This window comes from Pelophylax lessonae (assembly GCF_965119305.1).
Source record: "Pelophylax lessonae genome assembly, chromosome: 5".
Taxonomy (NCBI): domain Eukaryota; kingdom Metazoa; phylum Chordata; class Amphibia; order Anura; family Ranidae; genus Pelophylax; species Pelophylax lessonae.
This window is the reverse complement of record NC_138772.1, coordinates 130,168,113-130,312,291: the sequence shown is the minus strand read 5'-3', so window position 1 is coordinate 130,312,291 and position 144,179 is coordinate 130,168,113. Positions and strand designations below refer to the sequence as shown.

At 47.0% G+C, this 144,179-nt stretch overlaps 1 protein-coding gene across 1 annotated transcript; it reads left to right on the top strand.

Annotated features, from left to right (window-relative positions):
• Positions 1-74,058: 74,058 nt before the first annotated feature.
• Positions 74,059-125,265, top strand: TRA2A (transformer 2 alpha homolog). The gene is made up of 8 exons (XM_082258746.1): positions 74,059-74,220; positions 95,122-95,255; positions 97,286-97,451; positions 97,538-97,726; positions 102,509-102,624; positions 109,797-109,883; positions 118,816-118,886; positions 124,884-125,265. The coding sequence occupies exons 1-8, from the start codon at positions 74,185-74,187 to the stop codon at positions 124,892-124,894; spliced, it is 810 nt and encodes a 269-aa protein (XP_082114872.1). The 5' UTR covers positions 74,059-74,184; the 3' UTR covers positions 124,895-125,265.
• The last annotated feature ends 18,914 nt before the right edge of the window (positions 125,266-144,179 follow it).

Genomic DNA, 144,179 nt, shown 5'->3' with positions numbered 1-144,179 from the left:
TCATGTAAGAGATATGCTGAGATACCATTCCCAACCTCAATGACTCATCATGTGTGGAAGGTCTTATTTCAGCCAGTAAATACACACAATTAGCAAGCTGGTTCCTAGAGTGACTTTATGTATGTGGTAACACAATGATGAAGGTTGAGGGATAGGTTGAGTGGAGGTGGTAGGTGATAGACACTTGAAGGGGAGACAGTAGCAGATGGATGCAGGAAGGTTTAGCAATGTTGTATGGTAGCAGATGACAGAATAGCAGGTGGACATACAAAAGAGATCAACCCAGTGCAGAAAAGTAGCAGTAGTCTCAAGAGCTAGCAATCTAGTTATGCAGATGTGATAAACAGTCCTTACTATGCAGAGCTAGATAGTGTAAGCTTAGTACAAGTTTATAGAGAATTCCCCTGCGGGGTACTTAGCACTATTAGCGATACAGTCGAAGGGTGGTTCAGGAGAGGCGGATGATCCAGTAGCGGGATACAGGGATCAGCGCAGCGAGGTTCCGTCAGCGAGGTAAGCTTGCAAGCATGGAAGCTTCAAGCAAGGTTAGCATCCAGGTAAGGGTGTTTGAACGAACACATGTGAGTGAGAACCGGCGATTTAAATAGCCATCTAGTCCGGCGCTGGGTGATGACAGCTCCAGTCTTAAAGGTGTATGCGCACCTTTCCAAAAGTAAATGGTGGGGCGCATACACTTGTGGAAAGTGTAATTTAGGGTACCAAAGGTACCGGAACATTACAGGGAACCCCTGAGCACCACAGACAGTCTCCTTAGCACTGCATCTCCATCTTCCATCCGACTGCCCTGCTGGCATGGCTCATGTCTACTCATGAGGTAAACTCCACCCCCTGCCAGCCCACTACTGGGGACTGGCTGAGGCCTCATAAATATTCCAAGCAGCCCCTCCTAATCTCTTGCTCACTAGCTCTAGAACATTCTCCAATGTTCCAGAAACAAGGGGAGGTACCAGAGAAGCTGTCAGGATGGGTCATCCAGCCAGGGGCGGACTGACAACTCATGGGGCCCCCGGGCAATAAGAGATCATGGGGCCCCCCTGTGTCCCCATCCACACCCACACCCCAGCCTGTCCGTATACCACCCCAGCCTGTCCACATACCACCCCAGCCTGTCCGCATACCACCCCAGCCTGTCCGCATACCACCCCAGCCTGTCCGCATACCACCCCAGCCTGTCCGCATACCACCCCAGCCTGTCCGTATACCTCCCTAGCTTGTCTGTATACCTGAAGACCACAGCTGGCGTGAGGAAGTGAGCCGGTGTTGCCATTATTTGTCTTTAGTCTGGACCTAGAAGAGCAGGTGCAGGCCTGGGAACCACAGCTGAAGAAATAGGTAGAGAGGCGCCACAAAAAATCTTCACCCCTGCCACCGTATACATGGGCAGGGAAAAGGGGGTGGAGTCATGGGCAGAGCCAATGGGGGGCGGCAAAATATGGTTTCGCCTAGGGTGTCAAGAATCCTTGCACTAGCCCTGGCTGTGTCCTCAATTTTCTTTCTCTCTCTTTTTCTCTCTCTCTCTCTCTCTCTCTCTCTCTCTTTTTCTTTCTCTCTCTCCAAGGTGAAAGTTCAGAGGTCTGTTTAGAACCCTGGTATATCACCAAAGCCTCCCAACTGGGCTCCTAAAAAAGTTACATAAAGTAATAAAAAATAAAATTGTAAAACAAAATAATAAAATAAATTGGTAAAAAAAATTAACAAAAATAAAAGACTACTGACACCGTCCACTGCCCTACTGACACCGTCCACTGCCCTACTGACACCGTCCGTACACTGCTTTACTGATACCATCCACTGCTCTACTGACTCTGTCGTCTGCTCTACTGACACCATCCTCTGCCCTTTTGACACCATCCACTGTCCTACTGACACTGTCTACGGCCTTACTGACACAATCCATTGCCCGACTGACTGACACTACCAGGGTTGCAAAGGTCGCATATGCGACCAGACTTTGGTGGTTTGCTACCGTGGGGGGGACCAAATCAGGAGATCCGCTACAGACCATGTGAAAAGGTCCTGCTGTTGGATTGTAATAAAGAAACCTGAAATGGGAGCAAATGGCCTCAGGGATCAGTGGGATGGGCCCAGGCTGAGGGTCAGGGGGGCCCCATGGGTTCTTGCTCTGGGGCCCTGAAAGTTCTAGTTACGCCTCTGTCAGCAAGCATATAGCAAGTCAGCTTTTTATGCTCAGTGTAAGAAAATCAGTGAGCAGAGGCAAGAATTTCACTTTACATATGCTTTGTAGCATGTGTAGCATTTCCTTGCAGCAGATAAGCAATGGTTAACACTCAGGGCTCTTCCACGGATGTCAGCAAGTCAGAGCGGTCATACAGAGAGCAGAGAGCTTTACCGACTTTCAATTCTACTTCCAGCTTGCTGGTCCATCAAATCTGAAATACTGTCTCTGCACTCCCACATCAGATGTTGTTTTTACTCTCCCATAGCTTAAAGTGTAACACAACCTCAGAGCACAGAGCTGCTGTGTGTTCCTCTGCCCGTGCCTGCTCCAGTTCACACCAAATAGTCCATCCGTGTTATACTCGGCTTCACTACCATGCTGACAGCTTCCCTGAATATAGTAAGATGGCGAGCGTCATGGGGCCCCCTACTGGCCCCGGGCCCCCGGGCAGTGCCCTAAATGCCCGTATGGTCAGTCCGCCCCTGCATCCAGCCCTGACACACGGAACCCTGACTAGGGATCGACAGATATCGGTTTTTCGTTAGCGATACCAAAACCGATATTTTGGCCATCGCATATCAGTATCGGCCGAAATGGGCTGATATTTTGTACATTTAAAGTTTTGAAAAATAAAGACAATTTTTGACACACATCTGGTACTGAACATGTTAATTTTTGTTTAATGTTTAATGGCTGGCTTGCTCGCACCCTGTGGTGGGTGACTGGCTTGCTGGCACCCTGTGGTGGGTGGCTGGCTTGCTGGCACCCAGTGGTGGGTGGATGGCTGTCTGGCACCCAGTGGTGGGTGGATGGCTGTCTGGCACCCAGTGGTGGGTGGATGGCTGTCTGGCACCCAGTGGTGGGTGGATGGCTGTCTGGCACCAGCTGTGTCCAATCACAGCCGGTCACAAATGTCAATAAAGATGGGGTAACTCACTGTTACCAGGTTCTCCTCCTCACACACCGACCCAGTGTGAGGAGGAGATCTGGAAACAGTGAGTTAACATTTACTGTGAATTCTACTGGGCCCTGATTGACCCACCAAATAAAGAGGACCTGTCACCAGCTCATCCTAGTACCTATCGGTGTACCTATCACCTGCCTATCAAAGTACCCAATTACCTGCCGCCTGCCTATCAAGTAACCGAGTACCTGCCACCTGCTCATCAGTAAGCGAGTACCTGTCACCTGCCCATCAGAGTACCTGATTACTTGTCACCTGCCCATCAGAGTAGCCGAGTACCTGTCCCCTGCAGTACCTGACATGCACCCTATCACTACCTATTGTGCAGCCCATCAGTGACACCCTTCTTACAGCCATTATGTCCAAAAAAGTTTTCACTGCCGAAGAGGCATGTCAATTTCTAAGCCTGACGGATGAGAGCAGCGGGGAGCTCTCACTGTCCGATTTCAGTTCCAAATCCGGTTCAGATTTGGAGCCCTTTGAAGGCTTTACATCGGGGACCGAATCGGAGGAGGAAGCAGTCCGTTCTAAAAGAAGACGCTCTAAAAACCAGACAGACGCTCTAAAAACCAGACAGACACCAGCAGCGCCATACAACCCAATAGCCAGTCGGCAAACGTCAACGGCGCTGGATCACAGGAGAAAAGGCCCAGTACAAGCACTGGAATTTCACACCAGCCCCAAAGAATTAGAGCCCAAACTCATCTTACGGATGCCTTAAGGCGCTTTTCCACTGCATGGAACCGTACCGGTTCGGCATGCTTTTGTGCTTTTCCACTGCTGGTACCGCATGGTATAGGGTCGGAACGGTTCGGAACGGTATGGTATAGGTTTGCTTTTCCACTGCATGGAACCGAACGGTACGGCTCTGAAAAAACAGTACCTAATCGATTGTTGTTCCAACAGGTACAAACTGGTACCATATCCCACAATCCTTTGCATGCAGTCACTACTAGCCACTGATTGGTCAGAGAATCCCACCCACCCCGTTGTTATCCCACCCACTTAACTTTAGTACTACTTTAGTGGAAAAGCAAACCTATACCGTACCGTACCGAACCGTTCCGACACTATACCATGCAGTACCAGCAGTGGAAAAGCAAACCGGGCCAAGCAGGGCCGAGTAGAGCATTGTGGCTGCCTTCTAGCTCAGGGTCAGCTACAATCCCCCCCCTTTTACAGCACAGCCAGGTTTGCTGGTCAACACCTAAAATTTTTCTCTAATTGATTTTTTAAATGTATTTTCCCCTAACGAGTTCCTTCAAGGCATCGTGGATCAAACAAATCTTTACCCAACAGTTCATAGAAAACAACCCCAACTCATGTTATGCCCATCCTTTGAATAAAGACGCCTAACATTACAAGAGCTTAGCCTTACAATCAATATGGGGTTTACAAAAAAAAATGAGTTGCGTTCTTATTGGTCCACCAAACCCATCCCCCACATGCCAATTTATTCAGCGGTCATGTCCAGGTCCTGCTATGACATAATGCGCTTCCTGCATTTCAGCGATAACTCGCAGTTCCCTCCCTGAGGTCATCCCAATTTTGAGGAGGGATAGGAAAGACATTTACATCATGTCCACCATCCACGATGACACCTCAGTGAAACTTCAAAGAAGAAGTGGTCCCGTTCAAAAGCCTGGTTGTATCCACGAGTACAATAAGTTCATGGGGCGGGGTTGGATTTAAACAATCAAATGTTGCAGCCCTATCCCAACACGAAAGTCCCTCTTTTGGTATAAAAAAAGTCACATAAAAATATGTCACCTATCAAAAAATCTACAGACACAAACACCTTCCTCCAGTTTAGCGAATATATTGCCACTGCCCTGATTTACCAGCAAGGATCCCTCCAGAAAGCATTTGTTCCGATTGTGTCAGCAGACTTCATGAGCGCCATTTCCCTGACCATATCTCACCATCAGAAACCAGAAGGAGACGCCAAAAAAAAGTGTCGGCTGTATAGCAAAAGAGAAATTAGGAAAGACACCAGTTTTCATTGTGCCCAATGTCCCTCCCAACCTGGCCTATGCATCGGAGATTGCTTCAGACTATCACACTGCCCAAAATTATTAGCTCATATTTCTTTTTTTTTAAATTCGAATAAACAAAAAGGAGCATAAAGTACAGCATGCGTATAAACAAATACAGGTCACATCAAAAGCAAACGTGATAATGCGTAGCAACAAAGAACCAATGTAAAAGGACTTGAGTATGCATAAACCATATGAATGTATATCACAACAGGTAAAGTGCAGAGGCACCAGACATCCCAGAAGTATGGTGGCGGAGATCCGCGGAATATGCAATGTGGCATAAGCGCTGGGAGCTATAACCAATTGGTGCACATGCTTTAGGTGATATAGTACGTAAGAGTTGTGTATAGGAAGGAAGGGTGTAAGGCGAGGTACAGGAAAAAGACAGGCAGGAAAAGGAGAAAGGATGGGGAAGTGGTATAGAGGTAGGGGGAGAGCAAAGACGAAAAATACTAATACGGAAGAAAGGCTACAGGTAGCGGTGAATGGAAAAGGGAACGAGCAACCCGTGCGGGTGACCTCGACGCTATGCAGCCCGTGTCCAGTGGAGGGGAAGCGCTCAGAGCCTGTCCCTCATCTGAAAGAACGAACATATTCCAGCATGCCCACGTTTTAGAGTATTGTTCTTGTCTACCCTGTGCGGAGAGTGCCAGATCCTCCAAGTCCCGAATCCACTTCACTCTGCGCAGCCAGAGAGAGATCGACGGGGGAGTCTTGCTCTTCTAGCAGAGGCTAATACACGACTTAGCCGCGTCCGTGAGGTGTCGGAGCACAGACAGTTTGTAGCGCTTCGGGGCCATCCTGGAGCAATACAGAAGGAAGAACGCAGGGTCATCCGGGACAACGTAATCTGTCATTAGCTGAGTAACCCTACACACCTCCATACAGAAATCCCGGAGCTGAGGGCAGCTCCAGAAGATATGGGACATAGTACCCCTGTCCTGTTCACAACGCCAACACTTATCAGATGCTTCTGGGAAGATGCGGCGGAGTCTGACCGGAGAGTAATATCAATGATACAGTTCGATTCTTGGATGCGGGTGCATATCGAAGATTTGAGGGAAAACCGAAGGATGTTGCGTCTCTGGGCAGCAGAGAATGTCCTATGCAGTTCCCCTTCCCACTTAAGGAGTCCCGGAAGAACAAAATCCTCGCGGGGAAGCGAAAGGAGGGCATACAGTTGAGAGAGGGCATGGGGCATGACACCCCAGGAGGTCAGGATATGCTCGAAGGGCGTCAGATCCCTTTCAAATTGTGAGGGGGGGCCTAACTCCCTTAAAAAATGGAGAAGCTGCAGAGCCTGCCAACGCGCCAGACGGAACCTCCCTCCTGTGGCGGTCAAATGAGCGAGGGTCACCCCATCCCCCCTATGGCAAAGTGGGACACTTGGAATGAACCCTCCCGAAGAAACTCCCTAAACCTGTCCCAAGCACATCCCGGGGAGGAACCCCGGGTGTCCCAAAATCCGGTACATCGGGGAGTGTCCGTCCGAGAGGCCCTTGTTAAGGGCCACCGCAGCACATACCCTGATCGTCGGGCCAATGGTGGGGTGAAGCCTAGACATGTTAGGCACATCCCGAGGCAACAGAGGTGCCCTGTGTAGAAGAAAATGGAAATAGGGACAACTCCAAGGTCACCCACTGTTTCAGGTGAGCGTGTCGGGCCCAATCCATCCACCTCGTGAGCATAGCTGCCTGGTAGTAGCGGCAGGGGTCTGGCAGCGCCACCCCTCCATGTGATTTAGGCAAAACAAGGAAGCGGCGTGCCAACCGTGGTCTCTTCCCGGCCCACACAAATTTTGTAAAGGCGGATTCAACCTTCTGAAAAAATGATGCTGGGATAAAGATCAGTAACACTTGGAATAAGAACAGAAGCTTGGGCAGCACCGACATTTTTAGGATGTTGCAGCGTCCGAACCAGGAGTGAAGCCCCCTCGACCACTTGTCAAGCAGCGCCCGTATAGCCGTGAGAAGGGGTGGGAAGTTCAGTCGGAACAAATCCGCAGGGTTGGGCGAAAGCCAGGTGCCCAGGTAGCGCAGGCCCTCCGTGGCTCACCTAAAAGGAAAATTGTGAGCCAAAAGATCTCGTAGAGCCGGTGGGAGAGCAACTCCCACGATCTCCGACTTGGTAAAATTAATCTTCAGGTTGGAGAGTGCGCCGAATACCTCGAACTCCCTCAGGAGTAAAGGAGTAGATCAAGGGCTGTGAAAGGGAGAAGAGGAGATTGTCCGCGTAGGCTGAACCCTTATACGTGTCAGACCCCACAGAGACCCCAGAGATGTCCGAATTCGAACGAATCTTGGCCAGAAAGGGCTCCAGGGAAAGCGCGAAAAGTAGGGGCGAAAGTGGGCAACCCTGCCGGGTGCCATTAAGTATACGAATTGGATCTGAAAGGACTCCATTTGCTTTCACCCTCGCGCTAGGATTAGAGTAAATGCTCAGGATCCAGGAGATCATCCCCTGACCCAGCCCAAATCGACACAAGACTCCAAACATAAAAGGGCCAACTGACTTGGTCGAACGCCTTTTCGGCGTCGGTACTCAGAAAAATCGTCGGGGCAGCAGAGCGACGGGCAACGTGTATCAGATTGATGACCTTTGTGGTGTTGTCCCTAGCCTCACGCGTAGGGACGAAGCCCACCTGGTCCAAATGGACCAGTTCCGGGTGCCGGGACTGGAGTCGGAGAGCTAGAAGTTTGGTAAAGAATTTTAAGTCTGCGTTGAGAAGCGAAATCGGCCGGTAGCTATCGCATACTGAAGGGTCCTCCCCTTCCTTTGGGATAACAGATGTGGGCACTCGGGGCTTCCTCGCGAAACAAAGAGGTATCCCCCACTGCATTGAAAAGTTGCAGCATTGGAGGAATCAGGAGAAAGTGGAGCGCCTGGTAGGATACTGTGAAGCCATCCGGGCCAGGCGCCTTACCCTTTTTCTCCGAGGTGATAACCCCGAGGAGTTCCTCCTGAGAAAATGGCAGATCCAACTCCTCCCGGTCAGAGGTCGAGAGGCAAGGCAGCTCCAAATCCAGGTATGAAGACAGGGAGGACAACTGCGACGGCCACTGAGGGAGGCCGTAGAGGTCAGCGTAGAAGGCGCCAAAGCGGCGCAAGATTTCCTTGGGAAGATGAACCTTAGCACCCCCTGGGTCCACAAGAAATGGGATGTAGGAAGCCGCCTGCTGCTCCCTGAGGGCATGAGCGAGTGCCCTCCCACATTTGTCCCCAGACTCATAAGAGATTTTCTTGCAACTTTGAAGCGCCGCCTTGGCACGGTAGTGCAGGAGGTCCGCAATTTGGTCCCTAAGGCGGGACAGTGCAGCCCCATCCTCCGTTTTGTGATTCATTAGCCCATATTTCAATCAGACTGTCATTTCCCCTTTTCAGATTCTGTGCTGAATATTTTCCTGCTGCCTCAACCAATCATCTCTGCCTTCCATGTAAACCGACCCTGGTCTGTATATCGACTATGCCTCTGCCTGCAATCTGCATTGTTTATCCGCCACGTTTCTTCCTTTCACATGAACTGACCCTGGACTGTTTATCGACTATGCCTTAGTCTACCATCTATTTCTGACTTTTACCTGCAGTGACCTCAGCCTGTTACGAGTCTTACGACCATGTTTTTTGCCTGCCACTTAGACTGATCGTTCACCCTGCTACTGCAGTAGTGGGATTCAAAAAACACAGGGGTCTCACTTGTGGGGGCTTCAGAATAGTGTTCGGAGTTGAGAAAAACAGTTTTTGGTTTTCTCTGGGTTTTGTAATCCCACAACAGGGTCTGGAGTCCGGAGGCTTCAAAGTGATTCAGGTGGGATAACCCTTCTTCCCCTGTCCCCATTCTTTCCAGACCAGGCCCTAAGCTTAAAGGTCCTGCCTGCTGCCTGGACCAATACTTTGGCTGTGCTGATAATATCTCTGCCTGCACTGACCCAGGAATTTTTTATTGAACATGTGCCTGCTGCCTGGACCATGACCATACGCTGTACTGACCAAATCTCTGCCTGCAGCCTGTACTAGTTATGGACAGTATTCTGGCCTGTTGCATGGACAATCCTTTCACTGCTGCTGACCATATCCCTGCCTGCTACCTGGACCAATGCTTTGGCTGTGCTGACAATATCTCTGCCTGTATTGACTATGGACAGTATTCCTGCCTGCTGCCTGGACCATCCCTTCAGTATCGCTGTCTACATTCCTGCCTGCTGCCTGGACCACTGCACTGCTAAAACCACAGGTAATCTTTTGTTTACCCTTTTGCTCAGCAGAATGTATTTTGGCATGTATTATGCTATGTGTTAGGGGCCTTCAACAATGTGATAGGTTGTCAGGAATGTATGTGTGTGTCTAGAACGCATGATGGTGCTCCTTGGATGTTGGGCCCCTCTATGTGGCTAGGCTGTGAAAAAGACTCACATGTGGCATTGCCATAATCAGGAGGAGTGGCAGAATGTATTTTGGGGTGTCATTTTTGCTGTGTACATGCTATGTGTTAGGTTTTAATTTTTTTCCCGCATTTTCCAAAAACTTGTTGAAAAAAAAAAAAACCATGTTCAAAAGACTCATAATGCCTCATAAAATATACGTTGGAGTATTTGCTTTCCAAAATGGGGTCATTTTGTGGGCGTTTCCGTTGTCTTGGTGCTCTAGGGCCTTCAAAAGTGTCATAGGTAGTCAGAAAATGATGTGTGTAATTTATGCTCCTAGAAAGTCTGAAGGTGCTACTTGGATGTTGTCTCTTTATGTGGCAAGGCTGTGTAAAAGTCTCACACTTGTGGTATTGCCATTCTCAGGAAGAGTAGCAGAATGTATTTTTGCTATGTGTTAGGAATATCCTATAAATTGACAACTTTTTGTAAAAAAAAAAATAGGTTTTCATTTTTTTGGTGCTCTAGGGCCTTCAAGTGTGATAGGTAGTCAGAAAGTTATATGTGTATTTATGCTCCTAGAACGCCTGAAGGTGCTACAGAAAGTTATATGTGTATTTATGCTCCTAGAACGCCTGAAGGTGCTACTTGGATGTTAAGTCTCTTTTTGTGGCCAGGCTGTGTAAAAGTTACACACACTCAGGAAGAGTAGCAGAATGTATTTTGGAGTGTTATTTTTGCTGTGTACTGTACATGCTATGTGTTAGAAATAGCTTATACATTTTTTCATTTTCCCAAGAATTGTGGGAAAAAAATTACAACTTAAAAAAAAACTCACCATGCTTCTTACTAAATACCATGGACGGTCTACTTTCCAAAAAGGGGTCATTTGGGGGGTATTTGTACTGTTCTGACATCCCAGGGCCTCAAACAGGAGATAGGCAGTCAGTACACCTGGTGTGATCAATTTTCAGTAATTAGTACCATAGCTTCTAGACTCAATAACTTTCACACAGACTAAATAATATACACTAATTTGGGTTATTTTTACCAGAGATAGGCTCCTTTCACACGGCCGCTCCGTGTGAAAGGTCCGCTGCGGGACTTTTTTTTTCCACGGAGCGGATGACATTTCTGTCATCCGCTCCGTGTGCCCGCATATCATCCCATCCGTTTGCAGATGATATGCGGACCTAATGTAAGTCTATGGCACTGCGGATGTCAGCGGATGACACCGCTGACATCCGATTTTCCTTCCTTTCCGTTTTTTACACGGATGAAAAAATAGGGTTTTTTTCAAAGTTTTTGCTCTTTTTTTGCTTATATCACACACAAAAAAAACCCAATTGTGATCAAATACTACCAAAAGAAAGCTCCATTTGTGTGAAAAAAATAATAAAAATTTTGTTTGGTTACAGTGTAGCTTTACTGAGCAATTGTCATTCAAATTGTGAGAGTGCTGAAAGCTGAAAATTGGTCTAGGCAGGAAGGGGTTGTAACTGCCCTGCATTGAAGTGGTTAAAGAAGGAGCTCCAAGATCCCCCAAAAAATTTAAAGTCAGCAGCTACAAATACTGTAGCTGCTGACTTTTATTATAAGGACACTTACCTGTCCAGGAATCCAGCGATGTTCTCAACCGAACTGATTCTTCAATCCATTTCGGGTGCAGGCGCCAGCATAGCAAGTAAGGGAAACAGGAACTGAAGTCTTGCAGCTTTTCAGGTTTCCTACTGCGCATGGGCGAGCTGTGCTCCACATTGTGAATGGTCCCATAGTCTTCTGGGACCTATGATGTGTACCAGAAGACTACAAGGAAAGGAGGGGGGGGGGGGGCAAACCTCCCGCTAATATCGCTGCGGTGATCTAAGCCAGAAGTGGGAGCTGGTACCCGTCAAAACCATTCTGTGGGAGCTGGTACCTGTCAAACCAATTACCCACTCACCCCTCCCCGCTAAAAAGAGCCAAATGTGGCAGTGGAGGGTGCAAACAAGCAGGACTTCCAATTTTAGGTGGAGCTCTGCTTTAAGATAGTCTTCATTTCGAAGCATCATTGCACCAATTAAAAAATAATTAATGATAATCTTTTCCTAAAAGTCAGAATGGTTATGCATTCAGGTCATTTAGGATAACCAGCTAGATGACACATTTCCTTTTGGTTTGTCATGTATACCTTGATGTTAACATCAACCACAACTGTTATTACCTAAAACTTCTTCCTACAAGCTGCAATACTGGAAGAACTATGTGTGTTTCAGCCTGAAAGCAACAGAATGATTAATACACTGCATCTGCATTTCCATTGTGCTGTACTAGGAAGAAATGCATTGGGTCTACTTTCTTGGGGAATATTTTTCATGAGCACATCTGGCACTCCATATCCCCGGTATGGAATCAGCAATGATATATCATTCACATTATATACTAAACAGGTTGCGCATAAAACTCTCTCTTGAGTGTATTATATGTTCTTTCATGCAGCTAGTTAGGTCTCCAAGTGAAATAAGTAGGAGATTTACTGTAGTGCTGTAAAAAAAGCAATGTAATTCACCTTCTAGGTTACTCTGGCTCTCTGCATTTATGACTCTACATCGCGTATAAAGTACAGAATTTAAAACACATACTTGAATTTTTACACCATGAATGGCCAGTACAGTTTTATTTATCATCACTTAGCCTGTTGCGACTCTAAAGCCATTCAAAGCAAAAGGCAAGAGGAGACAGAGTGATGCTGATTATAGCCTGGAGGGAAGAGAGGGATGAGTGGGCAGGAGCTAATCTTGGCAGATAGGGCGCCAATTATGGACATTATTGTCTATTATTGAAACATTGGTTGTACAAGTGTCACAAACATTGTGCAAGCTGACAAAGATTTCACTGTACATTTTGAATAGATGAATTCTTGTATAATCAGCTCCTTCTAGTGGCATAAATGCAGTACAGTGTTCCGAAATAATGAGAATTGGCCAATAGATGGGAGCTGAATGATATAGAAGTAAATCCATTTAAAAACATATGGTGAATTTTAGTTCCATTTACACAAATGTTTTTGAAATTTGTGCAACATATGTTTCATAATGGACCCCTAAGACTTAAAGGCTAAGTTCACCTAAAATAATAAAAAATAAATAAAATGCACATAATTCGCAGATAAAAAAAATGTGCACCTATTTTTTTTCCTGGAGCCTTCAAAGTATTGCACCCGCAATCAGCAGATCACAGATGCAATGTCAGGCTCCTGCAGAATCTCAATAAAGCTGTCTGCCCATACCTCCTGTTCAGGCAAACAGTGAAGAGCAGGAAGATCAATGAACTAAGAGCGCTCACCTTCGACCCCACAGTTAATTGAAAACTAGAAGGCGCCTGCTGCAATGGAATAATAAGAAAGGGGGTACTTCATGAACCCCATTTCTTTATGGGATGGTGGCAAGTACATTAAGGGACCAAATTTAAAAAAAAAAAAAAAAAAAGAGGGTTTTTATTATATCATTTAAAGTATAAGCTGGCTAGTAAGCTTCTGAGGTATTGAACTTTTGACCTAGGTCATTTGGGTTTTGAACTTCCCGCCTATTCTTTCAGTGTGTATCCAGGCAGTTTGAATCAATAGGGGTCCTTCCCGCCTTTTCCTTAGCTATCACTGGGCAGTTTAGCGCGGGGAGGGTCATCTCCCGCTCAATTAGCCCGCTCTTTGGCCAGAAATCCAGTTTTCTCTGGTTCCAGTAGGACTATTTATACAGGTGGCCGCGGGGCTCCGGGTCACTTTCCTACCTCAGGACGTTCTGTCAAGATCCCCCTCCCTCCCTCCCTTTTTGGTTGTCGCGGCCACGCTAATAATTAATTGGCTATAGCGATCGCCCTAGCGGAGTGCTAGGGTGGATGAAATTTAATTTTTTAAAGTTTTTATGTGGATAATGGCTGTAAAGTTTAAGTCAGGTGGTCAACCCGAGCCGTATGGCTGGGTTGATATTTTATGTGATACGAAGTTTTTAATGTCAAAAAAGTCTGAAGTTTTATTTATTGTAATTCAAGCCATTAATTAAAGCAGCCGCGGCCTTTATCTCCAAACAATGCCTAGCGTTTTTATTTATTTATTTATATTTATTATGTTAGCTAAGTTATTTATGTAAGGTGTAAATCTTGCCTGCCATTCCCATAATAAGAAAGGGGGTACTTCATGAACCCCATTTCTTTATGGGATGGTGGCAAGTACATTAAGGGACCAAATTTAAAAAAAAAAAAAAAAAAAAAAAGAGGGTTTTTATTATATCATTTAAAGTATAAGCTGGCTAGTAAGCTTCTGAGGTATTGAACTTTTGACCTAGGTCATTTGGGTTTTGAACTTCCCGCCTATTCTTTCAGTGTGTATCCAGGCAGTTTGAATCAATAGGGGTCCTTCCCGCCTTTTCCTTAGCTATCACTGGGCAGTTTAGCGCGGGGAGGGTCATCTCCCGCTCAATTAGCCCGCTCTTTGGCCAGAAATCCAGTTTTCTCTGGTTCCAGTAGGACTATTTATACAGGTGGCCGCGGGGCTCCGGGTCACTTTCCTACCTCAGGACGTTCTGTCAAGATCCCTGGATTCTTCCCATGAGTCTTCTGCGTCAATTGATTGAGAAGGCTGGCGGAGCCGGCGGAGAGGAATGGGTCCGGAGGTGTCTCGCTTTGCCCATTCAAGAAGAGCTCCCATCATTATCAGCATCTTCGGAGCCACCTGGGACAGCTTCGGCGGACGTGGAGAGGGTCCCCCCGGAGGTTCCGAGCGCAGGAGCAGATGCGTCTTACCCGGTGGATGTCGTCCGTAGAAGGTCCGGGTCAGCGCACATGCGCAGTACGATCGCTTCGGTCACGTCCGGCCCGGAAGACGTCGCGTCAAAACGGAGAAGGTTGCCCCGGAAGAGGTATTCTCCGGTCACCGGAAGAGCTCCGCGGTTGGCTACTCAAGGTTCGCCCGGAAGAAGACGAAGAGGTCGGAGGTCGTCGCCTTACCATCCGGAGTCGACGGTGGAGCGGAACTCATCCCCCGGGCGCAGGTCGGCGCCGAGCTCACCCCTCAGGCGCAGGACGGCGCCGAGCTCTCCCCACGGGTGCAGGCCAGCACTGAATTCACCCCCCGGGCGCAGGGCGGCGCCGGTCAGAGCGGGAGCGGAGCGGCAGGGAACAGCCAACACATCAAGGAGCGGGATGGACGCATCCTTCCAGGAGGAAGCGACGCCGGCACAGGTCCCGGGTGAGTCCGCTACCCAACATTCCATGGTCACTATGATGGCTAGCATCCTGCAGGAATTCAAATCCCTCACCAGCCAGTTTAGGAAAGAGTCTGCCCCCAGAGATGCAGCAGAGGTTTGGGTGGCCCCTTTTACCGAAGATCCTCCACTTAGTCAGCCATCAGCTTTTGAGTTGGCTCAGAGCCAAAACCTGCCTGAGACCTGCTTAAAGGAATCTCTAGTATGCGAGGTTTCTCCCCTCAGTTTTCATATCTCAGATAGCATTAAAGAAAAAATATGGCAGGAAGCTTTTATTGACATTCTGTCTTTGCTTCCTTCAACCAAAGAGTTTATGTCTAAGGCTGACAAAAAGGAGGAGGATGATAGAAAAAGGCCTATCACTAGATCCTTCAATAACTGGCTTCAGGCGTTTTTGATTTATGCTAGTATTTTGTGTGAAAAATACCCTCAAAAGAGCATAGGTTTATTCCAGCACATTGACATCGTGCTGGAAGCCTATAAAAATTTTGGGGGTTCCGCCTGGTATTCCTATGATGTTGCCTTTCGGCAAAAATTGGCGGTTCAACCTTCATTGAAATGGGGGGTTAAGGAGGTGAGCTTGTGGTTGGATTTATTTTTGCCTCAGCGGTCCTTTCAGCCCAGGCAGCCTAACACCACACAACAGCCTAATTTACAGTCCTTTCGGAAAGGCATCTGTTTCAACTTTAACGAAACAGTTTGCAAGTGGCCAGGCACTTGCAAGTTCAAACATGAATGCGCCTTCTGTTCAGGGGCCCATCCATTGTTTAAATGTTTCAAGAGGATGTCTATCGCACAACAACCTGGAGGATTGCAGAAAGGCCCCCACGCCAGTGAAACTGGCAGAAATGCTCCCGTGGCTACTCAAATATCCAAATCAGGAGAAGGCTCGCTTGTTAATTGACGGCTTTGCCTTTGGTTTTGTGTTACCTTCTTTTAAAGGTAAGGGCTGTGTCATCCACAATAACTTGAAATCTGTAGATGGTTTAAAAGAAATTGTTGCGGAAAAAATTCTGTCAGAAATTGCTTTGGGCAGGTTCGCTGGTCCTTTCTCAGCCCCCCCTTTTATTAATTTTAGAATATCCCCATTAGGTATAGTTCAGAAAAAAGAGCCCAACACATATAGATTAATTCATCATCTGTCCTACCCATTAGATAATTCCCTTAATGATGACATTAGTGACAATTTGTCGTCAGTTAAATATGCTACATTTGAGGACGCTCTAGATAAGTTGAGGTCAGCTGGGAAGGGTGCCCTTCTAGCCAAAGCAGACATTAAATCAGCCTTTAGACTTTTGCCCATACATCCTAGCTCATTTAATTCGTTAGGTTTTTATTTTAACAACAAATTTTATTATGATAAATGTCTCCCGATGGGATGCTCTCTATCTTGTTTTCTTTTTGAGAGTTTCTCAACTTTTTTGGAATGGGTAGTGTCTCAGTTGACGGGATCTCATTCAATGGTTCACTATTTGGATGATTTTTTGTTTATTGGGCCTCCCTCTTCATCTTTATGTTTATTTTTACTTCATACGTTTATGCAAGTTTGTGATCTTTTTGGGGTCCCACTGGCCCTAGACAAGACTGTTTTTCCTTCCACATCATTGGTTTTCCTAGGTATAACTATCGATGCAGTGAGGATGGAATTTAGGCTCCCGGAGGACAAGTTGGATAAACTGCGCAGAGCTCTTCTCACCACTATTCGACGGAAAAAGGTTTGCTTGAAGGATTTGCAATCTTTGCTAGGTCTCTTAGCATTTGCGTCCAGGATAATTCCGATGGGTAAAGTATTCTCTAGGAGAATTTATTCTGCCATTTCAGGTTTAAAGTCCCCTTCATCACACGTGCGTATTACAGCTGATTTGAAAGAAGATTTACTTGTGTGGTCTCATTTTCTTCTCTTTTTTAATGGCGCTTCCGTTTGGCAGGAACGTTTCATCCTAGATGAGGAGTTCTTGTTATTTACGGATGCCGCTGGTTCAAAGGGCTTTGCTTCCATTTGGGGCAAGCACTGGTGCGCTGCACCCTGGTGCAACAAATGGATCAGAGCAGGTTATGTCCGGAATGTAGTTCTACTAGAGCTATTTCCCATAGTAGTAGCGCTGGACCTGTGGGGCTGTCAATTTGTAAATAAATGCATAATGGTAAGGACTGACAACAAGGGCGTGCTTTTTGCAATCAACTGCTTGTCTTCCAAGTCGCCGCCCGTTACCATTATGTTAAGGTATTTGGTAGCTAAATGTTTACGTTACAATATTTGGCTAAAAGCGTCTTTTGTGCCTGGGAAGTCTAATACACTGGCAGATTGTCTGTCTCGTTTCCAGATGGAACGCTTTTTTCATCTGTGGCCGGAGGCAGACAAGACTGGACATCCTTGCCCTGCACACCTTTGGGAATTGATCTGACTAGCATAGTTGAAAACATTGAAGGATCTCTGGCGCCATCGACTCTAGCTGGATATCAATCAGCTTGGTGGCAGTGGTCTCAGCATCTTGGGATGTTCAACTTGCAGTCGGATTTCTTTTCTGAAGGCGCACTTCTATCTTTTTTAGATTCTTTGTTCAAGAAACATTTGTCTTGGTCGCATGTCAACAAGATCTTGGCAGGTGTTTCCTTTTTTAATAAGGTCAGAGGTTATCCAGCATGTTTATCTTTTTTCTCTGTGCGGCAAGCACTAAAAGGCTATAGGAAAAGACATTTTAGGAGGGATGACAGGCAACCCATTTCCTTGGAGTTATTGTCGAAATTGTGCACGGCTTTAAGGGAGGTTTGCTTTTCATCTTATGAGGTAACATTATTTAAAGCTGCGTTTTCAGTGATGTTTTTCGCAGCACTCAGGATTTCTGAGCTGCTGCCTGATACGAGATTAGGTTTTCCAGGTTTAAAATGTCAAGACATTAAATTTTCTGCAACAGGTGTTTCCATTTTTTTGTCCCGTTCTAAAACGGATCAATTAGGTTTGGGTAGGAGTATTATATTACACGAACTTAAAGCGGAGTTCCACCCTGGTTATACATTTCTTTACAAAAATACCCCCGGGACAGTCAGGGCTAGCACATTCCACAATGGCTAGCCTCTGATCTGTCCCGGGTTGCACTTACCTTTCAGGAGATATACTTACCTTGAAATTGTCTTCTCCAGCGCTGCCATCTCAGGTGTGGGCAGCTTGAAGCCAGCACGATCCTCTTCCGCGTCCTCTTCGGTCCTCTTCCTCCTTCTTCGGTCCCACGATGCACTGCACCGGCCCCGACGTCACTTCCGGGTCGCGCGCGTCATCCCTCCACAGCTTCTGGGCATGCCCAGAAGCTGTTTAGAAGGGGATGACGCGCGCGCCCCGGAACTGACGTCGGGGCTGGTGCAGGCGCAATGATTCCTGGGAGCTATGACGTTCAGCTCCCAGGAATCATTGCAAAAGCCAGGAAGTGACGAATCGCCGTGGCCGCCGAGGGGAGGAAGAAGGAAGTAAGGTGAGTATATTTTCTCTAAAAGGTAAGTGAAAAAAAAAAAAAAATTGCGATTATCCATTTGTTTTTCAGGTGACCGGGAGCGAGAAGATGGAGGTAAGTATAAATTTCGGGTGGAACTCCGCTTTAAGGATTCAGCTATATGCCCAGTTAAGCTTATAAAGGAGCTGTTAGCTAAACGGCCAATTTTAAATGATGTGCTATTTATTCACGCTTCTGGAAAGTTTCTGTCCAGGTACCAATTCAGTGCAGTGCTGGGTATGTGTTTAAAAGCCCTGAATTTGGACACTGCAAAAATAACCTCTCACTCATTCCGCATCGGAGCAGCCTCTGAGGCGACTAGATTAGGCTTAGATGTTGCAACGGTGAAGCAGATTGGTAGATGGGCTTCAGATTCTTACAAGTCTTATATTCGCCCTAATCCTTTTGTTTAACTTTCAGGTCAGCAAATCGTGATTTGGATCCTAGGTCACTCATTCGTTCACTGGGCTCAAAAGAGGGCGAAGATGAGAGTGTATTCTGAAAACCTGGGATTGGACGAGCAAACGTATAAGGTTTTTTGGTTTAGTAAAAGGGGTATGCTCTGGGCAGAACTGACCCTTTTTATTTCTAAGTTGCAAGGTGTTACTCCATCCCCTAATATAATTATTTTCCACTTAGGCGGGAACGACTTAGGGAAGTTCAAAACTCTGGATCTTATTTTCAGGATTAGGGACGATCTTGTTAGCATTCAAGCTATTTTTCCTACAGCACAGTTAGTTTTTTCGGAAGTTATCCCGCGTTTAATCTTCTTCAAATATCATAGTTTGAGGCAAATGGAAAGGATGAGAAAGCGGCTGAATAGGGGGCTTTCCAAATTGTTTGTCAAAATGGGAATCCTGCCTTATAGGCATTTTGAACTTGAGGGTGGTTTAGCTGGTCTCTACCGAAAGGACGGCATACATTTGTCAGACATCGGTCTAGACATTTTTAACAACAATTTAGGCTCCTGTATAGAAATGGCCGCGAGTGGGGTGTGTGGGGACAGGCGGAAATTTTCCGCCTGTCTTATGGATAATGGCTGTAAAGTTTAAGTCAGGTGGTCAACCCGAGCCGTATGGCTGGGTTGATATTTTATGTGATACGAAGTTTTTAATGTCAAAAAAGTCTGAAGTTTTATTTATTGTAATTCAAGCCATTAATTAAAGCAGCCGCGGCCTTTATCTCCAAACAATGCCTAGCGTTTTTATTTATTTATTTATATTTATTATGTTAGCTAAGTTATTTATGTAAGGTGTAAATCTTGCCTGCCATTCCCATAATAAGAAAGGGGGTACTTCATGAACCCCATTTCTTTATGGGATGGTGGCAAGTACATTAAGGGACCAAATTTAAAAAAAAAAAAAAAAAAAAGAGGGTTTTTATTATATCATTTAAAGTATAAGCTGGCTAGTAAGCTTCTGAGGTATTGAACTTTTGACCTAGGTCATTTGGGTTTTGAACTTCCCGCCTATTCTTTCAGTGTGTATCCAGGCAGTTTGAATCAATAGGGGTCCTTCCCGCCTTTTCCTTAGCTATCACTGGGCAGTTTAGCGCGGGGAGGGTCATCTCCCGCTCAATTAGCCCGCTCTTTGGCCAGAAATCCAGTTTTCTCTGGTTCCAGTAGGACTATTTATACAGGTGGCCGCGGGGCTCCGGGTCACTTTCCTACCTCAGGACGTTCTGTCAAGATCCCCCTCCCTCCCTCCCTTTTTGGTTGTCGCGGCCACGCTAATAATTAATTGGCTATAGCGATCGCCCTAGCGGAGTGCTAGGGTGGATGAAATTTAATTTTTTAAAGTTTTTATGTGGATAATGGCTGTAAAGTTTAAGTCAGGTGGTCAACCCGAGCCGTATGGCTGGGTTGATATTTTATGTGATACGAAGTTTTTAATGTCAAAAAAGTCTGAAGTTTTATTTATTGTAATTCAAGCCATTAATTAAAGCAGCCGCGGCCTTTATCTCCAAACAATGCCTAGCGTTTTTATTTATTTATTTATATTTATTATGTTAGCTAAGTTATTTATGTAAGGTGTAAATCTTGCCTGCCATTCCCATATGGTAGTTGTAGTTTATTCATTCAAAGAACTGTGCATGAATGACATGGCCATGTGGGTGGAGCTCCACACCCATGCTTTTTAATTGTGAAAGTGGGTGCAGGAAAAAAGATCGCCCGCCTGCTGTCTCTGCAGAGGATCAGGGGGGCACAGGCAGGTGCTCTTTGGTAACATGGTACACTTTAAATATGGGTGTAACATGTTAACCAAAGATGAACTTAGCCCTTAGGTTGGCCGTTCACCATTTCATTTAATCATGCATGCAGAAATTCAGAAAAATCCTTTTTGTCAGAGCATTTGATCTTGCAAACTTTGGTTTAACTAGTTTAAAAGCCAATGAAGTTTCCTCCAGAACTGCTACTTGAATTAAGTCCTAGATGTAATAAACAGGTTTCTTTTGAGCCCAGAACATCCGCAATACAATATGTACAATTGTTCCACCTCCCCCCCCAAAAAAAAAAAAAAAAAAAAACATTCACAACTCCTTCAAATTTTCTTGTCACTACAGTTGAAAACTATCCTCAATTTGACCCCCACTAACCACTATGAAATTAAACAAACAGTCTGAAAATTAAATAATTTTAAAAACTAAAAATTCCACCAGTGTATGGCCAGTTTTTTTTGTATAATCTTTATTTTACATTTCTGCAAATAACAATCAACAGTGAGGTACAAAAGACAAGAAACAAGGAAGGTCATAATGCACATAACATTGTAAAGGAGCGGAAAAACATAAGTGCAACCCCGTACATCAACATGTGCCCCCCCCCCCCCCCGGTAAAGCCCTGGCCCAGCCCAAACCAGTGTGGCTGCAGCATTCCCCTAGGTCCGGGTATTTGGCCCCAATTGATGCAGAACCCTCCCCCCCCAAAGAGACAGGAGAGGGGAACCCCCGCCTCCCATGATCAATAACCTCAAAACTTCAGCATAAGGGGCTACCCAGGCCCACTGTCCCAGGGCGGGCGGCGCCATAATACCAGAAGAAAAACCACAAAAAACACAAAAGAAAAAGAGGACGTTTCTGCCAATAGGTCAAACAAAGGGTGTCCGGGCCCGGCTACAGCGGGATGCTGCTGACAATGACCAAAACTAGGCCAAAGGCAGGTTCGAGGTCCGTCAAACCAACCATTGAAATGCGGGATCGGCCAAGGCCATGAGGGCCAGGTCCAAGCTCGAGGATACTGGAGGCGAATTGGGGGCATAAAGCCGCCATTGCGTCCACGTAGCATCAAATCTGTCCCAGGTATTCCTACACACAGCGATCCACTCCTCAGCCTCCATTATCTCGTTCAACTTTCGCAGCCAATCCGCCCCACTTGGAATGCATGGGGTCTTCCAGTGAATAGGTATGAGGTGTTTGTGGCAGGCGCAGCCTGACTTCAGTCTAACCAGACTGTGTTACTCTATAAATTCCTCCAATACCGTTCTATGGTAAGCAGTAGGTTTAAAGAGCACACCAAACGCTTAAGACAGTGGTTCTTAACCTTGTTGGAGGTACTGAACCCCACCAGTTTCATATGCGCATTCACTGAACCCTTCTTACTTGGAAAAATAAAATATGATTTTTTCAAATTCAAATGTATAAATATATACCTAAATATATACCTAGGTGCACAAAATGAACAAAACCATTAAGAACAAAGAAAGAAAACGTTAAAACATGACATGATTTTCACACAAAAACATAATAATGAATATATACTGCAAATCAGTGTGACTTCTGCTGTTGTCTTTCAGAGACGAGTTCAGAAATGCGCGGCTTTACCTTGGCAAGTGCCACTCATGTCATTTTCACAACAAAGTCTGTTCCTTTTCTTCTTTTTTATGTCCAGCATCCTCGAAAAGGATTGCTCGCAAAGATATGTTGAAATCACACGACGTACCATCACGACAGTTACAATTTGACTACTGGGCGCGCCAAATTCCCTGCAGCACAGATAGGCCAAGCGATGTTGCGTGATCACCTGCAGCCAATGAGCGGGGCGTGTCATCACGAATCATACGAGTCGGGTGTGTGTCTTGACCTCCGCCGAACCCGCGAGACTGACTCACAGAACCCCTGGGGTTCGATCGAACCCAGGTTAAGAACCACTGGCTTAAGATATCTTCTTTATTAACTTCAACTTTTCTTCATAGATAACACCGACACTTTGCAGCAGACATTCCATGTACAAACATGTGCTGAATACAGTATAACAAATGGTGGATATATTTCTCTCTCTATTGCTGTTTGCTATAATGATTGAAGTTTGCTATGGCGTTCGAGTTGGTTTGGGTTTGTTCGATAGTTTGATTTAAGTTCGTTTGCGTATTTGTGTTCGTGTTCGGTGGAACTACAAGTGAACACATAACTAGTTCAGTATACAGTTCTAATCACATTACTTACAATAGGAACATATATAACTGTTAATTACCTATTTTTGGCCACTTGCTTCCATAAAACTGCTCTGTGGATCTGTGTGTCTGTTCAGTTGTCTTTCTCTGTAGTGGAATGAGAAGGGTGGCTGAAAGCATGAGGCTTCAGACAAAAAAATGTGTAAGGCTGGCTGTAATTGGCCAAGACTGTTGCCGAGTGTGAGATTGGCCACAAACTCCTTATGGGTAATAAAGTTTAACTCTGTGCTTTCTGGTTTAAATTCTGCGGTGTCTGAGCTTACCTTACAGGCATATAAATGAATCCTTATGCTTCTGTGAACACAACATACAACTGTTATATGACATCCAAACATGAAATCACAGTAAATAACTGCTTTGGTCTCTCACATATAAACATATGCACTGTATTGAGGTTATTAGCAGGTCTAGCTGTATATACATGCAAGTCATATTAGCAACCTAGGACAGGTTATAGCTGGCCAGCTACAGCGTTGGCTGCGCTAAGCAAATGTGGGAGAGCGCTCCGTTTATATCTGGGGATGGGCACGGGAGGGGCATGCAGGAGGAAAAGCTCCGGTGAGTCAGGCAAGTCCAAACCCAAGCCATCTCCCAAAAAAGGCCTGATCAGGGGACAAGTCCACCAGACATGGAGTGTCCCCCTCTGTCCGCACCCCCTCCAGCACCCGTCCGAAACGGTAGGGCAGAATCTAGACACAGTCGCAGGAACCCGGTACCATCTCGTAAGTAACTTATAATTATTCTCCTGCATTTTGGTATCTACCGAGCTGGAGTGTGTCACAATACAGGCGCCGGAAGGGTTCCCTGTTAAACTCACAGTGCAGGTCACGTTCCCATTCTCTAATGAAATATGGCTTAGGAGCAGGTTTAGCTGCATCTAACAGTTTGTACAATGCCGAGACCGCATGCAGCTACGGGTCGTGGGCCACCCACATTCGCTTGAAGTCAGTGAGCTCGGTTCCGATCTGGGCTACCCGCTGGGCGGAGGCCACAAAGTGCGTTAGCTGGTGATATCTCCAGAAATCAAAGGGGAAACCACCGTAGCGGTCTCTCAGTGTGGTCAGGGGGACCAGGGCCCCCTTAAGCAGGAAATGAGCCAGACTGACTTCACCATCCTTTGCCCAGGTACCAAGAGAGGACAGCCGCTCGCCAGGGTCAAACCATGGGAAGCCCCCAACTGGAGCCAGCGGAGAAGCGAAAAGGGGCCAGCGCTAGGGATCCGTTCAGTTTATCCCAAATTCTCAACGAGTGGGCAGTCAAGGGGGGTTACCCATTTCGACAGACCCCTGTTCCCAGCCGGCACCCAGGGGGCGTAGGTCAAATTGCAGCCTGCAACCATTTTTTCCAATGCAACCCACATTTTAGAGAGTCTGAAACCTCCAGTCCAGCAAATTTTGGAGAGCCACCGCTTGATAGTACTGGAGGACATCAGGCAGACCTAGACCACCATTGCGCTTAGACCTCTGCAACAACCACACAGCTATCCGAGTTCTCCTGCCCCCCCCCCCCCCCCAAACAAATTTAAGAAAGAGGCTCTTGAGTTCAGCAAAGAAGTGTCTCGGAAGGGACACAGGAATCATCTGCAGGAGAAACACCCGAGGGAGAACAGTCATCTTAAGCATGTTTGTGCAGCCAACCCAGGTAAAGGAAGATTTATCCCAGGAGCGGAGGTCCTCACAAATCCTCCTAAGAAGCGGGACATAGTTACTCGTGTACAAGGAGTCTAGGGACCCAGTAAGCTGTATACTCAAATATCTCAGAGTAAGCAGTCAACGTGAAGGGAAAAGATGCCTTCAGCGCTGATGCCATATGCCTGGGCACAGTGATAGGCAAGATTTCAGATTTGGCATAGTTAATTTTAAAATTATAAACACTACCATAGGCCGTGAGTTCCGCCATCAGGTTGTGCAATGGGACAATTGGGTCCACTATGTGAAACAAAATATCATCTGCATAGGCGAAGAGCTTGTGCTCTGTGGAGCCCACTCTGACCCCCTTGATGTCAGCATTCGCCCGGATCTTCCTGAGCAGTGGTTCCAGAACCAATGCAAATAACAAAGGTGAAAGGGGACAGCTCTGTCGCATGCCATTCCGGATGGGGAACGTCTCAGAGAGGCAGCCATTAACCTTAGCCATTTGGGGTGGGTAAAGCGCGGATATCCAATGCAACATATGGGGCCCCATCCCAAACTTCTGCAGTACAGCTGTGAGAAAGTTCCAATTAACCCGATCGAAAGCTTTCTCAGCATCTGTAGAAAGCAGTAAGTACGGGGCTGGGTATCACGCGTACAAGCCCAGTGAATGAGGTGCAAGGCCCGGATAGAGTTATCCCCCGCCTTCCTACCCATCACAAACTCTGTCTGGTCGGGATGCACAACACCGGGAATCAGGCTCTTGAGCCGATTCACCAGGATTTTGGCAAATAGTTTAAGGTCGGAATTCAATAGTGAAATCGGGCGGTAGTTTTGCGGAAGGGTATGATCTTTCCCCTCCTTCGGGAGGACGTTCATGTGGGCTAGCGACATGTCTCTAGGGAGATGCCTCTCTGAGGCAAGAGCGTTAAAAAGGGCACACATAAGAGTCTGGAGATGTGCAAAGAACTTTAAATGCGTGAGCATATGGGTGTGAAACATGGAGATCAGATAAGACTGATAGAGTCCCTACCCAATAGTTCCTCTTATCAAGGAGTAGTGGAGCATCCCAGTCGGATGTTTCATGAATCAAGTCTCTAAGTAAGGCTTTACCTTGAATTGTAACAGGTTCCGCAAATCCTTATGGATCGTACAGGCTATTGATTGTAGACAAGACACCTCTGCGAGTGAAGGGTCTTTCTTCTCCATTTACTTGGAAGGTAAAGGAATCGGATTTCAAGTCCCAAAGTAGACCTAGACTGCGCAGTACAGGTAAAGATTCTGTACCCAGATCTAAGTCCTAGATCAGTGGTCCTCAACTCCGGTCCTCAGGGCCCACTAACAGGCCAGATTTTAAGTATTACCTTGGGGAGATGCAGACTAGAGTACTGCAATCACTAAGCAGCAAATGATATTGCCTGGGATGTATTTCAGTTATCTTGCAAACCTGGCCTGTTAGTGGGCCCTGAGGACCAGGGTTGAGGACCACTGCTTTAGATCACTGGAATGGTCTTGAGCGGGGAAAGCTTCCATTACCTCTTTGCTGTTGGAAGCAATCTTGTGTAGTCTGAGATTGGAACAAGCGAGCATTTCCTGTGCTCTTTTAGCTCTTAAAGAGGAAGTAAACCCTCCTCAGGAAGTTGTACCTATAGGTAAGCCTATGATAAGGCTTACCTATAGGTACTGTAAATATCTCCTAAACATGTACGGTTTAGGAGATATTTACCTTTAATGCAGCCAGTGACGTCACTGGCGCATGCGCTCTGAAGGAACGGCTGATCGTGCCGTTCCTTCAGAGCCCCGTGCCGTGACCGTCGGCTCCCGCGCGCGTGCGCGGGAGTGACGTCACCGCGGCTCCGGCCAATCAGATGGCCGGATGCCGCGATCCCGGAAGACGGGCGACTGAACATGTCGCCCATCATACAGGTAAGAGAGCGGCACGGCGGGGGCTCGTTCTAAGGTAAGTATTTCATAATGAGCTAGTATGCGATGCATACTAGCTCATTATGTCTTTCTCTTGCAGGTTGTAAAAAAAAAAAAAAAATTTCTGAACGAGTTTACAACCTCTTTAAAATGGAACATGAATGTAAATATCTGGGCATCAGTAACAATGTAGTAACTAATCAGGAAATATTCATCATTTGTGGGATTTTTCATAGGGACGCATTACATATAATTACTACCTTGCACAGAGGAAATGTTTAAAAATCAACATGGCATTTGTATCTGAAGTAACAAAAATTAAATAAAAAGGAAATAAGTTTAGTGTAGGGTTTCCCAAAGTGTGTGATGTGTACCACTGATATTACAATGTTAAAGTTCAGCACCCTGGGGTCGTATCGCTGTTTTGGCTAGTACGGTTTTCTAGCCCCCACAAGAGTGAGGATTTTTTTTTTTCGAAGTTGAAATATGCCTATTTTAATGACAGCCATCATCCACTAGAGGGAGCAATGTGATTTAAATTGTCTAGAGCTGTGAGCTCTTGTGGCCATTTTGGAAAGGGATGTGCCTTTAGTAAAGGGGAATGTTAGGATTTAAATGTTTTTATGGAATATTTAGCATAATGTAAACAACATTAAGATGTGGAAAACCTTGTACCTATTTTGTTTGTAATTATGTGTAAAGTTTCCCATATTCCCAGAAAAACTTTAAGGACACCTTTGTGCAAGAGGAGAAAGTAATAGTGCGCAAAAATTGAAGCAGCACTGTAACCCTTACATTGCCAGGTCCTGCTCTCTTAACCTCCGGTGGCCAGACAATTTTAGCAATTTTTTCCACTTTTTTAATCATCTTGCACTGTGTTTTACCCCCAGCTTTGACAATTTGTGAAATTTTCCTTTTGTTAGATTTTCTGTAAGCACAGGACGTAAATGGTGCTGCTGACTTTATACATCCCATTATTGTAAATGGTCAATAAAACAATATTTCCTATAAAAATAACAAAAATCATTAGTGCACACAAGCACAATATAACTTACCAATTGCCTATTAATCTGAAAGAAAACCGTATCGATTTGATAAATACGAATTATAAGTACATTTTAAAATGGTGCCTTTATGTAAAACAGTGAAAATCAAAAATACACAAAAAACTAAAACCACCAACTAAGGCCAGGTTCACGCGTGTACTGCAGGATTTTCGCCACACTTTAACATGTGTTCTCAATAACTTCTGTTAGAAGTAGAACACGCATTTTCATGAAAGCGCATCATGGATGCAGCATGCAGGACTTTGATACATTTTTGAAAACATGCATTCTAAGGCTCGGTTTACACTGGGGCGGCTTCAAAGCCACCCGACTCTGAAGCTGCCCCCTGCAGCGCGACTTCAGCATGGCTTGCAAACGACTTCTTTAAAGCGGTTGTAAACCCCCAAAAAAAAAAAAAACCTGCAAGACAAAGGCATAATGAGCTAGTATGCATCGCATACTAGCTCATTATGCATTACTTACCTTAGAACGAAGCCCCGACACGGACCCCCGGACATCGCTGCGGGCGCTGCCATGATCCCTCGGCGTCTCTTCCGGGTTCGGCGGATCGGGCACTGTGATTGGCCGGAGCCGCGATGACGTCACGCGTGCGGGAGTGATTTTCCGGCAACTCCCGGCAAGCAAAACTGAAGGTCCCCTCGGACCTTCAGAGCGCATGCGCCGCTCGCGTGAGCGGCTGCATGCACTGCAAATATCTCCTAAACCGTGCCGGTTTAGGAGATATTAATTGTGCCTACAGGTAAGCCTTATTATAGGCTTACCTGTAGGTAATAGTGTAAAAAAGCGGGATACTACCGCTTTAATAGAAGTCAATGCAAGCCGCTCCGAAGTCACCCCAAAGTCGTGCAGGAACCATTTTCGGAGCGACTTTAGTCCGTTCCATTGCACTGAATGGAGCGTCACTTGTCAGGTGACTAAGTCGCCTGACAAATCGCCCCAGTGTGAACAGAGCCTAATAGAGTTTAAGGGATGTACACCAAAAAAAAAAAAAAAAAGTGTGTAAAATGCACTATGCCAAAAACGCAGCACAAACATGTAAACCTGGCCTTATGCTAAAAATCTGGGGGTTGGCTTAATACCTATGCCTTGAGATAACACAAAGTGCACAATGCTGTGTGAGCGCGCTGCTTTGGTGTGCATAGGAATAGAATGATCCAGGCATACATTTTTAATGCAATAGCACATTAAAGCATGCAGCATTAGTTTGCAACATACATCATTGAATAAACATAATTTAAACAAAGATAAAAATATCAAGCACTGTGATGCTTTATAGCAATGCGCTGCAATTCACAATGCACACCAGTACACAAGTGAGACCCTTCATATTTCACATTTGAGATGGAAATCTCCATCTCCTCCACTGCAGCCTTTCATGCACTAACATTGAACATCAAATTGCTCAGTTGAAAGTTAGGGGTAAATGCACATGGAGATTTTACAAGCAGTTTATTTGCCTAGTGTAATTTTCTGGTACTTTCTTGCACCCGGGAAGCTGCAGGTGCCCTGAACAGCCATTCACTTGTAAGGCAGGCTGAACACTTGTAAACGTTAATTGTTGGCATCAGCATTTACTTGCGCATGCGTGTTCGCAAAATATGTCGTGCATGGAAGACACAGATCGAGGAAAAACCACCACCAGTTTTCTTTTACCCATCTAGGCTGCCTTACATTACTCATCTGCTTTGTGCAGAGCTTCCACTACTCCATCTAATAAAAAGCCACTTAGCAGATAAAAAAATAAATAAATGTTACCTAGGTTGGCATGGAATCAGTGTTAATCTAATTCATACAATAAATACTACATTGCTGTTTTTCTCTGCATGCACTGGTCATGTACAGTATATTTGTACTGGTAAAGGCATACTATAAAGTGATTATTGTACATGCATCGGCATACTGCTTTGACATTGTATTCCTGGGTTAACTGCTCCATCTGATAAATGATTTGTGTATGAATGGGAAGGAAAATAGCTATGGTAGGTTATTGAAAAAGTTGCTGAAATACCTATACTATGGTTAGGATAAGCCCATTACTTTCAGGTTAGCTGAATGACTTTCACCACCTCATTTCCAAATAAAAACTTGTGTTTTAGTTTACACAACAATGTGCTCACTACTAAATACATCTCTCTCTCTCTCTTCTTTCCCTCTACCCTCCCTCCCTATTCCCTCCCCTCTTGCTCTCCCCTTCAACTCTCTCTCCCCCTCTTCTTTTCCACTCTCTCTCTCGCCACTCTTGCTCTCCTCCTCCCTCCTCTCTCTCACCCCCTTCCCTCCTCTCCCCCCTATCCACCCTCTCCCCTCCCCTCCCCTCGCCCTTACCTCTCTCCCCTCTCTCTCTTCTCCCTCTCCCCTCTTTCTTCCCTCCCTTACCTCTCTCCCACCTCCCTCACCTCTCTCTCCCCCCCTTTTCCCTCTCTCTCTCCCATCCCTCTCTCCCCCCTCTCCCTCACATCCCTCCCCCCTTTGCATTCTCTCCCTCCTCTCTCTCTCCCCCCTTTGCTCTCTCCCCCCTTTGCTCTCTCCCCCCTCCCTCTCCCCCTTTACTCTCTCTCTCCGCCTCCCCTCCCTCCTCCTCTTGCCTCCCTCCTCTCCTCTTCTGTCCCCTCTCCATCCCTTTCTCCCTCCCCTCCTCCTCTCCCCCTTCCCTCCTCTCCCCCTTCCCTCCTCCTCCCCCTCCTCTCCCCCTTCCCTCCTCCTCCTCCTCCTCTCCCCCTTCCCTCCTCCTCCTCCTCCTCTCCCCCTTCCCTCCTCCTCCTCCTCCTCTCCCCCTTCCCTCCTCCTCCTCCTCTCCCCCTTCCCTCCTCCTCCTCTCCCCCTTCCCTCCTCCTCCTCCTCCTCTCCCCCTTCCCTCCTCCTCCTCCTCCTCCTCTCCCCTCTCAGGTATCGGGAGTAAATCCTTGGACCCATTTTCAGACCCTACACTGGTGCAGTGGGTCCTGGGTTCCTCCTGGTGCTTGACAATGCCTGACTATGCAGCCAGTTCCTGGTTAATGAAGGAATTTATAAAATTGAATGGCCCCTACGCTCGCCTGACCTAAATCCAATAGGACACTTCTGAGACATTATGTTTCGGTCCATCCGACGCCGCCAGTGATGCCCTGGTCCAGATCTGGAGAAAATACCCCAGGACACCATCTGTTGTCTCTATAGGAGCATGCCCCGACGTTGTCAGGCATGCATACAAGCACGGTGGGGGCCATACAAACTACTGAGTACTATTTTGAGTTGCTGCAAAGAAATTTCAGCAAAAAGGACTAGCCTGCTTCATAATTTTTTCACTTCGATTTTCCGGGGTGTCTTTGAATTTAGCTCTCTGTAGGTTGATAAATTTAATTTCCATCAAACGATGTGGCATCCTTTCGTTCCTAAAACATTACCCAGTCCATATCAGTATAGATATCCAGCATGAGATTTTTCTCAAATGAGATCTGATGGGTTTCCAAAGTGTTCCTTTTGAGCAATTTATGTCACTTTTTTTTTTTTTTACATACTGTCAACAGTGCAGAACAGTGCCATCATGACTAGTGTGGCAGTGATCAGGGATACGGACTAGCGACTGTATGAAAATAAATAAATCATTTATTTATTCTCTTTCGTTCATTGACAGACACAGCTCTTCATCTTCATGACAATAGGGTTATACTGCCCCTTACAGGAGTAGGACACTAGGCAGAGAAAAAAGCTTGAACACACCTATGGGCCGGTCCCTGGGAGTATACTCCCACTTCCAGTTATAGGTATTCAGTTTTTTTTCTACCTAGTAAAGACCTAGTTCCTTGCTGGGATCTCTGGTTCTGGCAATTTTTTTTTTATTTTGTTTTTTGTATTGGCATCTGTGGATTCTTCTTTTGGCCGCAAAGTTTTGCAGGCTGCTATTTAGAGGACTTGTCCTCTTTGAGGGTGTTTTTTTTCTGGTGAGCTCCAGTTGTTAATAGTTGAGCTCCAAGTTACCTGGTTGTCTGTGTTTAGGCTTGGGGAAGTTTGTTTTCTACTGTTCCCACCCCTTAATGTTTGACACTGCTTTGGGGCGTCCCTATGATCATGAAGATGAAGAGCCGTGTCAGTCAATGAACGAAAGAGAAAATAGGATTTTTGACTTACCGTAAAATCCATTTCTCTGATGTTCATTGACGAACAAAGCTCCCACCATTCTTTGGAGTTTTTTTTTTTTTTTTCTTCCGACACTGCTTGTTACAAAACTGAATACCTATAGCAGGAAGTGGGAGTATACCCCCGGGACTGCCCCATAGGTGTGCTCAAGCTTTTTCCTCTGACTAGTGTCCTACTCCTGTAGGGGACAGTATAACCCTAGGGTCATGAAGATGGAAGAGCTGTGTCCATCAATGAACATCAGAGAAATGCATTTTACGGTAAGCCAAAAATCCAATTTTTTAAAAGTTTTTCCTTTTATAACTTTTTTTTTCTTTTACATACTGTCATCAGAGTAGTAGTAAGGACACTGTACTGCCCTAGGGAGGGGCACGATAAAATACAACAGGTCTCCATTTTAGCACAGCTCTGGGCTGACTGGGACACAGAGAAAACAATTATTCTCCTGCGTGTCCCTTTGGTGACCAGCGGTTTACAATGCATATGGTGTGAATTCAAGCTGGAAGAGAAAAAAAAAAAAAGCAATTGACCCATTAGCATTCCATCCTGGCTTATAACCAGGGGAGGACTGGGCCAGGTGGCAGGGGGTGTAATTGCCCTCCAAGCCCCTCTGATGCCCCATAAAAAGGCTGCACCACTTCTGCCACAGACATGCCTAAAGGATCCCTGGTGAAGAGAAGTAAAGTCTCCACCGCTGACCTACTGAGTGCGGGATAAAGACAAGGACAGAGTGCAGTCCCCCCCCCCAGCGTGGATGGTGTAAACTGTCTGAGGAGAGGTCAGTTCCATGCACCAATGGAGACTCTCCTACCCCGGCCAGCCCGGTTCGAGCTGTCCCAGCTCCCCCCAACCGCCTCCTGCTGGCCAGGTCAGGAACCCAGATTCGGTCAGTGAGTAGAGACTACCTGGAGCGAAGCTTCAGCCTGGAATGGGGTTCAGGAGGTGGCCAGGAAGAGAGATAGTGGGAGCAGGCCGATTCGCTGCACCATGGGCTGCTGGTTTGTACTTGCCCCCTGGGCTGAAGGTTGCCAGTCAGCCCCTGCTTATAACCCCCTCCCAAAGAAAAAAAAAAAAAGCCTGCAGATACCCCAAGGTGGTAACCCCTTTTGTAAGGTCTGTTGAAACAACAGAGTACGGTCCCAGATACCGTTTTTTTTTTTTGCACTAAACATACAATACAGTTTTTCAGGAAAAGGATATGTCCCCTTCGAGGTCCGAGCAGTACTAATTTGCATTCTGCTAAAAAACTTGTGAGTCAGTACTGCTTGGACCTTGAAGGAAGGGACATAGTCTGGTCCTGAAAAATTGCATTGTATGTTAGTGCAAATAAAAAAAAAAAAATGCATCACGGACAGTACTCATTTTTTTGTCGCAAGTGCACTAATACGGCTACAATCACCTCAAGTGTAATGTCTGTATACACAGCTGTGAATCCTCAGAAGACATCTTCACAATAGCATCCCCCAATATACAGCCCCCGCCTGGAAGGTTTGTGCTGTTCACAGAAACGGATGCCACCTCAGTCTATGCTAAACACCTCATTATAATGTTAATTCCCTATTCTGCAGGTTTTTACTTCACTATTGTAATCCACAATTAACCATTTGATTATTGTGGCGGGCTCCAAGGCGGGAAAGCAGAGGGAGATGATGGGTGTGGAGGGAGCAGACAAGAGAGAACAAAAGGAGTCGGCAGCATGGCTGTGACCACCCCCATCTCACCACTTTCCTAGAGAGGGGAGAGAGAAGAGAGGAGAGAGAGAGAGAGAGAGAGAGAGAAGAGAGGAGAGAGAGAGCTCTGAGCACCGCATGGACTTCTATCACACACTCCTATCACAGAGTCATAGTAACCAATTTGCAGCTTGTTTACACAGATTGTACTGAATGGAAGAAGGCGGGAAAAGCAGTTCTCACGTGAGGGGATGGTTATACAAGCAGACAGCATAAGCCTTTCTTCTAGCTGCCAAGCAATTCACAACATAACTTCTATAAAAAAAATGTTTTAAAATACTATATATATATATATATATATATATATATATATATATATATATATATATATATATATTTTTTTTTTTTTTTTGCAGAATCTTAGATAACCTGCCTGCTCATTTCTCTATGAAGGAATATAACAAACTGGTGAGGGTCTCCTTAGAGGGCGATTCACATTAGAACACGGTACAGGAAATCCACTTTCCATGCAAGTTTCCTGCACTGCGTTGAAAACTCCCTGGGTGTGTAATCTGCATTTGCCTGCACCAGATCGCACGGCACCGCATTACCATGTGATCTGGTTGCAGTGCGCTTTTAAAAGTGGTACATGTGCTACTTTTGGTGTGATCCAGTGCAATTTCAGCCCATTAAAATTAAAATTGCACTGCCCTGAATCTCACAGGAACATGGACCACATTCTTGTGCCATTCAGGAGTGAACTGGCCCTTCGCGTTCACACTATCTGTGATGATCTGCATTTTTCCTCACTGGATAAACAGGTCACCGCCGTGGGCTAGGGTTGCCACCTGTCCTGGATTCACCCTGACAGTCCGGGTTTGGAATAATTTGTCCAGGTCTCAGTCCACCTGAAACCTGGACACATACAATACACTGAACATGCCTGCACTTCCCCTCACTGAATAATAGCTGCTGGGTACTAATAAACAGAATAGTACTGCCTTTACCTGCACTAACAGTAATAGAGAGCATACAGGTCTCCTAAGGTAAAACAAAAAAAGGGGAGGATTGTATTTGTATTTGGGACAGACTGACAAGACAGGTTGTACCGGGGGACAGACTAACTTAAAACACAATATAACCACACCCTGCTGTTCACTGCAGCATGCTTAGTGCACTGTGCTTAATGCACCGCATTGCTACGTTTCGGTCAGGGTGCCAAGAAACCATACCACACTGGGATGCAGGTAAAATAGCAGTTTATTGGAGCAAACAATAACAAAACGCACAGCAAGTGTGAGGAAGTGGGAGCAGGAACAAGCCGGGGTCAAGTCCATAAGCGGGTAGTCATCCAAGCCGGGGTCGAGTCCAGAAGCGGGTAGTCTGCTAATGCCCTGTCGTCTGCCGATGACGGGTCAAGAGCCAGGAGAGTCGTCAGCCAAGCCAGGTCATACACGGAGGAACACGGAGAACAGAAGACTGCTATCAGATATGCACCTTGGAGCACAAACACAAGGGCAAGAACTGCAACCCCTCAGGTGATAGACATAGTCAGGTGTGCAGAATCATCACAGTGCGACGTCCAGGCAGCAGGCAAGTGATGATGCAATCAGACTCTATAAGAGGCATCAGTCTGCACATGTCCAGGATGGCTGCCAAAAGGAGAGCAAGGTAAGACCTTGACTGTACCCTCCCCTCAATGGCCCCTCCTCCGCAGAGCAAAAAACAGTTTGAGGAAAACAAGGAAAGCACCGGAAAAGGGCGGGAGCATGAACATCAGTGGAGGGAACCCAGGAGCGCTCCTCGGGACCCTAACTGTTCCAATGCACCAAGTATTGAACCTGACCTCTGAACAGATGAGTATCCAAGATGCTGCTAACCTCATACTCCTCATGATTAGGGTTGAGCGGACACCTAGATGTCCGTGTTCGACGGGTTCGGCCGAACTTTAAAAAAAAGTCCGGGTCCGTGTCCCGGACTTTTACCGAACTTTTCCCGGACACCGAACCCCATTGAAGTCAATGGGGACCCGAACTTTAAGGCACTAAAATGGCTCTAAAACACCAAAGGAAAGGGCTAGAGTGCTGCAAATGGCAGCAAAACGTAATTAAGAGCATGGCAAGTGCTCTGCAAACAAATGTGGATAGGGAAATAACTTAAAACAACAAAAAAAAACAGAAAAATAAAACAATGTTCTTCTTCATCTCTGAAGGACGAGGCCCATATGGAGTAGGAGGGAGGTTGAGGTGGTGGTGGATGTGGCGGTGACATAGGCGTGCGCACAGGGTGTGCTGGGTGTGCCTGGGCACACCCTAATCACCTAGGGCACATAGCATTGCCAGTGAGGAGATGGGAAAGATCTCCCTGGGACCTGCTCTGCTCTATTTCTCCTTGCCTACAGGTACATGGCCCCGATACATTACTCTCCCTGCTGGCAAACACATGCATGTGTATTTCAACTTTGGGGTGCACACCTTAATGCAATAGGCTGCGCACACCTATGGGCGGTGTAGGTGGAAGCGGCGGTGGAGGAGGACCAGGGCCGGATTAACAGCATCATGGGCTTGGTGCTGAGGATTTTGAAGGGCCTTAGGGCCGTGCCTTGCCATGCACCCAGAGGAGGAAGGGTGCAGCCATGCATGCCTAATTCAACATGGGATGCTGTCTCTGAAGCCCATAAACACATCCATGCATCGCCAACTGTCCCTCCTTGTCCGGCCTTCACGCTGTGTGGGGAGGTTCTGAGGGTGCTGCCTGGGGAAGCGAGCATAGAAGCCAGACTTCTGTGTTTACAAGTGACAGAAGAGCGGTAACAGTGAATATGGCCAACCCGGGGCCTATATAAAAGGTAGGGGCCTGGAGCTGCAGCTCCAATAGACCCTACATTAATCTGGCCCTGAGGAGGAGGACGAGGTAGCCAACACTGCTTCTTTTCACAAATTTTAAATGAGGGTACACCCCAAAAGAGTGAGAAAGAGCAAAAATGGAACAATGGGTGGGTAAGGTCGGTATCCATTGCTATTCTGCATAAGGTACGGAAAAGTCCCGTGGGATCCATGCCTGGTTCATTTTAATGAACGTGAGCTTGTCCACATTGTCTCTGGACAGGCGGCTGCGCTTGTCTGTTATAACGCCCCCAGCCGTGCTAAATACCCGTTCAGATAATACACTGGCTGCAGGGCACGCCAGCACCTCCAAGGCGTAAAGGGCAAGCTCAGGCCATGTGCCCAATTTGGAGACCCAGAAGTTGAAGGGGGCAGACCCGTCATTCACTACATGTAGGCGTGTGCACACATACTGCTCCACCATGTTGGTAAAATGCTGCCTCCTGCTAAGACGTTCCATCTGAGCTGCTGGTGCTGCTGTTTGTTGTGGCGTGCTGACAAAGCTTTTCCACATTTCGGCCATGCTAACCCTGCCTTCTGAGGTGCTGGCGGTGCCCTGGTTGCGTTGGCGACCTCCTCCTCCTCTGCCTTGTGCTTCCACTGTGGCCCCGCTGTCAGATGGGAATGCCAGCAGCATGGCGTCTACCAGCGTGCGCTTGTACTCGCGCATCTTGCGATCGCGCTCCAGTGAGTGAATTAAGGACGGTACGTTGTCCTTGTAACGGGGATCCAGCAGCGTGGCCACCCAGTAATCAGCACAAGTTAGAATGTGGGCAACTCGGCGGTCGTTGTGGAGACACTGCAGCATGTAATCGCTCATGTGTGCCAGGCTGCCCAGAGGCAACGAAAGGCTGTCCTCTGTGGGAGGTGTATGGTCCGTGTCCTCTGTATCCCCCCAGCCACGCACCAGTGATGGCCATGAGCTGGCCTGGGTGCCACCCTGCTGTGAACATGGTTCCATCTCCTCCTCCAGCTCCTCCTCCTCCTCATCCTCCTCATCCTCCAGAACTGTGCCCCTGCTGGACAATTGCGTCCCTGGCGTTTGCGTGTGCAGGAACCCACCCTCGGAGCCCCTTGCGAATGACTGCCCTGAAAGCCTTGGAAATGTTACCTCTTCATCCTCCTCCTCCTCCTCATCCTGTGCCACATCCTCTTCCATCATCGCCCGAATTGTTTTTTCAAGGAGGCATAGAAGTGGGATAGTTAAGCTGAGAACGGCGTCATTGCCACTGGCCATGTTGGTGGAGTACTCAAAACAGCGCAACAAGGCACACAGGTCTCGCATGGAGGCCCAGTTATTGGTGGTGAAGTGGTGCTGTTCCGCAGAGCGACTCACGCGTGCGTGCTGCAGCTGAAACTCCACTATGGCCTGCTGCTGCTCGCACAGTCTTTCCAGCATGTGCAAGGTGGAGTTCCACCTTGTGGGCACGTCACATATGAGGCGGTGAGCGGGAAGGCCGAAGTTACGCTGCAGCGCTGCCAGGCGAGCAGCAGCAGGGTGAGAACGCCGAAAGTGCGCACAAACGGCCCGCACTTTCTGCAGCAGCTCTGACATATCGGGGTAGTTTTTAAGGAACCTCTGCACCACCAAATTCAGCACATGCGCCAGGCAAGGGATGTGCGTCAAACCGGCTAGGCCCAGAGCTGCTATGAGATTTCGCCCGTTATCGCACACCACCAGGCCGGGCTTGAGGCTCGCTGGCAGCAACCACTCATTTGTCTGCTGTTCCATGCTCCTCCACAACTCCTGCGCGGTGTGTGGTTTGTCCCCCAAACAGGCAAGTTGTAAAACTGCCTGCTGTCGTTTACCCCTGGCCGTGCTGAAGTTGGTGGTGAAGGTGTTACGCTGTCCGGATGAGGAGGCGGTAGAGGATGAGGAAGCGGAGTAGGAGGAGTTAGGAACAGGAGGCAAACTGAAGCGCCCTGCAATCCTCGGTGGTGGAAGGACATGCGCCAAATTGCTATCCGCCTCAGGCCCATCCGCCACTGCATTTACCCAGTGTGCCGTTAGGGAGATATAACGCCCCTGACCGTGCTTACTGGTCCACGTATCCGTAGTTAGGTGGACCTTGGCACAGATGGCGTTGCGCAGTGCACACCTGATTTTTTCCCCCACTTGGTTGTGCAGGGAAGGGATGGCTTGCCTGGAAAAGTAGTGGCGGCTGGGCACGACGTACTGTGGGACAGCCACCGACATAAGGTTTTTAAAACTGTGCGTCTCCACCAGACGGAATGACAGCATTTCAAAGGCCAATAATTTTGAAATGCTGGCATTCAGGGCCAGGGATCGCGGGTGGGTAGGGGGGTACTTCCTCTTCCTCTCAAGTGTTTGGGAGATGGAAAGCTGAACGCTTCCACGGGACATTGTGGAGATGGTTGTTGGTGACCCAGGTGGTGGTGTTGCTGACAGATCGTCTGTTTGCGGGGTGGCAGGTGCCGGTATCACTACAGATGTGGCTGGAGCGGCCGAGACTGCAGCAGAAGAGGAAGCAGGATGAGCCAGAGACGTTTCTTGGTTTTGAAGGTGTGTACTCCACTGCAGCTCGTGCTTTGCACTTAGATGCCTGATCATGCAGGTTGTGCTCAGGTTGAGAAGGTTCATGCCTCGCTTCAAGCTCTGATTGCACAGGGTGCAAACCACTCGTGTCCTGTCATCAGCACATTTTCTAAAGAACTTCCACGCTAGAGAACTCCTTTGAGCTGACTTTGGTGCGCTCGTTCCCTTGCTGCGTTGGGCAGTAGCGGGCGTAGTGTCTAGGGCACGGCCGCTCCGCTTCTGCACCCTGCTCCCTCTTCTGCTGTGCTGGTGGCTCTGTGCGACCACCGCCTCTTCCTCCAAACTACTCAGTTCACCTGCATGACGTTCATTCCATGTGGGGTCGAGGACCTCATCGTCCTCCACATCATCTTCCACCCAGTCTTCACCCCTGCCCTCCTTGTCGGTCTCCACAATGCTGAACGCCGCAGCAGTTGGCACCTGTGTTTCGTCATCATCGGAGACGTGCTGCGATGATCCTTGCATGTACTCATCTTGAGGAATAAGTGGTTGGGCATCGCTGCACTCAATCTCTTCCACTTCTGGGGCAGGGCTAGGTGGATGGCCCTGGGAAACCCTGCTGACAGAGTCCTCAAAAAGAATAAGAGACTGCTGTATGGCTTGGGGCTCAGACTGCTGGCCTGATTTGCAAGGGGGTGAGGTGAAAGACGGTTGGACATTGGCTGCAGGTGCCAACTCTGACCTTTCTGCAGTAGACTGGGTGGGAGACAATGTGAAGGAACTGGAGGCACTGTCAGCAGCAAACCAATCTACTATCGCCTCAACTTGTTCTGGCCTCATCACTTCTAGGGGCGTTTGATGCCCTACCAAATACTGATGCAGGTTCTGTCGCCTACTCACACTTGAGGAAGGTGTTTCACTTGTGCGTGTAGCTGGCACAGATCGACCATGTCCTCTCCTTGCAACAGGAGCTCTACCAGCAGCACCACGACCCAGGCCACGGCCCTTATTTGACGGTCTCCTCATATTTCTGTAATTTAAGATCTTGCCCTAGAAAGGTTTTTATTGAATAGCGGAATAGAAAATATGATCCAAAAAAAGTGTATGTATATCACACGTACACAACCACACTAGGCCCCAATTACTATTGTTTGTACCCCTAAAAGGCTAGATGAGGAGTAGGGGGAGTATGGAACAGGCAGCACCCTCAAACCTTCAGAAGTATGAGATGAACCCCAACAACTTGGAAAGGTGGATCTCTCTCACACGTACCGACACAGACTATCCCGCAATTCAATTGATCCTCAAAGGTTTTTATTGAATAGCGGAATAGGAAATATGATCAAAAAAAGTGTATGTATCTCGCACGTACACAACCACACTAGGCCCCAATTACTATTGTTTGTACCCCTAAAAGGCTAGATGAGGAGTAGGGGGGGTATGGAACAGGCAGCACCCTCAAACCTTCAGAAGTATGAGATGAACCCCAACAACTTGGAAAGGTGGATCTCTCTCACACGTACCGACACAGACTATCCCGCAATTCAATTGATCCTCAAAGGTTTTTATTGAATAGCGGAATAGGAAATATGATCAAAAAAAGTGTATGTATCTCGCACGTACACAACCACACTAGGCCCCAATTACTATTGTTTGTACCCCTAAAAGGCTAGATGAGGAGTAGGGGGGGTATGGAACAGGCAGCACCCTCAAACCTTCAGAAGTATGAGATGAACCCCAACAACTTGGAAAGGTGGATCTCTCTCACACGTACCGACACAGACTATCCCGCAATTCAATTGATCCTCAAAGGTTTTTATTGAATAGCGGAATAGGAAATATGATCAAAAAAAGTGTATGTATCTCGCACGTACACAACCACACTAGGCCCCAATTACTATTGTTTGTACCCCTAAAAGGCTAGATGAGGAGTAGGGGGAGTATGGAACAGGCAGCACCCTCAAACCTTCAGAAGTATGAGATGAACCCCAACAACTTGGAAAGGTGGATCTCTCTCACACGTACCGACACAGACTATCCCGCAATTCAATTGATCCTCAAAGGTTTTTATTGAATAGCGGAATAGGAAATATGATCAAAAAAAGTGTATGTATCTCGCACGTACACAACCACACTAGGCCCCAATTACTATTGTTTGTACCCCTAAAAGGCTAGATGAGGAGTAGGGGGGGTATGGAACAGGCAGCACCCTCAAACCTTCAGAAGTATGAGATGAACCCCAACAACTTGGAAAGGTGGATCTCTCTCACACGTACCGACACAGACTATCCCGCAATTCAATTGATCCTCAAAGGTTTTTATTGAATAGCGGAATAGGAAATATGATCAAAAAAAGTGTATGTATCTCGCACGTACACAACCACACTAGGCCCCAATTACTATTGTTTGTACCCCTAAAAGGCTAGATGAGGAGTAGGGGGAGTATGGAACAGGCAGCACCCTCAAACCTTCAGAAGTATGAGATGAACCCCAACAACTTGGAAAGGTGGATCTCTCTCACACGTACCGACACAGACTATCCCGCAATTCAATTGATCCTCAAAGGTTTTTATTGAATAGCGGAATAGGAAATATGATCAAAAAAAGTGTATGTATCTCGCACGTACACAACCACACTAGGCCCCAATTACTATTGTTTGTACCCCTAAAAGGCTAGATGAGGAGTAGGGGGGGTATGGAACAGGCAGCACCCTCAAACCTTCAGAAGTATGAGATGAACCCCAACAACTTGGAAAGGTGGATCTCTCTCACACGTACCGACACAGACTATCCCGCAATTCAATTGATCCTCAAAGGTTTTTATTGAATAGCGGAATAGGAAATATGATCAAAAAAAGTGTATGTATATCACACGTACACAACCACACTAGGCCCCAATTACTATTGTTTGTACCCCTAAAAGGCTAGGAGTAGGGGGAGTATGGAACAGGCAGCACCCTCAAACCTTCAGAAGTATGAGATGAACCCCAACAACTTGGAAAGGTGGATCTCTCTCACACGTACCAACACAGACTATCCCCCAATTTAACTGATCCCCAAAGGTTTTTGATTAAATAGCGGAATAGAAAATATGATCCCAAAAAAGTGTATGTATATCACACGTACACAACCACACTAGGCCCCAATTACTATTGTTTGTACCCCTAAAAGGCTAGGAGTAGGGGGGAGTATGGAACAGGCAGCACCCTCAAACCTTCAGAAGTATGAGATGAACCCCAACAACTTGGAAAGGTGGATCTCTCTCACACGTACCAACACAGACTATCCCCCAATTTAACTGATCCCCAGAGGTTTTTGATTAAATAGCGGAATAGAAAATATGATCCCAAAAAAGTGTATGTATATCACACGTACACAACCACACTAGGCCCCAATTACTATTGTTTGTACCCCTAAAAGGCTAGGAGTAGGGGGAGTATGGAACAGGCAGCACCCTCAAACCTTCAGAAGTATGAGATGAACCCCAACAACTTGGAAAGGTGGATCTCTCTCACACGTACCAACACAGACTATCCCCCAATTTAACTGATCCCCAGAGGTTTTTGATTAAATAGCGGAATAGAAAATATGATCCCAAAAAAGTGTATGTATATCACACGTACACAACCACACTAGGCCCCAATTACTATTGTTTGTACCCCTAAAAGGCTAGGAGTAGGGGGAGTATGGAACAGGCAGCACCCTCAAACCTTCAGAAGTATGAGATGAACCCCAACAACTTGGAAAGGTGGATCTCTCTCACACGTACCAACACAGACTATCCCCCAATTTAACTGATCCCCAAAGGTTTTTGATTAAATAGCGGAATAGAAAATATGATCCCAAAAAAGTGTATGTATATCACACGTACACAACCACACTAGGCCCCAATTACTATTGTTTGTACCCCTAAAAGGCTAGGAGTAGGGGGAGTATGGAACAGGCAGCACCCTCAAACCTTCAGAAGTATGAGATGAACCCCAACAACTTGGAAAGGTGGATCTCTCTCACACGTACCAACACAGACTATCCCCCAATTTAACTGATCCCCAGAGGTTTTTGATTAAATAGCGGAATAGAAAATATGATCCCAAAAAAGTGTATGTATATCACACGTACACAACCACACTAGGCCCCAATTACTATTGTTTGTACCCCTAAAAGGCTAGGAGTAGGGGGAGTATGGAACAGGCAGCACCCTCAAACCTTCAGAAGTATGAGATGAACCCCAACAACTTGGAAAGGTGGATCTCTCTCACACGTACCAACACAGACTATCCCCCAATTTAACTGATCCCCAGAGGTTTTTGATTAAATAGCGGAATAGAAAATATGATCCCAAAAAAGTGTATGTATATCACACGTACACAACCACACTAGGCCCCAATTACTATTGTTTGTACCCCTAAAAGGCTAGGAGTAGGGGGAGTATGGAACAGGCAGCACCCTCAAACCTTCAGAAGTATGAGATGAACCCCAACAACTTGGAAAGGTGGATCTCTCTCACACGTACCAACACAGACTATCCCCCAATTTAACTGATCCCCAGAGGTTTTTGATTAAATAGCGGAATAGAAAATATGATCCCAAAAAAGTGTATGTATATCACACGTACACAACCACACTAGGCCCCAATTACTATTGTTTGTACCCCTAAAAGGCTAGGAGTAGGGGGAGTATGGAACAGGCAGCACCCTCAAACCTTCAGAAGTATGAGATGAACCCCAACAACTTGGAAAGGTGGATCTCTCTCACACGTACCAACACAGACTATCCCCCAATTTAACTGATCCCCAAAGGTTTTTGATTAAATAGCGGAATAGAAAATATGATCCCAAAAAAGGTTATGTATATCACACGTACATGACCACACTAGGCCCCAATTACTATTGTTTGTACCCCTAAAAGGCTAGGAGTAGGGGGAGTATGGAACAGGCAGCACCCTCAAACCTTCAGAAGTATGAGATGAACCCCAACAACTTGGAAAGGTGGATCTCTCTCACACGTACCAACACAGACTATCCCCCAATTTAACTGATCCCCAAAGGTTTTTGATTAAATAGCGGAATAGAAAATATGATCCCAAAAAAGTGTATGTATATCACACGTACACAACCACACTAGGCCCCAATTACTATTGTTTGTACCCCTAAAAGGCTAGGAGTAGGGGGAGTATGGAACAGGCAGCACCCTCAAACCTTCAGAAGTATGAGATGAACCCCAACAACTTGGAAAGGTGGATCTCTCTCACACGTACCAACACAGACTATCCCCCAATTTAACTGATCCCCAAAGGTTTTTGATTAAATAGCGGAATAGAAAATATGATCCCAAAAAAGTGTATGTATATCACACGTACACAACCACACTAGGCCCCAATTACTATTGTTTGTACCCCTAAAAGGCTAGGAGTAGGGGGAGTATGGAACAGGCAGCACCCTCAAACCTTCAGAAGTATGAGATGAACCCCAACAACTTGGAAAGGTGGATCTCTCTCACACGTACCAACACAGACTATCCCCCAATTTAACTGATCCCCAAAGGTTTTTGATTAAATAGCGGAATAGAAAATATGATCCCAAAAAAGTGTATGTATATCACACGTACACAACCACACTAGGCCCCAATTACTATTGTTTGTACCCCTAAAAGGCTAGGAGTAGGGGGAGTATGGAACAGGCAGCACCCTCAAACCTTCAGAAGTATGAGATGAACCCCAACAACTTGGAAAGGTGGATCTCTCTCACACGTACCAACACAGACTATCCCCCAATTTAACTGATCCCCAAAGGTTTTTGATTAAATAGCGGAATAGAAAATATGATCCCAAAAAAGTGTATGTATATCACACGTACACAACCACACTAGGCCCCAATTACTATTGTTTGTACCCCTAAAAGGCTAGGAGTAGGGGGAGTATGGAACAGGCAGCACCCTCAAACCTTCAGAAGTATGAGATGAACCCCAACAACTTGGAAAGGTGGATCTCTCTCACACGTACCAACACAGACTATCCCCCAATTTAACTGATCCCCAAAGGTTTTTGATTAAATAGCGGAATAGAAAATATGATCCCAAAAAAGTGTATGTATATCACACGTACACAACCACACTAGGCCCCAATTACTATTGTTTGTACCCCTAAAAGGCTAGGAGTAGGGGGAGTATGGAACAGGCAGCACCCTCAAACCTTCAGAAGTATGAGATGAACCCCAACAACTTGGAAAGGTGGATCTCTCTCACACGTACCAACACAGACTATCCCCCAATTTAACTGATCCCCAAAGGTTTTTGATTAAATAGCGGAATAGAAAATATGATCCCAAAAAAGTGTATGTATATCACACGTACACAACCACACTAGGCCCCAATTACTATTGTTTGTACCCCTAAAAGGCTAGATGAGGAGTAGGGGGAGTATGGAACAGGCAGCACCCTCAAACCTTCAGTATGAGATTGTGTTCACTGTACCCCACAAAGATTGAGTTCACTGCACCCCACAATGATTGTGTTCACTGCACCCCACAAAGATTGTGTTCACTGCACCTCACAAAGATTGTGTTCACTGTACCCCCCAAAGATTGTGTTCACTGCACCCCACAAAGATTCTGTTCACTGTACCCCACAAAGATTGTGTTCACTGCACCCCAAAAAGATTGTGTTCACTGCACCCCAAAAAGGATGTTGTTCACTGCACCCCAAAAAGGATGTTGTTCACTCCACCCCAAAAAGATTGTGTTCACTGCACCCCACAAAGATTGTGTTCACTGCACCCCAAAAAGATTGTGTTCACTGCACCCCAAAAATGATTTTGTTCACTGCACCCCAAAAAGGATTTTGTTCACTGCACCCCAAAAAGGATGTTGTTCACTCCACCCCAAAAAGATTGTGTTCACTGCACCCCAAAAAGATTGTGTTCACTGCACCCCACAAAGGATTTTGTTCACTGCACCCCAAAAAGATTGTGTTCACTGCACCCCAAAAAGGATGTTGTTCACTGCACCCCAAAAAGGATTTTGTTCACTGCACCCCAAAAAGATTGTGTTCACTGCACCCCACAAAGGATTTTGTTCACTGCACCCCACAAAGATTGTGTTCACTGCACACCAAAAAGGATTGTGTTCACTGCACACCAAAAAGATTTTGTTCACTGCACCCCAAAAAGATTTTGTTCACTGCACCCCAAAAAGATTGTGTTCACTGCAGCCCAAAAAGATTGTGTTCACTGCAGCCCAAAAAGATTGTGTTCACTGCAGCCCAAAAAGATTGTGTTCACTGCAGCCCAAAAAGATTGTGTTCACTGCAGCTCACACACAGAAAAATGGATGTGGATCACTGACACCTGCCTATCTCCAATCCCACACCACACAGCAATATCGATTGTAGTTTGTAGAACACAGTTTCCCTAAAATTCAGCAGACTCTGTCCCTAACAGGATTGAGAAGAGATCGTAGATCAGGATTGAGTGCAGATTCACCCCACCCCCCACACAGCAATATCGATTGTAGTTTGTAGAACACAGTTTCCCTAAAATTCAGCAGACTCTGTCCCTAACAGGATTGAGAAGAGATCGTAGATCAGGATTGAGTGCAGATTCACCCCACCCCCCACACAGCAATATCGATTGTAGTTTGTAGAACACAGTTTCCCTAAAATTCAGCAGACTCTGTCCCTAACAGGATTGAGAAGAGATCGTAGATCAGGATTGAGTGCAGATTCACCCCACCCCCCACACAGCAATATCGATTGTAGTTTGTAGAAGACACTGACCCTATATAATTCAGCAGACTCTATCCCTAAAATGCCTACAACTCGCCCTGCCTAAACACTCCGACCTGTCCCTCAATTCTATCCGGACACAAATGGTTTTTTCCTGCCTATCTTTCCCTAATCAGCAGCCAGCACGTTGATGTGTGCTCTGTCCCTGAATCTAAGCAGCATAATGACGCCGCTGCGGCTGCCTCGAACTTATAAAGACTTGGTCACATGCTTCAGACGGCCAATCACAGCTACTGAGACATTTGCAGGCATGGCTGGGATGGCTTAAGGCACACCAGTTAAACGATTGTTGATTGGCTGTTGAAAGCCCGCCATGAAAAGAGCGCCAAAGCATGCAAAACCCGGAAATAAAACGACCGAACACGGATTTTTACCCGAACATACAGTAAAGTGTCCGTGTCCGTGTTCGGGTACAAAAAATCCAATTATTCGGTACGAACACGAATAATACAGTCCGTGTTCGCTCAACACTACTCATGATGGCCTACAGGCATGGGAAGAGAGCAAATAAGCGAAGAAGTATAGTGATTGCAAACCAGTGTATTCAAAAGTGACACGTGAAAGACATTGGAGAAAATGCATGCCAGGGCGGAAGACAAGGGGCATAAGCCACCAGGTTCACCTTGCGCAGGATGCGAAAAGGACCAACAAAATGGGATGGCAGTTTTGGAGTAGGCACCCTGAGGTTGAGATTACGGGTTGACAACCACACCCTCTCCCCGACCTGGTACGAAGTAGCAGGTAAATATCTCCGGTCTGCCTGGAGCTTCTGAAGCTGTGCAGGGACCTGTAAAGACTCCCAAGAGGAACGGAGGGCAAAAAGATGATCCTCCACAGCCAGGATGTCCTGTGGTGAGAACAACTCGGGCAACACAGCAGGTTGGAACCCATAATTGGCCATGAATGGAGACATTCCAGAAGACGAGTTGATGGCAGAGTTCCTGGTAAGCTCCGCTCAGGGTAGCAGATCAACCAAATTATCCTGATGGTCAGAGATATAGCAGTGGAGAAATTGCTCCAGAGCTTGGTTGGAACGCTCAGCCTGCAAGTTGAATCGAATACAACTGGGAGCAAAAGGCGCCAGAACCTGGAGACAAACTGGCTCCCAAGTTCCGAGACAATTTTCTTAGACAACCCATGTAAATGGAAGACCTCCCTGGCAAACACCGAAGCAAGCTTCTGAGCAGTAGGCAGCGGCTTAACGGAACACAGTGGCCAATTTTGGAGAACCGGTCGACAACCATGAGGATAACCGTGTAACCTCCAAATAGGAGGCCACATAGTTAAAATGAGACAGGAGTAAGGCCCATCTGGCCTGATGGGGTATGAGCCTCTTGGCCTCTGAGAGATGCTTCAGATTCTTATGATCGGTGAGAATAAGAACTGGAACCACAGAACCTGCGAGTAAGTGTCTCCAGGATAATGGCCAAGAGCTCTCTGTCTCCAATCTCATAACTGCATTTAGCTGGAGACAGTTTCTTGGGAGTAGAATCCACAAGGAAGTAAGGGTCCATCAGGTGTCCCACGCCAAGACAGGCAGGTGCCTACTCCCGCCTCAGACACATCCACCTCTAGGACAATGGGCAAACTAGGATTGGGATGAGACAGAATGGGAGCAGAAGCGAAAGCAGACTTGAGGGCTTCAAAAGCTTGGATGGCAGCAAGCGTCCAATTGTGGGATTTGCTGCCCTTCTTGGTCAGATCTGAGATACAGTAGGTTTGGCCAAAGAGGTGTAAAGTTCCTAATAAATTTCTGATATTAGTTGGCAAACCCAAAGAAGCTCAAAATGGAACAAAGACCACTGGGGCGAGGCCATTGTAGAACAGCCGAAACCTTCTGAGGGTCCCTGGAGAACCCTTCAGCAGAAATGGGACAGACTGACAAGACAGGTTGTACCGGGGGACAGACTGTTAAAACACAATATAACCACACCCCAGTGGCGTCGGCAGGGGGGGGCTGACCGGGGCTATAGCCCCGAGTGTGCCCGCAAAAAGCCCCGGGTCTCCTGTTGCTTATATAAAATGATTAGCCCCGAGTCCCAAAGCCTGGAACTCGGGGATAAATATCTCAGCAGTCCATCCAGTGATTGGAGGGCAAGCCGGGGGCGCAGGACTCCGGCAATGATGAGAGTGAGTGGAGCTGTCAAAATGATGTCGGGGTGGGCGGGGCCGCACGCCCGGCGTCAGCATAAGGAGCGGTAAAATCTGACACCCAATTCCGCAGGAGGAGTGCCGAGGACTGTATAGCCCCTGGGACCTTCCCTCTCCGTTCTGCAGTTCAGTTAGGGAGAGGGGCGGTGCATGCTTCCTGGACACTTTTCGGCTTCTTCATAGGTTCCAAAGAGTTCCTGTACAAAGTAATCACACGTGGGCGGGCTTAAACCCTCTAGGTCCGCCCTCAGTGTGCACTGCTGTCTGTCCTCTGATACACACCAGGTAAGAAGATGAGGGAGGATAATATTTTCACAGGTGTGCTGGATGGGGGGGGGGGTGATTGGAGGCATAGGTGGGTGTGCTGGATGGGGGGGGGGTTTGGAGGCATAGGTGGGTGTGCTGGATGGGGGGGGGGGTTTGGAGGCATAGGTGGGTGTGCTGGATGGGGGGGGGGGTTTGGAGGCATAGGTGGGTGTGCTGGATGGGGGGGGGTTTGGAGGCATAGGTGGGTGTGCTGGATGGGGGGTGATTGGAGGCATAGGTGGGTGTGCTGGATGGGGGGGGGGGGGGTTTGGAGGCATAGGTGGGTGTGCTGGATGGGGGGGGGGTTTGGAGGCATAGGTGGGTGTGCTGGATGGGGGGGGGGGTTTGGAGGCATAGGTGGGTGTGCTGGATGGGGGGGTGATTGGAGGCATAGGTGGGTGTGCTGGATGGGGGGTGATTGGAGGCATAGGTGGGTGTGCTGGATTGGGGGGGGGGGGTGATTGGAGGCATAGGTGGGTGTGCTGGATGGGGGGGGTTTGGAGGCATAGGTGGGTGTGCTGGATGGGGGGGGTTTGGAGGCATAGGTGTGTGTGATGGGGGGTGATTGGAGGCACAGGTGGGTGTGCTGGGTGGGGGGGAGGGGGTGATTGGAGGCATAGGTGGGTGTGCTGGATGGGGGGGGGGGGTTTGGAGGCATAGGTGGGTGTGCTGGATGGGGGGGGGGGTGATTGGAGGCATAGGTGGGTGTGCTGGATTGGGGGGGGGGTGATTGGAGGCATAGGTGGGTGTGCTGGATGGGGGGGGGGTGATTGGAGGCATAGGTGGGTGTGCTGGATTGGGGGGGGGGTGATTGGAGGCATAGGTGGGTGTGCTGGATGGGGGGGGGGGTGATTGGAGGCATAGGTGGGTGTGCTGGATGGGGGGGTGATTGGAGGCATAGGTGGGTGTGCTGGATGGGGGGTGATTGGAGGCATAGGTGGGTGTGCTGGATGGGGGGGTGATTGGAGGCATAGGTGGGTGTGCTGGATGGGGGGGGGAGGGGGTGATTGGAGGCATAGGTGGGTGTGCTGGATGGGGGGGGGGGTGATTGGAGGCATAGGTGGGTGTGCTGGATGGGGGGGTGGGTGATTGGAGGCATAGGTGGGTGTGCTGGATGGGGGGGGGGGGTGATTGGAGGCATAGGTGGGTGTGCTGGATGGGGGGGTGGGTGTGCTGGATGGGGGGGGGGTGATTGGAGGCATAGGTGGGTGTGCTGGATGGGGGGTGATTGGAGGCATAGGTGGGTGTGCTGGATGGGGGGTGATTGGAGGCATAGGTGGGTGTGCTGGATGGGGGGGGTGATTGGAGGCATAGGTGGGTGTGCTGGATGGGGGGGGGTGATTGGAGGCATAGGTGGGTGTGCTGGATGGGGGGGTAATTGGAGGCATAGGTGGGTGTGCTGGATGGGGGGTGATTGGAGGCATAGGTGGGTGTGCTGGATGGGGGGGTGATTGGAGGCATAGGTGGGTGTGCTGGATGGGGGGGAGGGGGTGATTGGAGGCATAGGTGGGTGTGCTGGATGGGGGGGAGGGGGTGATTGGAGGCATAGGTGGGTGTGCTGGATGGGGGGGGAGGCCCTCCACCTGATCCCTGTTCTCCTCTCCTCTTCTCTCCTCCTGACCCCCTGTTCTCCTCTCCTCTTCTCTCCTCCTGACCCCCTGTTCTCCTCTCCTCTTCTCTCCTCCTGACCCCCTGTTCTCCTCTTCTCTCCTCCTGACCCCCTGTTCTCCTCTTCTCTCCTCCTGACCCCCTGTTCTCCTCTTCTCTCCTCCCCTCTCCTCCTGACCCCTGTTCTCCTCTCCTCTTCTCTCCTCTCCTCTCCTCCTGACCCCCTGTTCTCCTCTCCTCTTCTCTTCTCTCCTCTCCTCCTGACCCCCTGTTCTCCTCTCCTCTTCTCTCCTCTCCTCTCCACCTGACCCCTGTTCTCTCCTCTCCACCTGACCCCCTGTTCTCCTCTCCACTCCTCCTGACCCCCTGTTCTCCTCTTCTCTCCTCCTGACCCCCTGTTCTCCTCTTCTCTCCTCCTGACCCCCTGTTCTCCTCTTCTCTCCTCCTGACCCCCTGTTCTTCTCTTCTCTCCTCCTGATCCCCTGTTCTCCTCCTCTTCTCTCCTCCTGACCCCCTGTTCTCTCCTCCTGACCCCCTGTTCTCCTCTCCTCATCTCCTCTCCTCCTGACCCCTGTTCTCCTCTCCTCTTCTCTCCTCTCCTCTCCACCTGATCCCTGTTCTCCTCTCCACCTGACTCCCTGTTCTCCTCTTCTCTCCTCCTGATCCCCTGTTCTCCTCCTCTTCTCTCCTCCTGATCCCCTGTTCTCCTCCTCTTCTCTCCTCCTGACCCCCTGTTCTCTCCTCCTGACCCCCTGTTCTCTCCTCCTGACCCCCTGTTCTCCTCTCCTCATCTCCTCTCCTCCTGACCCCCTGTTCTCCTCTTCTCTCCTCTCCACCTGACCCCCTGTTCCCCTCTCCTCTCCACCTGACCCCCTGTTCCCCTCTCCTCTTGACCCCCTGTTCTCCTCTCCTCTTGACCCCCTGTTCTCCTCTCCTCTTGACCCCCTGTTCTCCTCTCCTCTTGACCCCCTGTTCTCCTCTCCTCCTGACCCACTGTTCTCCTCTCCTCCTGACCCACTGTTCTCCTCTCCTCTTCTCTCCTCCTGACCCCCTGTTCTCCTCTCCTCTTCTTCTCTCCTCCTGACCCCCTGTTCTCCTCTCCTCTTCTCTCCTCCTGACCCCCTGTTCTTCTCTCCTCTTGACCCCCTGTGCTCCTCTCCTCCTGACCCCCTGTGCTCCTCTCCTCTGTTCTCTCCTCTCCTCTCCACCTGACCCCCTGTTCTCTCCTCTCCACCTGACCCCCTGTTCTCCTCTCCACTCCTCCTGACCCCCTGTTCTCCTCTCCACTCCTCCTGACCCCCTGTTCTCCTCTTCTCTCCTCCTGACCCCCTGTTCTTCTCTTCTCTCCTCCTGATCTCCTGTTCTCCTCCTCTTCTCTCCTCCTGACCCCCTGTTCTCTCCTCCTGACCCCCTGTTCTCCTCTCCTCATCTCCTCTCCTCCTGACCCCTGTTCTCCTCTCCTCTTCTCTCCTCTCCTCTCCACCTGATCCCTGTTCTCCTCTCCTCCTGACCCCCTGTTCTCCTCTTCTCTCCTCCTGACCCCCTGTTCTCCTCTTCTCTCCTCCTGACCCCCTGTTCTCCTCTTCTCTCCTCCTGATCCCCTGTTCTCCTCCTCTTCTCTCCTCCTGATCCCCTGTTCTCCTCCTCTTCTCTCCTCCTGACCCCCTGTTCTCTCCTCCTGACCCCCTGTTCTCCTCTCCTCATCTCCTCTCCTCCTGACCCCCTGTTCTCCTCTTCTCTCCTCTCCACCTGACCCCCTTTTCCCCTCTCCTCTCCACCTGACCCCCTGTTCCCCTCTCCTCTCCACCTGACCCCCTGTTCCCCTCTCCTCTCCACCTGACCCCCTGTTCCCCTCTCCACCTGACCCCCTGTTCCCCTCTCCACCTGACCCCCTGTTCCCCTCTCCTCTCCACCTGACCCCCTGTTCCCCTCTCCTCTCCACCTGACCCCCTGTTCCCCTCTCCACCTGACCCCCTGTTCCCCTCTCCACCTGACCCCCTGTTCCCCTATCCTCTTGACCCCCTGTTCTCCTCTCCTCTTGACCCCCTGTTCTCCTCTCCTCTTGACCCCCTGTTCTCCTCTCCTCTTGACCCACTGTTCTCCTCTCCTCCTGACCCACTGTTCTCCTCTCCTCCTGACCCCTGTTCTCTCCTCTTCTCTCCTCCTGACCCCCTGTTCTCCTCTCCTCTTCTTCTCTCCTCCTGACCCCCTGTTCTCCTCTCCTCTTCTTCTCTCCTCCTGACCCCCTGTTCTCCTCTCCTCTTCTTCTCTCCTGCTGACCCCCTGTGCTCCTCTCCTCTCCTCCTGACCCCCTGTACTCCTCTCCTCTGTTCTCTCCTCTCCTGACCCCCTGTACTCCGCTCCATAGCACCCCATGACTGACCCTTGACTGAGGGGGGCATTGGGTGGAGGTCATTTTTAAATGTAGGAGGAGCTTGGGCGGGGCTTTAAAATGTGGGAGGGGTTATCAAATTTATCTTCGGGCTGAAGCCCCTGGTCTTTTTCCCACCTAGCAACGCCCCTGCCACACCCTGCTGTTCACTGCAGCATGCTTAGTGCACCGCATTGCTATGTTTCTGTCAGGGTGCCAAGAAACCAGACCACACTGGGATGCAGGTAAAATAGCAGTTTATTGGAGGAAACAATAATAAAACACACAGCAAGTGTGAGGAAGTGGGAGCAGGAACAAGCCGGGGTCAAGTCCATAAGCGGGTAGTCACCCAAGCCAGGGTCGAGTCCAGAAGTGGGAAGTCTACCGATGCTGGGTCGAGAGCCAGGAGAGTTGTCAGCCAAGCCAGGTCATACACGGAGAACAGAATACTGCTAGCAGAGATTCACCTTGGAGCACAAACACAAAGGCAAGGACTGCAACCCATCAGGTGATATAGTCAGGTTTGCAGCATCATCACTGTGCGATGCCCAGTCAAGTAATGATGTAATCAGTCTATAAGAGGCATCAGTCTGCACATGTCCAAGATGGCTGCCAACAGGAGGGCAAGGTAAGACCTTGAAAGTTCCTTGGGACACCCAAGGAGCAGATGTCCAAAGTCTTTTACAATCCCATGCTGTATACTACAAAAAAAATAAAATAAATTATTGCTGTTTGCCACTAAAGTGTTCAGGTTTGGCGTGAAGAAAAGGTGGCAACCCTACTATGGACCCTGTGCACGCCGTATCTCTGGTCTGATGTGCAGTGCATTGCAGTGTTGAAGAATGCAACACGTTAGCATTTTTCTGCACCACATGTCACTGTCACTGCATAGTGCACCATGCTACTGTATAATGACATGAATGAAGTCCCACATGACACTTCAAATAAAGTTGAAAAATAAAAACAAGCAGTGCAATACACTAACACTGCACTAGTCTGTACAGTGTAAAGTTGCATTTTACCGTTCAGGCTAGTATGAACCTAGCCATAAATATGAATTCCAGATATGGATATTTTACACATAGTTACATTGGTCGAATCTGGATACAGGATATACCTGGCTGATTGCCCTGGAAGCTGGAAACACTGAAGTAGAGACCACTACTTAAGTGATCTCAACTAGCTTCTGCGTTCCTCACCAAGCAGCCACTCTGCTGCATTCTAAACACAGGAGATTGTCCTCTCAGCACAGGTGCCATTTCAGACAATGCTTTGCTTTGTTTGAATTAATGCAAAGCATTCTCTGATTGGATGGGGTGGAGAGGCAAGCAGTGATGTGCACATCTCATATTTGAGGGGCCACTTGGAAAGCTGACAAACACTGTAGTAGTGGGCAGTACTACCGTGATCACCTCCATCTTTTGGGTACTGCACAGAGAAGCTGCCCCACTGTATACTGATCAGCTTGCTCAACACCGCTGCCATGCACAAAATGCCTTGTACTTTTTTTTCAATTGACTATGAGGTGTTCGGATTGGAAAAGGCAAAGAGTTATCATGATCTCCACTTCATCCAATCAGGTCATGCATTCTTCATCATCAGAAACAAATAACTGCCATTGCGGGCCCTTTTTTAAATGCTGGTTACCTGGCTTCAATACTTTTTAGTCACAGACCCAGAACAAGCATGCTTAAAATGAGCGTCAGAATTCCTTCTCGCCCACCTCACCAATGGCTTCGTGCCCATCACCATTCTATTCTGTTTAAGGAAACTGTTACATCGATGGGGTTAGTTCCACTTAATATACACCGCCTAAAAAAATTAAAGTAACACTTAATCAGAGTATAGCTTTAAGTCAATTAAACTCCTGGGATATTGATCTGGTCAGTTAAGTATCAGAGGGGGTTGTTAATCAGTTTCAGCTGCTTTGGTGTTAATCAGATTACCAACAGGTGTGCTAGATGGGCTACAATGAAACAACCTCCAAAACAGGAATAGTTTTGCAGGTGGAAGCCACTGACATTTTTTTCCCCTACTCATCGTTTGACTGTTTTTCACTAGTTTTGCATTTGGCTAGGGTCAGTGTCACTACTGGTAGCATGAGGCGATACCAGGAACCTATAGAGGTTGTACAGGCAGTCCAACTCCTCCACAATGACACATGAAGAGCATAGAGGAGATTCCAGAAGACAGACAGTTATTCTAGGAGAGCTGGGCAGGGCCTGGAGAAGGTCCTTAACCCATTAGCAGGACTGGTATCTGCTCCTTTGTGCAAGGAGGGACAGAATGAGCACAGCCAGAGCCCTACTAAATGACCTCCAGCAGCCCACTGGTGTGAAGGTCTCTGACCAAACTATCAGAAACAAACTTCATGAGGGTGGCCTGAGGGCTCGACATCCTCTAGTGCGCCCTGTGGTCACTGCCCAGCACCATGGAGTTTGATTGGCATTTGCCACTGAACACTAGAATTGGCAGGTCCACCCCTGGTGCCCTGTGCTTTTCATATATGAGTGCAGGTTCACCCTGAACACAAGTGACAGACGTGAAAGGGTCCTGGAGAAGCCGTGGGGAACAATAATGTTGCCTGTAACATCGTTTAGCATGACCGGTTTGGTGGTGGGTCAGTAATGGTCTGGGGAGACATATCCATTGAGGGACGCGCACACCTCTACAGGCTAGAAAATGGCTGCCTGACTGCCATTAGGTATCAGGATGAGATCCTTGGGACCCATTGTCAGACCCTACGCTGGTGCAGTGGGCCCTGGGTTCCTCAAGGTGCACGACAATGCCCAGCCTCATGTGGTGACGGAATGCAGCCAGTTCCTGGAGGATGAAGGGATTGATACCATTGAATGGCCCCCACGCTCGCCTGATCCAAATCCAGTAGAACACCTCTGGGACATTATGTTTTGGTCCATCCGACGCTGCCAGGTTGCACCTCAGTCTTTTCAGGAGCTCAGTGATGACCTGGTCCAGATCTGGGAGGAAATACCCCAGGACACCATCTGTTGTCAAACATGCATACAAAGCATGTGGGGCCATACAAACTACCGAGTATCATTCCGAGTTGCTGCAGTAAAATTTCAGCAAAATGAACTAGCCTGCTACATAATTTTTTCACTTTGATTTTAGGGGTTTCTTTGAATTCAGCCCTCTGTAGGTTGATAACTTTCATGTTCATCAAACTATGTGACATCCTCTGGTTCCCAACATTAACCAATCCATATCAGCATAGATATCCAGCATGATATTTTTCCCCATTGAGATCTGATGAGTTTTCAAAGTGTTCCTTTAATTTTTCTGAGCAGTGTAATTGTTCCAGGTCATTGAAGCCAAAGCATCAGCATTACAGGCAGGGAGTTGGCATACAAAAGGAGGTCAGCAATGGCAGCCTCATACTTTTCTCATTCCACTCACCTTCAAGTCTATGGCCTGGAACAAGCATATAACAATTTAAACAGTATGAAAACCCAACATTTCATATTCCCGATATGTGCCTGCTGTACCATGTACTTGTATGAAAAGGTATCTGGTTCTGATTTTATAAGAAGATTTTTGTCACTTTATCCACCTGTGGACTTTTTATGCCACTTAGTCACTCTATTGGACTGACATCCTGTCACTAAGTTACTTTATTTTTCTTTCACTAATATATGAATTCTCACCTTTCATATTTATTTGCTCAATCCTTTGTCATTTTATTGAGCACACGCCACTTTTAGTGCATTATTAATTTTGGATAATTATACTTCTATATTTTTTGAATGCACTTGGTCACTTTACTGATTGGTATTTGCCACTAATTTGTTTTACCACTCATTTGTATTGCACTTTACTTTTATCACATATTTTAGCCCATTGTATTTTATCCATTGTGCTATTTATTATTCATTTTTGGTATTTATATTTATTGTACACATTTTTTCTTATTTATACATCACCATTCACATCAATCTATTCTTTAGTAGACAGCGCCATTTACAATCACTTTAACTCCAGCCAAAAAACTTTCCAGAGTGACAGAAAACATTTTCTTGGTGCCATACAAGTGGTAGTATGCGGCTACGTATTGGTGCCAAGAAAGGAAAATTATGGTAAGTATTTGATACAATTTTCAGTTTCGGGGGGGGGGGGGTAGCCTGACAGAGATCTCAACCTTTCCCAGCTCTCTTTTTTTAAAAAAAAAAAAAGTAAATTCCTACTTGGCATACTTGTTCCACAATAAGTGAATTTAGAAAATATTTATGGTCAATTTACTTTTTGCGGTTCGTTAACATGTGTTACTTTAGGGCAGCCCATTGAAAATAATGGGGTCACCAATACACAAAAATGTCAAGACAAATCAGACGCAGCACAATATGTGTAACACAATACACCACGACATTGTGTGTTTCAGTACATTGGGGTATCATTCAAAATCACTGCAGCACATTACTGCAATGCAAAGCTACAACTGGATCCTTAAAGTGGTCGTAAAGCCTAAACGTTTTTTATCCAAATGCATTCTTTGCGTGAAGGTAAAAAATGTTTTAGGTACCAGTTCTGGCCCCTCACCCCCTCTTTTTTTACTTAACTGAGCCCTTTATTTGATCCAGCGCTATGCACGTCTGTAGCTCTTCTCTCCCCTCACTTCTGGAACTCCCTGGTTTTGCTTCGGGGCACAGGGAGCCATTGGCTCTCACTGCTGTCAATCAAAGCCAGTGACGAGGGTGTGTGTGTGGGGGGGGTGCAAGTACGGCTGTGTGAATGGATGCAGCAGCGGAACTCAGGAGTGCACACGCACTGCTGCTCAGGGTGGCATTGGACGGAGGAGGAGCCAGAAACTACGGCAGGGGACCTGAGAAGAGGCGGTTTGTGGCCGCTCTGTGCAATTCCATTGCACAGAGCAATTAAGTATAGAGATGTTTGTTATTTAAAAAATAAAGAAAAAAAAATTACCTTTACATCCACTTTAAGAGCCGGTTCACACTACCACGACTCAAAGTCGCCCAAACTTTGGGCGACTTTGAAGTCGCCCATGCAGCACGACTTAATCGCGGTGTGCAAACGACTTCTCATAATAGAGGCCAATGCAAGTCACTCCGACTTCACCCAAAAGTAGTGCAGGAACCTTTCTCTAAGTCGGAGCGACTTGAGTCGCTCTGATTAGAACGGTTCCATTGCAAAGCATGGAGCGCTACTTGTCAGGCGACCAATTCGCCTGACAAGTCGGAGTAGTGTGAACTGGCTCTAACAGCCCGTTATTCGCTATGCCGCCTGTTCAAATCAATCCAGAGCAGTGTGTTATTTGAAATCGTGCGGGTGCTTTTTATATAGTTATTCTGGTTGAAAAAAAGAGACAAGTCCATCCAGTTCAACCCTCAAAAAGAAAAGAAAAGAAAAAAACCCCAGTGCATGTGTTTTTTTGTCCAACAGACTGCAACAGGAGCACATGGAAAATGCATGGATATGCATTCTTAGTACGGTTTTGGTAGAGTTTTCCGTTTAACCACTTCAGCTCTGGACAGTTTTAACCCCTTTATGACCAGGCCATTTTTTGCTATTCTGCACTGTGCTACTTTAAAGGATAAAGTCCACCCTAACACCAAAATCCATGCATCTATTGATCTCCACAATCTAACACTAACCTATCTAGCCCTGTAAAGAAAAAAAAAATCTGTAAACTTACCTTTTTTGAAGCCGACTTGACCCGATCCCAGGCTGAGCTGTCAGCCGCTGTGTAGGCGGGTGCAGAGGACACAGCCGACAACGGAAGCCTCATAGCAAGTCTATGGGTGAAGTCACTTCCCATTCATTTCACAGCTGTTGTCGGCCGTGTCCTCTGCAGAGCTTCTGCCGCTGGAGACCGGCTTCAAAAAAGGTATCAAAAATGTAATAAAAATAACCACGCTAAACCACAAAAATTCAATATGTGAGGAATTGAATTAAATCAGAGCTGCAGCTACAGTGGGAAACACCAAAGTAATAAATAAAGAAAGGTAAAGCTGCGCTAAATGATATATGTAATAAAACAAATACAGTGAATGATATCTCGAAGAGCTATCAAATACAAAACAATGCGATATCAAATATAATCATGTGATCATGCAATTGAATAAATAAAAAAAGTGATCAGATCAATAAACCACAAAGTCCATTGAAAAATAAATGAATAAAATCCAAAGATGTGTATAGTGGTGCTCGAGAACAAAATCCTCCACCGCTAAATAATACTTGTGTTGAGAAATAATCACGCTACTGCGCTTACCAGAAATACATTGTATTCGGGCATATAAGACTCAAGAGAGTAAATCAACCAGCTCAAAAAGGACCCTTGACACCTCCACTAGGACCAGCAAGATGGCTCCGCTCAGATCAGCCGGATGGTGGACACCGCAGCAATCGGACCCAGACAATCCAAAATCCAGCAGTGTTCTTAAAAGAATAATAGCCACCATAGTGAAGTCTTTTGTTATTCTGATCAAATAGCGGTTTGTTTCTCTGTGTCCATGTGTTGAGTGAATCTCCTCTGCAGCCGCCTTCTTCAACCGTATTCACACGTCTGTCATCCCATCCCGTCGCTCTCTGTATACTGATTTCTTCTTTACAGGGCTAGCTAGATTAGTGTTTGGTTAGATCGTGGAGGTCTATAGATTTAGGGTGGACTTATCATTTAACTGGCAATTGCACGGGTATGCAACACTGTACCCAAACAAAATTTATATAATTTTTCAAAGCTTTCTTTAGGTGGTATTTGATCACCTCTTGCTTTATTTTTTTGTTAAACAAAAAAAAAAAAAAATACCAATATAATAATATTTTTAACTTTCTGCTATAAAATACGCCACCCACCCAAAAAAAAGATATTCAAATCTTTTAATAAGAATTGGCCAAAATGTATTCTGCTGCATGTCTTTGGTAAAAAAAAATCCCAATAGGTGTATATTGATTGGTATGCGTGTAAGATATAGCATCTATAAACTATGGGATTTATACTGGAATTTTAATTCATCTAACATGGCCTCGATCAGTGACTTATAATGGGACTGAGATAATGCGGCAGACAAGCCAACACTAACTGACACTGGGGGATACTTGCTAACTGGCATTGACATTACCAGTGCCAATATTACAGTAATTGGTGATAATAATATGCACTGTCACTGTACTAATATCACTGGGCAGGAAGGGGTTAACATCTAGGGCAATCAAGGGGTAAATATGTGCCTGGGGCTTTATGTACACACAGCCTACTTTTAACGTCGGCTACAGAAAAATGCAAAACGCGGCAAAAACGCGTCACAATTTTGCCGCAGTTTCCGTTTTTCGGTGGCCAAAACGTTCCTATCCTGAACGCAATTGTTCCGCGTTCAGGAGAGGGAGGTTAAAGCTTCTCTAACAGCAGCAGCTCCTAAACTCTGGTAAAAGCCTATATGTACATGGACACAGGCTTTTATGGCGTTGAGTTTAGGCACTTTGGCAAAAAAAACCAAAGCTGCTAAACTTACGTTAGGAGCTGTAGTGTACATGAAGCCTAACAAGCATTTATGTGTGTACTTACTGGGGCTTTAGTAGGGCTGGCACAAGGTCATCTAGAGCCCAGGGCGAACATGCCAAACTGCCTTCCTTCAAGATGTATGAGCATTATGTGTCAGTAACCTCCCCCCCCCCCCAAAAAAAAAAAAAAAAAATAGCACTAATCTGCATGCTTTCCCTCTAAGCATAAATTCCCCCTCCTCCCAGTACAAATCTGCTTCCCCCCTAAGATTCCCCCATCACAAATAAATTACTAATTTGATCCTCTAACTGTCAAATCGCTCAAATTTCCTCTTTGAGTACACAATCTCTCCCCCCACTCCTAGCACAAACCCCCCCCCCCCCCATCCCTCTCCTAGCACAAATCCACCCCCCCTCACAAATTTCCCATCCAAGCACAATTACCCCCCCCAACCATCCCCATTAACACAAATCCCCCCCCCCCAAAAAAAAAAATCCACCTAGCATAATTTATCCCCCCCCCCCTCTACCATATCACCTCTTCTAAAACAAAGCCCTCTCCTAGCACAAATCATCTTCCTTCACCCCCCTCCAGCACAAATCCCCCTAAAACACCACTCTTAGCACATCCCCTTCACATTTTCCCTCCTACGCCCTGCTGCCCCCTCCCAACACAAATCTCCCCAATCACCTAGTGGCGCCCCCCTCACAATACCAAAGAGCCCAGGACAGCTGTCCATTATGCCCACTCCTTGTCCCATACGTACGTTACCTACCCAGAAAAGCAGAGTCACATGATTCTGCGCAGCCGGCCTGCACTGTAGCGGTAAAGCTACAGTGTACAGTCAGCAAGCGGATAAAATCCGGTCCTCCTCCCACAAAAAAAACAAACATATAATGCATCAAAAAGTGCAAAACCGTACTACAAAAATACACTGAAAAACATGATTATGCAGCAACACTAGTGTGACCCTGGGCTTATAACTTCCCAAAGCATGTGGGTTACAGAGCAGCACAATGTATGGTAACACACTACCATGCATCTTTGTATACTGCCTTACAAGAAATTGTGACAGGTCCCGCAGCCTCCTGGGCCCTGTGATGCTCGCCCATATGTATGCACAAAGTGCAGTGTGACTTGCACATGTGTAGAGGGGAGCCGACTGTGAAACCGCAAAAAGCCAAAGCTGGCTTTACACAGTAAACATGCCGGGAACGCAACGACTAGTTAGGAATGGGCCCAGGTGAGGATGGCATTGGATCCCTGGGCAGGTAAGTGTCCTGAACCACTTCCTATCCAAGGACATACCCATACGTCTTTGGGTTTCAGTGGTTATACCGGGATGATGCCTGCACCTACAGGCATTATCCCAGGATCATTGTTTGCAGCTGGCGATTCTGATCCAGGCAGAAGTGATCTGAGTGGCTAATTAGCCACTCAGATCACTTCTGCAGGTGGTGGAAGGGGGTCCCACCAGGAGGCCAGGAGCAATGTGGCTGGCAGCAATGGCTGCCTGTTACAGAGAGGAACGGACGTCATTCCCCTCTCTCTGTAACCCTGGAGACTGGGAGAAAGGATTATTCATCACTTTCGGTTCTGCCCCTTTGTTTACCTGGCCACCAGTGGCCAGAGAAGCAGCCGATCGGACCAATTTAGCTCCGATCGGCTGAATGGGGGGCCCAGAGGAGAGATATGGGGTCTAATAGACCCCAAATCTCTCCATAAAGAGGACCTGTCACAGCCCATGCGATCACAAGGGATGTTTTTCATCCCTTGCGATAGCAATAAAGTTTGTACAAAAAAAAAAGTTTGTATAAATTAAATAAATAATAATAAAAAAATTTTAAACGCCCCTTCCCACTGTGCTTACGAGCAAATGCAAACACATACTTTACTCCCTCACAGATGTAAATGGTGATTGCACCACACATGTGAGGTATTGTTGTGAATGTCAAGAGCAATAATTCTAGCACCAGACCTCCTGCGCCACTCTACATTGGTAACCTGTAATGGCGTTTAAAGCGCCGCCTATGGAGATTTGTAAGCACTGTAGTTTGCCGCCATTCCACAGGCAGACACAATTTTAAAAACGTGACATGTTGGGTATCCATTTACTCGTCGTAACATTACCTTTAACCACTTGCCGACCGCCGCATGACTATCTACGGCGGCGGTCAGCCCCTCACAGGCAAAGTGAAGTAGGGCTACGTCACTAGCTTGTGAGGGTCTAGGGAGCGAACGCGCGCCGCCGGAGGCGCGCTCCCGCGTGGTCACGTACCCCCCCGCGCGTGTGACCGGCGGACCCGATGTCCGTCGGCCACTCTGCGATCGGCGGGGGAGAGGGAGAAAGTCAGGCAGCTTGTGTAAACAAGCTGCCTGTCATTCTCCCCTCTGTATGAGAGATGATCATATGGATCTACTATGTAGATCCGTTGATCACTCTGCATACAGCTGAAGCCACAGCCAATCACAGTTAGAATCACGCCCCTAGGGACACACACAGCCCCTCCCTCTCAAATAAAGTTAACCCCTTCACTACCAGTGTATTTTTACAGTAACAGTGCATATATATAGCACTGATTACTGTAGAAATGTCACTGGTAACCCCAAAAGTGTCAAAAATGTCAGTCAAGGGTCCGATCTGTCCGCCGCAATGTCGCAGTCCCGCAAAAAAAAAATAAAAAAAAAAAAAAAAATCGCAGATCGCCGCCATTAATCGTTAAAAAAAGAAAACAACAAAAATGACAAAAATCTTTCCCTTAGTTAGTAAACGCAATAACTTTTGCGCAAACCAATCAAAATATGCTTTTTGCGATTTTTTTTTACCAAACATAGGTAGCATAAAACAAATTGGCCGAAAATGTTAAAACATTTTGATTTTTACATTTTTTTTTGGGGGAATTTCATATAAAAAAAAGGTAAAAATATTGCTATTTTTGCAAAATTTACGCTCTTTTTTTGTTTATAGCGCGTGATCAAAAAAAAATCGCACAGGTGATCAAATACCGCCAAAAGAAAGCTCTGTTTGTGGGAAAAAAAGGACGCCAAATTCGTTTAGGTACAGCGTCGCACGACCGCGCAATTGTCCGTTAAAGTCACGCAGTGCCGAATCGCAAAATACCCCCTGGTCGTTTAGCAGCCAAATCCTCCGGGGCTTAAGTGGTTAACATTATACAAAATAATTGGGCTAACTTTACCGTTTTTTTTTTTTTTTTAATTCATGAATGTTTTTTTTCCCCAAAAAAATGTGTGTTTGAAAAAACCGCTGCGCAAATTTCGTGTGACAAAAAATTGCAACACACACCCATTTTATTCTATAGAGTCTGGGCTAAAAACGGAATTTTTGTAAAATCTTACCAGTAAAATTCCTTTCTCTGAGTCCTCCGACAGTCGCCGCCTCTTCATATTCGTCACATATGGGGTATTAGACTTTGCTCCGAAGGAGTAGCTAGGCAACAGAATATGTTAACATTAAAGCTTTTAACATATCCCACCCTCAAGGGGTGGTCCCCTCAGTCAATACCCTCCTACTTCCTGCAACCATATCTCAGTTTCAGTGGAATAGCAGTAGAGTATACAACCAAACCCCAAAAGAGGGGCGGGGGCGGCGACTGTCGGAGGACTCAGAGAAAGGAATTTTACAGGTAAGATTTTACAAAAATTCCGTTTTCTCTTACGTCCTCCGACAGTCGTCGCCTCTTCATATTCGTCACATATGGGGGCGTCCCAAAGCAGTGCAAACATGAGGGGTGGGAAACGTATCCGCGCCGAAAGGCAACGCAGTCTCCGCATCAAAGAAAGGAACCTTACCAAAGGAAGGAACCCAGCTGGGCAACAGGAAAAAACAGGTGCTCAACAGGAGCAACAACCCAGGAAAAGACAAATAACCAGGGGATAAAAAACTTATCCCAACAGCCAGAGGTCCCCAACAAGGGACCCTAGGGAATCGCCGCACTAAGAACCTTGCGGCCAAAGGAAGCATCCGCCGATGCCTGAACATCTACTTTGTAGAATTTTGTGAAAGTGTGCACGGTCGACCAGGTCGCCGCCTTACACACCTGGGCTACAGAAGCCCCATGACGACAGGCCCAAGACGTACTCAGAGATCTAGTAGAGTGCGCCTCACAGGCACAGGGGGAACCTTCCCCTGCAAAGCATAGGCCTGTTCAATGGTCTGCCTGATCCATTTGGCGATGGTAGAGGCCGACGCCGCCATGCCCTTCCGAGGACCCTCTGGAAGAACAAACAAGGAATCCGTCTTTCGAAAAGACTCAGTCGATTTAAGGTAAACCCTTATCGCCCGAACAACATCCAAAGAATGTAATCTCACCTCCTTTGGATGTTTAGGCTTCGCGCACAGCGAAGGCAAGACAATATCCTCATTAAGATGGAATTCCGAAACTCGCTTCGGAAGAAAAGAAGGATTAGGTCGCAAGACGACCTTCTCCAAATGAACAACCAGATACGGAGACTTGCAGGACAAAGCCGCCAGCTCCGACACTGCGAGCCGAAGTGATCGCAACCAAAAAGGCAACCTTTTTGGACAACATAGACAACGAGATCTCCCTGATCTGTTCAAAAGGAGCACGTTGTAACACAGATAGAACGAGATTCAAGTCCCAAGGGGGCAGAGGATCCCTCCTAGGAGGAACCAGATGCCGCACTCCCTGAACAAAAGTGCCAACCAAGGAGTTGGAAGCCACGGGACGTTGAAACAGAACGGCCAGCGCAGACATCTGACCCTTTATCGTAGCCAGCGCCAAACGCTGATCGACACCCGTTTGAAGGAAGGACAGCACTCGGGAAACCGAGTACGTGCGGGGTGAAAACCCCCTGGACTCACACCAGGCAAAATAGGCCTTCCAAGTACGGTAATAAACCTTCCCCGAGGAAGACTTCCTCGCGTTGATCAAGGTATGAACGACCTCTGGGGAGAGACCCTTCTCCTTCAGGACCTCGGTCTCAACAGCCAGGCCGTCAAAGCCAGCGACTGTAAAGCAGGATGGTATATCGGCCCTTGAGACAGGAGATCGTCTCGAAGAGGCAGACGCCACGGGGCGTCGACCACCAGATTCACGAGGTCTGCGTACCAGGACCGGCGAGGCCAGTCCGGTGCCACAAGAATCACCGTGCTGCGTTCCGAGTGTAACCTGCGAAGGAACCTGGACAGCAACTGAATCGGTGGAAACGCGTACATCAGCTTGTACTGATGCCACGGGGCCACTAACGCGTCCGACGCGTCTGCCCGAGGGTCGCGCGTCCTTGCCACGAACCTTCTCACCTTGTTGTTGAGACGAGACGCGAACAGGTCCACATCTGGAAGACCCCACTTCGCGCACAACATCTGGAAGACAGCCGGGTGGAGAGACCATTCCCCCTGATCCAGGGTCTGGCGACTCAGATAGTCCGCCTGCCAGTTCTCCACCCCTGGAATGTGAACCGCCGTTATCGCCGGGACATGAGTCTCGGCCCAAGACAGAATGTCGGCCACTTCGAGCCGCTCGGGCACTCCTGGTGCCCCCTTGGTGGTTGATGTAGGCCACCGCCGTGGCATTGTCCGTCTGCACCCGAACCGGGCAGCCCTGCAGCCGGTCCGTCCAGCGATGAAGACAGAGATTTATCGCACGCAATTCCAGAATGTTGATCGGAAGGGAGGACTCCCCCTCCGACCAAGTCCCCTGGGTGGACAGAATGCCCAGAACACCACCCCAGCCCGACAGGCTGGCATCCGTAGTGATTACCGTCCACGAGATAGGACGAAACGACTTGCCCCCGGACACCATCGGGGACTGGAGCCACCACAGAAGGTCTCTTCTGGTGCGATGACTCAACGAGATTTGAAGATCCAGGGATTGAGGTCGCCCGTCCCACATGGACAGGATCTCCGCTTGGAGACCCTGCGTGTGAAACTGGGCGAAGGGAATCGCCTCGAAGGCCGAGACCATCAATCCCAGACATCTCATGCACGTCCGCAGAGACGAGTGCGGAACGTCCCTGAGGGACCTGACTTCCTCCTGAAGAGTTCCGAGTTTGTCTTCCGGCAGGAAGACCTTCGCCTGCACCGAGTCCAGAATCATTCCCAGGTAGGGAAGATGAACCGACGGACTCAGTGTCGACTTTGGAAAATTTAATCGTCCAACCAAACTCCTGCAGAGTTTGCATCGTGACAGACAGGTCCTTCTCCAGACCCTGGCTGGTCGCAGACCGAACCAGAATGTCGTCCAGATACCCCAGGACAGAAATGCCCTGGGCCCTCAATAATGCCAGAACCGGTGCAAGCACCTTGGTGAAGACCCGCGGAGCCGAGGCGAGACCAAAAGGCAACGCCACGAACTGGTAGTGATCCTCCGCAATGGCGAATCGAAGGTACCTCTGGTGACCCTCGAAAATGGGGATGTGAAGATACGCATCCTTCAAATCGATGGAGGCCATGAATTCCCCCGGAACAAGGGCAGCCACCACCGACCGCAGGGATTCCATGCGGAACTTGCGAACCCGCACAGAGCGGTTCAGAGCCTTCAAGTCCAGAATTGGACGAACCTTGCCCTCCTTTCTGGGCACGGTGAACAGATTGGAATAAAACCCCCGAAATCTGTCCCGATGAGGCACCGGAACTACCACTCCCTGAGCCCTCAGGTCCCGCACCGCCAGGTGCAGGTCCCGTAAACGCTCTGGAGACAGTTGAAGATTTGAGGGAAAAAATCTGCTCTCCGGCCGAGAGAGAAACTCGATCTTGTAACCAGATCGAACGATCTCCTGAACCCATCTGTCCCGCACGCGGGCCAACCAGGGCTGAAGAAAACCGAGCAAGCGTCCCCCCACCCCAAAACTGGGTGAGGGCGCCCCTTCAGGCCGCACTGTTATGGGCTGCGGATCCGGATTGACCGGACTTCTGTTTTCCAGACCAGGGCTTCTTCTGAGAGCCTTGACCTTTGAACGGTTTGCCCTTGTAGTGCGACCGAAAGGCACGAAAGGACCCCTGAGGGGGCCGAAAATTAGCATGCTTCTTCCCAGAAGCCCCCTTAGCCTTGGGGAAATGGGGCAAGAGAGTGCTCTTACCTCCGGTGATCCCCTTAATCAACACATCCAAGGACTCCCCAAAAAGGCGAGACCCATCATAAGGCAGATTGGCTAAGGTCTTACGTGAAGATTGGTCCACCGACCAACATTTCAACCAAACCAGGCGGCGAGACAACACCGCCACGCTGTGCACACGTGCAGCCAACGGGACTAGGTCCAAGTCCGCATCACACAGATACATGACACCCTGGTGGATTTGATCCACCATATTCAGGGTCGCCGGCGAGGCCGAATCGGCCACTAGGACGCGCCTAAGCATCTGCGTCCAACTTGCGACCGCCTGGGCCGCCATGAGAGAGGCAAACAGAGCCTTAAGCATAGAACCCGTAACAGAATAAGTATGACGGGCAAGAGACTCCAATCTCCTATCCGTGGCATCACGGAACACAGGGGAATCCTCTGCAGGAATCGCAGTGGATTTGTTTAAAACCGCAATTGCTTGATCCACTGGGGGTGGCACACACCACCTTTCATCAGTGGAAGGCGAGAAAGGATAACGCAGCTTGAACCTACTTGGTACAGCAAAAGGTTTGCGTAGATTGCGCCATTGTTCCTTAACAGCGCGCTGAAAATCATCATTGCAGGGAAAAACCTGCGGCGTCCTGCGTTTCCTCTGCGTCCCATAAGCCGCCAAGGCAGCGGGGGGACACACTTCATCCTGCAAACGCAGCGTTTGTTTTATGGAAGCAATCAATTCATCCATGATTGCAAGCTCTTCAGGCGAGCCAGGGGGAGAATTATCAACCCCTTCAACTTCAGCCTCCACCTCGGACCCCACTAGATCCAGGGAGGAGCGGGACCCCGATAAGGAGGCCCCCGCCATAACAGCCCCATCACCTTCACCCTCAGAATCAGAGGAAAGAGAAACTCTGGGTCTTTTAGTAGATTGAGCAGCCACCAGCATCTGCACCTGAGCAGCAAGGCCAGCCACAATAGTGGCTAAATCCCCCCCTGGGGGGGAAACAGCGGTCCCCTGGCTTTCCACCAAGGCGGTAGGAAATTTGCCCTCCTGAGAATCCATTGCCCCTATTACAAATGCCGGATAATAAAGGGTTAACTGCCCCTTTAACAAGCGCGGCGAGCGCAGCCCACCGCACCACACACAAGTACAATGAGACCCCCACAGGGACAATAAAACTGACACAGGCAATGGATAAGAAGGATATAACCTGAGGAGACCCTCGCCACTGCTGCTGCCTCGATCGGTGTTCCTGGAGAAGAGGAAGTGATGCGGCCAGGGCGCTCTATGAAAGCCTATGGGAGGCTACAAGAAAATGGCCGCCATGCATGTAGAACATGCGGCCGGAGCAAGTGTAGGCAAAATGGCGCCGTTTGGCGCCGAAACCGCCGCTCCACAGTACAGTAATGCACACATGTCATCCATGTATAAAAAAACATGTTAGATCGCCGCAGCGATCGCTGTATAGTGCCCAAACATGCCACAAAACATGCCCCACAGCACACAGCTTCTCACACTGACAAAGCTGACACAGATTGGGTCACACAGCTCCCCCCCCCCCTTGCAGCCCGCAGCCGAGTGATAGGGAGATAAACAGTGAGAACAGAGGCAGGTTACACAGTCCCAGACTGACACCCCCCCCAGACAGACAGGTCCCCACATAGATACACTTACCTCACAATGGCGTGGGGGACCCGCACAGGCGAACAAGCCGCTGCACATGAGGCAGGGAGAGTCGCATACAAGACGCACAGAATGGGGGTTAAGAAACCGCACAGCGTCCAGTGAGGTAGCCACCTCACCAATCATCCCTGCACCGAACAGGGATGGGTCGTTCACTGTGCCAGGAGCGTTACCTGGCTGAACGCTCGATGGCAGGCTGGGAAGCCACTGACCCACGACCTGCGACCAGGGGGATCAGCCCGAGACCCAGCCCGCATGATCCTCTTCATCCGAAGAACTAACTAATGCTGACAAAAAGAACAGCTTAAGGTAGAGAGTTAAGGTAGAGAGAAAACTCAAACAAAAAATCAAAAAAGAAGAAAGAGTCTGGGGCACAAAGCCCCAGCACAGAGAGAGCCAGCCACTCCTGACAAGCTAGACATTGAAACTGAGATATGGTTGCAGGAAGTAGGAGGGTATTGACTGAGGGGACCACCCCTTGAGGGTGGGATATGTTAAAAGCTTTAATGTTAACATATTCTGTTGCCTAGCTACTCCTTCGGAGCAAAGTCTAATACCCCATATGTGACGAATATGAAGAGGCGGCGACTGTCAGAGGACGTAAGAGAAACATATATAATGTTTGGGGGTTCTAAGTAATTTTCTAGCAAAAAAGAGTCAATTTTTAGATGTAGGAGCGAAGTGTCACAATAGGCTTGGGAAGAAGGTGGTTAAAGCGGAGCTCCACTTGAAAGGGGAAGCCCTGCTGGTTGCACCCTCCCTCCACTGCCACATTTGTTTTTGTTTTTTTTTGGGGGGGGGGGGGGAGTGGGTACCTAGCTTTGACAGGTACCCGCTCCCACTTCTATCTCAGATCACCGCGGCGATCTATGTGTGTGTTCAGCCTCTCCTCCTTCCCCTGCAGCCTTCTAGGACACATACAGGTCCCAGGAGACTGCGGGACCACTCACACATTGCAGCGCGACTCACACATTGCGCAGTAAGAGTCTGGAAAGCTTTACTGCTGGTTTCCCTTACTTACAATGCGGGAGCCTGCACCCGATTGAAGAAATGGCTCAACATCCCGGGATCCCTGGACAGGTAAGTGCTAGCAGCTACCGAATGTGTAGCTGCTGGGGGGAGACTGGGGCTCTTTCAGAAACCTTTGACACTGAGGCACTTTTCAAGCGCATTTGCGCTAAAAAAAGCGCCTGAAAAGCTCACGAAAACCAATTTCCATTAAAAACAATGAATGCTTTCACACTAGGGCGATGTGCTGGCAGGGCGGTGAAAACTCCTGCAAGCAGCATCTTTGGAGCACTAAAGAAAAAAAAAAAAAAAAAAAAGTGCCTCAAATGCACCTCTACCCATTAACTACCTCAATACTAGGCACTTAAACCCCCTTCCTTCCCAGACCAATTTTCAGCTTTTAGCTCTGTTGCATTTTGAATGACAATTGCGCGGTCATGCAACACTATACCTAAACCAAATTTCTGTCATTTTTTCCCCACAAATAGAGCTTTTGTTGGTATTTGATCACCGCAAGGTTTTTTTCTTTTTTGGTGCACAAATGAAAAAAGACTGAAAAGTTTGAAAAAAAAAAAAAAAAAGTTTTATGTTATAAAATTTTGTAAATAGATACGTTTTTTTTCCTGCACTAATGAGGCCGCACTGACAGGCACTGATGAGGAGGCACTGATATGCAGCACTATGTGGCACTGATAGGTAGCACTGATATGCAGCATTGGTGGGCACTGATAGGCAGCGCTGATGAGCACTGAAAGGCAGCACTGATGGGTGGCACTGATAGGCAGCACTGATGGGCAATAATGGGCGGCACTGATAGATGGCAATAATGGGCACTGGTGGGCAGCACTGATAGATGCCATTGGTGGGCAGCACTGATAGGGAGGGCACCAGTGGCAGGCTCTCTGAGCCCTGATTGCCATCCCTGGTGGCCATGGTGGGCATCCCTGGTGGTCATGGGTGGGCATCCCTGGTGGCTCTAGTGGCACCCCAGGGCTGCACTGGTAATCAATGTTCTGATTACCAGCACAGACCCCCCCTGTGATCAGTGAGTAATTAGAAATACTCACTGATCCCCTGGCTGCAGCACAGATAGTCTTCTCCTCATTTACAGGATCTGTGTGAGGAGAAGGAGATCAAAGTCGTTACAACGGCTGTATTTACTTTACATGACAGCTGTGATTGGACACAGCCGTCATGTGATCAGGAGGACCAATCACAGGGCCCTCCTGCCAAAACTTGTTGCTCTGTGTCCGAGGGACACAGGCACATCGAGAGCGCGCCGCTGCGCGATCTCGCTCCTTCTGCAGGACGTTCGGAACGTCCGATCAGAAGGACGAGACTCCCACCCGGCCGTATACATGTACAGTGGCCGGGTGGGAGGTGGTTAAAGAAGTAAACCCTCTGGAAAAAAAAAAAAAAACCTGTAATGACAAAGGCATAATGAGCTACATACTAGCTCATTATGAAGTACTTACCTAAAAAACAAAGCCCCCGCAGTGCTGACAGGACGGCCGACATGTTGGGCCGTTCCGCTTCCTGGATCGCGTCCTCCGGCCATTTGACTGACTGGAGGCGCGATTACATCGCTCCCGCACGCATGTTCGCACGTTCACGGCATAGGGCTCTGAAGGAACGGCAGGGGTGGCTGTTCCTTCAGAGCGCATGCGCCGACGACGTCATCGGCTGCATGCTCTGTAAATATCTCCTAAACAGTGCAAGTTTAGGAGATATTTATAGCACCTATAGGTAAGCCTTAACCACTTTACCTCCGCCCACAGTAATATTACTGCGGCAGAGTGGCTCGTTATCGTCTGACGACGTAGTACTACGTCGTCAGACACTCCCCCTTCTGGGCGGCGCTTGCGCGCCGCCGGAGGCTCGCTCCCGCTGTTTTCATTCACAGCGGGAGTCGGGCCAGGGGAGGAGCAGCGGCGATCGCCGCTGCTCTGCCCCGATCGCCGGGGATCTAGTGTGGACATCCGCCCGCCTGTGTAAACACAAGCGGGCGGATCTCCATAGTGACAGGGAGTGACAGATCGGACTGTTCAGCATAGCTGGACATCCGATCTGTCCATGACTCACTCAGTCACCTCCCCCCCCACACGTCAGTAAGCACCAGGCATACATTAACCCCTCCCTCTCCAATAAAATTAACCCCTTCCCTGCCAGTGTCATTTTTACAGTAACAGTGCATATATATAGCACTGATTACTGCAGTAATGTCACTGGTACCCCCAAAAGTGTCAAAAATGTCAGTCAAGGGTCCGATCTGTCCGCCGCAATGTCGCAGTCCCGCAAAAAAAAAAAAAAAAAAAAATCGCAGATCGCCGCCATTACGCGTTAAAAAAAAAAAACACCAAAAATGACAGAAATCTTTCCCTTTGTTAGTAAACGCAATAACTTTTGCGCAAACCAATCAAAATACGCTTATTGCGATTTTTTTTTACCAAACATAGGTAGCAGAAAACAAATTGGCCAAAAATTTTTAAAAAAATTGGTTTTTACATCTTTTTTGGGGGGAATTTCATATAAAAAAATGTTAAAAATATTGTTATTTTTTCAAAATAAATGCTCTTTTTTTGTTCATAGCGCAAAAAGTAAAAATCACACAGGTGATCAAATACTACCAAAAGAAAGCTCTGTTTGTGGGAAAAAAAGGACGTAAATTTAGTTTGGGTACAGCGTCGCACGACCGCGCAATTGTCAGTTGAATTCGCACAGCGCTGAATCGCAAAAAGTGGCCTGGACGGAAGACAGCAAAATCCTCCGGTGGTAAAGTGGTTAAAGCGGAGTTCCACCCTAAATTTATACTTACCTCCATCTTCTCGCTTCGGGTCACCTGAAAAACAAATGGATAATCGCATTTTTTTTTTTTTTACTTACCTTGTAGAGAAAATATACTTACCTTACTTCCTTCTTCCTCCCCTCGGCGACCACGGTGATTCGTCACTTCCTGGCTTTTGCAATGATTCCTGGGAGCTGAACGTCATCGCTCCCAGGAATCAATGCACCTGCACCGGCCCCGTCAGTTCCGGGGCGCGCGCGTCATTCCCTTCTAAACAGCTTCTGGGCATGCCCAGAAGCTGTGGAGGGATGACGCGCGCGCACCGGAAGTGACGTCGGGGCCGGGGCAGTGCATCATGGGACCGAAGAAGACGGAAGAGGACGCAGAAAAGGATCGCGCTGGCTTCAAGCTGCCCACACCTGAGATGGCAGCGCTGGACAAGACATTTTCAAGGTAAATATTTCTCCCAAAAAGGTAAGTGCAACCCGGGACAGATCAGAGGCTAGCCATTGTGGAATGTGCTAGCCCTGACTGTCCCGGGGGTATTTTTATTAAAAAAATGTATAACCAGGGTGGAACTCCGCTTTAATATAGGTAAACGATTTTAAAGTGGGTTTACACTCATTTTAAAATAAATGGGAAACACCTCAAAAGTGCACAAAAAAGCACTTCAAAAGAGCCTCAAAATGGTTCTTTTGAGTCACGTGACCTTCTATAAAGCGCACTGGCGTTTTATGGGCAGTTTTCAAGTGCCTCTTAAGAGCCCTTTCACACTGAGGCGCTTCTAAACTGCTCATAAAACGCTAAGCGCTTTTCAGGCATTTACAGTGCGCTTTTTAAAGGACACATGATTCAAAAACTGTTTTGGAGGTGCTTTTAAACTGCTTTTTAGGTGCTTCCCATTAATTTAAATGGAGGGGGGCGTTTTTAAGGCACTTTTTTTTCTCTTTTTAGCTCTCCAAATGTGCTGCATGTCAGATTTTTTTTCACCGCACTGCCAGCACACCTCCTCAGTGTGAAAGCATTCATTGGTTTTAATGGGAAGCATTTTTCGTGAGCTTTTCAGGCAGTATTTGCAGCTTTTATTAATGACTGGAGAACCTCAGCACACCCAGACAGAGCAGTGTGAATGGGCCCTCAGTCCTATACCCCAGAAGAAGCATTTATAGAGGAATAATACAGCAATGGCCGCTCCATCCCCCCTCATCTACACACACAGCACACAGGAGCCCGCTCAGAAACCCCGCCCAGCCCCCCGGTCTCCGGAAAAGCCCCGCCCAGCCCCTCCGCTCCTCCTTATGAACCGCCAGAAGAGAAGCCGACGCCATTTTGTGAAGCGGCATACAGAAGAGGAAGGTGGTCACTTAGCGGCGGGTACGGACAGCGAGAGGTCGTGGAGGAGGAGAAGAGACCGAGCATCGGCACACTCCTCGTCACCTACAGAAGCAGCAGTCATGAGCGACGCGGAAGTGAAGAAGGTGGAGACCAGAGTGAGTGTTATCCCCGCGGCAGTGCTGCCCGCCCCCAGGGCTAAACGTGTGTGGGACTGTGTGTGTCACTGTGTGTGTGGTGAGGCTGGGTGGAGTGTGAAGCTAAGGGAATGTTCGGGAAGAAGCAGCGGCTTTGTGTCTGAAACAAGATGGCTCCTCTGTAGACAGACGGCGGAGAGCGGCCCCGGGGTATGTATAGTGTGTGTGCGGGCACAATCAGCCCGGGAGGGGGCGACAAAGAGTGATCAGTGCGGGTGAGAAGAATGCCCCCTTTGCGGTGACCTATAGTGAGGATCACAAGTCTCAGAGCTGATCACCAGGAGGAGCTTTCATTTTCTGTCTCCACTGAGGTGTAATCTAATCCCATGGCTGCTTATCCTTCATGAATGGAGGAGCCCAGGGCCTCATACATACAGGAGGAGTAAAACATGCAGGATGATTACTGGCTGTCTATGGGAATGTGTACACCTCAGTAAATACTACATTGGGAGAAAAGTCTGAGTAATGTATGTCTGTACATTCTAACAGTGGCTGTTAGATTCACATACATGTCATAATTGGACATTTTATTGCGGATTCTTCTGTCAACAAGATCCCGTGCATACACCTCAGTAAGTTATGTCTCTCTCCAACTGGCCTAAGGCAGATTTTTTTTTTCACTTTTTGGGTCAAATCAGCAAGTTGGAAAAAAGCTTGATTCTCCCATTCAAGGTGGATGAGAATCACCCAGACTGGTGCCTTCTCTGCCATCACAATACACTGATCACAGCTGCTTGCTATAGCCAGCGGCACTGGTCGTTCAGCCATTTTCCAACACGCTGGCTGTACAGAAGTTGGCAGACTAAGGGCACTTTCATACGGGCTTTCCAATCGGGTCTGCCTGTCAGTTGGACCTGATCGGATTCTTCATGCACCTCTATGGATCAGTGGTGACCTCTCTGCTGACGCCCGCTGCCATCTGATCCTCTCTGAAATCCAGACAGATGGAAACCCCATTTTCTATCCGTCTGGAGGATCGGATGCAAACGGACAGGCAGTTAGTCTTCATCCGATCTCCCATAGAGAGTGGGGCTCTGTCTAGAATTTTCGTTCACAGAACTTTTTTACTGTTTACGTATATTGTGTACACAACTTTCCACAGACTATTCCAATTGTTCGTACAAATTCCCAAAGGGATAAACTCCCAGGTTTTTTTCTTGTATGAGAACAGATTTTTCGTCTAGTGTATACAGTTTTCATACAAGAAAAGAGACTGCGCATTATCAGAAAACAAAAAGCCTTTGAGAATTTTCGATCCGTTCTGATTTGCTGTGAAATGAGGAAAATTGGACGATCATTTGCCTGATTCTTAGAGTGTACCCCCTTTTTGTGCTCCATCCACACTTTGAATTGCGGGGCACTTTTGCGATGCCATTACTACATAGCACCCCAGTCGTGGTACAATTTTTGCAGCATGATAAATTGCAATAATGACCAACAGAAGCTCCTGTTCCTTTCTGAGCGACAAGCTTTGTGCGTGGCAAACTTTTGTCCCAATTGGGATGCCATTAAGTAATGGCATTGCAATCGCATCCTGCATTTTGCAATGATTGGAAATTTGCAATTCTGCCCATAATTCAAGTTGCCTATGTGGGAATGGAGCCTAAGAGGTAGTTATTTGGTAGACTTGCTTTTGTACATCCAGCCTGCCTACACAAGGATTACAATTTGGGGGGGGGGGGGGGGGTTTGAGGGAATATTCCCTTTTTTTTTTTTTTGGGTTTCAGGAAACCACATGGTGCCACAGCACCGCGCAGGTGCCTTTTGGAAAAGGTTCAGGGCCTTCCATTCCCCCCCCCTTTTGGCTGTTGTGCCCATGTAAACCCATGGGCACAACAGCTGTGACTGACTTTCCTCATGGCCGGGCTGCTTGTCAAATGGGAAGTCAATTATTAGGAATCCTCCTAACCGTCACTTCAACAGTTTATCTACGTTTATGCATGCTCATTTACTGTCCCCTGAAGATTTGTCCTGGTTCTTCAGGGACCATGGGGGGAGGGGGTGATCTTGCACAATAAAGAGTGGTTGATGTTCTCTCTGTTGAAGTCATATTGGGTTCTAATTGGCTTCCATGAAGAATTGGCAGTCTTTATTGGTGGGGTTGTTGGGGCATGAGCAGACTACAGGTGATGGGCTATAATAGTGTATATCATAAGTGGCAAAGTTCTAGGCCTGGAAAATATTTGGCATGTGTTATTAGCTAGATTCTTAGAACTTGGCAATCTAGGATAGACCTTTCCTCCCAAGAAACTACAAATTGACACATACTGATCTGTAATCACATTACGCGTTCTTGCAGAATAAAAGCTTTCTTTGTGAACTTTACCTCATTGTATTTGCCTGGTGCTTGTGATTTAGATAGGGCCTTCCAGCTGCCTGCTTGCAAGGCTAAATTATCAGTGCCCTCCAGAGAGTTCTTGGGAGTAGACTGAGATCTGAGGAGGGGGAAGGTTCTTTTAGGCTCGGGTCACACTATTGCGATGCGGGAAGGCTGCGAATTCGCAGCCTTTTCCCGCATCGCACACGCACCCCCGGCAGTTCACACTGCCATATGCGATACGCTGGGGGTGTCAATGTAATCTTAACGACACCCCCAGTTTGATCGCATATCGCAGTGCGATCGTGCAGTTCGCACAGGATGGGATCGCACAAGTGTGAACCGCTGTGCGATCCGATCCTGATGCGGCTGCAAAAATGCCTCCTGTGCGTGTTTGCACCGGGTGCGATGCGAATTTAGCCATACAAACTGTATGGCTAAACTCGCACCGCACAGCTGATCGCATGTAATGTCGGAGCAGTGCGCTCCGACATTACATGCGAACCCGGCACTCGCATGAGTGTGAACCGGGTCTTATTATGGCAATACCTAATCGGGTTCCTTGCTAGGTTATGCACACAGGTGGGATCTTCCAGTGCTTCATAACGAATGGGGATGAGACAAAGGATGTAAGGGGAGAGATTGTCTGCTTACCTTTGGGAACATGTTGCAAGTTCCACCCATTTTTATGGGCCATACACACTATACAATTGTCTTTAGATTTACCAAAACCATATAATATGATGTCAAATTTAAACACTTTCCATTTGTATGCAATTTGGCAGGCACCTGCACTACATAGTAAAGGTAAATCTAAAGGAAATCTAACAAAAATGTTGTATAGTGTGAACCCAGCTTTAGGGTGGAACATCTACAGGATTTGATTTAAATCACTTAAAGCGGAGTTCCACCCTGGGAAAGTTTTTTTTTTTTTTTTTTTTTTTTTTTTTTTTTTTTTTTTTATAGAAATACCCCCGGGACAGTCAGGGTTAGTGCATTCCACAATGGCTAGCCTCTGATCTGTCCCGGGTTGCACTTACCTTTTTAGAAGAAATAATTGCCTTGAAAATGTTTTGTCCAGCGCTGCCATCTCAGGAGTGGGCAGCTTGAAGCCAGCACGATCCTCTTCTGTGTCCTCTTCCGTCTTCTTCGGTCCCACGATGCACTGCACCGGCCCTGCCGTCACTTTCGGTGCCACAGCGGCATGCCCAGAAGCTGTTTAGAAGGGTATGACGGCGCCTGTACCGGAACTGACGTCGGGGCCGGTGCAGGCGCATTGATTCCTGGGAGCGATGACGTTCAGCTCCCAGGAATCATTGCAAGCCAGGAAGTGACGAATCGCCGTGGCCACCAAGGGAAGGAAGAGGGAAGTAAGGTAAGTATATTTTCTTCTAAACAAGGTAAGTAAAAAATAAAAAAAAAGATTGCGATTATCCATTTTTTTCAGGTGACCCGGAGCAAGAAGATGGAGGTAAGTATAATTTTAGGGTGAAACTCCGCTTTAAAGGCATAATTTAAATCAACTCTATTTAAATCAGAATTTTTAAAGAGCAACTGTCACCTCTGTCCCTCAGCCACTCCTCTTCTGACCCGCTGTTGACTCACCGACAGTCCTATTCACTTTAATGGGGCGGCTGGTGATGTGGCAGTGATGCAACGAGGGGAGGGACGTGGTGGAAGCGAGTGGATTCCCGCTAACAGGCGCTGCCACTATGGCTCTAAAATGACAGGTGCTCTTTAAATGTAAGAACTTTCTTGCTGGTAAGTGTTAAATTGTGTGAATGCATCAATGCAGTGCATGTCATCTCAGATTGCAGAGCTTGGATTCATTGATTGAGTTTACTAAAAATGTAAGCATTGCAGTGTGTGTGTGTTGTATATTTTGCTCAATTTCATGCTGAATAAACTAAACTATTTTCTATTTTAGGATACATTATTATCTTTAGATAGATTTTTTATTCCAAAAGCATTAAAGAAAATTTGATAAAAAAAAAAATAAAATCTGATTTTGAATTTTCTTTGTAATCTGTTCCCAATGCTGCAGCCGCTGCCCTCTCTCCCTGTGGCAGCAATACCAAAATAAGTTTCCCGTACTAACTGTCACTTTTTAAAATCAGTGTGGGTGCATGGGGCTCATCCACAAGCCCTGGCACCCTTTGTGGTTGTCGGCTTGTAGTTCTCAATAAACTACCATGGCGCTGGGGAGCTCCAAAAGAAAAAATACATTTTTTTTTTTTTTTACCTGCAAAAGTGCATTTTTTTATTTATTTTTTTCTAAAAGGGGCACTTATCCTTTAGACTATACCTGAAGTCAAAACTAGTTTTGGATAGAGCAGAGGGATTGGAACAATTGTCAGGCTTTGTTTTCTGTGCCCCTTTTTTAAGGAGATTCCTCCTCTGTCTTGTTAACCATTATTGAAAGTAAAAGAAAATCCCACATTTTGGGTTGTCCCCTGAAAAGTAATGGAGGGGAATTCTTCCAATGGGGGCCCTAGTTCTGGTGACCTGGGGGTCCCCAAGGAATCCCCTTTGCAAGGATTTCTTCTTACTTCCTGTTTGACTTTGGGACAGGAAGTTAAGGAAATCTCTGCAATGGGACACAGGTGGTGAAAAAAAAATCTTAAGTTCATAACCCTCCCTTGCTCTAACCGAAATGGGGATGGGGGGGGGGGGGCGTATTTTGCCTATAGTTCTTCTTTTTAAGCTGGTCATACATGTATCAAAATTCAGTTGGTTCAGCAGGGTCTGGCTGAGTTTCGAACATGTATGGGCTAGGTGATCAATCAATGTGTGTACAACCAGCCTGTGATTTTTTTTTTTTTTTTTTTTTTTTCCCTGAATGATCAGTGCCGCTGGCTCTAGATAATTTTTTAGACGTGGAAGTGATTTCTCATCCACATCGAATGTGTAGATGGGGCAATCAGATCCTTTTTAATTTATTTTGTTTTTGGTATGGCCAGCCTAATGGCTGCTGGGATATGAGCAGTGCATATACATTTTTCAATTTGGCATTTCACAGCAGTTGGGATGCTACTTTAATTTTAGTGGTTTGGGTGATGCTCCTCTTTAACATTCCATAACACAATCTGATTGAATCTACTGCCCAGAGTACTATTTACCAATAGTCTACCTTCTTAGCTTACTAGAATACTGGTGCATAGCCAGTGTAATTTTGAAAGTTGTGTGTATATGTATGTATGTATGTATGTATGTGTATGTATATATATATATATATATATATATATATATATATATATATATATATATATAATATAGCTGCCCTGTAATTTTAGCTTCTATGGTTAATTTGAAGACTGCACTTGAAAGGTAAGGAGTCGGAAATAAAGCATTCCCCTCTTACATGACTGCAATATCATGTGCCTGAATTTGTACAGAGAAAGATTACAGCTCCTACATAACCATAATGGTTTTGAACATTGAGCCATGTAGGTATTTGCATTCCTTCCAACTACTGGGCTTTTATATGTTCCATTGTTACCTCACTCCGGATGGCTAACTGTTATGTGACCTCAACTTCCAAGTCCTGAAGTCTTTGGACAGATTAGTGATCTTGTCTGTAGTCACTTATAAACTATCCCCAGCCTGTAAAAGGTCCATACTGTGCTTACCTTTCCTGCAATAGCATCTTTAACCACTCCTAGACCAGAAGATTTTCCCCCTTAATGACCAGGTCATATTTTGCAATTCAGGACTGTTACTTTAACGGATAATTGCGCGGCTGTGCGATGCTGTACCCCAATAAAATTGATTTCCCTTTTTTCCCACAAATAGAGCTTTCTTTTGGTGGTATTTGATCACCTCTGTGATTTCTTTTTTTTGCACTGTTAATGTAATGACACTGGCAGGGAAAGGGTTAACACTGTGGGTGATCAAGGGGTTAAATGTGTTTCTAACTGTATGGGGGTTGAAATGATCAGAGACCTGTGTTCCTATATAGAAGGATCACAGGCGCTCTGTGATCATTTCTGAGAGAACGGTCAGCTGTGTTTACAACAGCTGACGGTTCTCTCTCAGTGGGGGAAAGATTGCAGGTGTGAGGAGGCAATCGGAGCCACCTGCCCCGTGCATTGGAGTCCCCACTGCCGAGTGGGGGGGCGGAAGCGTGCCGCCGGTGGCATACGCTCGCCCTCCTAGCTGCAGGCGTGCAACCGACATAGACCTACATTGTTTCGTGCAGGAGGAGTAAATTGATGGCGGGCGGTCCAGAAACGGTTAATCATCACTTGGCTGCTTTGCCCTCTGCAGATCAGTAGGGTGTGTGGAGTAACTGCTGCACCCCCCCCCCCGTTGTCTTTTACATCTGTAGCAACATCGAATTCAGTGACAGGAAATGGAGTGTGTGGTGGGAGGAGAACTACACCTGGAAGTGTGCAATACCTGCAGTGGGTCAAGAACAGCAAAAGCAGCAATGTTCGAAGCCATGTGGGGGTTACATTAGTTACCCTGTGGTTGCCTTAAGTGTGCTGCCAGAGGTCTGCACTATTGGCACTTGTAACCTGTGTAATATTCGGGTTTCCCAAAGAAAATGATCTCTGCATTACTCCTTTCACTGGCAGACTTGTCATGCAGGCAGCCCAGGGAATTATATACTCACTCACACTCTCTCTGGCTGCTAAAGCAGACGGGGATGTATGCAAGTCTGACAAGCCAACAGTTGGCTTCCATGCACCCCCAGTACATTTGCCATTCACTTCATTTCTTGCAGGTGTTTTATTTACATTTTTTAAAGATCAATAGTGGTGGAGTTAAGTGAACTAACTGCGAGTACAAAGAGAACTGCATTAGAGTAGATTTTAATGCCAAAATGAATCTTTCCCACGGTTGCTCCCAAATGTATTTAAGTTTTATGTTGGCAGACTATAGAATTTGTGATAATGCATTGGATCCCCATGGCCCCTGAGAACTGTTGTTTATTTATGGTGTTTACTAAAAACGGTGTAGGATTAAATTCTGTAGCCTGGCTGGTTTGTTTCTTTTGCCCTCTTTTGTGCTTTCCACGGGAAAGATTGGGTTTTCAAAATAAAAAATCCTACTCGACCTTGTCCCAATGTTTTTTCTCTAAGATCGAGAACTAAGCGGTCACATGACTCCGGTTAGCCCAGCTCTTGGTTCACTTCTGTCAGTCTCCACTCTGCAGCACTCATTTGAGGGTCGGTCTGGAGAGGAGCAGGCGCACGTGACTAGAGCAAAAGTGTACTCATCTGACAGAAGTGTAGCTATACTTAAGGTTTTAAATGAAACTGAGCAAAATCCACTATGGCACAAGTCCTTTTTAAGTTGGGAGTATTGTAAAAGCATTGATTTGTAAAGCAGCTGTATTATGATCTTGAAGCTTTCATGTTAATATGTCCCCATGTAGTATGTCTTTTGTATGACAGCAACAGAGCTTTTGTATGACAGCAACAGTATGCCCCTGGCATACTTAATCCTTTGTTCAGGTAAACCAGGTGCCTATTGTGTAGTAAAAGTATAGTTTATGATTTAAAAAAAGTCTTGTGACTTGCTTGAATTTTGCATTGAAAATAGTGGGGAGTAAACAATATAATCTCCATACTCCCCTAATTTAAGATTTTTTTTTTTTTTTTTTTGTAGAGCTTAAATTTGTGCATTTCTAGAACTCCACTATGGATACAGCAGAATTCTTGCGTTTTGGTTTAATTCTACATTTATGTAATTTAGAACAGAAATATTCACGGTTTGACTACTTGCCAAGTATCATTTGCTTCTCCTTCAGACATTTGTACTGCTGCAGTTCTTCTGGACTGCCAACCTCCTTGTATATGGGTGTCAACTGTTAACCAGTTCCCATCCGCGCTACAGCCTATATACGGCTGCAGCGCGGACTCGAATTTTCGGGAGGCCGTTTTTAAACGGCCTCCCAGTGACACGCCCCCCGCGCGCTCCCGCGAGCGCGCAGCGGGGAGAATCTGTGTCGGCCGTGTCCCTTGGACACAGCCGATCACAGATCGTGGTGAATGGCCAATCACAGCGGCCATTCACCACGTGATCGGATCATCCAATGAGAGATGATCTCATATGTAAACATATGAGATCATCTCTCATCGCCGGCGCTCCTTCCTCACACGGAGCCTGCAGTGTGAGGAAGGAGGGAGAGCTGCACAGCGCCAGGGACAAAGAGACATGTAATCAGGGCACTGATTACCAGTGCCCTGATTACTAAAAGGTAAAAAACATACACAGTGCCCCCCCATCAGTGCCCACAGTGCCCTCCATCAGTGTCCCCCATCAATGCCCACAATCAGTGCCCATAGTGCTGCCAGTCAGTGCCCATCAGTGCCTGCTCATCTAGGCACTGATAAGCACTGACTGGCAGCACTATGGGCACTGAGTGTGGGCACTGATGGTGCTGCCCATCAGTGCTCATCAGTTCTGCTCATCAGTGCCACCCGTCAGTGTCCATCAGTGCCATCCGCCAGTGCCCATCAGTGCCGCCCGCCAGTGTCGCCTCTCAGTGCCCAGCAGTGCCACCTCAGTGCCCAGCAGTGCCACCTCAGTGCCCAGCAGTGCCACCTCAGTGCCCAGCAGTGCCACCTCTCAGTGCCCAGCAGTGCCGCCTATCAGTGCCGCCTATCAGTGCCGCCTATCAGTGCCGCCTATCAGTGCCGCATATCAGTGCCGCCTATCAGTGCCGCCTATCAGTGCCACCTATCAATGCCGCCTATCAGTGCTCATCATTGCGGCATATTAGTACCTCCTCATCAGTGCCCATAAGTGCCACCTCATCAGTGCCCATAAGTGCCACCTCATCAGTGCCCATAAGTGCCACCTCATCAGTGCCCATCAGTGCAGCCTATCAGTGCCCATCAGTGCCGCCTCATCAGCGCCCTTCAGTGAAGGAGAAAAATTTATTTTCAAAATTTACTCACAGAAAATAAGAAAAACTTTTTTTTTTTTTCAAAATTTTCTGTCTTTATTCTTTTTTTTGTAAAAAATAAAAAACCCAGAGATGATTAAATACCACCAAAAGAAAGCTCTATTTGTGTGAAAAAAATGATAAAAATTTCAAATGGGTACAGTGTAGCACGACCGCGCAATTGTTATTCAAAGTGTGACAGCGCTGAAAGCTGAAAATTGGCCTGGATGGGAAGGGTGTTTAAGTGCACAGTAGGCAAGTGGTTAAGCAAAGTTTAGGCTCAGTTAGTACCAGCTGTCCCACTTTAAAGATGTTACTACAGAGTGAGCCCAGCTTCTCAGAACGTTGTCTTAAAACATTTATCCATACTGGAATTCAAATGAACAAGAATAGATAAGCTTAGGAAAGAGGCCTTTTAGAATGGCAGTCTTTTTTAGCCCCAAAGAACTTTGTTTAAATGATAAAGGAGTATCTTATTCGCTCCACAATATGGGCACCTGAAATTACACCTATATGAATATGTAGGATGTTCTATTCCCAAATCAGAGGTATTTTGCAGTTGGTTGCCCCCTCTGTGACTTGGAACAGCCTCTACTCTTTTGGGGTGATGGCTCATTCAGCCAAGAGATTGTTGGTAAAGTTGAGTATTGGCAATCGGTGTTCAGAATTCATCCCAAGCTTATCCAGAAGGGTTATTGGGGCTTTTTGCAAGCAACTCTTCCAATTCCTTTACACCACATTTTGTCAAACCATCTTAGGATTCGACTTTTGTGCACAGGGCATATAATAGATGAGAAAAGGACTTTCCTTATTAATGGAAGCTTAAAATTGTCTAAAGTTGTCATTGTATGACCCATTGTTCACAGCAAACACCAATTCAACCATCTGGAAGGTTATCCACATTTTTGGACATTGTGTATCTTGTTATGGGTAAATGAATTGATAGTGACTGATACTCACAGATAAAACCCATAGCATAATCCCCATAAGTGAATGCATGCTCTTGCCCACTTTTGATTTCATGTGCTCTAAAGGGAGACTGCATGCTTTGGACCTGGCTGTTCCCTATATAGTTATACTGTGGAGACATTGGAAGAACATTATAAAAATTTGACCAGTTGGCTTAAATTCTCTGCTCAAAGAAGTATGGCCAAATCTTTTTTGGCAATCTTTCACCTAAGGGATTCAGGAGTGTAGTTCTGTCTACACTCCTGTGATCCATTTTCAGCCAAAAGAGGGCTCAAGCATGCAGTTGGCTGATGTCACTCAGCTGTCCTGACAACTTCAGTCTGAATTCACCCAAATGCATGGACCAGAAGCTGGCTCAAACTCTCAGCTTAGCTGCTGGGGAACTGTGCCAGTTGCTCTCTGCCCAGCACTCCAGTGAGCACTGTAGGGGCAGAGAGCGAGTGACAGTCACAGCTCTCTGCTCAGAGCGGAGTGGAGGACTTAACGATCAACAGTGTTTCTCTCAATTTTCAATGCAGAGGTAAGGAGGAACAGGTGTAGATTAGGATTAATGCTACATCCACCTGGGTGGGTTTGTTTTTTGTTTTTGCAAACCCCGTACTTTCAAGTTAAATTTTGAAAATTAGATAGAAGCTGGTTGTTCTACACGGCTGTTTCAGAATATTTTTTTTTTTTTTTAATTCTCCAATCTTGGTAAATTATTTTTATTTTTGGCATAGAGTAGGGATGGTGTTAAAACATTTATTTAAATTTTATGTCCTGTTCCAGAGGTTTCTCGTTGCTGTCTCTCCTGAAGACTCAACAGACAATCTTTTTTCCAGTGAACTTGGGCTCCGTTTCCACTATTGACTTGTTGTGCGACTTGACACGTGTCAAGTCGCACAGCAAGTCAAAAGCCATTCATTTCAATTTGGCCCGTTCTAAGTGCTGCGACTTCAGTCGCCGCAACTTAAATAGTTTGCACTACTTTTGGGCTGACTTCAGTGCGACTTTTTTCTATGAGGGACAAGTCGCACTGAAAGCCGCAAACAATTTACACTACAAAGTCGCGCTAGAAGTAGCATGACTTTGTAGCTGCAATAGTGGAAACTGAACCTTAATCTGACAACTGTGGAAAAAAAAAAAAAAATCAGTCGGCTTCCTTTAGCAGTAAATTTAATAGACGTATGGGAATCTTTCCATTTTATTTATTTTTAATCTTGCATAGCTGAATGCAGCATCTGCCCCCTGCCGACTCTAATGCTGGCCATACACTATATGAAAAAGCGGCTGAAATTCGGTCATTTGGACAGTTTTTGCTCTTCGGCCAGTTAATGGGCACGAATCGGTAAACGGTTGTGCCGTTTTTGAGCAGAAAAAAAAACGAAGGACAAGTTTGGAAATTGCCTGTTGAGCGATAAATTGAAAGGTTAATGTGTTTCTCTCCCAAACGGTTTGCACTAGGTATATGTGAAAAAAAACACTCATTTATGTTCGTTTTGGAAATTGAGTTTGAACGATGAGTTCGAACGATTTGTCGCATAGTGTATGGCCAGCATATTGCGGAGAACTGAGTGTTCAAAACACCGCTGATCGCTCAGTTCTCACAGCTCCCTGAGCAGAGAGCTGCTTACTGTTATAAGTGATTCACAGAAGTACAGCCAAAGCAGCTCTGTCTGTACTTCTACTTTAAATCCCCCCCCCCCCACCACCATCCCAAAGGTAAAACTTCTGCATAGTGTTCAAGTGATTGTAAAGGCACAGCTTTAAAAACAAACCTTTTTTATATACTTGCCTGCTCTGTGTAATGATTTTGCACAGAGCACCCCCGATCCTTCTCTGCTTGGCTCCTCCCCCTTGCGGCATGTCAAAGCAAGCTCATTGCAGAAGGTTTTTTTACCTTCAATGCATAGAATGCATTAGGGTAAAAAGCCTTCTGCCATTAGGATCACTTTAACCACTTCAATACTGGGCACTTTTACCCCCTTCCTGGCCAGGCCAATTTTCAGCATGAAGCACTGTTGCACTTTGAATGACGATTGTGCCGTCATGCAACCCATAAATGTTTACCATTCTCCCTCCCCCCAAAATGGCTTTTTTTGTGGTATTTAACAGCTTTCCATCTGGCCTATAGCACAATGACAGCTGAATGGATGTCATCTGATGTCCTTAACCACTTGCCGACCGCCGTCGGCGGTCAGCCCCTCACAGGCAAACTAACGTAGGGCTACGTTGCTTGCTTGAGGGTCTAGGGAGCGAGCGCGCGCCCCGGAGGCGCGCTCCCGCGTGGTCACGGACCCCCCCCCCCCCCCGCGCGTGTGACCAGCGGACCCGATGTCCGCCGGTCACTCGGCGATCGGCGGGGGAGAGGGAGAATGTCAGGCAGCTTGTGTAAACAAGCTGCCTGTCATTCTCCTCGCTGCAAAGACACAGATCACATGGATCTACTATGTAGATCCGTTGATCAGTGTCCTTACAGCTGAAGCCACAGCCAATCACAGTAGAAAGCACGCCCCTAGGGACACACACAGCCCCTCCCTCCCAAATAAAGTTAACCCCTTCACTACCATTGTATTTTTACAGTAACAGTGCATATATATAGCACTGATTACTGTAGAAATGTCACTGGTAACCCCAAAAGTGTCAAAAATGTCAGTCAAGGGTCCGATCTGTCCCCCGCAATGTCGCAGTACCGCAAAAAAAATCGCAGATCGCCGCCATTACGCGTTTAAAAAAAAAAACAACAAAAATGACAAAAATCTTTCCCTTTGTTAGTAAACGTGATAACTTTTGCGCAAACCAATCAAAATACGCTTTTTGCGATTTTTTTTTTTTTTTTTTTTTTTTTTTTTTTTTTTTTTTACCAAACATAGGTAGCATAAAACAAATTGGCCGAAAATGTTAAAAAATTGATTTTTACACTTTTTTTGGGGGGGGGGAATTTCATATAAAAAGTGAAAAATATTATTTTTGCAAAATTGACGCTTTTTTTGTTTATAGCGCGTGATCAAAAAATCGCACAGGTGATCAAATACCACCAAAAGAAAGCTCTGTTTGTGGGGAAAAAAAGGACGCCAAATTCGTTTAGGTACAGCGTCGCATGACCGCGCAATTGTCCGTTAAAGTCACGCAGTGCCGAATCGCAAAATACCCCCTGGTCGGAATGGGGGTAAAATCTTCCGGGGCTTAAGTGGTTAAGAACTGCTACTTGTATGCGCCCTCAGGAGCGCACATCGATAAGTGGTCCGCGGTGTCCCTTGGACACCACGCATCACCGATCACGGTAAAGAGCCTATGATGTAGTCTCTTTACCATGTGCTCAACCTTCTCCTTGTCAACTGCTGATCAGTGGAAATAGGAAATCATTAGATCAACTTCTCTTAAATGCACACTGAAATAGTTTGCTGATTGGCTGCAGCTGCTGATCATTGCATTTTGACAGCACTGGGAGCGGTTATCACGTCAGGATGGGGAATTGCTTGATCCACCTCACTTGTGTGGATGGAGGAGTCTGTTAGGCTGTTGGGTTTTTTACTAAAACTACGAGCCCACCTTTACTTAACAAGTCTGTGTCCAAATCTAGTTGGGTTGTTAAAAACGTAATAAACCTTTCTCTTTCGTTCATTGATGGCCACAGCTCCTGATCATCTTTCATTTCGTGGGTTATACTACCTCCTACAAAAGTAGGACACTAGGCGAAAAAGAACTTGACTACACCTATGGGGAAATCCCAGGGGGTATACTCCCACTCTCTGCTTTAGGTACTCTAGTCAGGAGCATAGTCAGGAGTAAGGACCTAGTTCCTTGCTGGGATCTCTGGTCCTGGCAACTTTTTTCATTTTCATTTTGTTCCTGTGCGATCTACAATCAAGTGCCGAACAGGGGGTGATGGACTTGATGATCTAGATCCAGAGGGTCCCCCCAGTGTGGCCAGCGAGCTCGTGCAGGCCGGAGCTCTGTGCTAGGTTGGCCGCGACATTGCCCCACTGGACGGGGGCTGGCCTGCTAGTTAAACAGCATGTGAGGGCGCATACGAACTGGCTTTGGCCTGAGTCTCAGTGTTTCCTTTGTCAACAGCACCCACATTATGATGGCGCGGTGGTCTGTCCAGAGTGGCGCCCACCCTGTTCCTGATGTGGTAAGTAGCTGTCCCCCCCTCTACCCCTGGAGGGTTGTGGGGTGGATATGGGCCCCTCTGTGGGATGGTCGGACCCCTGGGTTCCCTCCTCTCTTTTTCGGTGGTCTTCTGCAGGCCTTTCCAACCCCCCCCCCCTTCCTGATCGCCGCATGGTGTGCAGTTGATTCGGTGTACCTGACCGGTGGGGGGGAGTCTTTGCGGGGTTCTCTCTCCCTCTCCGCTGTTGCAGCGGTAGTGCTCTGATGGGCCTTGTGATGCTGCCGGCGTGGTGGGGTGTCTACACAGCATTATTCTCCACCTAATCTCTGAGGCTGTCAGGCATTCTGGGTCCCAACAACTGACTGCACTGACGGCGGTCCTGGAGTCCTTTGTGTCCAAGGTAGATTTGGTCCTGGGCAAACGGGCTAGCAAAAAGTGTGTCCCGATTTTTTTACTGGCTTCCTCTCTCATCAGATCCAGAATCTGATTCGGCCACCGCAGATGAGTTTACCTTCGGTGTTTGCGTCCATGCACCCTACGTGCTCAGATAGTGAGGAGGATTCCTCTGCTCCTCTAGCTGTGCATGAAATGGCGCTAGTGGGTGCGTGGATTGTATCAGTGTGGGAAACCTTAAAGATGCAGGATGCGACTAATGCAGCATTGGAGTCATGGGTCACCTTTGGCACCCACAGGTCCTCCAAAGAGGCAAAGGTGTTCCCCTTCCCCGCCTTCTTTGACAATATTGTCACAAACCAGTGGGGTTGTCCAAAACGCGCCACTGTAATGCGGTCCCCTTATGAGTATTCCTTCCTTAAAAAATGTACGGTTCCTCCTGTAGTGGACTCCCCGGTTTTCAGGTTGATTAAAGCCACCGTAATCCCGGTTGGAGAGTCCCGAGTCTTCTCAGATCCGGCTGATAGGAGGCCATATGTTCACTGTGGCTTGTTTGGCACTTAGGCTGGTATTTACTATTGCCCTGGTGTCTCAAGCTATTAACGAGTGGGGAAAAAATGTCTATGCCAGGACCTGGAGGGGGAACAGCTCCACCCCGCCTTTGCGGAGCTGGTGGATCAGTTTGTCTGTGATGCTGCTCCCTTGATTTCTATACGTTCTGTCTCAGCGATTGTCTTGCTGCATATTATCTGGCTGAAATGCTGGTCTTCAGGTCAGGCTTCTAAGAAGGCCTTATCCGATTTTCCGTTTTGTGGGGGATCGCCTGTTTGGAGCTTCCTTATTTGACATTATCGAAGGCCTTACAGGGGTAAAGAGTTCTCTTCCTCGGGCTTCCAAGGGTAAGGAGCCCGTCGCAGATGGGGGGCCTTTCTTTTCAGCTCACTCAGGGTCTCAAGACAAGGGCTCTAAGCCCTTCAGAGCTTCTGCTGGGGGGGTTCTGCCAGACCTGCGGACAGGGTTTCATCTGCAGTGTCTGGGGTGGGGGGGGCGCCAAGTCTTCACTGGTTTCTGGATCTGTGGACCTTCTTGATAGTCATTTGCTCCTACAAGATCAAGTTTTGATCATATCCTCCGGACAGGTTTTTCCCTCCAACCTGCACTTGTCCCCAGATTGCTTAGAGGATCTCTTTGGGGCAGTGCAAGACTTGTTACTTCAAGGTGTGACTGTTCCAGGTTCCGACATTGGAACGTTTTCAAGGTTTTTACTCAAACCTGTTTATAGTTCCCAGGAAGGAAGTCAAGGTGCGTCCCATTCTGGACCTCAAGGCGCTAAACTGCTTTGTGCGGTTACAGAAGTTACGAATCCGAATGGAATATTTGTACGGTGGTGGCGTCCCTACATCTAGCGGATTTCCTCGCCGCCATCGACATCAAGGATGCCTACCTACACATCCCCAATATGTGTTGGCCACCAGCGCTTCCTCCGCTTTGTCGTGGGCAAGATACATTATCAGTTTGTGGCATTAACCTTTGGTCTCTCCTCCACTCCCCGGGTCTTCACAAAAGTATTGGCCCCAGTGCTAGCATTGCTGCGGTACTGGGGTATCTCGGTGATCTTCTTTTGCGAGCAGAGTCTTTGACTGCTCTGTTGGACAGCTTGGAGATTACTCTGCGAACTCTTTAGGGTGTTCAGTTAGATTCTGAAACCTGGACTATCTGGGTCTGATTCTGGACTCTGCCTCAGCCAGAATTTCTTCCTCTGGAAAAACTTCAGAAATTGCAGGAGGCAATTCAGCTTCTACTGTCTAGCAGACAGTCTCTCTTCTGTCTTGCATGCGGGTACTGGGCCTGATGGGGTCTACCTTCAAGGCAGTTCCGTTTGCACAGTTTCACATAAGATCTCTGCAAAAAGATTTTGGTGAAATGGAACAATCTCTCTAGAGTAGGGCTGAAACAACTAATCGATTGATTATAATCGTCAACTAATCGATTATGAAAATAGTTGTAAACTATTTTCGTAATCAATTAATCGTCAGCCGATTAGTTGTCCTTCATACAGAATGCATTATTTGTTTACATATCAGAAAATACAGTGCAACACACATACAGCTCAGTAAACCATCCATACATGTCAGTAGATGACAGAGAACTTGTGAATGTGTGAGGAGCAATGCCTCATGGGAAATGTAGTCCTGGGCAAGAGAAGGAACCAAGTGATTCTAAAAGGCAGAGGTTTTTTAACCTTTCTATAGGGACACTCTGTACAGTACTATACTTTGCTGCTTCCTTTAGGGACACTCTATACAGTACTATACTTTGCTGCTTCCTATAGGGGCACTTTGAAGGCAGAAGGGGCTGGAAGTGCCATGGGGGGGGGGGGCGCGGAGAAGAGGAGAATCAGTGCTGCTCTGTGAAAAATCATTACACAGAGAGGATAAGTATTACAAGATTGTTGTTAAAAAGAAAAGAATCCAACGTTTACAATCACTGTAAGGGCTCTGTGCTGGGAAGATCAGCATCTGAACCCAGAGAAGGTGGAGGTTGATAGACTGGAGGTGATATAAGGCATTACAATTACATTTAAAGTAAAAGTTTATTAGTATTGTGCATTATACTGTATTTAAAATTATTATATCCATGAAAAAAAAAGTCTCAGCTTTTAGTACTACTTTAATATATAAATGTTGTTTTCCCCCCTCCACCCTTCATATACCTTCATGTCTGACTCCCAGTTAAAATATCCGGCATATCCGACTTCTGGGCATATTTTTTTTTATATACATACACATGAAACCAAAAAAAGCATGCTGCTACTAAATGTCTTATACTGCCCATACATGTATTTGATTTTTGGACAAAAATATTTGCATCTATATTTGTTCAAAAATGATTTGTATATTTGTTGAATGGACGAGTGTTGTTTGAAAATTCCACTTGCTTTTAACAATAAATTTTAAAATGAATAAAACTTCTGAGCAAAAACCACATACACTATTTGAAGATTTGTTTGATCGAGAAGTTTTCTATTCTGCTCCTTCAAATTTTCCTGTCACTGTGGTTGACACCGGACACCAATATACACTAATGGTTAGACAATTGGATGAATGTTTTTAAAAATTTTCTAAAAAAAATTTAGTTTGTGTATTACCAGCATAAGTGACAGCAGGCACAGGGAGCTTGTATCAAACTACCTGCCTATTAATAAGGGAGTCTATCATGATTATATACAAATCCGGTCTGAAAATTTGCAAAACAGTGTTTTAGGTCTTTTAAAAATATTGATCTCGGAGTCTGATATGTACCACATTTAAACCTCTAATAATACATATATCTGTTTCAGAGTGGATTAAATATCCAACTATATAGCTGGATAGTTATATTTACCACTACATGTAGATATTCAAGAATATTAACTAAATTATACACTTTTTTTTTTTTTTAGGTTTTTATCCGATTAGTCGATTAATCGAAGCAATAATCGGCCAACTAATCGATTATGAAAATAATCGTTAGTTGCAGCCCTACTCTAGAGTCTAGATGGTCTGATCCTGTTGAGCTGAGCTGGTCCCTGGTTTGGTGGCTTCATTCTCTGGCACTTTGTCAGGGCAAATAGTTTCTTCCCCTGTACTGGACAGTCAACACTGGATCTGTTGACCTCTCGCCTCAACAGTAAAGTGCAGAGGTCTGTTGCACGGTGTTGGGATCCTCTAGCCGATGCCACAGACGCATTAGTGGTTTCTTGGTCGGTATCGTCTGATTTATGATTTTCCTCCTCTTCAAGCTTCTGATGAGACTTCTATGCAGGATCCAGGCAGAAGGCATTCTGGTCACCCTAGTGGCTCCGGACTGGCCTCGCCAGTCTTGGTATGGCTGGTCGCTGATGTTCCTTGGAGACTTCCTCCCAGGGAAGATCTGTTGCAATGGCCAATCTTCCATCCTGCTTTACAGCCGCTGGCTCAGACGGCTTGGCTGTTGAAAGCCAGGTGCTGAAGGATAGAGGATTGTCTGACTGGTTCCTACGCTGTTAGAAAATCTACTAGGAAGATTTACCATCATACTTGGAAGATGTACATTGCGTGGCGTAAATCCCTCAGGGTTCACCCTCTCTCATTTTCAGTGACTTGGATCTTGGCTTTCCTCCGAGGGGTTGAGCAGCGATTGGCCTGGAGTACCATCAAGGGCCAGGTTTCCGGTTTTGTTTTCTTTCAATATCCGTTGGCCACACACTCCTTGCAGAGTGAGGCACTTGGTTCCTCCAGTGCGGTCCCCATTGCCACCGTGGGATCTCAATTTGGTCAGTTCTCCAGAAGCCTCACTTTGAAAACATTCGGGAGGTTCCTCTGCTTACATTGTCCCAGAAGGTGGCCTTTTTGGTGGATATTACTTCTGCGCAGGGTGTCAGAGCTGGCAGCGGTGTCGTGTCGTTCGCCTTACCTGTTGGGTCACAGGGATAAGGGGATTCTTCGTCCATGTCCTTCATTCCTTCCAAAGGTTGTCTGTTTTTTTTTTTTTTTTTTTCCAGGTGAGCTCCAGTTTTATGGTTGCGCTCCATGTTACCTGGTTTGCTGTTTAGCCTTGGGAAGTATTGATTTCTTGCTGTTCCCACCTCCATTTGTTAACACTGCTTTGGGACATCCCAATGGTTAAGAAGATCAGGAGCTGTCAGTCAATGAACAAAAGGGAAAATGGTATTTTTGACTTATTGCAAAATCCATTTCTCTGATGTTCATTGACAGACCCAGCATCCACCCCTCTATGGAGTTTTTTTTTTTTTCTCTTCCGACACTGCTTGTAACAAAACTAAGTACCTATAGCAGAGAGTTGGTGTATACCCCCTGGGACTGCCCCATAGGCATAGTCCAGTTCTTTTCTGCCTTGTCTCACTACTGTAGGGGGCAGTATAACCCACGTAGTCAAGAAGATCTGGAGCTGTGTCTGTCAATGAACATCAGGGAAGTTGATTTTACGGTAAGTCAAAAATCTTTTGTTTCCTGAAGCACAATTGCACAAAGTACAATTTAAGCTGACCTTTTTTAAAGGCAAGACACTCTTGCATGTACCATTGGAAAATGTCACTAGCTTGGAAATTCAGGTTGCTCCAATATGCAGATCTCAAAGTTTGCTGAAATCCATGCCTGGCCCTTCAGGATGATGGTCAACCTTTTGTGAGATTTATGTATTTGAGCATCCCGAGTTTTTCCTGGGCTACTAAATCTAGCTGAATATGTATGAAGCTCTGCCAGCTTTTGAGTTGAGACTGATTTTAGTAAATGGTACATAGCAGCATGTGCACTTAAGAGGACAAATAGCCTCTACCTCTTATTTTAAAGCCTAATGCAAACTTAAGATTCTGAGGAGGCTAGCTTTAAAGGACTTGACTCTAGGGGGTTTTGAAAAATTGTACTTTGGTTTCAGGGACTGTGTAAAAAGGTTAGGGTAGTGTAACTTAAGTAGGCAATGTGTTTTGAGGGAGTTGTGACTTTTACAGAGACATGGTTGGTTAATTCGCCCTGGCAAAAATTACCAGACTTGTCTATACTCTACCTGCTGGCTTTTCTAAATTTCAGTGCCACAGAAGAGTATTTAGTCGCTATATGCTTAAATATATACTAAATGTTCTTTTTCCATTAAGGTTAATATTCGTGAAGAGATGGAAGAGTTTATTCCAAGAATGTTGAAGAGAAGGCAAGATAAAAGAAGGCTAATGAAAAGTTGTAAAGATCAGAAAAATTCATTTGGGGGAAAATTTGAACAGAAGATTGTTCAGATAGAAGCTGAACATGTTAAGGCTTTAATGAATTGGTTGAATTGGGGAAGAATACACGAAGTTGAGAAATGAGAAAAAAAATGAAGAATGAAGAAAAGTTTAAAGCAAGAGTGACGTAGAATTAAAAGACTCTGGAAGAATGAATGGGTCCTAGGTTAAGTAAATGTATGGTTTATGTTCCAGTGTCTGTATGATCAAATTAATGCATTTGCATGATTTTAGTTAACAAAAAATTTGGTCATCTGGTACAAAATAGGGTGCCGTTAGCGGAAAGAGTGGGTTAAAAGCAGATTTTTGGAGGGTTAATATTTTTGTAACCTAACCACTTATTTTCCAGGTTTATATAATCCGTTTGTTCGCTATACCAAGGTAGGCATTCCTTAGGACTTTCAGAGTTTTTTTTAAAGCTTTCTTTGTTCTGTTAGGCATCCCGCTCTCGAACCAAGTCACCTACTGAAAGTGCTGCCCGTGCAAAATCTGAAAGTCGGTCTCGTTCTCGCAGTGGGTCAAAAGCTTCAAAACGATCTGAGTCTCATTCCCGATCAAGGTCAAAATCTCGGTGAGTGGCTTTTTTGTTTTTGATCAATACTAATTTTGCTCCAGTTGCCAGAAGCCACACTACTATTACAGCGATGAGCTGACCAATAAGTTATCGAAGTCAGCAGATGTGAAAAAAAAGCATGGTTCCGATTATAACTGAGCTTGTTTTACCATTTACTGGCAAATATGTATTCTTTACTGACCAACAAAGCAAACTTTTTTTTTTTTTTTTTTTTTTTTCCATAATGGTGCTGAACTGTTTCTTTGCAGTTCCTGAAAGTTCAAGTTTCTACATTAAACTCCTATGGAGCTTTCTATTAATGCCAGGCTATACAGTGGACTTTGTCTGCTGATGTTCAGGGTAGATTTAAACATTCATTCCTTCTTCTTTTTTTTTCTTAAGCTTGATCCACGTGCGGATCGCTTATGAGAACTCTTCACTGCCTGTTTTATTTAATACCATTTTTGTCGACAGTCGCACCACAACTGCATACACTGAACATGGTTGCGGGCATTTATGGCACATCCCTATTTACTTAAATCCGTAGCAGTTAGCAGGCAGCAAGCCTACCAATCGCTACATGTTTGGTAAACTTTGCCATGGGCACTAAGCATCTCCACTGCCTATTGCAGCTTAAGGGGGGAGGGGGCAGACATTTTGCTGCACCCACCCCCCCCCCCCCCCCCCCCAATCACATGTCTAAACTTGGCCTAAGATGTGCTTATATATTGAAATGCTGGAACTTTAATGGGCAGTAGAGATTCTGCCATTTTGAGTAATGTGTGAGCTTGGCTTGAAGGGTCAGAGGTTTAGTTTCTGCAATTTTTTAAGCCCTATTTACGACCTGAACTGAAGAACCAATGGGATCTACACACCTTGACAGAGGGAGCTTGGATTCCAACATTTTTGCCCTAAGAAGTTAGTTTTGCTATCTGATCTTATAAAATCTTATGGAGATATTTAAGGATTTGAAATAAACAAATCAGTTTGCTGTGAGTTAAAAGTTTATGCTTGTTGGGTATTAGGACAGGCAAGAATAAACACCCATTTACAGGTGGTGTTTTTTTTTTTTATTTTTTACTGGAGAATTAACAGTCTTAAAGCATTGACCATGCAGCTAGTGTGTTCAAGGAAGGTGGCCCCGTTGACCAGTTCAAAAGTTGCATGACAACATTGTTCTGCTATTTTGCAAGTTTTTTGCAGCACTGGGGGAACACTGTAGGACACGCAGCTGCATCACGCTCTGCATGTTATAGTTAAAAGCACAATATAGATTAAACAGGTTTTAAAGGCAGAAGGTTTTTTTTTTATCTTAATGCATTCTATGCGCTAAAAAAAGCCTTCTGTGTGCAGCAGTTCCCCCCCAGCTGCTTGTTGTGGAGGCACTCAACATGAGGGAGGGGCCAGTAGCTCCAGCAAGTGAACCAAGAAGAGGAGGACCCAGGCTGCTCTGTGCAAAACCAACTGCACAGAGCAGGTAAGTATAACATGTATGTTATTTTAATAGAGAAAAAAAAAACTTTACAATCACTTTAAGGTAGGTTGGAAGATGAGGGAGTTGATAAGTCAGTCCCTAGGTTTTGTCTGCAAGTTGATACCAGAGTACCTAAATCAGATCTCCACCCCGCTCCCGTTTGTAAAATGGGGCTTATGGGGAGGGGAAGCATGTACCGGATCGACTATCGCCTAGTGCCCTAGGTGATCGGAAGCACAAGTTTTACTGCTACAGGATGGCAGCTGTGCGCCGGATCGTGTGTGTGATTTGGCATTTCTGCTTGCATGGGGCGTGCCACTTCTATGTGAATATTTGCAGCAGAAGATTTGCAGGTACCAGGCACTCAATATCCTCCAGCATCCGCTGATCGTCGGTAAAGAACACAGAACAGCAGTCTATGTAAGCAAGCACCAACAGCGTTGACAGTGCAACTGTCAAAGTAACGCAGTGCATATTAGTAAATCTTCCAGGGGTCAAATGGAAGCTAGAGCTCCTCTTTAAGTCAAATCTGGGAAAAATGTCTGCAGTGACTTGCATGTTTCTTTATTTTCAGATCGAGGTCCAGAAGACGATCACACAAAAGATATTCACGCTCTAGGTCTCGCTCCCGTTCACACAGAAGGCGCTCAAAGAGCAGATCCTACACTCCAGAATATAGGAGGCGGAGAAGCCGCAGTCACTCTCCTATGTCTAATAGGAGGCGGCATAATGGTAGTCGGGTATGGTTCTGTTTATTCTCAACTGCCTTCTATTGTAAATTTTTTGTTTTGGTTTTTCATAGTAATTTTTTATTTGCTTTTCTTAGGCAAACCCAGATCCTAACATGTGTGTTGGAGTCTTTGGCTTGAGCTTGTACACAACTGAGAGAGATCTAAGAGAGGTGTTTTCACGTTATGGTCCCCTTGGTGGTGTCAATGTAGTGTATGATCAACGAACTGGACGATCAAGAGGATTTGCGTTTGTTTATTTTGAGAGAATTGAAGATTCCAGAGCAGTAAGTTTTTTTTTTTACTCCTATAGCGCAAATGCTACATCCATAGACTTGTCCACATTTCAAAATGGCTTGAACAAGTCTTTTTACAGCAAAATGTAATCTTCTGACTTGACTAGAAATGTTACTTATATGCTTGTTTGCGGTTCCAGACCTTGGTATCTGTTTCTTTGGAAATGTGGTGTCATGACCTTTTTAGGTTGGCATATGTAAAATTCCAAATGCAGCAGTAAACCTTTCTGGAATGTGATAGATTTGTAGATGGCTTTTCATGTAATCAGGTGTGTCTTTTTTTTTTTTTTCTTTTTTCTGTTTTTTGCTCTCTCATGAGCACAATTTTTATACTATGTAGCTGAACTTTCCTCTTTAGGTTTCTAGATTTTTTGCCTGTTTTTAGCTGACATATCACCTTTTGATTCAATAATCTGCAGTAAACCGAAACTTAATGGGTCGGTGTATAGCTGTACCATTACTTAAAGCAGAACTTTACCCATAACTTGATAAAAAAATGTTCTTTAGCAAGGAACATGCGTTCCACATTTAATTATGCTACCAAAATGTGTGTCCTGTGAATTGCCTACAGCATTATTCCCATTTCTCTTTTGTTCATTGACGGATACAGCTCCAGAATCTTCTTGACCATTGGGTTATGCAGCCCCCCACGGTAGTAGGACACTAGGCAGGAAAAAGCTTTACTGTGCCTATGGGGCAGTCCCAGCGGATATACTCCCACTTCCTGCTATAGGTATTCAGTTTTTTTTTTTTTTTTTCTGCCTAGTCAGGAGTAAGGACCAAGCTTCTTGCTGGGATCTCTGGTCCTTGCATTTTTTTTAAATAGAATTTTTTTCCTCTTATTTTCTGTTCCTGTGAAAACTACAATTAACTGCTGGGCGATGGACTGGTTATTCTAGATCCTTAACGTCTTCCCAGTCCTGCCAGCGAGCACGTGCAGATCTCAGCTCTGCGCTAGGTCGCCTGCGACTTAGTCCCACTGGACAGGGACTGGCCTGTGAGCTAAACGTCTTGCAAGGGCGCATACGACCTGGTCGCGGCCTGAGTTGCAGCATTCCTCCTGGCCGACAGCACCCCCGTTTCGGTGGAGAGGGGATCTGTCCAAAGCAGTGCCTACCCAGTTCCACGGAAGGTTAAGTAGTTGTTGGCCCTCTGTGAGTGCCCTGTAGCCACCCGCCTCCCCTTGGATGGGATCTGTGCAGCTGGGCCTCCACCTAAATTTAGGCTGCAGCAAGCTTGGGCGCATTCCCTGCGGGGTGGGGGGTTGTCACCTTTGTTTGATGACAGCATGCTGCCATTTTGCGTAGGGTACCCCCCTTTAGCGCTGCGGACCCTCTGGCTACCTTGCCTGCTCATTGGAGTCATGGCGAACGGGCCCCTTCAAAGGGGCCATTTATTTTCAGGCGGGCACCCCCTTTTTTTTTTTTTGTGTGGGGTCCAGTAGGTAGTCCAGTCGTGGTCTCTGGGTTGCCGTCACCTTGCGGAATCGCAGTCGGCAACCTTCACCTACCTGTTTTGTGTCTACGTAACAATCCTGATACGTTTCAGGGTGAGCTTAGTATGTAGCGACCCTAAAACGCAACAGCGCTGGTGGATGCACTGATTGTATTGGTGTGGGCAACTTTAAAAATTGGAGCATGCTGCTGCGTTGGAGGTGCCGGTCCCCTTTGGTACCCGCAGCTCCCCAAACCAATTGTTGGTGCCTAAGCGGTTTCGCTAGATGGTATTTGTATCCCTTTTTCAAGATTCCTTGGTTCAAAAAGTGGCCACTCCCACCTGTGGCAGGTTTTCAGGCTGAATAACTCCACTTTAATTCCGGTGGAGGAGTCTACGGCGTTTAAAGACCCCTTTGACGGGAGAGCTGAGACTTTGGTCCGCCACATGTTTCCTGTGGCCTGTTCGGTCCTTAGGCCAGTGTTCACCATAGCATTGATGACCCAGACTTTAACGGAGTGGGAAAAGCTTTTTCACCAGAATCTGGAGGGGGAACAATTTTCCCATGCCCTTGCGAGCTGGCGGACCAGTTGGTCCAGGGCTTGCACTTTGTCTGTGGTGCCTTTCTGGATGCGGCTCCCTTGGTTTCTAGGCTGTCCACGACAGCAGTGGTTCTTCGTCTCATTGATATGGCCGAAATGCTGGTCTGCTGACCAGTCTTTCATGACTGCATTATCTGTTCTCCCCTTTTTGTCCCAATGGTCAAGAAGATTCTGAGCTGTCCCATCAATGAACAAATGAGAACATTGTATTTTTGTCTTGCAGTAAAATCCTTTTCTCTGCTGTTCATTGACGGACACAGCACCCGCCCCCTCTAAAGAGTTGGGTTATTTTTCTTCTGACACTGCTTGCAACTAAACTGAATGCTTATAGCGGGAAGTGGGCGTATACCCCTTGGGACTGCCCCATAGGTGTGATAATGCTTTTTCCTGCCTAGTGTCCTACTCCTGTAGGGGGCAGCATAACCCAGTGGTCAAGAAGATTCTGGAGCTGTCCGTCAACATCCGAGAAAAGGATTTTGCAATAAGACCAAAATCCAATTTCTCTTATGTCCTCTTGACAGTCGCCGCCCCTCATATAGTCTTCACTTATGGGTATTGACCTTTATCCACAGGAGCAATCTAGGCATAAGACTTGTTAAAAACGCAAAAAATTTGCATAGACACACCTGTAGGGGGCTGTCCCACTGGTCCAATACCCCCCTGCTATCAGCATTCCCAATTCAGTTTGTCTTTTGCCTAGTTAGGTGTAAGATAGGCTTCCCTGTGCTGGGGCTAAAGTCTCAGCCTTTTCTTCTGTTTTTCTTACATTTATTTTATGCTAAGTGTGTTTTTCTTTGCACTATTAGCTTTTTATTTGTTCATGCGCTTAGTTAGTCAGAACTTCGGAAGACTACAGCGTTTACGGAGCTGGGAATTCGACTGGTTGTACTAGAGCCTTACGGAATCCCAGCCCGCCATCGAGCATTTAGCAGGCTATGGGTACGTCCTGGCCTTGCAAACGACCTGTCCCTGTCCTCGGGGACAAAAGGCCGCAAAGTGGCCACTTCGCTAGGATGTCAAAACTGCGTTTTGCCGCGTGTTGCTAGAGTCCTGTTTTGGCTGACGGCACCCCCACCACCAGGGGTGGGAGGCTTCCTGTCGCAGAGAGGCACCCACGCCATTGTGGATCGGTAAGTAACATACCACCTCTGTTTTGTGACATTGCATGTCCGGGGATGTATGTGGGGCCTCTGTCAAGGGGACGGCAGTCTGCTGGAGTCTGTGTTATCCCCTTCATGTCTGTGTCTGGGCCCGCGTTTCCTCCCGGTCCCTGCGGGGGCGCTATTGCGGCCGGGCTGCGCTGTGTGGGGTTGTGGGGGTCCCTGAACCCTTCGGCACTGTTTGGTGTGATTTTGGGGGTGCAGGCATGCGTATGGGGGCCGCTGCGGTGTAAAATCGCAGGGCCGCCATTTTGGGTGTGGGCAGGCTGTTCTGGCTTCAGTAAGGGCATTCAGCAGCCATTTTCCCTGTAGTGTATCGTGCCCTTTCGGGCGCCATCTTTAGTGTGGCAAGGTTTTGTGCATGTGTTCGGCCATTTTCCCGGAGCCTCCCCATTACTTTCTATTGGCAACCATTTTTCCTTGGCCCGAGTCCTATTTAGCCTCTAGCGGTGTGACATCACTTTCTTTCTTCATGCAGCCAGATCGGTCAGCAAGCGTGGTAACTGTATAGCTACACTTCTGGGGGACTTTTTCTGCTGTTTTTCAGGGGATATTCCTTTGCTATCAGTTCTATTCCTCCTTGTGGGGTACCTCCAGGCTAGTCGTCATTGCGGTGGGATTCGCCGCTATTGCGGTTTTTAAAGGGCCAGCGCCATAAAGTTTTTATGGAGTCCCACAAGGACAGCAAATCAACCCCCCCCCAGCTCTGGTGGAAGATTCAGGTACGCCTGAATCATCCGCGATTACTGCTGCACTTGCGACTTTAGCGTCCAAAGTGGATCTGTTGATGTCTGAACGGGCTTCTAGAAAAAGGCCTAGGCTTTCTCACTCTTCTGATTCAGAGTCTGATATGGTTGCCATGGACAGCGTACCCCCTGAAGGGTCTCAGTCCTCTGATGTCTGAACGGGCTTCTAGAAAAAGGCCTAGGCTTTCTCACTCTTCTGATTCAGAGTCTGATATGGTTGCCATGGACAGCGTACCCCCTGAAGGGTCTCAGTCCTCTGTCGGACAGGGAGGCGGAGGGTGAGGAGGGGGATGATCTGCGCTTATTAGTTCGGGTAAGGATACAATACATTTAGAGGATGAGCCCCACCTGCCGGGTAAGCGGTCTTTTGGGACACCCAGAAAGCGGCACAAGTGTTTCCTTGTCCTGAGGAGTTTGTGCAATTTGAAGTGCAATTTTGTGGTGCCAAAGCGGTTTCAGTACCGTTGCCCTTTTGCGTCTCCAACGGATTTGCGATGGACCGTGGTCCCTAAGGTGGATGGCCTGCTTGCCACAAGATGGCTGACACAATGTTTCATGACAGCTCTAGGCTGGCCAACACTGCGATTTTAGCAAAGTGGGAAAGGCTAGTGGTGCAAGGAGCGAGATGGCAGACACAAGGTTGGGAGAAACATGAAATGGCAACCAATTCGTGTGCAGGGAGTGTGCATCTGAGCCCCTAGAGGGGAGATTAATCCGTTCACTGCTGATGCATTTGTTCAGAATTTCTGGAATTGTAAAGTGTAGGTTTTCCCTGAAAATTTTGTACAATAGTACAGAGTACATTTTTAGCTACTTCTTGGTTTCTCCCAGGCAATGGAGCATGCGAATGGTATGGAACTGGATGGCCGAAGGATTCGTGTGGACTATTCGATAACAAAGCGAGCGCACACTCCCACCCCAGGCATTTACATGGGACGACCCACACAGTGAGTATACTTTAGACCCCTGACCCTCTATCTGGACAGTGCTTATTAACCCTGTGTCAATCACATGCACCCCCCCTCCCAAGGAAAAAAAACTCTCTAGCAATACACACTAAGCTGAGCATGTGCAGCATGCCCCCAAGGCTCTAATGTCAGAAGATGGATTGGAGACTGTGGAAGGGGAGGATTAGAGAAGACTGTCAAACATTAACACAATGCATGTGATTAACCCCTTAGGTTCCACAGTGAATATAACTGTAGCACCCTCCTAGTCCTGTGCTAGGTAGAGTATTTTTGGCTCTGTCTGCTTACCAGGAGAGCAGCAGGTAAAACGTGTATTCTGCTTATCAGGGAGCAGGATTGATGGTTCAGTCTTCTCAGTGTAGTGTGCCCAGTGTGTTTCACCTGGTCTCACACGTACTTGCGCTTTTTTTAAAACTATTAGTTTTCACAATAGGCATTGCATTGACTATCCAGCTTTTACCTAATTTATGGGGTTAGATTAAGGCCTCATGCACACTGGACATTTTTGCAAACACTCCCAGACTCCTGTCTTCCTAGCAGCAGCGTTTTGGCAGGAAACGCTTGTAAACTCTTGTAAAGTGCTTGGGCATTTATTTCATTGGCCCCCAATAATTTGGCCATTGAAATTTATGCTCAAGTGCCAAACACGCTTAGCGCTTGGGTACATTTACAGTGTTTTTTTTTTTTTTTTTTTTTTTCTCTGCCTAAACACTGATTCTCCACTCTGCGCACAGGCTGTGGGGTGTTTTCTGCTACTAAAGGCCCTTGCCTTTAAATTCCTCTAAAACCAGCATTGACAGGCTAACATGCAGGGGTGTTTAGAGGCAAAAAAGCAATAATCCTCTTATGAACAGCCTAAAAAGTGTGCATATGAAGCCTTTGATTTAAACCATATTAGTAGCTTCTATTTTACTGTAGAAACTCTAATGGTGTTGTAGTGTTCAAATGCTGAATAAAGGGGTTGAGTAGAGCAGTTCTCAGATTGTATGTGGTGTTGAAATGATGGCATCTGCATAAAACTACATTTTATAGTGATTATATTGGACATGCCAGCTTTCCTTTGTCTGAGGTATGGTTGACCCCATATAACTTTGTTTATATATATGTGTGTGTGTGTGTGTGTGTGTGTGTGTGTGTATATATAATTTTTTTTTTTTTTTCTCTTACATCCTCCGACAGTTGCCGCCACCTCTAAGTCATCACTATTGGGTATTGACTTCCGCTCCGCAGGAGTAGCTAGGCATAAGACTTAGTCAAAAGAACAAAGCATTTAGCATAGACACACCCATGGGGGCTGTCCCACTGGTCAATACCCCCCTGCAGTGATCCCTCCCAACTCAGTTTGTCTCTGCCTAGCGTCAGGAGTAGTCAGTCTTCCCTGTGCTGGGGCTTTCAGTCTCAGCCTTCTAATCTTTTTTCTTGATTTTTTTTTTTTTAAAAATGTCAGTTTTTTTCTTTGCTTTACTAGCTGTTTATTTTGTCAGCTTAGTTTACTCAGATCTTCGTATGAAGATGGATTCTGCGGAGCTGGGAATCGGACTGGCCGCCCTGGCTCTCCAGGGCAGAGGGTCAGAGGGATCCCCAGCCCGCCATTGAGCGTTCGGCCATGTGTTCGTCCTGGCATTATGAACGACCCATCCCTGCTCGCAGAAGGGATGCAGCCTGTGAGGTGGCTACCTCACTGGACACATCTGCGGTGCTGCAGTGTCCTTTTCTTGGCTAACGGCATTCCCTGTCAGATGAGGACAGCGGCTTTCCGTTCATAGAGGCACCCCACGCCATCTGGTACAGGTAAGTACTTCTGTGTGGGGCCTCTGTCTGGGGTGGCAGTCCTGTGTTGCTGTGTGTTCCCCATGTCTGTGCCTGTGTGGGGCTCCCTGATGCGGTCCCTGTGGGGGTCACTTGTACATGTGGTGCTGTGTGTTTTTGGGGGCCCCTTCCCCTGTGTCACTTCGGTGTTTTTAGGGGTGCAGACTGCGTGTGCGGCGGCCGCAGCGGGTAAAAACCGCGCGGTCCGCCATTTTTAGTATGGGCAAGCATGTCTGGCTTCACTATGGGCTAATCTGCATGCTGTTTTGGCGCCATCTTATGTGTGGCACAACGATCGTTCTGAGCACCTGTTTGGCGGCCATCTTGCCGAAGCCTCCCATTCAGTTCTATGGGCAGCCATTTTCCCTGGGTCTTGCAGCTTATAGTTCAGCCTCTGATGACCTCACTTCCTTTTCCTCTGAAGCAGCGATCGATGTGGTAACACTCTGGGGGCTCTGCAGACTGCCTCTTCCATAACTCTGTTTTGTCCTTCCTGGCTCAGTTTCTTCTCCTTTTTGGGGGTCTTTAGTCACTGTACATATAGCGGTGGGCTGCGCACTCCGCAGCTTTTTTTTTTTTTTTTTTTTTTTTTTTTTTTTTTTTTGGGAAGGGCCAGTATCTTTTATTGCACTGTTGTTTTCTAACTTGGGCAATGGAATCTCAGGACAGCAAATTCCCTCCAGCCCTGGTGGGGGACCCCAGTCTTGCTGTGGCCCCTGTTATACCTGATTTGGCCGCCGTAGTTGCGTCTTTAGTGTCCAAAATGGAGGTGCTGAACGTGCTGCTAGGAAAAGGCCCAGATTATCTATCTCCTGATTCAGATGGTGATGTAGCTGCTGCAGCGGGCGTGCCCTTTTCAGGGTCTCGCTCATCCCTGGACCCACTGGGGTCTGAGGGGGTTGATGATTCTCCCCCGGGGTCGCCTAAAGAACGCGCGACCATGGATGAGTTGATTTCTTCTGTGAAAGAAACACTACACTTGGAGGATGAGCCCAGTCCTCCGGGCATTGTGTCCTCTTTTGGTACACACAGGACCCGCAAGTTGGCGCAGGTTTTTCCCTGCCCCGCTGAGTTTCATTACACTGTGAATGAACTGTGGCGCACTTTAAAACGTCCATTTACGGTACCTAGTCAGTTTAAATTGCTTTATCCATTTGCGCTGGCTACGGAATCGCGATGGTGTGTGCCTCCACAGGTGGATCACACTGTGGCCGTGTTAAACAAGGCTACCTTGATTCCTACTGAGGAGACCCCGGTTTTTCGGGATCCCACAGACAGAAGGTTGGAGTCTCTAGCCCGCCATTCCTACACGGTGGCGGGTTCCTTGCTCAAACCTGTGTTCGCGTCCGTTCTGGTGGCTCAGGCGGTGGCTGATTGGACTAAGGTGCTTAGACCCAACCTCGCATCTGATTCTGCCACGCTGGCTATGGTGGACCAAATTCACCAAGGAGTCATGTATTTGTGCGATGCGGCCTTGAATGAGGCCCCTTTGGTAGCACGCCTATCTAGTGTTGCGGTGCTTAACCGTCGACTGATCTGGCTGAAGAGCTGGTCGGCTGACCAGACATCACGGGAAACGGTTGCTGATTTTCCCTATGCTGGTTCTCGCCTTTTTGGCGAGGCGTTGGATACCTTGGTAAAAGGCGTCACGGGGGGGGCAAGAGCACCATGCTGCCCCAGAACCCGAAGAACAAGTCCTTTCGTGGCAAGCGGGGTTCCGCCTCTCGACCCAATCAAGGGTCCTTTCGTGCCTTTAGGAATCAAAGCAAGGGCAAGCCCTTCAAGGGCCAAGGTAACCAGAAGAAGCCCTGGGCGGGCAAGCAGAAGTCCGGCAATGCTGGTGTGGCGGGTCAATCCGCCTCCACCTGAAGGGGCGCCCTCACCCATTTCAGGGGTGGGGAGACGTTTGCGCGGTTTCCTCCAACCTTGGCTGCTCCGAATTCCGGACAGGTGGGTTCAGGAAATCATTCGATCAGGGTACAAGATCGAATTCATTTCCCGGCCGGCGGACAGATTCTTTCCCTCAAATCTTGATTTGACCCCTGGGCGCCTGCAGGACCTGCGTCAAGCAGTGCAGGACCTCCTTGCCCAGGGTGTGATTGTCCCGGTGCCTCATCGGGACAGGTTTCGGGCGTTTTTATTCCAATCTGTTCACTGTGCCCAGAAAGGAGGGCAAGGTGCGTCCTATTCTGGACCTGAAAGCGCTGAACCGCTTTCCGTATGGAATCCCTCCGCTCTGTGGTGGCCTCCCTGAGTCCAGTGGAATTCCTGGCCTCTATAGACCTGAAGGATGTGTACCTACACCTCCCCATTTTCGAGGGTCACCAGAGGTACCTTAGGTTTGCAATAGCGGAGGACCACTATCAGTTTGTGGCGTTACCTTTCGGTCTCGCTTCGGCTCCAAGGATCTTTACCAAAGTGTTGGCGCCTGCTAAGGGCTCAGGGCATTGCGGTCTTGGGATATCTGGACGATCTCCTCTTAAGATCGTGTGTCAGCCAGGACCTACTGCGCGATCTGTCCACCACGGTACAGACGCTCCAGGAGTTCGGATGGACCATCAACGTACAGAAGTTGACCTTGTCTCCTTCGGTTCGTCTTCCCTATCTCGGAATGGTTCTGGACTCTGCTCAATCAAGCAAAGGTGTTCTTGCCGGAGGACAAGCTCCGGACCTTACAGGACGAGATCAGGTCCCTCAGGGACAAGCCATCCTCGTCACTCAGGACCTGCATGCGGTCCCTAGGGTTGATGGTATCGGCCTTTGCTCGGTTTTGCACACAGTTTCTTCAAGCGGAGATCCTGGCCAGGTGGGACAGACTACCTCAGTCCTTTGGATCTGAGTGTCTCATTGAGTCGCCGGACCAGAATGGATCTTCTGTGGTGGCTTCAGTCCCCGGCTGTGTCAGAAGGAAAATCCTTCCGTCCGTTGCTGTGGACGGTGATTACCAGGGATGCCAGCCTGTCGGGCTGGGGTGGAGTCCTGGGCAACCTGTCTGCCCAGGGCACTTGGTCGGGGGAGGAATCCTCCCTTCAGATCAACATATTGAAATTGAGAGCGATCAAGCTCTGTCTCTTCCAGTGGTCTGATCGACTTCGGGGCCGTCCTGTTCGGGTACAGACGGACAATGCTACCGCGGTGGCTTACATCAACCACCAAGGGGGCACCAGGAGCGGGCCGGGAGGTGACCGACATTCTGTCTTGGGCCGAGACTCATGTCCCGACACTCTCAGCAGTTCACATTCCGGGTGTGGAGAATTGGCAGGCCGACTATCTGAGCCGCCAGACCCTGGACCAGGGGGAATGGTCCCTGCACCCGGAGGTCTTCCAAATGCTGTGTGCGAAGTGGGGATCCCCGGACGTGGATCTGTTCGCATCTCGGCTAAACCACAAGGTGGAAAGATTCGTGGCAGGAACGCGTGATCCGTGGGCTGACGCCTCAGATGCGTTGGTGGCCCCGTGGCATCAGCATCGTCTGATGTATGCCTTTTTCTCCGATTCAGTTATCCAGGTTCCTTTGCAGGTTAGCCTCGGAACCGCACTTGGTGATTCTGGTGGCGCCGGACTGGCCACGGCGGTCCTGGTACGCCGACATTGTTCACCTGGCAGTGGTGCCTCCGTGGCGGCTGCCAATGCGGGAAGATCTACTGTCTCAGGGACCAATCTTCCATCCTGCTTTAGTCACTGGCTTTAACTGCCTGGCTGTTGAGACCCAGGTCCTGAGACGGGTCTCTCCCCAGAGGTCATTCCTACTCTAATCAAGGCTAGGAAAATCTCATCTGGTAAAATCTATTACCGTACCTGGAAAGCCTATTTCGCCTGGTGTGAGTCCAGGGGGTTCTCCCCTCGCTCGTACTCGGTGTTGAGTGTTGGCTTTTCTCCAGACTGGTGTGGACCAGCGCCTGGCGCTGGCCACGATAAAGGGCCAGGTTTCTGCTCTGGCTATTCTTTTCCAACGCCCTGTGGCGTCTCATTCCTTGATTCGCACCTTTATAAAAGGTGTGCAACATTTGGCTCCTCCCCGGAGGGAGCCTTTACCACCATGGGACTTGAACTTGGTTCTGTCCGTATTACAGCGTTCTCCCTTTGAAAACATCCGGGAGATATTGTTACCTCTGCTGTCTAAAAAGGTTGCCTTTCTAGTGGCGATCACTTCGGCTCGCAGGGTGTCAGAATTGGCGGCGTTGTCTTGCCGCTCTCCTTATTTGGTGGTTCACAAGGATAAGGTGGTCTTGCGACCTCATTCGTCTTTTCTCCCTAAGGTGGTCTCGGATTTTCACCTTAATGAGGACATTGTTTTGCCTTCGCTCTGTGCGAAGCCTAAGCATCCTAAGGAGGTTGCCTTGCATTCCTTGGATGTTGTCAGGGCGATTAGGGTATACCTGTCGTCCACTGAATCCTTTCGGAAATCGGATTCCCTCTTTGTCCTTCCTGAGGGACCTCGGAAGGGCATGGCCACGTCTGCGGCGACCATTGCCAAATGGATCAGACAGACCATTGAACAGGCCTATGCTTTGAAGGAACGGGTTCCACCCTTCCCTGTTAAGGCGCACTCTACCAGATCATGGAGTACGTCCTGGGCCTACCGGCATCAGGTCTCGGTGGCCCAGCTGTGCAAGGCTGCGACTTGGTCGTCGTTGCACCCCTTTTCCAAATTCTAAAAGGTGGATGTTCTGGCATCAGCTGATGCCTCCTTTTGGCCGCAAAGTTCTCAGTGCGGCAGTGCCATAGGGGACCCTTGTTGTTTTGTGGGTCCCTGGCTGTTGGGGTGTTTATCCCCTGGATATGTTTTCCTGGGTTTGTTGCTCCTGTTGAGCCTTTTTCTATTGCCCAGCAGGTTCTCTTACTGTGCGTGTAAGGTTCCTTTCTCTGATGTGGGTACTGCGTCGCCTTTTCTGCGGTTGCGTCTCCCACCCCTCATGTCTACACTGCTTTGGGACATCCCAATAGTGATGACTTGGAGGTGGCGGCGACTGTCGGAGGATGTAAGAGAAATGGGAATTTTTGTAAAATCTTAGCGTAAAATTCCTTTCTGAGTCCTCCGACAGTTGCCGCCCCTCTTTTGGGGTTTTTTCTTGTACGCCTACTGCTATTCTACCAAACTGAGTTGGGAGGGATCACTGCAGGGGGGTATTGACCAGTGGGACAGCCCCCATGGGTGTGTCTATGCTAAATGCTTTGTTCTTTTGACTAAGTTTTATGTCTAGCTACTCCAGTGGAGCGGAAGTCAATACCCAATAGTGATGACTTAGAGGTGGCGGCGACTGTTGGAGGACTCCGAGAAAGGAATTTTACAGGTAAGATTTGACAAATTGTTTTTTTTTTTTTTTTTTTTTAATATATAGCAGTAGCAGTGGACGTCGTCGAGATTATTATGACAGAGGATATGATCGGGGCTATGACAGATATGAGGAATACGACTACAGATACAGGTACAATTGAATTTTATTCGGCTTTCAATTATAGTATACTTAAGACCACTTTTTTTTTTTTTTTTTTTTCATAAGTTCTAGATAGTGTGTAGAGATGGTTTAGAGCAAGTCCGGTTTTAAAAACGGTTTGTGCTCCTGGTAAGGAGATTAACCCATTGTCCTGTTTACTAAACTTATGGGTTGTCACTAGAATGATCATATAATGGAAATCTTCAAATGCTGACACGATTTCTGGTTTCTTTGACAACCTAAAATTGCTCCTTCTGGCCTAGATTGAATAGGGGAGGGTATTCCTAGGATCCTCCATATCTCCATACTGGCCCAGGTGGATGTGGTATGCCTACCTGATCTGCAAGAGCTCAGAGCGTCTGAAACTAGTCAGATCTCCTGGCTCTTCTGTTCGAAGGACTAATTTATCATGTTTCACAATTTTTGCTGGCCCTTAACAGTATAACTGCTGTAGCCCAGGTTTTAAGACCGTTGTCTGAGGTTAATGCAATGATGCTGAAGACTGCTTTTCGCAGAGCTCCTATTTGGATGTTGAATGTATACATGGGATGTCTCTCAGGACCTGGACTCTAGGAGGTTCTCCTTGCATTTAGCAGCTGGGTCTGTTTGTCTTTAACTTCTGACTGGGGCCAGATTTATGTTCTTTTTTTAGTCTTAGAGACTCTTAGCCTCATTCGTTGGCTGACATCTTTTGTGCTAGGCATCTCCCATTTATTCCCAACTTGCTATTCCCCTAGGTCTTAGAGGTTTCTGAGGCACAGAGAGAATCTCCAACAAATCCCACAGTCTTGGCCCATTTGACATTCCCCTCTTTGTGACCAATAAGGGTGGTGGTTATTGTAGTGGTTTCCTCTAAAAGCAGGTAGTGGCAACTTTATCTTGCAAGATCCCTGTTTTTTTCATCGGGCAGAGTGGCGAGTCACACAACTGACTTTGTGCTATGGTAGTGTCTTCCTTTCACGTCAACCAGGACATTGTTCTTCTGTTCCTCTGCCTGGCTGCAGTTCATAGTCTGGATGGGTTTCAGGCTGTGAGATGCTCCTAGCCACTGCTCTTCTATTGTGGACTCAGGCAGGCCAAATCTTGTAACCCGTTTCCTATCACAGTGCATTCTACTTTATCTTTGTGTAATTGTATAATTTTTTTTTGTTTGCCTTCAAGCACACTTGCAAGGCTGCCACTTGGTGGTCTGTTCTCACATTTAAGTTTTACCTGGTGGATGTTGTCTTGTCTGATCCCAGCTTCCTGCATAAGATCCTTCGGGTGGCTTTTTATGTTGCTTGGTCCTGTTTTTGCGGTGTTGCTCTCAATTGGACTGGTTGAGTTTGTCTTTTTGCTGTACAAGAGAAATAAGGATTCTACTGAGACACCTTAAATCTTAAAGTTAATACTACTGCCTACAGGAGAAAAACACTGGCAAAAACATTGCCAGCATTGAATAACCCAACCCTTAACGTAATCCATTAAAGGCATTTTAAGGAAAGAACAAAAATCCTATTTCTCTATCGTTCATCAACAGACGCAGCTCCTTGTCTTCATGAATCATAGGGTTATGCTTTTAGGAATAGGCACAAAAAAAACGTTACCACGCCTATGGGGGCTGTCCCTGCAGGCATAACCCCTCAGACTCCATCAAGCAGCTTTTGTTCTGCCTAGTGTTAGGAATGGGACCTAGCTCCCTGCTGGGACTTCGGTCTTAGCTGTAACAGGGAAAGTGTGATTTTTATTTATTTTTTTTTGTTTTTTAACTAGTTAGTTCCTGCGGACCAAGATCCAGAGAAACTACAAGCAACAGCCGGCTGCGGGTTTCGCACTGGATAATCTAGATCCTTAAGGTCTCCCAGCCTGGCCAGCGAGCGTGAGCAGGTTCTAGTCCAGAACTTGGCCTTGCCACAACAATGCCCCGATGGATGGAGACAAGCCTGCGAGTGGACAGTCACTGGGACGCAGCGACCTGGAACACCGAGGTGCAGCTTTCCCTTAGCTGACAGCAGCCCCATCCTGGGTGGGAAGCGATCTGTTTTGGCGTGGCACCCACTTGCTTCTGTGGTATGGCGAGTAAAATTGTCCCCTCAAACACCCTTGGTGGGTGTGGGCCCCTCCCTGTATTGGTCGGACCTTAGGGGCTCCCTCAGTTCCCTGGCAACCCGGAGGGCTAATCTGGTATACCCCTTTGCATTCCCTTACTCCTAGCAGGTTTTACCTGGGTTGGGGGCGTTAATGATGCAGCCATTTATAGCGCTTATTTGAGGGGGGGGGTGGATTGTCCTGGGTGGGTCTCTGGCTAGGGACCTTTTTAGATGCCTATTGTTTTGGGATCCCTTTTGGTGGGGTCCTGAAGTCTGCATGACGTGCGTTGGGGGCTGTCTTTTTGCTGTGGTTCATGATCTGTGTTCCTGTTAGTTTGCATAGGCAGCCATTTTCTATACTTCCCCATTGAGGATGTAGGAGTGGCCATTTTCTTGATGTCCGTGGGATGGACAGGCATGCGGCATGGATTATAATGATAAAGGCAGAGCTGCTTCCTCTTCCTGTGCAGACAGTGTTAGTTTCGTTTTTACACTGAACAGGCTGGATGCTTCTCTGTGGTCTGGTAACTTTCCTGAGTTTCCCTGTGGGTTTTTTCCTCTTCTGCTCTGCTATTACATAATAATCAGGGATTGTGAATCTGCAGTAATAGGGGTGGGGACCGTGTTTTTTTGCAGTCTTAAAGGGACATTACACAAAAAAAAAAATATTTTTATTTGAGCAATGGAGTCCCAGGATAAAAATTCACTTGCAGACCCCCTGGAAGCGACTGTGGGGCCCTCCGGTTAGTCGCAGCCAGAAAGTGCAGTTTTTTTTTTTTTTTTTTGCAAAGCCTGATGTCAAAAGTGGATTTTGTAATTTCTGGTGCTGCCTGCCGCAAACACCCTCACCTTCATCAGCAGGGTCATGGGACTCTGAGACAGAGATATGGTTGCCGCGGACGCAGACCACCTTGATGTGTCGGTGTCTTCACATTCTGACGGTGAAGAGGACCTGTCCTCATTAGCCGCCACGTGGGAATGCACATTGGTGGAAACCATGATGGTTTCTGTGCGGGGAATCTACAGGGTCAGATAGGCAGGTGTCTTTTGGCTCCCGTAAATCGGGCAAGGTATTCCCTTGTCCAGAATGGTTTCATAATGGATGAACAATGAAGACGCATTAGGCACATGTTTGTGGGGCCTAAGTGTTTTGCACGCCCTTATCCTTTTGCGGAGGCGGTGGACAATCACCAAAAGTGGATTCTCCGGTGGCCAGGTTGAATAAAGCGACTTTAGTACCGGTGGAAGAGTCTCCAACCTTTCCGGATCCCGGGGATAGACGGGTGGAATCCTTATCCCGCCATTTACATGTGGTAGCAGGTCACATGTTAAAGGCTACCTTTGAATGTTTTAGTAGCGCAGACTGCTACTTAAAATAACTTGGAAAAGGCACGGCTTCCCCCTGCGGAACTGGAACTAATAGGCTAGTTGACCCAAGCCCTGGTGTTCATGTGTGCAGTGGGGATTGCGATTGGGTGCATGGTATGGCTAAAATGCTGGTCAGCTGACCAGACTTCTGAGAAGGCTGTGACTGATCTTCCTTTTACAGGGGAGAGTCTGTTTGGATCCTCCCTGGACCAGTTGATCAAAGGTGTCATGGGGGGTAAGAGCACTAATCTGCCTCAAGCCTGTAAGAGCAAGGAGCTGCGTACTAGGCGGGGGCCTTCCTTTACTGCTCACAAATGTCTTTTTCGTGCCTCCGGGTCGCAAGAAAAAGGTAAACCGTTAGGTCTTCTGGGGGTTCCAAGACGCCATGGTCAGGAAAATCTTAATTCGGCCAATCTGGACCTGCAGACAAGTCCTCGGCTGCTTGAAGGGGTGCCCTCACCCGAGTCTGGGGTGGGGGGGGCGTCTCTGATTCTTTCAGAAACCCTGGCCCTCCTTGATTCAGGACAAATGGTTTCACTAACCGATCTGACTATCCGATTAGGATGCAAGATCTAATTCTGGTCTCTTCCGTCGGACGGGTTCTTCTCGTCCAATCTTCAATTATCCCCAGTCCGGTTAAGGGGCTTGGGAGGGGTGGAACTTGACTTGCTGTCGCAAGAAGTGATTGTGCGGGTTCCCACTCAGGAACGTTTTTCCGGGGGTTTTATTCAAACCTATTCACCGTGCCCATAAAAAGGCAAGGTGTGTCGCATCCTGGATTTCAAGGCTCTGAACTGCTTCATGTGGGTACAGAGGTTTCGGATGGACTCCAGCCGCACGGCAGTAGTGTCTCTGCATCAGGGAAATTTCTTAGCCTCCATAGATAATCAAGGACGCATATCTACATATCCCTATCTACTCTGGACACCAGCGGTTTCTTTTCTTTGCGGTAGTAGAGGAGCTTTATCAATTTGTGGCGTTACCCTTTGGTCTCGCTTCCGCTCCCAAAGTTTTTACCAAGGTACTAGCACCAGTATTGGCACTGCTGCACCAGCGAGGGATTGGGGTACCTGGCCGATCTCATATTGAGAGCGGACTCTCATTCGGCCTTGTTGGGGGATCTGATGATCACGGTCAGAACTCTTGCAGGAGTACAGTTGGAACATCAATTTCAAGAAATCGGCTCGGACTCCAGTTCTGAAACTGGATTATCTGGGCTGGACTCTGGATTCAGCCTTGGCGAGGGGTTCCCCCCCCCCCCCCCTGAACAAGCTGAATAAGTTGCAGGGGGCGATTCAGTTGTTGGACAACAATCTGTCCTCTCTACGAGTTTTGCATGCGAGCCTTGGGTCTGATGGTATCGACCTTTTGAGGCGGTTCCGTTTGCTCAGTTCCATACAAGGCCTTTTCAAAGGGGAGATTCTTGTAAAATGGAACATGGATCCAAAATCCTTGGATTCTGTTATTTGGTTGAGCCACAACACAAAAACTGCTCTGTTGTGGTGGATTCATTCTCCAGCACTGTGCCAGGGCAAGTCCATCCTTCCGTTTTGAACGGTGGTAACCACGGGCGCCAGCCTGTCGGTCTGGGGTGTTGGGGAAGCTCTGTGCCCAGGGTACCTGGATGATGAAGAGCCAAAACTTCCCATGAATGTTTTGACGCTCAGAGCGATAAAGCTTTGTCTGAGTCATTGGATGACTTGTCTGCAAGGTTGTCCGGTTCAGATTCAATCAGACAACGCCATAGCTGTGGCTTAGATCACCAGGGGGGCACCCAGTCTTGGCGGCCAAGGAGGTAGCGGAGATTCTGGCCTGGATGGAAAGCTTTGTTCCAGCCCTCTGCTGTATACATTCCAGGTGTATAAAACTGACAGGCGGATTACCTGAGTCGTCCGGTGTTGGATCAAGGGGAATAGTTCCTACAACCAGAGGTGTTCCGCCTCCGGTGTGTTCGGTGCGGGACTCCCGAGGTCGATCTGTTTGCCTCTTGCCTCAACAAGAAGGTGCAGAGATTTGTAGCCAGGTCTCAAGATCCTCTGGTCGATGCCACAGACTCACTGGTGGCTCCTTGGGGTCGGTATCTGCTGATTTATTCATTTCCCCCATTGAAACTCCTGCCGAGGCTTCTGCGCAGGATAGAGGTGGAAAACATTCCGGTCATTCTGGTGGCTCCAGACTGGCCTCGCCTGTCTTGGTACGCAGACCTGAGAAGACTGGTCAGCAATACCCCTTGGAGACTTCCTCTCAGGGAAGATCTGCTGTCTCAAGGGTCCGATCTTCCATCCTGCTTTAGTCGCTGGCTTAAACGGCATGGCTTTTGCATCTCTCAAGATAAGGGTCTTTCTGACTCTGTTATTCCTACATTCTTGAAGGCTGGGAAGTACCTCCAGGAATATCTACCATCAAACGTGGAAATCGTACATTTCATGGTGTGAATCTCTGTAGGTGCACCCTCGCTTGTTTTTGATCGCTATCGCTAGGGTTTTGGCCTTTTTGCAGAAAGGGCTTGAACAGCGGTTGGCTTTGGGTACTATCAAAGGCTAAGTTTAGGCTTTGGCTATATATTTTCAATGCCCGTTAGCCACGCATGTCCTATTCTGGACTTTTATCCAGGGAGTGCACCATATGGCTCCTCCGAGGCGTCACCCCCCCCCCCCCCCCCCTCCCCGTTAACTTCATGGGATCTAAATCTGCTGTTATCTGTTCTTCAAGAGCCTCAATTTCAAAAAATTCGGGAGATTTTGCTGCCTTCTTTTATATCGTAAGGTTGCCCTCTTGGTGGCGATCACTTCTGCCCGCAGGGTATTTGAATTGCTGGCGTGGTCTTGCTGCTCATCTTATCTGGTGGTACACAGGGATAAGGTGGTACTTCTACCTAATCAGTCGTTCCTAAGGTGGTTTCTGATTTTTCATCGGACTGAAGACATTGTGTTGCCTTCACTTTACCCTAAACCTCAGCATCCTAAGGAGTAGGTCTTGCATTCTTTGGATGTGGTTCAGGCAATCGGGTCGCTCCTTTTATCCTTGGCAAAGGATCTCGTAAGGGATTGGCTGCTTCTGCTGTGACCATTTCCAGATGGGTCAGGCAGACAGGTACAGGCCTATTTACTGAGGGGTCAGGTTCCTCCTTTCCCAGTGAAGGCTCGTTCTACGAGAGCGTGGAGTGCCTCTTGGGCTTTTTTCCATCAGGAATCCGTGCTACTAGTTTGCAAGGCCACAACTTGGTCTTCTGTGCATACGTTCACAAAATTCTACAAGGTAGATGTGTTCACAAAATTCTACAAGGTAGATGTGTTGGCATCTGCGGATGCTTCTTTTGGCTTCTAGGTTTTGCCGGCTGCGGTTTAAAAGAGAACTGTTTAGATTCTCTGAGGCTTCAGTTTTTTTTTTCTGAGTGAGCTCCATGTTACTTGGTTGGCTAAGTTTAGCCATTGGTTGCTTACGTTTTTTCTGCGTTGTTTCCCACCCCTCATTATACTGCTTTGGGACATCCCTAGGAGTCACGAAGTTAAGGAGCTGCGTCTGTCAAGTGATGGAGAACTGGAATTTTTGTAAGAACTTACCGTAAAATCCTTTTTCTCTGAAGTTCATTGACAGACACAGCACCCACTCGCCCCTCTACTTCTGAGGTATGGGTTTTTTTGTCTTCTAAACACTGCTTGCAACTAAACGGTTTGATAGCAGAGTCTGAGGTGATATGCCTGCAGGGACAGCCCCCATAGGCGTGGTTTGTTTGTTTTTCCTGCCTAGTGTCTATTCCTAGGAGGAGCATGGCCCTATGAGTCATGAAGATAAGGAGCTGCGTCTGTCGAACTTCAGAGAAAAGGATTTTATGGTAAGTTCTTACAAGAATACAGTGTTGTATTTTTTTTTTTTTTTTTTTTATGGGGTACAAACAAATACAATTTTTTACAGTAAATTCCCTTTTTTTTTTTTTTTTTTTTCTCCAATGACTATATGTAATGCTAGTACCTATAAAAGTGCTGCGCCAGAAATACTTAATCAATATATAAACAGGTGATATTGATGGTGTAATAAATATCAGAGTCTAAAATAAAGTCCATAAGTGTCCAAGTAAAAGTGAAAAAAAACTTCCAACAAGGTGGCAAAAAAACCAAGGTGGTAAGAAAATCCTAAAATTTCTTCACAAACACTGCTCTGCATATATCCCACCACCGGCTAGATTGGTCTCTCACCCCAGCCGCAGACCCATAAAGGGTCAAAGATCGCATATTATCAGCTGTAGCAGCCTGGGGATTATCCTCTCCTAGCTCTCTCGGAAAGCCCAACATAGATCACTCAGGTGGGGATGGATGAACTCCAATCAAACTCAGAAATCGTGTATATAAAACAAAAGGGACATATATAGTGCTCTCCGTCTGAATACCAATGGCTTTATTAGGTATAGTAAAAGGTACTCAGATTTAGCGGCACTCAGCGGTGCACTCAATGCAGACAGATACACATGCAGCTGGGACAGAGGGAAAGTACGACGTCGGGTACGCAGGCTCCGCCCCCTATACGCGTTATGTCAGAGCTAACCAATAGCCTTCGACTTCTTCAGTAGGGGTCAAGTCGAAGGCTATTGGTTAGCTCGTATAGGGGGGCGGAGCCTGCGTACCTGACGTCGTACTTTCCCTCTGTCCCAGCTGCATGTGTATCCGTCTGCATTGCGTGCACCGCTGAGTGCCGCTAAATGTGAGTACCTTTTACTATACCTAATAAAGACATTGGTATTCAGATGGAGAGCACTATATATGTCCCTTTTTGTTTTATATATACACCGATTTCTGAGTTTGGAGTTCATCCATCCCCACCTGAGTGATCTATGTTGGGCTGTCCGAGAGCTAGGAGAGGATGATCCCCAGGCTGCTACAGCTGATAATATGCGATCTTTGACCCTTTATGGGTCTGTGGCTGAGGTGAGAGACCAATCTAGCTGGTGGTGGGATATATGCACAGCGGTGTTTGTAGAAATTTTTATGATTTTCTTACCACCTTGGTTTTTTTACCACCTTGTTGGAAGTTTCTTTTTTTCACTTTTACTTGGACACTTATGGACTTTATTTTAGACTCTTATGATATTTATTACACCATCAATATCACCTGTTTACATATTAAAGTATTTCTGGCACAGCACTTTTATAGGTATTTGCATATTATTTGTGAGGTGTTACACAATTTGTGTTTGCAGCCGGATTATTGCACTGATATTTGTATACTTATTTGCACCAGTATTAATTTGTTTCAATTGTTTATACCATCTTTGGTTTTTTCACTAGTTGGTTGCGCTGATAATTTATTGATTTATTATATGTAATGCTAGGCCTTTGGTGTGGGGAAATTCATTTTAGTATGTGTTCTCTGCATCCTAGAGGTAATATCCGTTGAGATGTGAGGCACATTAAAATCTATTTATTATCGGGTTAAAGAAAAATAATTGCTTCAAATTTCCTTTCTTGTGCTTTTTTTAGTAGTAGCAGCAGCAGGAGACGTTCACCTTCTCCATACTACAGCCGGTACAGATCTAGATCAAGATCCCGCTCTTACAGTCCAAGTGAGTAGTGTTTTTAAGCATTTCTTATATTTTTATGAAAGGTTTCTATTTTTATGCGGATTAAAAAAAAAAAAAATGGGCTGACCTAGTTAAGTTACCTGGCTGATTTGGCATATTCCTATATTTTTTTTTTTTTTTATCCCCAGGATAAAGTGTGAGATAATGTCACATTTCCTATGTCTGTAGCTATCTCTAAAAGTTGTGGAGCTAAAACTTTAGGGGGGGGGGGGTAGGAGAAAGTTCTAAAAATTCAGTCTGTACAAGGAGGATCTGTATCCACATTTCGTGCAGCGCTAATCTTCTAATAGTGTTTTACACAAAAATTATTTCACATTTAACCACTTGCCCTAAGGCCATGGTTTGCATGGGCACAGCAGCCTATTCATTTGAATGGCTTATAGTGCCTCCTGAAAGGCAGGGAAAAGGTCCCTGCAGCAGGTCAGAAATCGCAGCCCGCACCAGAATTGCAAGTGCAGTGCAGGAGCGATTTCCAGTTAGGGTTAATGGTACCCGTACACATCTCTTGTGTTTTTCTGTGTGGGTGGTTGCTGCTGCAGGAACAGGTGCCTAAAGTGGTTCTAAATCCAACTTTCTGTTTCGTTCAGTGACTGACACAGCTGTTGATCTTCAGAACCATTGAGTTTTACTGCCCCCTACAGGAGTAGGGCACTAGGCAGAAAGAACCTGGCTACTCCTTTGGGCAGTCCCAAGGGTATACTCCCTCTCTGCTGTAGGTACTCCAGTTTTTTTTTTTTTTTTTTTTTTCTGCCTTGTCAGGAGTAAGGCCCTAGTTCCTTGCTGGGATCTCCGGTCCTGGCAATTCTTTTCTTTAGAAATGTTTCTCCTTTTTTTTTCCCCTGTGAGATCTTCAATCAGCTGCCCGACTGGGCAACGAGCTGGATAATCTAGATGCAGTGGTCACCCCAGTCTGGCGAGCGTGCACACTCCTCTGCGACAGGTCAGCTACGACATAGCCCCACCGGACGGGGCTGGCTTGTGAGTTAAACACCTCGGGAGGTCGCATACGTCCGGGTCTCGGCCCGAGTCGCAACAGACAGCCCCTCATGTCAGTGGAGAGGAGGTTTTGTCTAGAGCGGTGCCTGTCTGGTTCCTGGTATACTGAGTAGCTGTACCCCCACCACCCATTCACCCTTGAGGGTTTTGGGTGAACATGGGCCCCCTCCTTGGAACATTTGGTACCCCGGGTTCCCGTCGGGCAACCCCCTTCACCTGTCCCCCCTCCATCCTCCACTTTTATGCCATGTGGGTGGTTTGGTCCATCTCCTGGGGGGGGTTGTACCTGATGGAGGCTCCTGCCAGAGCCCCCCATCCTGCCTTGGCCTGTCCTTGAGGCCTAGGGATCCCTTGTGGTGCCGCCATTTTCTTATGGCCACCGTGCATTGAGTACACAAGCTACGTTTCTCCCTCTGCTGAGGATCGCATGGTGTTGTCCCTAGGGACCGGGTGGTGCTGCCAGTGCGGTGGGGGTTGTCCCTTTTGCAGTGTTTTTACACTTTGTGGGGTCCCCCCTGGTGACTCCCAGTCTTTGGAGCACATCTCCCCACCTGATCCCCTCTCTGAGGCTGTGGGGCCCTCCAAGGTCCATCCATCGATGCACTTTTGGTGGTCCTGGAGTCCTTTGTATCCCGGGTGACGGGCTAGCGGAAAGCAAAACAAGGCAGATAGCTGGTCCAGGGGCTGCAGTTTGTCTGTGATGCCCCTTTTGGATGCGGCTCGGCTCTGTTTCGGCAGTGGTCCTTCGGCGTGTCTTTTGGCTTAAATGCTGGTCTGTGGACCAGACTTCTAAAAAGGCATTGACTGCTTTCTCCTTTCAAGGGGATTGCCTGTTTGGAGCTACCCCCCCGGATGACATCATTAAAAGGTCTGGGGGGGGGGGGGGAGAGAGAGTACCTTTCTTCCGCAGGCTACTAAGGGCAAGAACCCTCGTAGATGTGGCCCCACCTCGGCTCAGGTTTTTTTAGTCGCTTAGGTCATCAGAGAAGGCCTCAAGCCTTTCAGGGCCTCCTCTGGAGGATCCAAATTAACCTGGTCCGGCAGGCCCAGAGCCGGCTTCTCCAGACCTGTGGACAAGGCTCCTTCAGCATGAAGGTGCGCCCTCACCCGCATCTTCTCCGACTACAGGATCGAGTTTCGCTCTTGCCCCTGGCAAGGTTCCTTTCATCCAACTTGCACCTGTCCCCAAACTGCTTATGGGGTCTGTTTGGGGCGGTACAAGACATGTTCCTTCAAGGGATGATTGTCCCATATCTGACTTTAGAACGTTTTCAGGGTTTTTACTCAAACCTGTTTACAGTTCCCAGGAAGGAATGCAAGGTGCGTCCAATCCTGGACCTTAAGGCGCTGAACTACTTTTTGCAGATGCAGAAGTTCAGAATGGAGTCCATTCGCACGGTGGTGGCATCCTGGTGTTGGATTTTCTTGCCTCTAGCGACATCAAGGATGCTTACCTTCACATTCCGATATGTACTGGTCACCAGAACGTTGCCCTTTGGTCTTGCCTCTGCTCCCTAGGTCTTCACAAATGTGTTAGCACCGGTGTTAGCTTTGTTATTCCAATGGGATCGCGTTACTGGGCTACTTGGATGACCTCTTTCTGTGAGCGGAGTCTCCAACTGCTCTGGTGGAAAACCTGGAGATCCCCATACGAACTCTGCGTGAGTTCGGCAGGATTCTGAATTTTCAGAAGTCTGATGCTGGCCTCTGCCTTAGCCAGAGTGCTCCTTCCCCCGAACAAGCGCCAGAAATTGCAGGCTGCAATTTGTCTTTTGCTGTCCAGATTGGTCATCCCTCTGGACTTGTATGCTGGTGTTGGGCCTGATGGTGTCTACCTTGAGGCTGTTCCGTTTGCACAGTTCCATACAAGGTCTTTGCAAAGGGAGATTCTGGCCAAATGGGACAAGACTCCGCAGTCTCTGGACTATCCGATCTGGCTGAGTCGGGGAATGAAGGAGTCCATGATATGTGGCGGCTTCATTCGCCGGCGCTTCGTCTGGGCAAATCCTTGCTCCCCTTGTATTGGACAGTGGTCACCACGGATGCCAGCCTATCCGGCTGGGGAGGCATCCTCGGTGTCCAAATTCCCTGAGCAGAATGTTCAGAGTCCGAGTCCAGACTACCGATCAATGTCTTGGAACTCCGAGCGATCAGACTGTGTCTAGACCATTGGTCGGATCATCTTCAGGGATGCCCAGTGCGCATTCAGACAATGACAAGGCCGTGTCAATCACAAGTAGGGATGCACCGATCCGATATTGGGATCGGATATCGGCGCCCATACTGCCACAATAGCGGGATCGGTAAAATTAACCGATCCATGGGCCGATCCAGTTTTGTTGAGTCCTGGCTCAGCCATCCCTTGGTGGTGTTGTTGTAGTAGTAGTAGTAGTAGTAGTAGTAGTGCTACTTCCTGTATAGGTCTGGTTCACAGGCGGAGTGATATCAGATGCACTCCGCCTGTGAATGGAGGAGCCATACACATGAAGCACAGCAGCTTTGCTCTGTACTGCAGCCGCATACTTTGTGTGTAGTTCCGGATCGGTATTGGCAGATACACAATGCCAGGTATCGGGACAAAAAAAAATCGTATCGGTGCACCCCTAATCACAAGGGGGGCAAAAAGTGTGTCCTGGCGGCTCTGTAGGTAGCCGACTTTCTAAGGTGGGCAGAATGGTTTGTTCCAGCCCTCTCTCCACCATACACATTTGCGGGTGGAAAACTGGCAGGCGGATTAATAGTCGGCAGGTGTCTGACCAAGGGGAGTTGTCCCTTCATTCGGAGGTATTTCATCAGTTGTCTCTGGTGGGGCATCCCTGAGGTGGATCTGTTGGCGTCTTGACTCAACAGAAAGGTGCAACGGTTTGTGGTTCGGCCATTGGATCCTCTAGCGGACACCACAGACTCACTGGTGGACCCGTGGGGGTCAGTATTGCCTGATTTATGACTTCTCTCCTCTCAAGCTTCTGTCAAGACTTCTATGCAGGTTCGAGGCAGAAGGTATTCCGGTCATGTTAATGGCTCCTGACTGGCCTCACTGGGCTTGGTACACTAATCTGCTGCGGCTGGTTGCCAAAATTCCTTTGACTCTACCTCTCAGGGAGGATCGGCTGTCCCAAGGACCAATCTTCCATCCTGCTTTACAGTCCTGGCTTTGACAGATTGGCTGTTAAACATCAGGTGCCGAAGGATAGAGGTTGATGGGACGGTGGATAGTCGGTGATTCCTACGCAGTTTAAAAGCTAGGAAATCCTACTTCCAGGAAGATCTACCATCGTATGTGGAAGAAGGAATATTGCGTGGTGTCTTTTGAGGTTCATCCTCACTCCTCGGTGGCTTGGATCTTGACCTTTCTTCCAATGTGGGGGGGGGGGGGAGGGGGGGTTGAACAGAAATTGGCTTTGAGTACCAGGTGTTGGCTTTGGCCGTCTTCTTCCAAAGACCCTTTGCCACTCACTCCCCGGTGCATACTTTTCTTTAGGGGGTCTGACATTTTGTTACCTCCCAGTGCGGTCTCTGTTGCCACATTGGGACCTCAATTTTGGTTCTTTTGGTCCTCCAGAAGCCTCCCTTTGAGAATCTTCATGAGTTTCCCTTGCTTGCACTCAGAAGGTGGCTTTTTTTTTTGGTGGCTATTACCTCCGCGCAAAGGTGTCGAACTGGCGGCGTTATCCTGACGTTCACCTTACCTCGTACCTCCTAATCTTCGCCCCTATCCGTCGTTCCTCTAAAAGGTTGTCTCTGATTTTCATTTGAATGAAGATATTGTGTTGCCTTACCTGTGTCCCAGGCCTAAACATCCAAAGGAAATTTCATTGCATGCCTTGGATGTGGTCTGGGCAATTGGGGTGTACCTGGCAGCTACGGAGTCTTTCAAGAAGTCAGACTCACTAATTGTGCTCACGGATGTGCCTCGGAAGGCGTTGTCCGCTTCTTCTGTGACCATTTCCAGATGGATCAGACACTGTGATTCAGGCCTATTCCATCAAGGGTCAGGTTCCTCCTTTCCCTGTTAAGGAGCACTCTACTCAGGTGCTTAGAGCCTCTTGGGCCTTTTGTCGTCAGGCATCACTGACGCAGGTTTGCAAGGCGGCCACCTGGTCGTCGGTGCACACCTTCACAAAAGTTCTATAAAGTGGATGTGTTAGAATCTGCAGATGCTTCTGGCCGCAAGATTCGAGGGTTTGGGTGTTTTTTTTTTTTTTTTTTTTTTTTCCCTCGTTTTTTTTTGTGGGCTCCAGTTTTGGTTGAGCTCCTGTTGCCTGGTTGGCTACGGTTTAGCCTTGGGAATTTTTTTGCTTTTCCCACCCCTTATGGGACTGCTTTGGGATGTCCCAATGGTTTTGAAGATCAAGAGCTGTGTCCGTCAAAGAACGAAAGCAAATGGGATTTTTGTTTTACCAAAAAATTTCTCTGAAGTTCATTGATGGGACACGGCACCCACCCCTCTGTGGAGTTGTAATTCTTCTGACACTGTAACAAAACTGAGTACCTATAGCAGAGAAAGGGAGTATACCCCCTGGGGACTGCCCATAGTCATAGCCAGATTTTCTGCCTAGTGTCCTACTCCTGTAGGGGCAGTAAAACCCAATGGTTATGAAGACCAAGAGCGGTCTGTCAATGAACATCGGAGAAATGGATTGAACGGTAAGTCAAAAATCCAATTTTTTTTTTTCCTTTCTACTTTAATGCATTCCCTGCATTAAGATGAACACCCCATGCCCAACTGTCTGTAGAGCCAGCCATCAACCAAAATCGGTAGACCCCCCACCCTCCCTAACCCCTATTATAGGCATCTATTTTCTCAGCGTAACACATCAATCACATAAAAAAAAAAAAAAAAAAGTTGTTAGTTTAAATTAAAAAGAATTGGTCTATTTACTTATAAATTGATACATACTTGGCTGTATTTACACAGATATATTTGAAAAACTTCTAACTGTTAAAGATATGAGGTTTCATTTTTTTTTTCTCCCCTTGTAGGACGTTACTGAAGGTATGAAGATGAAGACCTTTAAATATCTGATGCATATGTTTGGCCCTACCCTTTTTTAAGAATTTGTAAGAAATTTTGCAGAGTTCTGTTGTACTGTTTATGTGACTCAAAGCATTGGTATTGCCATAGTATGGTGTAGCCGAACATCTGGAGATGTTGAAACTACAGATTTTCAAAGCGATAGTCTTTGTTTTGCAAACAGGAATACATTTGTTTTCTTATCCCTTCTGTTAGGAGGTTTTCATTTTATTTTGTGAACAAGCTGTATTTAATGAGCATTCTACTTACAAGGGAACTATTTTGTGATAGTAACTGCGTGTATAATAAAAGTGGAAAAATAAAGGCTTGTCATCTCTTCCAAAAAAACAATTTTACCTGTACTGGTTAATCTTTCCTTCCGACCTATTCTCATCTCCCTCTTCGTCATAATGCAGATTTCTGAATTATTTACATATAAAAATCCGTTATTTCTCTATGCATTGACAGACAGAGCTCCATATAATTCTTGACTGTTGGGTTATGCTGCCCCCTACAGGAGTAGGACACTAGGCAGCAAAAAGCTTTACCACGCCTATGGGGCAGTCCCTGCAGGCATACACCCACACTCTGCTATAGGTTTCAGTTTTTCGGCCTAGTTTAGGAGTAGGAACTAATTCCCTGCTGGGACTTTTTGTCTTGGCTTTTACATTTTATTTTTTTTTAAACCTTTTTTGTAAAACTTTACTTTTTTTAGTTAGTTTTGTTCCTGAGAGAACTAAAAGCAACAGCTGCTTTGGTTTGACTAGATATGCTAGATCCTTAACCACTTGCCGACTGCCTAACGCCGATCTACGTCGGCAGTCAGCCCCTCACAGGCAAAGTGACGTAGGGCTACGTCACTAGCTTGTGAGGGTCTAGGGAGCGAGCGCGCGCCCCCGGAGGCGCGGTCATGGATCCCCCCCCCCCCCCCCCGCGTGTGACACCAGCGGATCCGATGTCCGCCGGTCACTCGGCGGGGGAGAGGGAGAAAGTCAGGCGGCTTGCGTAAACAAGCCACCTGTCATTCTCCCCGGTGTATGAAGGCTGATCATACGGTTCTATGTAGAACCGTCGATCACTCTTCATACATCTGAAGCCACAGCCAATCACAGTAGAAAGCACGCCCCTAGGGACACACACAGCCCCTCCCTCTAATAAAGTTAACCCCTTCACTACCAGTGTATTTTTACAGTAACAGTGCATATGTATAGCACTGATTACTGTAGAAATGTCACTGGTAACCCCAAAAATGTCAATCAAGGGTCCATTCTGTCCGCCGCAATGTCGCAGTACCGCAAAAAAAAATCGCAGATCGTCGCCATTACGCGTTAAAAAAAAACAAAAATGATAAAAATCTTTCCCTTTGTTAGTAAACGCGATAACTTTTGCGCAAACAAATCAAAATACGCTTTTTGCGATTTTTTTTTTTTTTTTTTTTTTTTTTTTTTTTTTTTTTTTTTTTTTTTTTTTTTTTTTTTTTACCAAACATATGTAGCATAAAACAAATTGGCCGAAAATGTTAAAAAATTTAGATTTTTACATTTTTTTTTGGGGGGGGGGGGGGGAATTTCATATAAAAAAAAAAATGTGAAAAATATTGTTGTTTTTGCAAAATTGACGCTCTTTTTTTGTTTATAGCACGTGATCAAAAAATCGCACAGGTGATCAAATACCACCAAAAGAAAGCTCTGTTTGTGGGAAAAAAAGGACGCCAAATTTGTTTAGGTACAGCGTCGCACGACCGCGTAATTGTCCGTTAAAGTCACGCAGTGCCGAATCGCAAAATACCCCCTGGTAGGAATGGGGGTAAAATCTTCCGGGGCTTAAGTGGTTAAGGTCTCCCGGCCAGTGAGCGTGCACAGGTTCTAGTCCAGCACTGGGCTTCGCCACGATAGACCCCCGATGGATGGGGGCTGGCCTGTGAGTGAAACACCTCGCCGGGACGCATACGACCTGGGTCGCCCTGAGTCGTAGCATACCCCCTGGCTGTCACTATCCCCACCCCGGGTGAAGAGGTAGTCTGTTCGGAGCGGTGCCCACCTGATGCCATTGGTATGGTAAGTGTGTGTGTGTCCCCGCCCCCATTTCTCTGGTGATCTCGGGGTGGAGGTGGGCCCCTCCCTGGGAAAGTCGGACCCTCTGTTCCCCTGGCCTCTCGGTGATACCAGGCCCCCCACAAGTAGGTTCTTACCCCGGGGGGGGGGGGGTGGATGTATTGCGGCAGTTCTGCGGGGGAGGTTTATCCTGGTGGGGGGCCCTCCTGGGGACCCCCCCATGCCACTATCTAATGACCCCCCCCTGGAGAACGCATGGCGTGCCATGTGGGCCACCATTTTGCTGTAGTTTCTCTCTGCATCAATGTAGCAATTTTCCCATTGAAATGAATTGGCGGCCATGTTTTGGTAGTTGTCCCATAGGAATGCACGGGGCAGCCATTTTCTTGGAGTCCACGATCGCTGGACAGCAGGGGAAAGCTTGGGTGACTAGTACAAACCTGATTCCAAAGAAGTTGGGACACTGTGTACAAATTGTGAATAAAAACAGAATCCAATGATATGGAAGTTTCAAATTTCGATATTTTATTCAGAATACAACATAGATGATATATGAAATGTAACTGAGAAAATGAATAATTTTAAGGGACAAATAACTTGATTTTAAATTTCATGACATCAACACAATTCAAAGTTGAGATAAGGCCATGTTGTAAACTGTGTGGCATCCCTCTTCCTTTTTATAACAGTCTGCAAACGACTAAGGAGACGCGTTGCTCAAGTTTTTAGGAATAGGAATGTTGTCCCATTCTTGTCTAATACAGGCTTCTAGTTCAATTGTCTTAGGTCTTTTGTCACATCTTCCTCTATGATGCGCCAAATGTTTTCTATGGGTGAAAGATCTGGAATGCAGGCTTGCCATTTCAGTACCTGGATCTTTATATGCAGCCAATGATGATGTAATTGATGCAGTATGTGGTCTGGCATTGTCATGTTGGAAAATGTGCAAGGTCTTCCCTGAAAGAAACGACGTCTGGATGGGAGCATATTGTTCTAGAACAGGTGTGGGGAACCTTTTTTCTGCCAAGGGCCATTTGGATTTTTGGAACATTCGGGGGCCGTACAAAATTATCAACTTAAAAATTAGCCTGTTATATTTGACCACAGCGTGCCCCCTTTCGATGCAGAGAGACCACAGCGTGCCCCCTTTCGATGCAGAGAGACCACAGCGTGCCCCCTTTCGATGCAGAGAGACCACAGCGTGCCCCCTTTCGATGCAGAGAGACCACAGCGTGCCCCCTTTCGATGCAGAGAGACCACAGCGTGCCCCCTTTCGATGCAGACAGACCACAGCACCCAGACCAGTGCACTTGACTTACCTGTTGTAGCTGCGGCTTCCTCTCTTCAGTCCCCGCATCTCTTCGAGTCCTCCCGCCTCGGCCAATGGCATTGGCCGAGGAGGAGGATCCGTGAGACAATAGCGAACTTTCATTCGCTATTGTCACACAAATAGGTGGGCTCGAGGCGCACTGCGCTGTGCCTCGGGTCCACCCTTTTCGGAGACTCACTGTCAGGACGGAGCCATCGGCTCCTTCTGACACAGCAGTATGGGGAGGGAGGGGGTGGACGTAACGATCGTGCGGGCCGCAGGTTCCCCACCCCTGTTCTAGAACTTGGATAGACCTTTCAGCATTGATGGTGCCTTTCCAGATGTGTAAGCTGCCCATACCACACGCACTCATGCAACCCCATACTATCAGAGATGCAGGGTTCTGAACTGAGCGCTGATAACTTGGGTTGTCCTTGTCCTCTTTAGTCTGGATTACATGGCGTCCCAGTTTTCCAAAAAGAACTTGGTTTTGGGTCATCTGACCACAGAATAGTTTTCTACTTTGCCACAGTCCATTTTAAATGAGCCTAGGCCCAGAGAAAACGTCTGCGCTTCTGCATCATGTTTTAGTTATGGCTTCTTTCTCTCCTTGTCTTCCAGGACGGCCCAACAGTGATAGATGATGGGCTCCTCCCTACCGGAAACACAATTACAATTTGTTAAAAGGCCCCACCCTTCCCTCTGCCCCTCAGTTTAGATTGTGTTTCTTCCTACAACGAAACGTTTATGTTCACTGACCTGCAGACTCTGAGAGTCGAACGGTACCCCTGTGAGCCAGGTTCAGCAAAGGGCCTTTTGAGAGCGGAGCTCCACCTGCCGCCTCCCCTGGCTTCTCACAGGTCGCCCCCAGGTACACAGGACGTCAGTCACCTGAGGTGTCCCTCTAGGGCCTGTTTTCCGGCGCCAGCAGCTCTCCTCCACGGAAGAATTTCCCGCCGGGCGGGCGTTTCAAGCCTCGTCTTCAATCCGGAACTTCCGGCGCAACAATGCGGAAGAAGAATGGAGGAGCCGCTGGAACCGCTTCCTAGTGGTAGAGCAGACTCCCAGGCTATTGGAGCTTGCACAGCTGCTGGGGAAATGAAGCCCTCCATGATTCCACCTCTGGGGAAGGAGGAGGAGAGGTTGGTCCAGGTGTCGGTAGCAAAACCCAGGTCGGAGCTGGGTAAGTGCTGAGAACGTATCCTTCATTGGTTGTTCCTTCTAAAGTCTGCTAGTACCGACTTAAAAATGCCTGGAAAGTGTCCCATTTTTCCCTGACCTTAGTCGGACTCGTCAATGTCCTTTTCTATGGTTTTCAGGTTAATATGTTTGGGAAGAGTGATACTTCTATGGCTTTGTATCCTGTCTTCCTGAGTGGTTCACAAGAAACCTCTACTACCCCAGCATGTATTGTAGAACCCAAAGATCTTTCTTCAATGGAAGGTACCTCTTCACAAGAAAGATCTTTACCTAGGACAGGACCTTTCAGGTCCCTTACCATCTTCCCAAAGTCTCCCTTCAGCACAAATTGGGGAAGAGATTAGGTTTTCACCAGAGGAGAGCCGCTCAGATTCCCAAACCTGCTCAGAAGGGGACAGGGACTTGGAAGCTCCGGATGAGGCAGAACCATCTAAAAACCTATTTGAATTTATTGAAAGAACATGCCTTCAGACAGCAGCATTCGGGGCATGTGAATAGTAATACATTCGGTGCCCCTATCCTCTAGAAATTATTGAATTGGAAGGATTGGGAAAATAAGGATTTCGGGCACATGGGGTCAATAAAAATACTCTTTAATTGAATTCAAAGATAAAAGCACAACAGAAAAGGGGAACATGTGCTACATTTTAAAAGAAAGGGCCTATACAGGTCCCTAATGTAATGTGTATACGGTTCAGTCAGTAGAATCACAATTCACATACAGAATGAAATTTATGACAATATACAAAAGATACTTCACATCAAGGAGTGCCCGTGGATGGATACCCGAATAAACAAGGTGCTGTCCAGCCGGGTCAGGTGATGTTTTATCATAAATTCACCATATTTGTGTTCTGTTGTGTTTTTATCTTTGAATTCAATTAAAGAGTATTTTGATTGACCCCGTGTGCCCGAAATCCTTATTTTCTCCAATCGCCTTCCAGGACGGCCCAACATGAGAGATGATAGGCTCCTCCTACCGGAAACACAATCAATTAAAACACAGTTAAAAGGCCCCACCCTTCCCTCTATCCTCAGTTTAGATTGTGTTTCTTCCTACGAAACGTTTGTTGTTTTTTACTGACCTGCAGACTTTGTGATAGTCCTATGGTCCCCCTGTGAGCCAGGTTCAGCGAAGCCATTGAGAGTAGAGCTCTACCTGCCACCCCTCCCGGGTCTCTCGCAGGTCGCCTCTTCCATCGGGGGAACCGTCGGTCACCCTGGGTGGTCCCTCTGGTCTTTCTCTCAGTTTTTTTCCCTGGCGCCAGCAGCTCTCCTCCACAGAAGATCAGATTCAAAATTCCCGCGGGAAGTGACGTCAGACGCGAGCGCCTCAAGCCTCGCGGTCGGAGCGGAAGGAGTCGGACATCCGGTGACGTCAGTTCCGACGAACGCGGAAGGAGAAGGTGGAGGAGACGCCGGAACCGCTTTACATGCGGTAGTGCAGCTCCCAGGCCGTAGGAGCTTGGACAGCTGCCAGGGAGATGAAGCCTTCTACTCACCCACCAGGGAAGGAAGAAGCGCTGGGCCAAGCAAAAGCAGCCAAACCCAGGTCGGACCCGGGTAAGTGCTGTAGTGCATCTAGAAACTTACTTTCAACAGAAAAAGTCTGCTGATGTATTTTCCCTAAAAAATGCTTGATGTTCCCTCTCCCTGCCCATAGTAGGACTGTTAAGTGTCTTTTCTATAGGGCCTCATACCTTTGCATATGTGGAAACAGTGATACTAATCGATGTATCCTGTCTTCCAGAGTCCCAGAGTGGTGTTCAGGAAACTTCTACTGTCTCAGGGCCAGGATCTGTTGCCTCTAAAAAGTGTGGTAACTGTGCAGACAAATTACCTCCCTCCCATACAAAACCATTTTGCTACAAATGCATTTACAAACTGGCAGGAAAAGAATCATCAGCCCTTATGAAAGACTTTTTAAAAACAGTCCGGGAGGAAATGCTGACAACAATCCAGACTGTAAAAACTTCCCTAGCACCCCCAGCCTCTCAGGCAGGGGAAGGGACCTCTTCACAGGAGAGCTTTTTTGTTAAAGCAGGACAAGCTAGCCAGTCCCTTTCTCAGTCTACCTTCAGGTTTGCAAGGAAGTAGACAGGAAGAAGAGGATTTGAACCACTCAATCTCCCAGTCCAATTCAGAGGGAGAAGGAGATAGGGACTCAGATGAAACAGAGGAAGCAGAACCTTCCAGGAATCTGTTTGGAATTGATAACATGCAAGGGCTTCTTCAAGCTGTGTATGCCTCTGAAGAAATACCTGACGTACAATTAGGGACATCAGCTCAGGACAGACTCTACAAGGGTCTAGGTAAGACTCCTTCTAGAGTTTTTCCCATCCACCAATCCCTCAAAGGGTTGGTTCTTCAGCAATGGCAGCGTCCAGAGACTAAGTTTAAGAAACCAGTGTCATGGAAACGCAGATTCCCCTTTAAGGAGGAAGATATCGAACAGCTGATTAAAAGTCCAAAATTAGATGCACCCTTGGCTCAAGTAACCAAGAAATCTGACCTCTCCTTTGCTGATTCAGGCAGCATTAAGGATGCCATGAATAGGAAAGCGGAGTCTCTCCTGAGAAAAGCCTGGGAGGCCAATGCCTCTACCATGGCCCCAGCCTTGGCTGCCTCTTGTGTAGCAAGGAATACCTGCTGTTGGTTAGACAGGTTGAATAAAAACTTATCCCAGGATAAGTCTCAAGATTTACAGGACTCACTGACCCTGATTGGGAAGGCAGTAACTTACCTGGCAGATGCAGCTGTTGAGTCGGTTGTAGCTTCGGCCAAGACCGGTGCCCTTTTAAACTCAGCCAGAAGAGCTATCTGGTTGAAGGAGTGGGAGGGTGACCTCACCTCAAAGTCGAAGCTCTGTGCCTTGCCTTTTGAAGGATCATTATTATTTGGTTCTGGGTTGGATGAGGTTCTAGCTAGGTCCTCAGAAAAAGGGAAGAAATTTCCAGTTAAAAGGAAGGATGTTCCCAGGAAATTTTTTCGAGGCCCCCAGGAACATAGTCAAAATAGACGTAAAAGAGAACCCAACAAGAGATGGGGTTTCAGGAAGGGAAAACAAAGGAATAATTTGCTCTTTCCCTTCTCAGCGGGCTCTAGAGACAACAAGTGACGCCACCATCAAGGTGGGGGGGGGAGACTGAAAAAATTTCTCCCTCAGTGGGGAAAAATTTCAGTCTCCCCATATATTTACAACCTCATTCAGGAAGGCTATCGCCTTCAATTCAATTCAATACCACCCACCACAATTACCATAACTCAGGTCCCCAAAAAACCTCAGGTCAAAGAAGCTCTACTTCAGGGGATTCAAGAACTGGCAGAGCAATTAGTAATAACCCCAGTACCAGAGGATCAGCATCTACAAGGGGTGTATTCCCATGTGTTCGTGGTTCCAAAACCATCAGGCAAATTCCGCCTAATAATAAACCTGAAGAAACTCAACAGTTTCCTGACGTACAAAAAATTCTCAATGGAGACAATTTATTCAGTACGAAAGAACTTGCTAAAGGATGTCTTCATGACCACCTTAGACCTCAGAGACGCTTACCTACACATTCCCATCCACGCAGAACATCAAAAGTTCCTGAGGTTTGCCTTAGAGAACAATGGGGAAACGACTCATTGGCAGTTCAGGGCACTACCCTTTGGTCTAGCTGCCAGTCCAAGAATATTTACGAAGGTTCTTGCAGAAGCGGTAGCCCACCTACACATGTTAGGGATTGCCCTGATCCCCTACTTGGACGATCTACTGATTTTCGGGAAATCAGAGACCCAGGTAAACCAGGATACCCATCGTGTAATAGAGGTTTTGGAGAGCCTAGGATGACTTATCAATCTGAAAAAATCAGCTTTGGTCCCATCCCAGCTTCGGAACTTTCTAGGGTTCCTAGTAGACTCAAAGGCTCAAAAACTATTCCTAACCCAAGAAAGGATGCACAAGATAGTCACCACAGTCCAAGGGATAGAAGACTCCCCATCCTGCTCCAGAAGAGAAGTTCTGAGAGTATTGGGCTTGATGTCAGCCAGCATACCAGCCTTGGTGTGGGCACAACTGCACGCAAGGGAACTTCTGTTTTTCCATTTGTCATCTTGGGACAGAAAAACAGACTCGTTGGACGAACAAGTCGTCCTCACCCCTCAGGCCCGGGAATCCCTGATATGGTGGAAAGAACAGACCAACCTAGGGAAGGGCAGGCCCTGGGGACAATGGGATCCGGTAGAGATCACTACAGACGCCAGTACCAAGGGCTGGGGTGCACACATGGAAGGAGCTCATGCACAGGGGATCTGGGAGTTGGCGACAACTCAAGCCTCCTCCAATTTCAGGGAGTTGAAAGCTGTAGGAGAAGCCTTGAAAGCTTTCAAAGAGAACATCCACAACAAGGAGGTCCTCATTCTCTCAGACAATACTACAACGGTAGTATACCTGAACAGGCAAGGAGGAACCAGATCCAGACCCCTCTTGGATCTAGCTTCCTCAATCCTAAGCTGGGCCGAGGAAAGACTAGTCTCTCTAGTAGCAGTCCACATCAGGGGGGAAAACAACCTGCAAGCAGACTTCCTCAGTCGTCATCTGATTCAGGAAGGAGAATGGGAGTTAGACCCCAGAATTTTTCAAAAGATAACACAGAGGTTCGGAACACCAGAAATAGATCTGTTTGCCACAGCGCAGAACAAGAAAGTGGAAAAATTCTTCTCCCTCACCAGTTCCAGAGGAATGATGGGGTTGGATGCCCTGGCCCAACCTTGGGTTTTCAGTCTGGCTTACGCCTTCCCCCCTCTAATGTTGATCCCGAGAGTTCTTCAGAAACTGAATCACTCGGGGGACCTCCGGTTGATACTAATTGCCCCTTGGTGGCCAAGAAGACCTTGGTTTGCCACTCTGAAGACCATGGCAATGATTCCCCCATGGCATCTGCCGGTCTCAAAAAACCTGTTATCTCAGGGTCCAGTGTTATGCCAAGACCCGGAATTTTTTCAGTTGGCAGCTTGGCTACTGAAAGCCAACTCTTAATTTCAAAAGGTTGCTCACAGAGAGTTGTAGATACTCTCCTGCTGAGCAGGAAACCTATTACCAAGAAAATCTACACTAAGGTATGGAAAAAGTTTTGTACCTGGGGTAAGCAAAGAGGCTTTGACTCCCCCTCTACCCCTGTAATCCTAGAGTTTCTACAGGACGGGGTGGATAAGGGTGTGGCCATTAACACTCTTAGGGTACAAATTGCGGCTCTCTCGGTGTTCCTGGACACTCGTCTGGCAAGAGAGCCACTGATAAGCAGATTTTTGTTAGCCAGACAAAGAGTTACTCCTTTGTCTAAAGACAGGTTCCCTCCTTGGGACCTGACAAGGGTCCTAGAGGCGTTATCTAGGTCTCCCTTTGGAACAGATTTCCCTCAAACGGTTGTCTTTAAAACTGACGTTTTTGCTGGCTATCACTTCAGCTAGGAGAGTAGGGGATCTCCAGGCCCTCTCTATCAAAGAACCGTTTATGACTGTATGCCCAGACAGGATAGTCCTAAAACCAGATCCACTGTATCTCCCAAAGGTGGCATCTCCTTTTCACAGAGTACAGGAGATCAATTTACCTTCCTTCTGTGACAACCCAAAGAACAGTAAGGAGGAAAAGTTCCACTGTATTGATGTTAGAAGAGCTCTACTCATCTACTTAGACAGGACAAAGAACTTTAGAAGGTCAAACCATCTTCTGGTCCTGCATTCTGGACCTAGGAAAGGATTGCAGGCTTCCAAGCCCTCAATTTCTAGATGGATCAGGCAAGCAATTACCATCGCTTATGAGGCATCAGGTGTCCCAGCTCCTGTTAAAGTTAAAGCTCATTCTACAAGAGCCCTAGCAACATCTTGGGCCGAGAAGGCAGGAGCATCCTGGGAGCAGATCCGCATGGCAGCCACTTGGTCCAGCCAGAACACCTTCCTGAAACATTACAGGATAGAAGTACTGTCTCAACAGGACCTGACCTTTGGACGCAAGGTCTTGCAGGCAGTTGTCCCACCCTAAGGTAGGCTGAGGGTAATCTAGTATCCTCTCATGTTGGGCCGTCCTGGAAGGCGATTGGAGAAATCTTACCGTTAGTTTACCGGTAACGTCTTTTCTCATGAGCCTTCCAGGACGGCCGGCCTACCCGCCCTATCAAAGGGTGCAAACAAGTTAAAAAAGGGTAAGTGCCTATGAATTTACTGTGATACACGGTTCCCTCAAGGAATTTGGTTGTGGAAGATACTTTTTTACAACTGAGGATAGAGGGAAGGGTGGGGCCTTTTAACTGTGTTTTAATTGATTGTGTTTCCGGTAGGAGGAGCCTATCATCTCTCATGTTGGGCCGTCCTGGAAGGCTCATGAGAAAAGACGTTACCGGTAAACTAACGGTAAGATTTCCCAATCCTTCCAATTCAATTTTTAAAAACCTATTTGGTTTGGAGAACATGCAGGGATTCCTTCAGGCCATTTATGCCTCAGAAGAGATACCTGATTTGCCTAAAGAGACCTCAGCACAGGATCAGCTCTATAAAGGACTAGGGAAAAGCCCTTCTAGAGTTTTACCTATCCACCATCCCCTGAAGGGTTTAACCGCTTCCATACAGAGCAGTTAGACCCCCTTCCTGCCCAGACCAATTTTCAGCTTTCAGCACTCTCACACTTTGAATGACAATTGCTCAGTCATGCTACGCTGTAACCAAACAAAATTTTTTATAATTTTTTTCACACAAATAGAGCTTTCTTTTGGTGGCATTTGATCACAACTGGGAGTTTTTTTAGTTTTTTTTTTTTTCGTGATATAAGCAAAAAAAAGCAAACATTTTGAAAAAAAAACACTTTTTTAGTTTCTATTATAAAATTTTGCAAAAAATTAATTTTTCTTCATACATTTGGTCCAAAATTTATAATGCTACATATCTCTGGTAAAATTAACCCAAATTAGTGTATATTATTTAGTCTGTGTGAAAGTTATTGAGTCTAGAAGCTATGGTACCAATTACTGAAAATTGATCACACCAGATGTACTGATGGCCTATCTCCTTTCTTGAGGCCCTGAAATGTCAGGACAGTACAAATACCCCCCAAATTACCCCTTTTTGTAAAGTAGACAGTCCAAGGTATTTAGTAAGAGGCATGGTGAGTTTTTTGAAGTTATCATTTTTTCCCACAATTCTTGGGAAAATGAAAATGTATTTATTTTTTTTCCCAAAACGTCAATTTATAGGATATTCCTAACACATAGCATGTACATAGCAAAAATGACACCCCAAAATACATTCTGCCACTCCTCCTGAGTATGGCAATACCACATGTGTGAGACTTTTTCACCGCCTAGCCATATAGAGGGGCCCAACATCCAAGGAGCATCATCATGCATCCTAGCCACTTGCCTAGGCCTATTTTTGACATTTGGTGTTTACAAGCTAAAATCAGTAGTTTTTGCAAGAAAACTACTTAGAACCCCAAAACGTTATATATTTTTTTTTATAGCAGAGACCCTAGAGAATAAAATGGAGATTATTGCAATATTTTTTTTATCACACCGTATTTGCGCAGCGTTCTTCCAAACGCAATTTTTTTGGAAAAAATTCACTTTTTTGAATTAAAAAATAAACCAGTAAAGTTAGCCCAATTGTTTTCCATAATGTGAAAGATAATGTTACGCCAAGTAAATAGATACCCAACATGTTATGCTTCAAAATTGCGCACGCTCACAGAATGGTGACAAACTTTGGTACTTAAAAATCCCCATAGGCGACACTTTAAAAACATCTACAGGTTGCTATCTTAGAGTTACAGAGGAGGTCTAGGGCTCAAATTATTGCTCTTGCTCTAACGATCGCGACGATACCTCACATGTGTAGTTTGAACACTGTTTACATATGTGGGCGGGGTTTCCGTATGCGTTCTCACGGGGACAGGGCGCTTTAATTTTCTTTTTTTACTATTTATTTTATTATTTTTTATTTTTACACTGTTTTTAAAAAAAAAAAAAAAAATTGATCATTTTTCTTTCCATTACAAGAAATGTAAACATTACTTGTAATAGAAAAAGGCACGACAGGATCTTTTTTGTGAGATCTGGGGTCGAAAAGTCCTCAGATCTCACAAGTACTCTAAAAGATAGAAAAAATAAATAAAAAAAAAAAAAAAAATTAAATAAAATGAAAAAAAAAAAGGGACCTTTTTAAACTGGTTGCTAGGCAACGACGTTTGCCGTAGCTCTGGTCCTCCAAGACCATAGTCGAGTGAGGGCAAGCTTGCCCTCACTCGACATCCTGTCTGTGAGGATCCGGGACCGGATAGTTTTCCCCGCTGCCGGCGGGTCCGGTAAGCGGGGAAAAGGACCAGAATGCGGCTGGAGTGGGGGGGGGGGGGCACCTCTTCCGCCACCCCGGAAGGGTGATCCCGCGGCGAATCTGCCGCTGGGACCACCCTTATCGGAAAGCCAGCCGTCCACCGTTTAAAAAAAATACCAGGGTTATGGCAGCTATCTGCTGCCATAACACCGGTATTTAGGTTTAAACGGAGGACGTATATAAACCTTTTTGGACTTAGACATGGTGGCTGTATGAAGGGTGACAGGTACTCGGGTACTTTGCTGGGCAGGTGACAGGTACTCTGGTACTGATGAGCAAGTGGCAGGTACTCGAGTACTCCGATAGGCAGGTGATAGGTACTGATAGGTGATACTGTACTGATGGTTACGGATGATCAGTACTGATACTGATAGGTACTGATGAGTAGTGATGGGTACTGATGAGCAGGTGGCAAGTACTCAGGTACTTCAGGTGTGAGGTACTCTGATGAGCAGGTGGAAGGTACTCGGTTACTCTGATGGGTAGGTGACAGATACTCGGGTACTCTGTTGGGTAAGTGACGGGTACTCCGGTGACAGGTACTCAAAGTACCCGAGTACCCATCATCAGAGTACCCGAATACCTGTCATCAGAGTACTCCAGTACCCGAATACCTGTCACCAGCCCACTCGAGTAACCGAGTACCTCTCTGTATCCCATCAGAGTACCCGAGTACCTGTCACCAGCCCATCAGAGTACCCGAGTACCTGTCAGAGTACCTGATGGGCTAGTGACAGGTACTCGGGTACTTTGATGGGCTAGTGACAGGTGCTCTTTATTGGGGGGGGGGCAATCAGTGTGTTTGGGGTGAACTGTATTTGGTAACTAGCTGTTACCACAATCTCCTCCTCACACAGGATCAGTGTGTGAGGAGGAGAACACAGTGACAGCTAGTTTTCGTGTTCTCTGTTGACATTTGTGACCGGCTGTGATTGGACACAGCCGGTCACGTGGTAAAGAGCCAATTTCATTGGCTGTTTACCGTGATCGGGGTTGGGCTCACTCCAAGGGCGCGCAGTAGCGGGGAGATCCGGGCGCCGTCATATGACGTCCGCCCGAATCGAGAAAGGATTCCTGCCGCCGTCATTTTACTATGGCGCGGTATGGAAGGGGTTAATCCTTCAGCAATGGCAACTACCTGAAAACAGGTTAAACAAAGCGGGATTTTGGAAAAGGAGGTTTCCCTTTAAGGAGGAAGAAATAGAAAAATTCCTTAAACCAAAACTAGATGCCCCTTTAGCTCAAGTAACTAAAAGGTCAGACCTCTCCTTTTGTGGATTTGGGTAGCATTAAGGATACCGTGAACCGTAAAGCAGAGTCCCTACTAAGAAAAGCTTGGGATGCCAATGCGTCTGCTATGGCTCCAGTACTGGCTGCTTCTTGTGTGGCAAGAAATGCCCTCTTTTGGGTTGATAGACTGAGTAAAAGTTTTTCTCAGACCAAAAACTCAAGACTTACAAGATTCCCTTTCAGTAATCGGTAATGCCCCATACACACGTGCAGATTATCTGCAGACTTACCAAAACCATATAATATGAGGTCAAACCTAAACACTTTCAATTTGTATGCAATCCGGCAGGCCCTTGCACTACATAGAAAAGGTAAGTCTGCAGATAATCTGCACGTGTGTATATGGGGCATAAGGCTGTGGCTTACCTAGCAGATGCTGTGGTGGAATCAGTTGTAGTTTCGGCCAAAACAGGGGCTCTCATAAATTCTGCCAGGAGCGCTATCTGGCTAAAAGAATAGGAGGGTGACATCACCTCAAAAACCAAGCTCTGTGGTCGTCCCTTTTGAAGGGACCCTTCTGTTTGGCTCTGGTTTGGATGAGGTCCTCACCAGATCCTTGAAAAGGGGAAGAAATTTCCTGCAAAACCCAAAAAAGAGGCTAGCAGAAATTTCTTTTCATGGCCCCAGGGACCATAGACAGCAAAGGAACAAAAGAGAACCTGCAAATAATTGGAGCTTTCGGAGGGGAAGACAAAGAAACTGCTTACTTTTCCCTCCCTTTTCTGTTACAAGAGACCACAAATGACTTAAAAGTCAAAGTAGGGGGCAGACTCGAGCAATTTCTATCCAGATGGGAAGAAATCTCAGCCTCCCCATATATCCTCTTCATCATAAAAGAAGGTTACCGACTACTATTCACATCGATACCCCCCATAACAGTAACCCTTACGCAGGTCCCCAAAGATATTCAGAAAAAGGAAGCCCTTCTACTAGGAATTCAGGAACTGGCAGAGCAGCTAGTAATAATTCTGGCCCCAGAAGATCAAATCTTCCAGGGTTTCTACTCCCATGTGTTTGTGGTTCCAAAACCCTCAGGAAAACATCTGTATAACAATGATAATGAAAGATTCAGCGCTGAATGAATATAAACCTGGACCAGCAGCTAACGCTCAAGTGTAATCCAACACCCTCAATAAATAAATAAATAATAGTGTAGCGCAGTCCGGTATCTGAAAATTATGACAATTTAAATGAATCCCTAAAAAGTCACAAACATCTTTTAAAACTGTATGGTAGTAAAAAAGTTCATAAAGGTAAAATTAAAGATGATAGGAAAAAACACACAGTCCACTGGTGATCCGGTGAAATAATTAATATGTGTGACTTGAGTGCTCATAAAATCCCTTCACCCGGCATTCTCTGCCTCTCACCTCCAGAACTTGACCCCACAGGGTCTAAAAGCATAAATCAATCTCCACGATGATCAGCCAAAACGATAATAATAGGAACAGAACGATGCCTCCAGCATACCGATGTCTCAAAACCACAGAGGATAATCTTTCCCCGCTGAAGAAGTCTACGCCCAACAGACCTAACTCGTACGGGGATTGGTCACTCGGTCTGTCGGTCATACAACGCGGAAGCCAGACACCTCACAGCACGCTGCATGCTCTGCTATCATTATGCTTAGCAAACCGGGACACAATGTAAGTGCAATACTATCTTTTGAGCATTAAATATGTGATTACCGCAACAGAGAGCACTAGATTGTTTCTTTTCATCCTTATGTTGTGGAGCATTTTGGGAAAGATTATCCTCTGTGGTTTTGAGACATCGGTATGCTGGAGGCATCGTTCTGGTCCTATTATTATCGTTTTGGCTGATCATCGTGGAGATTGATTTATGCTTTTAGACCCTGTGGGGTCAAGTTCTGGAGGTGAGAGGCAGAGAATGCCGGGTGAAGGGATTTTATGAGCACTCAAGTCACACATATTAATTATTTCACCGGATCACCAGTGGACTGTGTGTTTTTTCCTATCATCTTTAATTTTACCTTTATGAACTTTTTTACTACCATACAGTTTTAAAAGATGTTTGTGACTTTTTAGGGATTCATTTAAATTGTCATAATTTTCAGATACCGGACTGCGCTACACTATTATTTATTCCTCAGGAAAACATCGCCTGATAATAAACTTGAAAAACCTCAACAAGTTTCTACTTTACCAAAAATTTACGATGGAGACTATTTATTCAGTGAGAAAAAATGTATTGAAAGACGTTTTCATGACTACGTTAGACCTCAAGGATGCTTACCTGCATGTTCCCATCCATCAGGAACATCAGTCCTTCCTGAGGTTTGCCATAGTGACAAAAGAAGGAACAACTCGCTGGCAGTTCAGAGCACTACCCTTTGGACTAGCAGCCAGTCCAAGAGTATTTACCAAGATCCTAGCGGAGGCGGTAGCACATCTACACATTCAAGGGATAGCCTTGATCCCTTATCTAGACCAGTGTTTCTCATCTTCGGTCCTCAGGGCACACCAACGGGCCAGATTTTAAGTATTACCTTGGGGAGATGCAGATTAGAATACTGCAATCACTAAGCAGCAAATGTCACCTGTGATGTATTTCAGTTTTCTTGCAAACCTGGCCTGTTAGTGTGCCCTGAGGACCGTAGTTGAGAAACACTGATCTAGACAACCTACTGATTTTTGGCAAATCAGAAGCGCAAGTGAAAGTGGACACTCAGCAGGTGATAAGTTTCCTTCAGAAGTTGGGATGGCTTATAAACCTGGAAACAAAAAGGGTAATGGTCTGGTTTCCTCCAGAGCACTCCTCCATCCCTAAATATATATCAACACAAATTTTTTAGGGCTAGGACTGCAGAAACTATTTTTTCCCTCTTCATTGTGGGAAGAAAAAGTTTCTGGGACACTGAGTCCACCTGGAAACCCAGGAAAGTCTGTATCTGCATTGGTACCAGGGATGACTTTTCCAGGTTTATATCAACACAAAGAAATTGGCCCGCGGGACTTTATATGAGGTACGTGCTCAGTGGCTGGAAATGAATATCAGGGAGATTGCTCCCGAAACGCGTCAGATCACAATAATATATACTCTACTGCGATGTCATCCTATTACATCATTTCTGTCATTAATTTAAGAGGCTACACCAAGTTGTCAACCTAAAATGTTAATACATCCTATTGCATTATTCATGTTACATGTTATATGTACTTCAAGCCATTGAGCTATTATATGTGCCATTGAGCATATGTTGTCGTTTTTATACATTATGTAATAAAATCAATTTTCATTCATATATTGTGCATGATATTCATTTCCAGCCACTGAGCATGTACCTCATATAAAGTCCCGCGGGCCAATTTCTTTGTGTTGATATAAACCTGGAAAGGTCATCCCTGGTACCAACGCAGATACAGACTTTCCTGGGTTTCCAGGTGGACTCAGTGTCCCAGAAACTTTTTCTTCCCACAATGAAGAGGGAAAAAATAGTTTCTGCAGTCCTAGCCCTAAAAAATGCTCTATCCTGTTCCAGGAGAGAAATCTTGAAGGTTCTAGGACTTATGTCAGCCAGCAGTTGTGTGGGCACAACTTCATGCCAGAGAGCTTCTTTTCTTCCATCTGTCCTCTTGGGACAAAAAGACAGAATCTCTAGACGAATTAGTCTCACTCCACAGGTAAAAACATCCCTAGAGTGGTGTTCCAATCCCAACAACCTGGTTGAAGGCAGACCTTGGGGTCAGTGGAATCCCGTAAGGGTTACCACAGACGCCAGCAGAGATCAGCACAGGCCTCCTCCAACTTCAGAGAATTGAAGGCAGTAGGGAAAGCCCTAAAAGCTTTTCAAAGATTCATCTTTTTCAGCTGACAGCTTGGTTACTGAGAGCCAACTCCTTGGTTCTAAGGGATGCTCAGAGAGAGTGGTAGATACTCTTACTGAGCAGGAAAACAGTCACTAGAAAAATTAATCTGAAAGTATGGAAATTTCTTTTTTTTTTTGTACCTGGCATAGGCAAAAGGAATTTGCTTCTACCTCTATTCCTACGATTCTAGGTTTTTTGCAAGACTGAGTAGATAAGGGCGTGGCAGTTAACACCCTTAAGGTACAAGTAGCAGCTTTTTCGGTATTTTTGGACACTAGTCTGGCAAAAGAGCCGTTAATCAAAAGATTTTTGTTAGCTAGAGACAGGGTTACACCTATTATTAAGGACAGGTTCCCTCCTTGGGACCTGACCAGGGTCCTAGAGGCTTTATCTAAGGACCCTTTTGAACCTTTAAAGGAAATCCTCCTTTAAATTCTTGTCTTTAAAATTGGCTTTCCTGCTAGCCATTACTACAGCAAGAAGAGTAGGTGATCTACAAGCTCTTTCCATAAAATAACCTTTTTTGGTAGTTTTCCCAGATAGGATTGTCCTGAAGCCAGATCCTCTGTATTTACCTAAGGTAGCATCCTCTTTTCATATGACTCAGGAGATAAAGCTACCTTCCTTTTTTGATAAACCAAAAAAATAAGAAGGAATGGGTATTCCACTGTATTGATGCCAGAAGAGCCCTTCTCACTTACTTAGAAAGAACCAAAACATTCAGGCGATTAACATCTTTTAGTCCTTCATTCCGATCCCAGAAAAGGGTTGCAGGCTTCTAAGCCTTCAGTATCTAGGTGGATTAGACAGGCAATTACCACCTCTTATGAGTCATCCGGTGTTCCTGCTCCAACTAAAGTTAAAGCACACTCAATAAGAGCCATTGCTGCATCCTGGGCCGAGAAGGCCGGAGCATCATGGGAACAGATCCGCTGTGCAGACACCTTCCTCAAGCATTACCGTGTTGAAATACTGTCCCAACAAGACCTAGCTTTTGGCCGAAAGGACTTAAAGGCAGTGGTCCCACCCTAAGGTAGGCCTAAAGATTCTCTATTATCCTCTCACTGTTGGGCCGTCCTGGAAGGCGAGGAGAGAAAACCTACCGTTAGTTCACCGGTAATGGTCTTTCTTACAAGCCTTCCAGGACGGCCGGCCTGCCTACCTGCCCTGTTAAAAGGGTGTATGGTAATATTAATAAACTTAGGTGGTAAGTACCTATAG

Bases quoted from the DNA above. Each gene is read 5' to 3' on its own strand.
- TRA2A (XM_082258746.1), top strand. From the start codon at position 74,185: ATGAGCGACGCGGAAGTGAAGAAGGTGGAGACCAGA. The intron at 97,727-102,508 runs GTAAGTTTTTTT...GGTTTCTCCCAG, and splicing joins GAATTGAAGATTCCAGAGCA to GCAATGGAGCATGCGAATGG. The intron at 102,625-109,796 runs GTGAGTATACTT...TTTAATATATAG, and splicing joins TACATGGGACGACCCACACA to CAGTAGCAGTGGACGTCGTC.